The sequence below is a fragment of the Nothobranchius furzeri genome, chromosome 10 (genome assembly GCF_043380555.1).
Source record: "Nothobranchius furzeri strain GRZ-AD chromosome 10, NfurGRZ-RIMD1, whole genome shotgun sequence".
Taxonomy (NCBI): Eukaryota; Metazoa; Chordata; class Actinopteri; order Cyprinodontiformes; family Nothobranchiidae; genus Nothobranchius; species Nothobranchius furzeri.
In genome coordinates this window covers 65,967,626-66,093,678 of record NC_091750.1, presented here as the reverse complement: position 1 = coordinate 66,093,678, position 126,053 = coordinate 65,967,626, and the positions used below count along the sequence as shown (strand labels likewise).

Genomic DNA, 126,053 nt, shown 5'->3' with positions numbered 1-126,053 from the left:
AAAATTCAATTGAGGCTTACTTCCCTCCTTAGGGTCTATTTTTAAGCAAACGTGAGAAAAACAAGTCCTTTTGAAAGTTCCTACTCAGCTTTTCATGAGCTGTTTAACCCCGTGCCATCTGGAAAAGAACATTCGGAACAGCTTTACTCCATGATGAGGTTATGGAGCTCCAGTAACACTCTAATCACACATCTGGGCAGGATAAATATAGTGGAATAAACAGTGTGATATAAATGTAATCTTTAGATTTGATTAAAGTGTCTTACATGAATATTTCCATAAAAAAAATTGTAATTCTGTAGAAATTACATGCAGAGCCAGCGACCGTAATCCTTATGGATTGAATGTCATAATAAAACTGCTGGAATAACTATTAAATATGACATTTATGGAAACAAACATTACAAATGCATAAGGCTACGAAATATTTGAGATTAAATCATCCTATTAGTTCACTTTTCTAAACTAAAGTTTTTCTGAGAGGGATCGACAATTGGTAAGATTATTTTTTATTACTTTTTCTACAGAAACTGATTTCAGAACATGAAAATTATTTCTCTAACTACTTGACTTAGCACATTTTAGTCTCTGCATTTTATTAAAGCATTCACTCTACTAAAAGTGACTGTGTGTTTTTTCCCTGGCAACAGGGGGCAGTATATACCTAAATTATTGCAACTGAGCTGTATTTTTGTGTTCGAGTCATCAACATTTAAATATTGGACAATGGGTTTCCATAATCTCCAATGACAGGTTTTTGAGGCTAAATGGGAGGTGGCCACCATCGCCATTTTGACCGTTCACAGGTTCTGTCAAGCCCAGACAATTCCACAAAAGGGAAGAGAGGTGGAGCTGAGGGTGGGGCTGTAAGGCTGGGATCAACTGACGACACCCGGTCGAACTAGCTACAAGCTAACCTGAAGCTAACCCAAAGCTAACGTGGAGGTGGGAGCTAAGCTAATGGAGGTAGCAACCTAGCTACAACCGGAGTTAACTGTGCACAACACCAGAGCTTCTGAGTCAGAGGTAGGGATGGGTACCGAATTCGGTACTTTTTAAGGTACCGACCGAATTCCATAGTACCGACCGAGCACCGATTCACGTCATTTCAAACGGTGCCTCGTTTCGGTACCCGTCCATCATAACGAGAACTTGCCAAGACAGCTGCGCATGCGCAAGAGCGTTTTGTCGTCGCTTGCTGTGAACCAGTTGTAAACAGAGCAGCATGGTAGAGAGAACGCACGCTAAAGCTTGGGTCCACTTCACTAAATGTGATGGGTAACTGGATGATGAAACCAGCGACAACTATCTAAGTGAGACATCCTCATCTTAATCTGCTCCGGTAGGTAAATATAATTAGCTTGATATGTTAGCTTCCGTTTCGCTAATAGTGCATTTGCTTTCTCCTCGGAACTCCGAATTTCCGACTAGAACAACATGAGTGCGCTCTAAAGTTTGGCTTCACTTTACTAAATGTGATGGGTGAAGACGAAACCAGTGACGATCTAAGTGTGAGGCATCATTTTAATCTGCTCCAGCAGCTAAATAAACTGTTTAAGATATCGTTAGCTTGATATGTTAGCTTCCATTGCCACCATTGTTATCAGCTAATGGTGCGTTCGCTTTCTCCTCGGAAATTTTAGCTTCCCAGTAGGAAAAATCAAATTAAAAAAGATGGCAAAAGGAATGAAGATACACAGTAAATTTAGTTCACAGTAAAGATGTTTGCTTCAGTTTAATTATCAGCTTATAAAACTACAAGGACGATGTTAAAATACAAACAGTTGTATGTTATTTATCGTGATATTTATCAAATATTGTTATATATTGAGAAAAAATATATATTTAATTATAAAAGAGAATTAAAATAATAAACACTCAAAAGTATCGAAAGTTGGTACCGTTAAGTACCGGTATCGATTCGTAGGTACCGGTAATTAGTACCGGATCGATTCAAATGTCAAAGGTACCCATCCCTAGTCAGAGGTATGCCGGGCTGACCGCTGGATAAAACCGGGTGGAACACAGAGGTCTCCCAAGAGCTCCACAAGCCGGCAGCCGCACAGCAGTCAGGAGCCGTGATCAGACAGAGATATGCCAACCTGCGGGGAGGGGAGAACTGGGTGGAAAACATCGGTCTCCCGAGAGCTCCACAAGCCGGCAGCCGCACAGCAGACAAGACTGAGACTTTTTAAAAAGTTGACAATCCTGTACAAATAAATAGAAACGAAATAGAATATTAACTTTATTTCAAGAAGCCGCTCCCATTATAACTCATATAAACTATTTGTATTATGTTAGATGATATTGTGTGTTTAGCCAAGCAGGTTACACCTGCACTATAAAACAAATCTATTTATTTATTTATTTTTACTGATTTAGGCTTTATTTAATCAGACGAGTTGATTGAGAACTCATTCTCATTTACAACGACCATCTAGCCAAGAGGCAGCAGCACCATAGTCAGCTTTACACCAAAATCTAGAATTTGTCATCCTACCTGCCTCATTCCTCCTGCCTAGCTCCATTCACTGTAAACATTCTGCCATCTCTTAGCAATTGCCACAATATTTTTAGATTTTATATTAGAATATTTTTCAGTGCGTATATATTCATATTTTTGAATTTTGAGTGTTTTTCTCTTCATTTTTAACCTTTTACACCCCTGTTTCATGCTGTAATACAATGAATGAATGAATGAATGAATGAGACACCAAAATTACCCCCCGAAATATTTTTGTTTTGTCCAGTAGGTGGCAGCATACGCCACTCTGTGTGGCATCATAACAAAAGCACATTAATCAAAGAAATTCTCCTATTTGGGGGAAAGCTAAACTCCAAATACTCTAAACATGACTTTGTGGATTTAAAAGCTCAGAATTAATAAACTTATCGTGACATTAAAATGCTTTCGTTATTCATAATTTTGTTTATAATATAAATACTGACCTGAACTTGTAAAAAAGACCTAATCTGTGGTATTTAGGCGTGTTTCACAGAGAACGAATCAGCATCATTTCCTTTTTACATGTAATTTTTCTGTAACACAAAACAACTGAGCAAACATCTTCTAAATGTTTGTAATTTCTTTTTGTTGTTTGCGTTTTACATGATTTACTCAGATAGCCACAGAGGATTACGCTGAGGACTGCATGAACACAAATATGAGGGGATTTGACACAAATGTTTAGAGATGACGTCTCATCAGATGTTCACATCTCATCCCACTTGGAGGAAAAGCTCGGCTTCACCAGGATTTATGCTGGTTGACTCCTGTAAGGGTGATTAAAGTGTCCTACTTAAAATAAATAAATCTATAATAAAGCTATTGTAGCAAAGATTTATTTCCAGTCAACTCTGGTCACAAACATTTATGGCATCAACACTGATGGAAATCAAACCAATCAACAATTACAAAAGTGTAAACTGAACTTGGAACAAGTTAAAAAAAGAGACCAACAAACTAAAAATAAAAACTAGATAAAGTCCACATAAATAAAAGTCAGAGCTCACACTTTGTCTGAATTGAGAACATTAGTTTAATTCATTGAAGATTTGAAGCTTAAACACCTTAAAATTTAGTAATTGCCTTAAATTTTTTAACCTGATGGTCAAAAGTCCAAAGGAAATGGAAAAACTCACCAAATACTGTAAACAAAATTAAAAAATAATAACTTTAAATCTTAAAAGTCCCATTAGTCATCACACGTTGGTGAAAATCATCTCCCCATTTGACCCATCCCAGTAGAGAGCAGTGAGCTGCAGCTGTGGCTGCGCTCAGGAACTATTTGGTGGTTTAACCCCCAATCCAACCTCTTTACGCTGAGTGTCAAGCAGGGAGGCATTGGGTCCCATTTTTAAAGTCTTTGTCATGATCCGACCAGGATTTGGACCCCTGTCTCAGGGCGGACACTACCACTAGGCCACTGAGCTGGTCTTAAAGGGGAACTGGGCAGTTTTGGCTTGCTTTTAGTACCTCCTAGTGTCTGTTTGTAGAACCCAAAACAAAACCTTTCTCCTCTCTATGTGTTCGTCTTATGACACCACAGCTGAAACGTCTCCTCATCCATGGATGTAATAATGGTGGGGGTGGGGGGGCGCATGCCCCCCCCCCCCCACTTTTTCCAAAATCAAGTTTTGACCCCTGTACTTTTTACCATCCAAAAACAATATTGCGCTATATTAAATTGACACTGGTTGAGCTCTAAGACCAAGCGTAAAACAGCTGTTTGTGTTGAAACCTGCTTCCCATTAGAGCATACTGTAAAGATCCCCCCCCCCCCCCCGTGTCCCCCCCACTTCTCAAGTGAAAATTACGTCCATGTCCTCAGCCTTCCTCAGCCTTCAAAATATCCCAACAACAACACACAGACACAATTTCAGGTCGCTAAAGTTTCTCTACATTTACCCTCGAGTGGCGTTAGCACACGTTGGGGCTTTGTTGACACTTTTCCCGCTTTATATAACTTTTGTACTGTTTGGACATCAGACAGGGGTTGACTTTGTTCGTCTGACATTACAAGTGCTTCTACACGTTAATCCCATTCTCTGTGGACGTGTGCTTAATGATGTTTGCCCTTGCGCCGATGACTCTTTTTCAACTTGAATTTCTTGTCTTCTTTTGTTTCGTTTAGCCACTCTAGCTTCTTAAATCTTTCTTAGCTGCTTCCAAGGTTTGTCCATATTAAGCTTCGCCGTAGTTGTGCAGCAGCCATTGCTGCAGCTGTCTTGACTCTGGTGAAGAGGTCATTACTGGCTGACACGAGTCACGCTGCCAAAGACGGATTAGAGCAGAAAAATCACAACATCACACTCAAATCTCCAGTTCACTGAGAGCAATGGTGATGGGTCATTTAGAGGTTTTGGGGTCTACCAGGATTACACACACACACACACACACACACTGTATTTAATTAAGAAAATCCTACATAATAATGGAATACTTTCCATTTGAAGTGGGATTGTGTGGAGTATTACTGAGCAGTCAGCATCTTACCTGTAGTAGACAGCAGTGAGAACCACTTGAGTTTGGAGAATCAGCAGGAGGAGGAGGCAAGCTAGCTGCAATTGAGATTAGCAGCTAATTCAAAGCTCCTAATACGACAAACTTTAGCTCAAAATCTGTAAATCTGCCTGAGTTGTAGCCGTTTAAATGTTTGATAAAGTAGATTATCTGTGGTGGCAAATCTATAGCGGCAGTATCTGGTAGTCACAACGTTTTTTTTGTTATAACATGACATAAAATCTTGTCTTAACAAGAAACCTTTTTATAATAAGGACATATCAACGTTGTTTTAAGGACATTTCTTGAAGGTGTGAGAGTTTCTGGATGTTTTACATTGCTCCAGGGTTTGATTTCTTGTCTGTGCTGATCAGAACTGCTGAGCTTGACACATTTTGGAAGTGTACTGTGTAAAAAACAGACTCGAAGCGTACGTTTACTGGAATGACATGACACTACTTCTGGGACGTGTCCAAAATGCTTTGCTGCTGGTGGAAATTCACCCATCGACTATGATGGCAACTGATTTCTGTGTACTATGTTTCACAGACTTTACACAACACTAACACGCATGGTGGAAAGGCCAAGTATGAAAACAAGCTGTTTCTGGCCACGCCCAGCTGAGCAGCAGTAGCTCAGGAGGTAGAGCGGGTTGTAGGTTTGATCCCATCTTCTGCCATTGCCTGCTGGTGGTGATCAGAGGGACAGAAGCCTCCGCTCTGTCAGTGCGCCCCAGGGCAGCTGTGGCTATAATGTAGCTCATAAAGCACTTTGGACTCTGAAAGGCACTATACAAGTGCGGGTCATTTATCACCCATACATTGCTCAGGCTGCTATAAGCTGAGAAGCTCCGATATTCAGTAGGTTCTCTGAGAAGAGCCGTTGCACCTGTAACATGTATAGGTGAGGGGCGATTTTATGCTAATTTTCTCATTTGTGACATCACAAATAGGACTTTTTGAAACAACTTATTTTAGGCAGATAACTCCTAAAACCAAGCCCTGGCAGAAAACAAATGGAGTGTTTTTTTCCACATTTGAGTGTTTATAAAGGCAGTAGAGACCCATAGGGCAGCAAAAAGTGAGTTTTGCATTATAAGACGTTTTAAGGGTCCAACATACTGATTTCATACGGAGTTATCTCCTGGGAGCAGTTTCTCTTTTTTTTGGGGGGCGGCACAATGAGCACATTGAAGCGTGTGTGTTTGTGCTGCTGTCTATCTCTGTGTTGCATGCAGGAAGAAAGTGTCAGTGCAAATGATAGGGTTTGATTGCTCTGAGAGGAGGAAGTCCAGTGTTCATTTTGACTGCGCCACGACTCCCGAGTTATGCAAACTTTTTAAAAGCCTGTGCTGAATGGTGTTTCACACATTCTTGCAAAAATAAAGTAAGAAAAGGGACAAGGCAAACGGGAAGATGTGCAAATGCAGCAGAGTGGGGAGTCCTGGTGCACGGGGGGGGGGGGGGGGGGGGGGGGGGGAGGAGGAGAAAACAGAGAGGGGGGAGGAAGTCGAAGCACGTCAGACGTTAGGAGAGAAGGCAGGACTCTCAGAGAGCTGGGAACAAGCGGCAAAAGCAGCCAAAAGAGGAAGTTTGAAGATTTTCTTTTTTATATGAGACTGAGGTGACAAGACAGACCCTGCTCTCTGTGGGTCAACAAGAGAAAGAAGATGAAGAGCCAGATCACTAATGCCCTCTCTGACTTCTTCTTTGAGTATGAAACTCCTCGCCAGGTGTTGGTGAGGAACAGGAGGGTGGGAGTGGTGTGCCGCCTCATCCAGCTGGGGGTCCTGGCTTACATCATCGGGTAAGACTCAGAACTTTGCTGCTCAGGTGGATGATGGCATGCATGTTTGAACGATGAAGGAGGATGAAATGATTGTCCAACCAAACTGTGTACGCTTAAAGAAAGGTGTTTTAGGCTGGGAAAGAGGCATCCACAGGGACACGTGTCCTGTTGACAGAGCAAACAGAATGACTGGCAGCTGTAGTTGGAGATCAGGAGATAACAGGGCGGATAATAGCTGTCCTTTATGAGCTGAAGCAAAACTTCCTGCATGTTTGGTGACTTACGTATACAGCTGCACGCTTTGACATGTTGGAGTTCTCCAGAAAGTTCCAGTCATTGCTCTGGGTTTCTGTTTATGTTCTGAAGAGTTAAGGGACACGTTTGTTTTCACTGATTCTGAGCAGCAGATACCTGCAGGAATGAGTCGTGATGAACACGCCGAGGCACATGCTCACACAGATAAAGATCCACCGCTGCACAATTTTCTGCCCACACAGATGCGTCTTCCTTTACCAGTTACCCTGACATTTATACACAACAGCTGAGACAAACTTAAGATCTAAATCATGAACACAACTAAAATTAGCAGTGCCTTCAGTTTTCACCTCTGCTGAAGGAGAAAAAGTGCACTTTGATACAAATTTCCCCTGAGAATAAAACCATCCTGCTTCATTCCACCTCTGTCACCTGCCTGCTGCAGCGGTCGGGTCACATTAGAGCTGGATGTCCGAGAGAGGAGATGTAATTAGAAAGCTGTCTGCATCCTTCTACTCAAGATTTAACCGATGCTCCGATGGGTCGGAGCGGAAGCCGGCCCATTTCAATCCTCTGAGCGCTGAACCGCAGAACTGCTGGTTGTCGAGATGTTCATGTTCAGATTAACCCCAGAGATCAACCTCAGCATGTAATCTGCAAAAGAAAAAAGAAAAAAAAGAAAAAAAAACTAGAAATTAGGACTTTCATTTCCTCTAAGATTTTCATGCATGTATTAACTTTAAGGTGAAGCTCCCTCATGAATTTCGAAAAGAAACTAGAGCAGCTTTTGATACTATTTTAATTAACAGCCTTATTGTAACATTTGTGTTAAACACAATGTATTCTTAGCTTTTACTTAACTGTCTCTTTTAATCAGACCCGTTTTTGTCAGGAAATAATTTCTAATCTCTTTGGTGCAGAGCCCCCCCACCCCCCCATCATCACCATTCCTCGCCTGTCGCTGAAGAAGCAAATATCATTCCCCCATTATTTCAGCTCTCATTGCTTTCATTTCTATAATAATTAGATTTTTTTTCTTCCATTCTGGAATTCAAACCGTTTGATATTCCTTGCCCTCGTTGATGGAAATTCTCCTTTTGTGCATAATTTGTGTCCATGATCACGTTAAAAAAAAGAAACGTTTCTGTGATGCTTGAGTCCCAGAAACGTGAAAGACATGATGTTCACCATGCTTCCTGCCCCCATCCCTCCCACCATTTAAAAAAGCTGATGTTGCGTCTGTGTTATCTTTTTAGTGCAAGCCAGCCATTGCCTCCTGGCAGCACAAAGACACTGAAAACATCTCGAAAACCATAAAGCTCCTAAAAATTGTGTTTGACAAGATTGTGGGGACAAACTCTTTAAAATTGATATAAAATAAGATATTTAAAGATATGGATCACTAAAGTAGCTCCTGGATAAATGGAGCTAGTTATACTTGAATACTTTATTTTAAAAAATTATTGTTCAACATGTTTAGAATAAAATCTAAATACATTAAACTAAATGATTGGCAAAAATGCTCATTTTTGTTGTAAATGGACTATCAAAATAAAAGCATGGGTGAGGAGAATGTCTATCTCACATCTCAGAGTCCTTTTGCTGTTTAAACACTGATTATTTATCAACTCAAAGGAAGAACCCAGACAGAAATATTAATAAAGAATAAACATCACACAATCAAACCGTCAAAGGGTCTCTGTGACCTTAGAGATGACATCTCTTCAAAAGTGGCGCCCCCAGAAGATTGCGATAAGGGTGGCCGGACAGGGCCAGAGAGGATTTTATTGCACACTCCTTTTGTTTTCAATAAATAAATAAATAAATAAAATAAACATGTCAGGTTGTGGGGAATGTTTAGGACCCAAATATGCAGATTACCCAGCATGACTCGAGGCAGAAGTTGGTAAAAGTAAAGAAATCCTTTATTTTAGGAAGAACAAAAAATAAATCCAGAAAATGGCAGCGGACCAAAAGTCTTGGAGAACAGGACATCAAAAAGCTCTCTCAGAGCACCAAAACCTGAAGACCAAAAGCTCACGAAGAGCACGAAGACCTGGAGATAAAAGCTCAAACAGAACACGAACAAACGCTGACAAACACACAATGGACCGACACAACACAGAGACAAGACAGGGCTTATATAGACTGGGAAGAAGAGAGGGAGATGAATTACAGGTGTGTGGGGAGAGGGACCAGGTGAACACAATTACTAAATCGGGGAGGAGGAAGAAAAACACTGGTGGGAAAAAAACACTAAATAAAGAAAGGCTGTGGCAAAGGAAAATGACCTAAGAGAAAAACAAAAGACCATAAGGCATGAACCATAACTAATATTCTAAGGGGAAGCTGACACTGAAGAAAAACACTACAGACAGAAACTACAGGGGCGTCGCTAAGAGGGGGCCAAGAGAGCACAGGACCTGGGAGGGGGATGTCTGAGGAGGGAAACCTAGAGGGCAAATGGGGAACACCAGGAGACACATGAGGAAGATGCAGACACAACACATGAGGGTGCTAGAAGGAGACGCAGACACAGACCATGACAAAACAATATGCATCCAAAACACTTACCTCAAATTTCAGAAACACAAAATTTTCTGAAAAATGCATTTCAGCTATTTGAAATATTATTTTAAGGTTTATTCTAGTATACTCATTTCTTAAAACTCTGATTAATTATTAACTCATTAACTGTATAATTTTTTATTGGGTTTTATGTTCATGCCTTGATTAAATAACATGAATTTCTGGTTTATGTGAACATTAATAAGATTTATTAAAAAACATTGGTCCTTCCTGGGGGAGCCAGCAATTTTCCAGGGGTGGTCATGGCCACCCCTAGCCAAACCTTGGGGGCACCACTGCTCTTCATCCCGCGGTTACTGTTGTAGGTTATTTAAAACTCCCACATTTAGATTTCAACATTTTACATTAACGTTGCATATTCAGATTTTAAATGAACATTATTAGTATTTAAAGTATTTTTAATCTCCTTTTATGTGAATGTTGGCTTCTTTAGGGAGACGTGTCATTTGTTTTATTTGATGTTTTTAAGAAAAAAAAAAGTCCCAGACCAGCAGTCTGGTCCCTACATGCATCGTTCTCCATTCCTTCACCCTTCCTATTAGAGGCCATGTTGAAAGCATCTCTTGCCCTAATGTGGAAACGACTGAGGGTGAAGAAGCCTTGCTGATAAGAACCCATCTGTCTGACGCGACAGCCGAATCATGTCATAGAAACCAGAACAAGCAGATCCCAAAGCTCTTGGAGCCAAAGTGATGTTTAACATTCTTACATCAGGTCATTTTTGCATCAGATGGTTGTTTACTCAGTTTTCTGGACTGAACAATGTTTGTGTTATGTAAAAAGCTGCACCAAGAACAGGTGTCAACAGGTTGCACCAACTTGGCTTTTGTTGACCACTTTGACCTAAATGGGACCACTGAAATAGGTCTTTGGTCATCTAGTGGTGGAGTGTGTTAAAACCTTTTTTCCCCCTGTTTTCTGAAAATCTAACATTCCCTGTAAATGTTGAAAGCTGACGTAGTCCAGTTTTGTTGCTGCATTGAATTTGTGTGACACTGATGTCGAAACACAAGTGCCTCACATTTGAAATTTGTCGCATCATCACAACAGATTCTGGTAAATGACGAGCTACAGCGAGAACAGGAGGTGGTTTTATACAGATAAACAGAAGTTTGAAACAGGCGGGAAGCCGTTACACAATCACAAATTATTAAACACAATGTTATGGCAAAAATAATCCCATTAGACGTTTACGATGTTGACAAAAACAAAAACAGATCCAGAGCCCCTGACCCCTTTATTGAAAAGCTTAGTTAAAATATCTTATTTACAGGGCGGCCATGTTGTATTTTTAGAATTTAGAGTCAGGCAATTTGCACCAACTTCCCTGCTTACAATCCTGGGGTTTATTCAAAGGTGAGATGCTCTGCAAAACGTGGAATACTTGTGTTTGTCGAACTACAACCGGTCATGCTGCGTTTGACATGCCTGCAACTGTGGAAAGGATCTTTAGCTCTACTTTCTAGATTAGCTGCTGAAGGAACATAGACAGGAAAACGAGCAAGTCAAAAGAGCCACACGTCACACTGTAAATCTGCATTCATGAACTCACCCATCTTGGCTCTCGACCAGGATTGCTGTTCTTGGTTTAGCATCCAGAGTACATCTGGTAGAAGTTAACTGTTAGCATTAGCAACTCTACAACAGGACTCCTTCAGGGTTCTATTTATGGACAAAACACAACAACATTGCAGAGCGAACGGAGGCAGTGGAAGAGTTGACTTACTGTTAGCCAATTCGAGGTGAGATGTTTGAGTATCACGAAAAAGAGTCACGAGTAAAACCGTAAATCCTACTGCCCCCCACAGCTTCAGCCTAGCCAACTTTTATTTCCTGAAAAAGGAGCGCCAGAGTTTGTTTTTTCATAAGTCATTCATTCATACTAGAGACCACGGAAGATTTACTGAAATAACAATTGAGTACCCACTTTAATCCTCATGTACTTAAATAAAAACAATAATGCAGATTTGAACAGCAAAAAACGGACTCTTCATAATTCACAAACCTGAAATAAATGATCTGAAGTTTTTATTTTGTTGTCATTGTTCTTAAACGTCTCAATAGTTTATATCAGGTGGGCGGTGCCTAAAATTTTAATAGCAGCCAGCCACTAGGGGGCGTTTTGGTTTGTTTTGGCTCCTACTAACATACTTTCCTCTGTCTAATTGTTACACGTGTACCAAAAATGCGGTTTGTGGGCCATTAGCAGCCCTCAGTGTGATTCTGTACGTCCCTTGAACTCAAATCCAAAACGGTAGAATTTAGTCCCACCAGAACAATACAAGAGTAAAAAGTACACAAGTACTTTCAGCAGTAGAATATACAAACTCCACGTAGAAAGGCTGCAGCTAGGATTCAACCTTGCAACCTTCCTGCTGCAGGGCAACACTGTAGCCCCTTGTGTTTTCCAGGTTATTAAACATCTCATCAGTTCCTTCGGTGAGGAACTTTATCTTTACCTTGACAGGATGCAGTCAGCATCATTTCATCTCTGATCAGAAAAATTCACCCTCGAATCTGGTTTTCCTTTCCAACCAGCTTTCTTGCTGCTCTTCAACATCGCAGCTGCTAAACATCTGTATTCAGAGGTCATTTATCATAATCTGTTCTTCTGATGTGGAGAAAGGACAAGCCGACCCACATGTGTCCATGCTTCAAGGTTGGATGGTTGGAGCTCACACTTCATGCGCTCTGTGTCTCACACAGGTGGGTCTTTATCTACGAGAAAGGTTACCAGTCCACAGACACAGCAGTGAGCTCCGTGTTCACCAAAATGAAAGGAGTGGGCTACACCAACGTGAGCGGGAGGGAGACGGTGTGGGACGTGGCGGACTACGTCTTCCCCTCTCAGGTCAGTGGCGCTTGCAAGTCAGTGATCCTTAGCATGACGTCCCAGGAACAAAACCCGAGTCAGACAGTTAAGGTCAACACTGAAATCCAACCAGGTTTTAAAAACCTGATTTGTGTGACAATCTGGCAAGGGGAAGGTGTTTGATAGCTCAGCAAACAACATGGATGCTGTGGTTGAGGGCCGTTTTGTGCTGGAACAGTGTCGTTATCTGTGGGTAAGAAATAAGGTAGACACAATAAAGGCTGCCATGTTTGCTTTGAGTTTTGGGCGTGAGCTTTTCTTTAGATCCAACCAACATGATGAACAGGTTTCATTTTCCACAACAAGCTTTGATCAACTGCAGCATTTGTGGTGAAAAATGTCTCTGTGATTTGTATGAAAAGACACTTTAGACCAGTCCTGCTGGATGATGATGGGGATGAAGTAGGTTGTACTAGAGAATCCAGTTTTTACCAACAAAATGGAGCAATAATGACATGAGAAAGTGTCTAACATCCATTATGCTTTGTGGAAAAAAGACGAATATAGTGAGCAAAAAATGTGCTAACAGTTGCAATATAGTGAACACAGATGGTTTCTGGCCTCAAACAGGCTTTAAATGTGACATTCAACAAATATAATCCATATAAATCTGGCCCAAAAATACAGGATTTTTAAAAGGGTTTGAAAAGGACCTCAGTTATGAAGATTATGATGAGACGCTTCACTCTCATCAGATTTTAACTTGCTCTCATAATCACTCCTGACCTCATTTCCTGCTTTTTTAACTAAAAGCCAAATTCTTTGTTTCCATTTGGTATCCGAAATGCAAAATAACGGAGAAGTCGGCACAGACGTTTAAGCTGCAGTGAAAAATGAATTTCCTTCTCATAGAAATACTTCCAATTCAAACAAATTTCAATGTCAGGCAATGACAAATTGACTAAATAGAAAATGTAGTTCACAAAAAAACAGAACTATGCAGCTACTAAACCCGATCACTATCAGATAGGCTTGTTCCACTCTTACATGGGCGCCTCTTTTCATTTTGATGTTTTGATGAACCTTCATAGACATGAAGTAGGCTAAAAGAGCTCAAGAACAACTCTGGAGCCAAAGCATTGCAGGCTTCAGGTGAAGGTCAGAGGTCATGATTCAACAATGATCTGAATATTTTAAGCGACAAAAAACGTCAAATTTGTAAAAAAATAAATATAAAAAAAATACGCTGCAGTTTTCCCAGCTGAGTCTTTAGTTTGTTGATTTTATAATCTGCACTAACTATAATAGCATTTTACTGCACAAGTCTAAAATGTGAAAAATTCCTTTATTTCAATCCAAAACAACAGGGAGACGCGTCTTTTGTAGTGATGACCAACTTCATCATCACTGAAGGTCAGAAAATGGGAACGTGTCCAGAGGTATGTGAGTAAAACCTTTCTTTTCTCTTCCCGCTCCTCCTCTTCCTCCGACTTATTTGCTACCATAAATAGTAAAACAAAACGGAAACGGGGTCTCATTCCTGGACTGTTTCTGTAATTGCGTGCCTGTGTTGTTGATGTGTAGCAGAAAATAGCCCATTTGGTCTTAATTGTCTCAGTATGACATAAACATCAGCTTGTGGGGGCTCTTCTCTTGTGGTGTTCAGGTCCTTTCTGTTTTCTCGTTTTTCACAGCTCCCAGGCAAGCACACCTGCAGCTCAAACGCCGACTGTAAAGGAGGGAGTTTCAAACGTACGGGTCACGGTAAATCCTGACGGCATGAACAGTGTGTAACACCAGCTGTCCTAGCTGCATAACCGTCTGCGTCCCATTCAGATATGTCAGAGTCATTTGATCTTTTTACTAACATCTGTGTACAAGTTCTGAACATTTACTATCCTGCCTGCTGTGATCAGCTCTTTAGACGACATCAGTTTGGTTGTGAAATTCCGACCACGTTGATAAGGGACACTATCTCCAGCTCCCATCTTGGTTTCTGTCATGGATTAATTGCAGCCGTCCAATCATCATCATCATCACCATCATCAAACTTTATTCTGGTCCTTTAAGGTCCATAATGGGAAGGACAACACACTGAACAGTAAAAATAGATAAATTCATGAAGAATAAAGATTAGAGGATTAAAAACAATAAAAAAATAGCAAGAAAATAAAAACACATTTAAGAACAATAAAGCAAGTGAATAACAATAAAATTACAACCAATAGCAATACAAACTGGCAAGATCAGTCAAACATACAGGCAACAACGCCAGTGATTCCAAACTGAATCGAGTCATGCTTCGTGTCGTTGTGGACAAGATGGAGAGTGAATGGTCTGATAGTTACATCTTACGTGAGAAACCATCAAAGGTGAGATTCCATAGAAAATATGGAATCAAGTTGATGTATCTTTGAATACTACCTTTAAACAGAAGATCGGAACTTTTTATTGCAGGGATTAGGTAACACTTCGTATTAACCCAGAGTCAAAGGAGAGAGAGAGAGACAAGTTTTAAAGTTTAAGAAGATTTATTTCTAAACAATTTAAAATGAGGCTAGCTAACTCTAAACACTCTTTGTGATGAATGGATCTAGGTTGTGAATGAGGCAAAATGGAGGGTGTAATGTGGAATGTTGTTATGTGATTTTAACATTACGTGTGATCAGTCTGGTGTGTAGTTTAAAGTTATATTACTTATTAAAATACTATCATAGGATTATAATATCAAGCAATTAATATTCTCATTTCACAGATTGATTGAACATTGAGTTTACATGATTATTTGGACTAACAAAGTTATTTGATTATTTAATAGAGTTCTTGGACTTCTTTCTTCTTGAGCTGTAGGGGGAGACAAATAGCTAGTTAAAACAGTTTAGAAGCAGAGGCATCAAAGGCCTTGAGCAATATCTCACGGAGATAAGTCTTCATGAGGAGAGAGGGGAAAACAGTCCCTTCATGATGCTACAGAGACAATACCATTTCCAGAGACCATCAGCTTACACATGCAGCTGTACATTCGATTGCGAAGGGTAGCAGTACAAGTGGGAAGACCAGATCTTATTATTTACTAACACTTTGTTTGATTAGCTTTATTAAAAATAAAGTTCTTTGATTTATTAAAAGGAGAGACTCCTTTTCTTCATTCTTCTCTTGAGCTGGAAAGAAGCAGTTTACAGCAAATGCTTGAGACCTTGAGGCCATATCTCATGCAGACTAGTTCTGTGTCAGAGGAGAGGGGGGAAATGACTTTTAAGCGGAAAACAGTCATTTCATTCTGTTACAACAGGTAGGATGATATTTGCTTTTATCTGAGCTATCATTAGCATGTGATGAGCTGTGTCACTTCTGACACTGTATGTTTGCAGAATGGGCGGTGGCTTTTGAGAAGTGCTAGAGTCAGCCTCACACATCCTTACTAATGTAAACATTCAGACAAAAATCACGGATCGCTCTTGGCCAGCACAGAGGGAAAAGTTTTAAATCAACAGCTGAGGTCTTAGCAACCAAATGTTTGGTGCGTATGTTAGTGTTGTTGAAGAGAAGGTGAAGCCCCTACCTTAGGCAAGTAGACATCACAACAGTTCATGCTTTGGAGCTGACACTTATTATGACCAGACAGACATTAAAACTAATGTCACATGAGAGGAGTTCAAGCAGCAGTTACATAAACCAATAGTCCTCCATCAGTCTTCAGTAAGAGCAGAGCTTTAGATCTCTCTGATTCAGACCAGTCACCTCAAGGCGTCTCCAGAGGAGGCAAACTGCCTCCTGGTTAAGGCACATGAAGAGTGTCCCTGTGGAAAAGCAGAGAGGAGTGTGAGGTCAAAGGTCAGAGCTACCAAGTGCCTTGTGGAGAATGGGTTCTGCTCCTGATGAGGGAGAGCGATAACAGAAATTGTGTTTTGGAATTGGGCCCTGATAACAGAAACAGCAATTTCAGCATTTGATTTGGATGACTTAAATCTTGCCTGCTGCTTTGATGTTAATGTAAGATAAACAAAAGCTCACAGTATCTATTTCTCACTGCTGCTCCGAGCACATGTACTTTTGCTTATTGTGTGTTTTGACTAAATATCGGGGTTTCTGCTTGTTCCCATTTCAAGGACAAATGACTGGTGTTTGTGTGAACGCCACAAAGACCTGTGAGGTGCTAACTTGGTGTCCAGTTGAGGATGACACCTACATTCCAGAGTAAGTGGACATGTCTATTTCACCCCCAATTCAACAATCTAAGATTAAAACTAATTATTTTAAAACTCAAATTATTTTCTCTGCAGCCAAATGCGATGGTGTCATGGGAAAACCACACCATTTATATCTAGATCCATCTGTTCTAAAAAATAATCAACCTCAAATGACCTAAATTTGGCAAAGATTCGAAACAGTGTTGTAATACAAGTGGGGGCTCGTCCGGAATTTAAACATTCTATTTAACATGCCTGCAATTAACAAACATGCGCTTGAATGTCAAACTAGAGTAGATTTAGTCTTTAGTCATTAACTTTGATTTCTTTGTTGACAGGTTTGAACTGATAAACCAGATAATGCTACAAAGCTAGTGGCTAATCCAAGAGGAAACAATTTATCTGAAGCAAAGTTTCATAGCAGTTCATGTAATATTCTTTTATACCTCTTTACATGACTTCCTTACATGCTTTACATAGAATGCTATGGGGTTTATTTTCTTACAAATGCAAATAACAGTAGCAGGAGCTAGCTGCAGCACTTTGACAGAATTCCATACTGTTTGATAGATTAACATTGTAATTTAGAATAATCTGCAACGTACAAGTGTATAAAGTTGCGTTCAAATGAACTGCATTGTTTAATTATCTTCTCTCTTTTCCCCTCCAGTCCTCCTCTTTTGATATCTGCAGAAAACTACACTCTCTTCATCAAAAACTCTGTAAACTTCCCTTTATTTGGCGTCAAAAGGTGATGCATCTCATTTCTCTGTATTAGAGTTAAATATGCTGCAGTCAGGCATGAATCAGGTGATATAAAAAGTTCTAAGGTACACCCTTACAAAAATGTTTGTTGTCACAATTTTTAAAAATACCAAAAAAACAGATGATGAAAATTTAGTAAAATGACACCTTGATGATTTTATTTAGAAAATGTAACCATTTAAATTACTTGGAACCATCTCAAGTCAGGTTTGCCATTTTTATTTAACTGAAAGCCACAAAACCTCATTGTCATATTATTATTATTATTATTATTATTATTATTATTATTATTATTATTATTATTGATTACCTCTCTGTAGTTATATTATAAACTAGTTTTCGGTCTTCTCAGGAGTAACCTGGTGGAGGGGATCGATGGTCTCTACATTAGCAAATGCCTTTATGATCCAGCGGACGCTCCACTCTGTCCCATATTCAAACTGGGAGACATAGTTAAACTATCTGGCTTCTCCTTTGAAAAAATAGCCAAAGAGGTATGTTGATGCAGGTTTAATATACTTCCTGTTCACTTGTTGAGTCTAACATTTTTGCCTCCTGGCAGGGAGGAGCCATTGGTATTGTGGTCGATTGGACATGTAACCTGGATGTTCATATTAAACACTGTAAACCGGAGTACAGCTTTCATGGTCTCTATGGAAACGCCAACGAGATGGACGAAGTCAGAACATCCATGGGCTACAACTTCAGGTGTGTGAACGTGATCCGCTGAGTTCAAACTTTAAAACCACATAAAAACACTTTGTTTCTGGTATAAACAAAGAAATTTAAGATTCTTTAAGTTACTCGGGTGTTATTGAGATGATGTTTTGTGCTGATTTAGGATTTAAAGGACTTTGAACCTACATGAAGTGCTAAACAGATCCATTTCTCCTGTTGGATTTCTTGTTGGTTCTAAGTTTTATCTGTAATGTACAAGAGTACAGTCTAAATCACAAATAAAGTAGAAAAGCATTTTTCTTTCAGGCTTAAAGAGCACATTGCAGGTTTGTATAGCCTCCACAAGCAAAAGTTGAACGAATTCTAAACTAGTGAACACAACCGCTAGAAAGCATGACCGTTGTACCACATAAATACTTACTCACCACGTTGAGCTTCAGGCAGGGCTAGCTTACAACCCCTGGTTGTTACGTGAGAAGCGTTTTTAGAAGCTCTTCTGAAAAGGGTCACTTTTTTCTCAAAAAAAATGAGCCGTTATGTATTTTAAAAGAAAATACCCACAATACATGTTTCAAATTGTATTTTTTGAACAGCAATTGATATGAAAAAATAACTGATGTTTGCTCTTCAATGTTTCTGCGAAGCTAGAAGAAAAAGCTCCGCAGATTAAAACATCTTGCATATTCACTGGGTTCAGCAGAGATGCTGAGCTCTGCCCACACCAGTCATCACTTTTCATTAAAACGTTTTCCTCGTGCCTCATCAGTGAAACAGCAACGCTGATTACACGACGCTGGTGAGGATTCTTAGTAATGTTTTGTATCCTTGTGGGTCCGACAGGCAACAAGAAGGGAACACACAGATGTGTGTGTGTTTTCAACCTGCCTGATTATTTTTCTATGACCAAACACTGACTCATCTCCGTACCCAGCTCGGCACGGAGCTCTGACGTTGATCACTTTTTGAATTCACTTCACACCTAACTACAGCTAACACCCGAGCGATGCTAACTGATTGCTAATTGGCTTCAGGGGTGTTGACTTGCTATAATTTCCCAATAGTAACACAGAATTAGAAATAAAGGGAGCGGAAGCTTCGGTTACTGGTTCTGAAGATGAAAAGCACCAAAGGAGCTCATCATCTGCACGGGTTGAAATTGTTCTATTTTTCATAGTCTGCAAATAAAAAGAAACAGCAAAATGATACATTAAAATATGTTTAGTTAGACGTGGTGTGGTATGACTTTTGGCAATTTTGTCATTTGACGAAGATGAAATAAGCAGTAAAACAAGAGAAACTATCCCATTCAGGTGAGAAAACCCCGCTCCCTTTGAAGGTCCAGGTAAGTTTGACAGTAGAAGCGTCATTCAACGATTGAATGAGACCCAGAAAGTTTGACGTTACACGACTGAACTCATATTAAAACATTTTTTATAGTTTTTACACAATTTAAGGTGAAATTTTATGATTTCTTTGGGAGTTTTCTCCACAAATTGATGAACACACCAAACTAGAAGTAAAGGCTCTTTATAACTCGTCTTATCTCCCACCTAAAAAATGTAAACAAATAAAAATGTACATATATGCCAATAGATCAATAATTACATTCTAACAACTTGTAATTTTGCACAGTAACGATCTAACATTTACCTTTTCTTCCTGACTTTCTTTGAGTTTGCTCTCAGGGAGTGAGACACAGGCGTGAGCAACCTGATTAGCCACTGGCTGCAGCTTTAACATTTCTTAGGGCAGAAGCTGCAAGTTCACCATTTAAAATGTTCCAATTCACCTGATTGTTTTAATCTTGTGGTCATTTATAGGTATGCGAAGCATTACATTGAGAATGGTGTTTCAAAAAGAACTCTTCTCAAAGTGTTTGGCATCAGATTTGACATCATTGTGAAGTCACTGGTGAGTAATGGGAAAAAAAACTGTGAATCTGTATGAACGTTTCATTAGAAATGAATAAATCTGAGCAATAATTTTATTTATAGGCACGAAAATTTGATATCATCCCAACCTTGACAGCAATAGGCTCTGGAGTGGGGATTTTTGGAGTGGTACGTTGGTGCATGGATCATAATAACGCATCAAAAGTCTATGAAAAACTCAAAAACGCCTGATTTTTAAAATCTCTTTAGGCGACTGTAGTTTGTGACCTGGTGCTGCTGTATTTGCTGCCAAAACGAGAATTTTACAAGAACATGAAATTCAAATACACGGACACTGAAGTGCAGGTAAGATCTGATGTGTTACTTTTGTTTGGTTTTAAACACAAGATGGCAGCAGGGAGACATCCCACTTCAGATTAACAGTCTCACCAGCTCAGACCAGACAGGAGACAAACCCAGAACTGGTCTCTGGTGGACTAAAACAGCCAGAACGTTTTGTATTTACAGCAGGACAGTGAGTCGCTTGCTTTAGACTCTAAAGACTATTCCACCTTCGAAGTAAATGCAGGACAAATCCAAGACAAATCCAACGTGAGTGAATGAGGAAGCCTGGACATTAGAGGAGTTGGTCTTTACTTTTTAAAGTAATCCTTCACGCAGTGAGGAGAGGGTGGTTTTGAGTGGTAGCAGTCTGATTTGCTCTTGTTTTGTGGATTTTGTCCTACAGAACCCTGATTCAGAGGCAGGAAGCATGGAGACCGAGGTATCTGAGAGCAAAAGAACATTAAAGCCTGCAAAGAGAATTTTGTGATGATTGCTTTTTTTTTAAATTTTTTCATATTTTCTATTTTTGTACAGAGGTAAACTGGGACTGAACAAGCCATGCTGCTATAACGTGTACTGCACTGGATCCAAGGGCCTTGCAAAAGAACGCACATAACCGACCCCTTAAGGTGATAAAGGACACATCGTTTCACCGTTTTGATCTTCAGCCAACATCCTCCTGATTTAAAAGCCCTCATATGGTGACCCTCCTTCTGTGACATCCACAGATAACCACGTTCTCCAGTCTGTGTACTTTTTTGGGTGTTGCTCGTTTGCCTTTGTCCACACGATGGGTGTAACCTCCACGACTTTAACTGTGTCTGTAAATAAACAGGCGAAAAGATGAAGATCTGGCACCAATCATTCGTCGCATCGTTCAATATCGTTGTCTTAACAGAACAAACAGAAACTGTGTTTGCATGCACAACTAGAGTCAGCCAACCTATGTGTGCATTCGTGATGAACTCTAATAAACATGTACTGAGCCTTTGGGCTTTTGGTGTCAATATTGTGATTTTTTTTTCTAAATTATAATAGTCCTATGGTCGATCCAAAACATAGTTATGAAGTTCCATGCACAGAATTTCTCACATAATTTTGTGATTTCAGCCTTTTCACTCTTGACATTTTCAGTACCTTCCAGAATGAGTCATTTGAAGGCTCTGTTATTTTAGGAAACCAAGCTAACCCAAGCTAAACCTAAACTGACCATTGCTGGACGTTACATATCCCTTTTTGTAAAAACAGAAACGGACACAATTTGAGGTGTTCAGAATGTTTTAATTTATAATTTTGTATCATGTTAAGGAGTACAAAAACATGCAAAAAATAGCTTATTTTTATTGGTACATATATACATGGTATCAACTGATTTTCATTGGGACGAGACATGCATGTTGCAGACGGGTGAGCACTTTCTTTTATGCATGAAACCGAATCACAAACCGCAGGCATTTCACACGCATGTACACACACAACCACACACACATGCAGCACTGATCTGAGACTCCTTGATTTCATTTTATACACACAGTTCAACCCCTCTGGATGCAATTATGATATGAAATCTAGATTAAATTAGCCCTGCTCTTCGCACCGCGTGCTGACAGCTGCACCCAGCAATTTTCTCTTCCCCTCATGTTTCACTGCACAAATGAGACAAATCTGGACAGGCATAAAGGGAAGGCAAACCGTGGGTCATTTGGGCCTTTATGTGTAAAAAATGGTAAACTTTACAAATTAAGACCATGTACAAAAATTAAATGTGTAATATCCCAACAGTATGGCCACAAAACCTTCTGCAGGTGCAAAAATCTTTAGTTGGAATCAGCTAAAACCCCACTGAGATTAGAAATCTAAGAAATAAAATAAAATAAAAAATGTTTAAGAGTCCGTTTGAACAGGGAATACGTCCTTCAGAACCATCAGAAGAGTTAGACAAACTGTCTCATAAAGGGTCATTTTGTAGTTTATAGAGATGAAAGTAAAACAATGAGGACAGAGCATAAAGGGAACTGCAGAGGTGTCTTTGTTTTTTTAGCAGTTAAAAATAAAAAAGCTTTTCTCCTTTTTTCACAACATGCACAACAAAAGCACCAACGCTGCAGCTTTTGCAGCACTTTCGCACAAACAGGAATGCTTCTGTTTCTGATAGTGATTAGTGGGGCTGCATGCAGATCAACAGCATGGAATGATGCATTCAAAAGCACAGTAAATATGGTCTTTTACAGGTGAACCGACAGCTCGTCTCTTTATAACACGGCCGTCGTGGATGAAAGTGCAAATGTTTCATTACAAGCAGCGGTTTTTAGTTTGATCTTCAATTAAATTATATAAAAAGTATGAGCATCATGAGTTTTCTAGCAATGGAAGGTAATAAGAACAATATCACTTCCCTGCAAGTGATAAACATCTGCACAAACATAAAGGGCAGAGCTTTGATTAAAAAAACACATCTTTAGGCAAATGAAAACAGCAGGTCACTATTTTTTGGTATAAAGAGCCCTTATTAAAGGCTTTCCAGCAGGTAGAAACAGAAACACCTAGAATGTTCTGTATCAACGGGCTTCACAATTCACCTGTGGATGTACACCACCAATTGTGATCAGACTCCATCAGTCCATGTCTTCTGTTTCAGTCCAAGTCTATCTCACCAGCCTCATCTTCATAACGTCCTTCTCTCACGGGACGACACTGCAGGTCGGTTAATGAGGGAAGAATCAAGCGGTGGCGATGCAGAAGCACGCTCAGTCAGTAGAGACCAAATAAAGCAATTACCCGCTGTGTTAAATAATGAATGAACTTATTATAAAAACTGGGAACAGCTCCAGCAGCAGACCATCAGATCTAAGAAATCACTTCAATAGAACCGGACTGACATGAAGGAGGTTAAAAGATCTCAAAAAGCAACACGTTCAGCCCCGTTATAAAGAAACTTAAGGTGTAAAGTCCTGTTGACCTCACCTGGCTCAGGTTAAGGTGTTTGGAGAATGTAGTTCTCACTGACCGTCTATCACACAGGTCTTTAAGAAAATGTTTTAACACGAAATCCAAAAGTTATGAGGGGAACAGGCAGCATTAGAAACCTGAAAATGAGTTGGAGGAGAGGCTTACAAACACTCACCACAAATGTGAAGGAGGTGGAAAAAAACTGAGATGACCTGTTCCTTTTCCAGGGTGGAATGAACACAAAACCTTTAGCTTCACTGATAATTAAAAACATAAGCTAAAGCTAGCTCTGCATGATGCTTCCACCACCATGCTTGGCAGGGTGTTCTGTGCCTTTGACTTTGGCTTCTCCAAACATACTTCTTCTGATTTTGGCCAAAAAAGCTCAATATTTGTCTCAACCAATAATAAGTGGTTAAGCTTGTGCACGTGAACAGCTGTAGATTTCAGTCATGCCTCTCTCGGTCCTCTCGCTTCGTGGGGATTGAAAACAAGCTTCCATGTGGACAGAGACACTGGTGTTCCAGTAGTTTCCAGTTCATGGAAAACATGGAGATTCCCGCTTTGTTCTTTTTAATTTAAACGCTCATCTAAGGAGAAAGGAGCTGAAGCTGATCATAATCACCAACAGGAAGTTTGTTTGCCTCATCAAGTTAAAAGACTTGTAAAAATTTCTGTGCTGATATTTAAAAGATGCAGCTGAGTACGTGTTTAGATTAGGACATTCAAACTTCGGACTAGTTCTTGTTTAAAAAAAAATGATCAAACGTCATAAAATTATGCTCAAATCAGTCGTTAAAACACTAAATTAATAGGACTTTTATGTCCACGATGACTTCTTGCAAACCCGTGTTCATAACTGCCATCACATGAATCATAAATCACACTGAAATGTTGCTTTTCCCACAGCTGGCCTGCTTTTTTCCTCCTCAAAGAAACTCTCCATGGAGGGAATTCAACCGCTTCCATGTAAAAATTACAAATGGCACAAATATGGGCTGAGACGGGAACGCAGAATTAGCCTAAAGACACGTATGTACAGCATTGAAATTGGAAAATCCCTGTGAGTTGCTGCAGAGACGATACAGGGACTTTACATGCTGAAGTCAGAGAGTTGAGGGTTGAACAGACGCTTCGTGTTTGACAGTAACAGAAAGCCACCATGCACATAAAGAAATAAAAACATCTTCTTTTTCTCACATTAACGCACAGTACCAGTCTATTCTGCAACATTCATTTGAGCACACTATCTAGAAAGCTCATCTCACTCTCGATGGTAACTGCGAGGGCATCAATCATCCTTTGGAGGCTCAGAAGATGAAGAACGGAAGAAGCTGTGATCATATGAGACCAACAGGAAGCAAGCTTTAGCTTCAGAGTGTCTCGGCAAGAAATATCATCTTTAAAGTTGCAAGAGTGGCGTCCCATGTCTGAATGTTTTTATTGGGGGAATGCATGAGTGCATGGTGGTTAAAGGAGAAATGAGTGTGTAGCAGATGGTCTGCGACAAAACTCTGCTCTCAGTTAACCTCAGGAGACGGCCTCGTCTTCATGCAGGTCCTCCAGCTCTCCTTCTCTGGGTCCATCTCCCGTGCTGCTCTTCCTATAACAACAACAAGAGAAGAAGAATTAACAGGTAGCAAACTGGATGGCTGAGGTGAGGCCAGGTCCAGATGTTCACGCTGATATTAAGCTAATGAAGGATGTCAGAGAAGCACACTGAAGCAGCGGAGACAAGATGACAAGGGAGGGATCAATTCTAGAGTGGTGCTTAAATGAGCAGAGCGCAGCTGCAAGATAACAGAAACACCTCAGAGGCCACAGCTGGAGAAAAGCAGGTTACGATGATGAAGAGGATGATGATGGTGGTGGTTCATCAGCTGTTTTTACCTGTGTGAAGAGTGGAGTTTTAAAGAGGGCCGAAGGGGCCACGAGTCCCTGCAGCCAGGTGAGGGAAAAGATGGAGAGAAAAAACATTAGGCATGGTGGTGGTAGTGTGATGGTCTGGGGCTTAATTCTGCTAGAAAAGGACCCGTCAGAAGGCTTAGGGGGTCAAAATCTCTTCACAAACAGGACCAGGTTGGTCTGGTTTGTTCCCTTTATAAATTAAACAAAGTTTTGTTTTTACTCAGATTATCTTGTGTTATCTGAGACATCGAAACGGTACGAGAAAGAGGAAATCTGTAAAGGTCACAAGTACTTTTTCATAACCTGACATCCTGATTGCATCGTGTCAATCAGGGAAAAGTGGGATAAGTTCATACAGGACATTCTGCATCAATATTCCACTAACATCACAATTTTTTTATTCACCTTTAAAAAAAACGAATCTCTCCCAAACAAACATGTCTTCTGTAAACGATTCAGCAAAACCTGAAAGCATCCAACTTGATTTTTGAGTCTTAGAGACCAGTCCACAAAAGCCACAATCACACACTTGCTCCAAGATCTTGAGTGTTCTTGTTCGCCAGCAGGGGGCAGTGTGATTTAAAATTTCATCAGTTGTTATTTTCTAACTCTCCGAGAGGATCGGGGTGTGTAAGGCAAGCCTCAGCCTAGTTGGTGGAGGAACCACAATAAACCCACCGCAGCTGGAGATAAAAATCAGCTCCACCTCCCTGACAGAGACTGGATGACCGTGGACCTGTTGTCCCAAGGGGGCTCAAGTTACAGCAGCAGAACAGCTATCGATGCTCCAATTTGCCTTTGGCTGTTTGCTGAAACTGCATGATGGGATCAGCCGTTTCCTCGTGTGATGCTTTCAATTCACGTAACAGGAAATCCAAGGTCAGCCGGAAGCTTGTCTGTTTCATCCCGTGTCAATGCTAAAAGCAACACACACGCAGAAGGAGCCCTTACAAAAGCTGTGAGCGCTACTGCATACAATGAAAGGCTGAATTATGGTGCTATGGCAACACGAAGCAGCAGGTGCTGCGGCGAGAACGAGTGCAAGTCAACCTGATGGAACAGGAAGAGGAGACAGGTGTGAAGTGTAGATCTCAGATTCTTAAGTGATATCGGAAAGAGTTCAGCTCCTGCAGGTCTCTCCTCCAGCATTGTGTGTGTGTGTGTGAGAGAGAGAGAGAGAGAGAGAGAGAGAGAGAGAGAGCGAGAGAGAGAGAGAGAGAGAGAGAGAGAGAGAGAGAGAGAGAAAGAGAGAGAGTATTAATTATGCAGGAGATAAGGGTGTGTGTGCTTACATGAGCAGGCTGCCGGGTGCAGACATGGAGCGCTCTTCTCGCCTGCTTGGGCACTCAAAGGGGTTACTGAAAGAGCGCTTCCTGAGCATGGCTTTCACCAGGATCTGAAGCAAATACAGGAACAGGGACAGGGACAGTGACAGGGACCGGGACAGAAGACAGGCTCCAAGTGATCAGAGAGAATCATTCATGGGGGGAATTAAAAATTATTTAGAGACGAAACAAAGAGTGAAGAGTTGCGATCTAGATCCAGATCAATCTACCAAACAGCCGTTTAAAAGCTATGAGATATGGGGTGTTCAAAATGTGGCCTGTGGGCCATTTGTGGCCCTCTGAGAGGACTTCATGTGGCACCTGCAAAAACAGCCTGTTGTTATGTTTCTTTTATTAATCAAACTTTTAGCTTTTTTAACATTTCCTGGTAAATAGAACCACAAACTTTAACAGACTTATTCGGAAGCGGACTTGCAAGCATCGTTGGCTAAATACGGCAAACCCTTCCTAAGAAACAGTGACCCAGATTGTGTTTATGTTTCTATTGGAGGGCTCTAATGTATCCTAAGGAAAAAGACACCAGAAAACAATTGGCCAATTAAATTAAAGATATTTTATGCTTTACTTTTCTCAAGAAAAATATGCAAACATCTTTTAAAAGTCTGCTTCACTAACAGCCGTGTAATACTTGTTTGAGTTTTCACATGTAGCCTATGCCAAGATATGTAAATAGTCTTCTACCCCCTTTTCCTGCATTAGCCGCCTTAAGGAAATAGACGGTGAAACGCTCAAGGACAGAAAAACCACATAGACTTACATCACTCTGTAAATTTGCATAGATGGCCCCGCCCACCTTGGCTCCTTTAAAAAGCAGCTGAAGACTCACTTGTTCAAGCTGGCTTTTGTATGACCTTCTTCACCACTCGCTCTTTATTCTGCTCTCCCCACCTATTCCACCTTCCTCGGGATTCACTGATTTCCCTCTTTCCTGTTCACTCTCTCTCTTTCTTAACATTTTTTAATCACAATTGTATATTTTTTGCTCATTTAAAATATATTTTTAACCATTTTCTAAATTCTTTTTAATATTTTTACATTTTTTTGTTTTTGTGAAGCGCCTCATGATTTTTATCTTGAGAGGCGCTATAGAAATGATATTTTCTTCTTCTTCTTCTACAAATCCTGCTTTTTTAATTCCTCACTCCTGACTCCTACCTCCAGGAGCATGTATTTAAAGTTGTGTTTTTATGTTTTTTCATTTCATGTCCTGATAATTGTAAAGCACATAGAGTTGCCTCTGTGTTAGAAAAGTGCTCTATAAATAAAGCTGCCTTGCCTATTGAAATAATTCCATGCCTCTGGTTTAAAATGTTTTTCTGATCATTTTCTACAATAAAAATCTTCTAATAAAAAATGTTGGATTCATCGGATTGATGAGTAGAAAGTAACATATGCAATTTTTTTGTCACAGGTGAGGCTAAAAATCTCATTAATGATTATTTTTAAAAGTCAATTTAATGTTTGTATATTTTCAATCCTCTCAGCACTGCCCACTCCATGGAAAAAGGAGGACACAAGTCTTACCACAGCAGAAAGACTAGGAACGAATTTCACTGAGTTCTGGACATCCTCCTCCGTCACCTCCACCACAGAGCAGTGCTCCTCCTCCAGAGGGAGGGGGTCGGTGCCCCCCCGGGTCACCCACTGGTCCATCTAAAGTTTGATACAAAAAGAGAAGCACCATCAGCCCGTGTCACAGTTTACGTCTCAGTGGCAGCAAGCTTAAAGAAAACTACTTTTACACTTAAGAATTCCTGCCACTTTTCTGATTAAATCATAATAAAACCCGTTTGTCTCCCTCAGGGTGAAAATGTCTCCAGAGCTCGTTCGTGGCAAACACCCAAGTATGACTGGTCTGTTCCTTGGCTTATCCCTGACTGGTCAGCTTCAAGGAAAACAGAAGAATGTCAAAGGATGATTTCCTCAAGCTGGAGTGATCCTCATCTTATTTTGAGTTATGATGGGGGTGGGGGTAGTGCGGGGGTGGTGTTACAGCTTATTGAAAAGCTGACCTCCTCCTCTGGATGCTGTTTACAGCTAACACAATTTCATTTTAAAGTAACACAGTGATTTCCTGCTCCTCCACCCTACTGGTTGAAAGTGGAATTACAGATCTTATAAACAACCTGCTTTAGCTAGCCCTAACAATGAGCTAACACCAGCATGACTCAACTTGTACTGAAATAAACCATGAGATAAAAAGCACTGTTGGAAAAACAATTTATCCCATACAAGTCCAGTAGCAACAAAGCCAGGTCACCATTAGTCTGAGTTTATAGCCTCTTTCAGCTCCCTCCAACTAGCATAGGCCATCACTCTGGTTTTAGCTTTTTGCTTAACCTCAAAAGACATTGCTCTCTTACTTTTCCTTCCAGGCTCTACCACATTGCCAAAGAAAAGGTAAACTTCTTTTTTTTTCTTCTTTATGTGCTTTTTATTGACGATCGGCAAACTGAAAATGCTAACTGTTAGCATTACAGCTAACAGCCGTAAAGCAGGTAAAGAGCTACCCTAGAACACCTACCCGCTCCACAAAACTATTAAGTGCAGTATCTGACCAGTAGAGGGCTGCAGAGTGATGGCAAATATGAAACTATAAGTTTCTAAGTCAACAGTCACTGAGATCAATGTTAACCCTCAGGAGGCAGGCATTGCAGATTTGCAATGGTAAAACCTACCTATCTGGTTACTCCACATACATATTTCATGAGCATTTTTTAACTCACAAGTACCTCTGAAGGACTTAGTTGTTTGGCCTTTTATCAAAACTTATTTTGAGCCTGAGAGGGTTAAAGCTCTAGCTTAAAGTTTAAAAAACTATTTAGTGTTACTTTAACGAAAGGGGTTTAAATTCTTGGAGCAGATTTTTTCATCTGCTCCAGAATACATTTGTCTGTTGTTTGATACACATGTGTGTGTGTGTGTGTGTGTGTGTGTGTGTGTGTGTGTGTGTGAGAGAGAGAGAGTTTGTTTGAACACAAACACATATGATGCCTCATTATCTTTCTTTGTGTCCCATAATCCAATCCAATTTTATTTGTAAAGCGCATTTAAAAACTGACCAAAGCACTGCTGTTTGGTCAGCTGACCAAAGCACTGCACAGAGTTAAACTTAAAAAGCCATTCAAATTCACATACATATACATGAAACACAATTAAAAACTGCCATAAAATAGAAACACCTAAAATCAAAACAAAAATTAAAACAGCCAATAAAAAAGGAAAGTCAATGAAAACAGAAGCTACAAAAAAATAAAATAAAAAGAACAAAGGCACAGCATAAAAGAATGATCATTGGCCAAAAGCTAAATTAAAGAAATGTGTCTTTAGGCTGTATTTAAACTGTGCCAGTGAGGAAGCCTGGCGTACCACCAGAGGGAGTGCGTTCCAGAGTCTGGGAGCAGCAAAGGTGAATGCACGCTCCCCACGAGCTTTAGGGACTTTGAGCAGTAGATGGTCAGCAGACCTTAGTGATCGGGAGGGAATTTAGGGGGTGAGCAGCTCTGACAAATATAAGGGGGCTAGACCATTCAGGGCTTTGCAGGCAAAAGTTAAAACTTTGTATTGTACTCGAAAGTGCACAGGAATCCAGTGTAGATCAGCCAGAATGGGAGTGATGTGACAGCGTCTATTTGTATTTGAAAGAAATCTTGCTGCGGCATTCTGGACTTTCTGCAGATGATAGAGGACGGATACATTTGCACCGATAAGAACTGAGTTGCCGGCAGAAGGCCCCCGGGTCGACCCAGGACACGTTGGAGAGGTTACATCTCCAATCTGGTCCGGGAACGCCTTGGGGTCCTGCCGGAGGAGCTGGTGGACAAGGCCGGGGAGAGGACGGCCTGGAGCTCCCTAGTTGGGATGCTGCCCCCGCGACCCGGACCCGGATAAGCGGAGGAAGACGAGACGAGACGAGAAGAACTGAGTTGGAAAAGTCGAGTCTGGAAGTGATAAAAGCATGAATAACAGATTCTAAGTGCGGCCTCTTAAGAATGGGCTTTAGTCGGTTGTAAGGCAACGAAGCTGGAAGAAGCAGGATCGAACAGTGGCATTAACATGTGCACTCATTGACAAATCGGCATCCAGTTTAACCCCAAGGCTGGTCACACAGGAATTAAGGTTGAGGGGGGAGAGATCAAAGACAATCTGAGAGCTGAGTAATGGAACTAGACTGATTTAAAGCCATATAAATTTGACAGTCATCAGCGTAAATGTGATAATGTAAGCCACGTTTAGCAATGATGTTTCCCAGTGGAAGAATATATATGGAAAAGAGGAGTGGACCTAGAATAGAGCCCTGGGGAACTCCCCAGGGGAGCGGGACAAAAGGAGAAGAGCAGTCGCCTCTGTGAATGCTGAGACTTCTATCATACAGATAGGAGTGAAACCAATTTAGCGCAGTCCCCGTGACTCCATCAAAAGATTCCAGCCTGGTTAGCAGAATGTTACGGTCAATTGTATTGAATGCCGCTGATAGTTCTGGCAGTAGTAACAGAACAAAGGAACCAGCATCAGCTTCTGTCAGAATGCCATTTAACACACAAATATGTGCAGACTGAGTGCTATGATTTGGCCTAACAGCAGACTGAAAATGAACAAGTAGTGAATGTTCCAGTAAATGATGTGAGAGTTGAGCATGTACCACTTTTTCAATAACCTTAGATAAAAAAGGAAGTTTGGAGATTGGACAGAAACTTGCATAATCATTTTGATCCAGGCCAGGTTTTTCTCAATAGCGGTTGGACGACCGCCTTCTTAAAGGATTCTGGAAACATTCTAGTGGACAAACTATAATTTAAAATATTCAGAATGAAAGGACCCACTACTGGTAGTACCCCAGGTAGCAACTCTGGGGGTAGAACATCCAGTGGGGAACCTGGGGTTTTCATAGACCTGATTAATTTATCAAGATCTTGAAGGGAGTCATGATCAAAATCAGAGAACCAAGGAGAACAGAGTGACTCTTTCTGGGTAACAGGTCCCAACAGATTATGTCTAATAGTACAGATTTTTTCCAGGAAAAAAATCTGAAAATCAGTGCATAGTGCTGTAGTTGGCGTGGAGGGGGCGGTGGATTCCTTCAGTGAAAGAACAGACTTAATGGTACTGAAAAGCTTGTTGATCACCACGATGCCTCTCAATGATGTTGGCAAAATAATTATTTTGAGCTGATCTGACAGCTTTTTGGTAAGCTGCCAGGGAGTCTTTCAGCATTTGGAAGGAAATTTATAGCTTGTCCTTTTTCCATCTACGTTGAAGTGTCCTACACTGGCGTCTGAGAGCACAAACGTATCTCTGGTGAGAAAATGACTCAGGTACACATGACTGGTTTGACTGGCACATGACGGGGTGTGGTGTCACCTCTCTGCGGTAGGTCCTTAACCCCCCCCCCCCCCCCTCCCCATTCCTCCCATAAGGGACAAACAGGTTTCATCTTGGACCTGAACAGAAAGCCTAATGAACCCAACTGTGAGTGACAGTCAGGTTGCAGCCTGCTGAACCCATCACTGGGCAGTAAGGCACGGTCGAGTGTGAGTTTGCGGCACTGCTCCACATGTTGACATACCTTGATCTCAGGGATGGTAATCCTGGTGTCTGGGTTCTTATCCAACATCCGTAAGATCAGAGTCTGCAGCTCCTCGCTGACTTTAGGCCTGCAGAGATCACAAAACATCACAAACATGGACATGCAGCTGCTGGATGAAGGAAAAGAATCATAACCACAATTATCAAACAGGATTAGTCATTGACTGACATGGATAAAGTCTGGGTCTGAACCAGCAACCCACCAGGGGTGGCAGAGCTAACTCCTTGAATTTATTGCTTCATCACCTGTGTGTTTTGCCCTCTTTCTGTCATGTTTGTGCAATTGTTTTATAACACATCATTTTGTAGAGCAGGATATGCAGGGGAAAAAAGAAAATGTGAAATAAGCATTTGTGTTTAGGAATCCTCATAAAGACAGTGGTGTGACATTAGCTGGTGCTGCTAATTGTTCCTGATTGCTTCAGTGCAGATTTCGTTAGGTGGTGTGTGGGAGGATGGGAGCATCTATGGTGTCAGAGCTTTCTGCAGAACCAGAACTCCTGTAGGAACAAAATAACACAGTACTGACCCCCATCTGCTGCAACCACTTCATAGTTTATTGTTTATGCATGATCAGTCTGTTTGTACCATGCACACACACCCTCACCTTCTAGCTTTGTTTGTTATCTGAATTTGTAGCGTTAATCACCTTTATTTAACCTCTCATTTGAAAGAAAGACCCACGAGGCACAGCAGCTCGGTTTAGTCCAGGCTGCTGCTCGTTTACATCAGACTGGTGACATTTGGAGTCTGCTTTTACTAACCGCCCTTTATATTCCTGCTGCTGCAATTTGTAGGATGGAAAAATCTTTAGAGGCTAACATGCAAATGAGATGAAAAGTGGAGATGTTACAGAAGCCATGAACAGGAAGAGGATGAAAAGGCGCTGCTGTCTTTTCAGTGAAAATAATACTGAAGGCGAACTCACGTTTCTGGGAAATCCACATGCCGGGTCTTTATCTTATTGTGCAGAGCCAGGATGTACTCATCAATAAACGGGCACTGCAGGGGAAACAAGGGAAAAGCATTCAAAACCACATATGATTACTAATGGATACAACCTGTATCCCTAAAGACACATAAGACAAGTCGCAGAGGCAGCAATCAGCCTCTCGTGTTCATTCCAGTGAATAATTGCTTTAGAGGGCTGCCGTATAATCAAAGCCAAAAAAATAAAAGGTGACAGAGATTGTTCCCGCTGGGTGCAGTGAACAAGCAGCAGACTCAGTGGAGGAAAACCAGCCTGGCTTGGTACGGTTATCGTTTGTGGAACAGGTGCTGATAAACGAGTGAGAGACAGAGAAGATGCAGACTTGCCTTCCCAAAGACGAAGCAATAGAGGGTGATTCCCATGGCCCACACATCCAGCGCCTTTAGGAGAAAACCAACAGAGATGGTAAATTCAAATGAGACAGGAACAGTAGTGTGTGTGTTTAAGATCTGGTATTTTATAGGATCTACTGTATACGCCGGAGCAGAATACTAAAACAACAACTTCTACAAATAAGCTTCAAAACATAAACTTTAATCTACATTAAAATAAAATCTAAATATTTATTAATGAATCTGAATGGATAAGCTTAATTTTGAATATTAAGAAATGTATTTGTTTATATTAGTTTAAATCTATACATTTAGAAACAAATCACAATATGTAAAGTTTAGTTCATTAATCAAATGTTTATTATTTATATTTAAAGTTAAAGTTAAAAATATGCCTTTAGAAAGTAAAATCTAAAACTTTACAAACAAATCCAGATGTAAAACTTTAAATCAAATTATTTTGTATAATATTTCCAATATAAATGTAAATTCAAATATGTAATAAAGTTAAATAAATTAAGCTTGTCTTAAACATTGGCAATTAAACTACGCAAAATGAAATCTAAGTATTAAGAAATTGATTTACATGTAAAATCTCAATATTGACAAACAAATCCACATGTAAAAACTTAAATCTAAATATTTAGGATAATATCTCAATATTTTAAGCTAAATTCAATTTGTTTGTAATCCCTCTAAAAGTTAAATCTAAATATTTAAATCAACAATAATAAATCTAAATATTTGGCTATGAGTTAAATAAACAAAGTTAAATCTAAATAATATTTTAATAAATTTAAATAACAAATCTAAATATATAATGTTTAATCTGAATATTCAGAAATTAATTAAATATTTTTCCAATTGTAGCCACTTGTCTATTTAATGTGTGACTTTAGAATCAATACCCCATAACTGTTGGAGCAACAGCCCCAGCATGTTAATGACTAATGTGTTAGCTATCTGAAAGATAAGCCATGCAGACTGATTCACGGATCAGGAGGTTATTTTTGGTTGTCAGATAGTAGAGATGCTGTTACTACCCACCAATCGCTTTGTGTTTCAACCATTTCTCTTACTGAGCAGTTAAAAGGTGATTAATTTAGCCTTTCATTTCCATGCAATTTATCTCAGTGCCACAATGCACTTCTGAAGTGACAGCCAAAAGGTTTTAAGAGACGTTGGAAATGACAAAAACTCACTTTTAATTTGTACTCTCTTTGAAAGATAGCTTGACCGTACTCAAAAATTTAAAAAGGACACACTAATCAGAGAGAAAAGAAAAATAGGTCTGCATATATTTCTTTAGAGCAGTCGGAACCACTTAAAGGGCTCCTTTACCCTTGTGGCTTTTTGGCTGCAATCAAATGTTCTATTCTTGCTCCTGTTTAATGGACATGTTAGGTCTAGCCTCTTCAGATACCCACTAGAGGGGGGACAGACCAGTCTTATATCGATGAAGTTATTCCACTTATTTGATCAAAGTTAAAGAACATAAGGGAAATGTCGATCATGAGCTAAAAGGTGAACTATAAGTTGCAAATGAGTGAAAATATTCTGTATTCTATTCCTCTAAGATCCATCTGATCCAGACAGTCCTGCTTCGGGGAAACGAACACGTGAGCGCGTCTGCGTGATATATCGGGCTGATGTTTACCATTTTTTATAGTTAATGGCCACATGCCTTCCTGGAGTTCTACAACCCCCCAAGGTGCTTCACAACACAATCATTCACTCATTCACATGCTGGTGGGGATGAGCTACAATGTGGCGCACTGGCAGAGGTGAGGCTGCTGAACACCAGGCAAGGCAGGTTTAGTGTCTTGCCCAAGGACACAACAGCAGCTTTCTCTGGTCAGAGCCGGGATCAAACCTGCAACCTTCCAATTACTGGACAACCTGTTCTACCTCTTGAGCTACTACTGTCCTTTTGTACATCGGTATCGGCTGATATACCTCCTTAGTAAAGCCGATTTAAAAGTCAGGCACATCCCCGGGCAGCCTTGTACTGTTGAGGAATTCAATTAAAAATAATATTTTTATTGCTGGATAACATCTACATATTAAATGCTCTAAAAATTATTTTCAACTAATTATTTTTGATACATCAATATGTAATTTTTTGTCAGTTTATTAATTCATGTAACTTTATTTAGATGACTAACTTTAACACTGAGCAGTGCACAAACAGGGGCGGCGTTAGGCCCGGCTACTTGGGCTGAAGCCCCGGATCTAAATCGCGGAAGTAACATGCAGTACCAAAGTCCAACAGAGAGGGAGCAGCTGGCAGTAGTTTGTATACAGCCTGCCTGAGCCTCCACCACTGAAGAAGAAGCCCTTCAGCAGCCGGCTTCTTCTACACTCTCTGCCTGAAACGCATGAGTGAAGATGGACATAAGGACATTTTTAGACCAAAAGTACCACGACAGAACCCCAGCTTTGATGAGACTGGTGTTGACTCAGGTTTGTGAGTCTTATTTGAAAATATTTGTTGTGCTGCTGGTTTGCCTAAAGTTAGCTTATTATCAGGTAAAGTTGTTGGAGAAAGAAAGGGAATATTTACTATCATCTCACACTAAACACCAACAGGAACAATACTCTGCCCTGAATATGCTTAATATGTAGCTTCAGATTAAAAATTATGTGGTACAAGACAAATATGATGTTGACTAGTGCGTGTCACGTGTGTGTGTTAAGCCCTTCTTCAGTCCTAAATCCACCCCTGTGCACAAATATGAGATTTAACAGCTGGTTCAAAAACTGATTCAGCTTCAGAAACTTTGTGCATCAACTGATGATATTGGAGACATTTTAACATGCAAATAAAGTGGAAGACGTCTAGAAAATCGCCCCCCCAAACAATAAAATAATAATCGGCATTACATATTGACCATCGGCTGATCATGTCTCGTACACATCAGCAATAGCAAAACCAATATCATTCGACGTCTAGTTTGAAGCCACTCACTTTTCCGCTGAAACTCTTGCGTTTCTCTGACAGGGTTTCTGGAGCCATAAAGGCCGGCGTTCCCGCGGTGCTGGACAGCAAAGCGTCATTCCCTTCAAACTGGTTGCTGACTCCAAAGTCGGCTATCTTCACGTGGCCGTCGTCTCCCAGTAGCAAGTTAGAGGGTTTGATGTCCCGGTGGACGATCTTCTGGTAGTGCACTGAAGAAGCAAAGTGGGATTTTTGTTGTGATTCGATCGGTCTCATTAAAAACCTGAGCTGGTTAGAAGGAAGAAAGCCTGACTGTTCATCAGCTGGGAGAAGCTGGAATGAACTACTTTCATGGGAATCTGATGGAGGAAATAGAAAGTCTTATTGCGTCATTTCCCCCAACATCTTACAGAAACTAGGGCAAATCTTATAACGCTCCTCAGTGAAGACTTTGATTAAAAGTTATGTTTTATTTACTCATGTTCTTTTTATGAGTAATAACAGAGTAGATACCCAATCTGTCGGAGTAAAATGAACGGTTTTATATTAAAAAACTTTTTAACACCATATTGTAGCTGAGTAACAGTAACATAGAAAGAGTAACTAGCAGTGGCAAATAACAGACACTGACGACTCATGAGCTCACTTTAAGAAAGCAAACATTCCAGTTAAATGAACAATTTCAATAACTTCCAGGGGCGTGTCCAGGGAGTGGCCTGGGGTAGCACATGCCACCCTTGGAATCTGATTGGCCACCCCAGGCGACACCACACTAATTTACCTTTAAATAGGCTTTTCATTGTCCAAAAAAGGCTTGGAGGTAAAACAAAAATAGCATAACCATTGGTGCCACCCATGCACAAAGTTGTGCCTCACCTGGGCCACCCCATTTTAAAAGATCTGGACACGCCACTGATCACTTCAACCAGGTGGAATCGATCTGCTGCAGGTGACAGAGCAGTGTGAGGAAAACGATTCCTCCAAAGCGACTCGATGCTGATTAGGACAAACGGCTGCAGAAGGAAGGCTGGAGAGCACTTTGTTCTCACAGGTGGATTATCTTCCTAAAAGCATTTCTAGCTAGAAAGAAAAAAAAGCCAGAAATGCGTCGGTTAGCATGCATGAAGTACTTACAGTATTCTATGCCCAGGAGGATGTCCCTGAAGTATAAACGTGCTTGTTCCTCTGTAAAAGGACTCTCTGTGGGCACCTCCATCACTGGACTACAGATTACAAACACAAAGAGCAGAGAAAACATTTTAAATGAGGTTTAAGTGTAATCAAACACAGAAATGGTTTCAATAATACAAAAATCACTTCAAACTAAATTATGAAGCACGTCTGACTAACAGCATTTCTCAGCTGAGTGTGTTAAAGGCTACACGTTTGTTAGCATTTATTGCAGTGGAGTCTGACAACAGCAGACAAGCACCTGGAGGCACATTTCAACAGCAGCTGGATGGAAGCAAAGCCAGTATGAAACCCAGTATCCCAGTATGAGAACATCAGCAGGATTTGTTGTGTTGCTGCTTTTTTAACTGGTTCCAGACCCAATCACCTTTCTGCTCAAAATAAGAGAAAAACGCTTTCTCACTGGAAAATGTCCACATTTTCAAGTTTTGTTTAGATTTTTAAAAAAATTGGGGCTCATTGGGTTCATTTAATATTTTGTTGATTTGAAAACACCCTCTGGGCAGAATTTAGATTTCAAAAAGCATCAGGTATCAGAATAAAAGGCGTCTTTCTTGAAATTATACAAACATAAATTCACAGATACCTGATGCCTTTTCCTGATACTCGATGCCTTCCATACACAAATTTGTTCGTGTGTATGGCATTTTTTCATCTTAAGTCTGTCATCTGAGACAGTGTGATCCTTGTTCCTGATGCCTTTTTTGTCTAAAACTTTATTTTCCAAACGCCTTTTTGTTTAGCAGACTTTTCCCATGATATATCATGTTTAATTTAATCTAAAGCCTGTCATTTGAGGCAGATTGATCAGAGGTTTGTCAACAGTATTAATGATACATGATGCCTTTTTTTTCTGAAGTTTAACACCTGAATATATTTCTTGAAACTGGGAGCATCCTTTAAATGAACAACAGATTCCTAATCTCTCAGCTTTTAGCATCCATCCATCCATTTTCATCCACTTATCTGGAGTCGGGTCGCGGGGGCAGTAGCCTAAGTCGAGAGGCCCTGACTTCCCTCTCCCCAGCCACTTGGGCCAGCTCTTCCGGGAAAATCCCAAGGCGTTCCCTGACCAGGTGAGAGACATAGTCCCTCCACTGTGTCCTGGGTCTACCTTTAGGTCTCCTCCCAGTTGGACGTGCCCGGAAAACCTCACCAGGGAGGCGTCCAGGAGGCATCCTGACCAGATGCCCGAGCCACCTCAACTGGCTCCTCTCGATGTGGAGGAGCAGCGGGTCTACTCCGAGCCCCTCCCGGATGACCGAGCTTCTCACCCTATCTCTAAGGGAGAGCCCAGCCACTCTTTGGAGAAAACTCATTTTGGCCGCATGTATCCGCGATCTCGTTCTTTCGGTCACTACCCAAAGCTCGTGACCATAGGTGAGAGTAGGAACGTAGATCGACCGGTAAATCGAGAGCTTCGCGTTCTGACTCAGCTCTCTCTTCACCACGACAGACCGGTACAACGCCCGCATCACTGCAGATGCAGCACCAATCCACCTATCGATCTCACGCTCCAGTTTTCCCTCACTCATGAACAAGACCCCGAGATACTCCTTCACTTGGGGCAGGACCTCATCCCTGACCTGGAGAAGGCATTCTACCCTTTTCCGAATCAAGACCATGGTCTCAGATTTAGAGGAGCTGATTCTCATCCCAGCTGCTTCACACTCAGCTGCGAACCACTCCAACAAAAGATCACGTTCTGATGAAGCCAACAGGACCACATGATCTGCAAAAAGCAGAGACCTGATCCTCATGCCACCACAACAGATGCCCTCCACACCTTGGCTGAGCCTAGAAATCCTGTCCATAAAGGTTATGAACAGAATCTTTGACAAAGAGCAGCCTTGGCGGAGTCCAACTCTTACTGGGAACGAGCCCGACTTACTGCCGGCAATGCGGACCAAGCTCTGACACCGGTCATACAGGGACCTAACAGCCCGTATCAGAGGGCCTGGTACCCCATACTCCCAGAGTACCCCCCACAGGGCAAATTCCCACGCACCCTCCAGGATCCCCCTAAGGGTATAGAGCTGGTCCAGTGTTCCACGGCCAGGACAAAAACCACATTGCTCCTCCTGAATCTGAGGTTCAACAATCCGACGGACCCTCCTCTCCAGAACCCCTGAATAGACCTTACCAGGAAGACTCAGGAGTGTGATCCCCCTGTAGTTGGAACACACCCTGCGGTCCCCCTTTTTAAATAAGGGGACCACCACCCCAGTCTGCCAGTCCAGTGGGACTGCCCCCGATGTCCACGCGATATTGCAGAGCCGTGCCAGCCAACACAGCCCCACAACATCCAGAGCCTTAAGGAACTCCGTGCGGATCTCATCCACCCCTGGAGCCTTGCCACAGAGGAGCTTTTTAACCACCTCATTGACCACAGCACCAGAGATTTGAGAGGCCACCTCAAAGTCCCCATACTCTGCTTTTAGCTTTTAGCAATCATCTCAAAATAGTCAATCACCAAATAATATAAAGTTTAGGCATATTACTATATAAGCACTTCACCATGTGTTTAAAATGAACGATGGCCTTTAGCATCGGGACATGAAGCTCTCACATGGTGTGTGTGTTATTAGCCATGAAAACTAAGAACATGATGTCCTTCTCTGAAGCCTGTGACTGGAACAAATACTGGGAACGAGTTTGCTTGGAGAAATGAGGGAGAACGTTGAAGATACTGAGGTCAGACTGAAAGATGAGAGAAGAGGAACAGGGGAAATGAGTGTTTAAAATAAAGGGACATGTTGTCTACTCACCCCTTAGGCATCAGCTCAAACACTGTCAGGGTAAAGGAAAAGAAAAACAGAAAGGGACACGTGAAAATCTAATGTTACTTTAGTGCCACTAAAGTTACAGAAAAGCTTTGTGTTAGCTCAAAAACACCAAAAATCCAAACTGAAGATCCGTGTGTGGAGCCCTGAGGAGAGAGGAGGGAATCGAGGGAACATCTAAATAACTAACATCAACATTTGTTGGCTGGGGTAGAAACGGGAAACAAACGGAGTAAAATTAAACACAAACATGCATACCCATGTAAAGGTTGTCCTCTGATGGATCATCCAGCACCTGAAACAAGAAAATCATCAGAAATCAAGAAACAAATAACTCCAAATAGTGTAGTTGGGAATACATTAATGTCTCTTTATTTTATAAATGCACATTACTGCAAAAATAACCAAATTAACACTTTTTTACAACATATTTTAATTTGTTTAAAATGCATGAGTGACCTGTTTGCATAATTTTCTCAAGCACAATCCAGGATTTAAATGAGTCTTTATGTGTCATGGTTGACATAAAATACATAAAAACTGGAATAAAATGTATCAACAGCTCAAAATGTGAACTAAGTTAGAAAAACATGAGCAGCTCAGGTCATGACTTGACAACAATGCCCTGCATCGGGAATTTGTGCATCATTTGCACCAAATGACCACTCCCTCTCAGCTCCAGACTCCCAAATCTAAGAGATCTAACATGTGGTGCAAACACTGATGAAAATCAGTTAAGTGGCATATTTGTGCTCTTTTGTTGCAAAATCAAAACAGAAACTTCTGTCACAAATAGATGAAACACATTGAGCTCCAGCTGTTTCGACAATAAAACAAGTGATCAGTTTGAGTCCAGCTGAGAAGTTCTGGAAACCAGACTTTGTATTTCTTTTATTAATGTTGGGACAAAATAATAATTGAGAAGTTTAAGACTGATTGTATCTGCGGGGAATGCAGTTTTAATTAGAAACACATCCGTCATTTGCACAGTTGTCAATGTTGCTGTGAACTAATGAGGCAGTAGCCATCCCCATGAATCATGTGATCCCCGGGGTTTAAACAAAGCATCAGATCTATTAAAGAGGATGTTTTTTTATAATTGATTTACTCAATAAATCATTTTAGCCCTACAGCTGAACAACTAGCATCTCTGAAGTGGAATGCAGCAGTTACTGATACAGATGAAAGGTTCTGGGCAGAATGAGCTTTAGATCATATTAAAGACGCCGCACCTCTCCTGGACATACCCGAGTGGACCTGCAGGGGCTTTCCTGCAGCTGCAGACTCACCATCTGATCAGCCACCAGATTTTTACTAGAAAATAAACACAGTATGTGTTCTTAGCCCCACTCCAGGCCCTCACTCCTGTCTGACCAGCTTTCTGTGTGATCAGCCATGTTTTCCACTCATGCTGGTGATCTCCTCTTCCTCCTAGAGCTATCCCACTCTCCTCGGGGGGCTCCTTCAGCTCTGCCTCTGGGGTTCCTCCCTGTCTGGCTCTCATCAGCTTCCCCACAGCTTTCAGTCTCAGTCTGGCACATTTAGCCAGCTGTAAATAAACTATCACCCAACCAGCACCTCGGTTTCGGTTTTGTGCCGACTCTCGGGTGCATCTGTCTCGTTTGTGACGGAAGGCTTATGCAAAGGAGGCGTGGGAGAACGCTGCCAAAGAGGATGCCAGCTGCTGAAAGTCTCCGACCTCGCTGAAGTCGGCAGACTGTCGCCAACTGGAAGGAATCTTACATGAAACCATCTTGGTTTGAGAAGTTGAGCTAAAGAGGCTTTTCCTCCTTTGTCTGTATGGAATAACTCTAACTGGCACACTAGCAGCCTTGGACCTTCTCGTTCATTAGTTAGGACAAAATAATAACATGAAATCAGTTTCCCTTAGCGTTCTAGTGTCCCGCCTGGGGGACAAAACACATTGCATTCATGAGACCTGGAAATTTAAGGGGTTAAAAAACATACTGTATTTATTTGTTTTAAACTTCTCATTATTTGTTTATTTTTCACATGCAATAATATATAAATAGTGATGTAAGCATGTTAAACTGTGGAGGAATAACCTGATGAAATCACCACTGTTAGAAGAGGTTTACTTGTTTTCATTTGGAAATAATAATAATAATAATAATAATAATGATAATAATAAAAATGTTTTTTCCATTAATCTGATACATACAGATCAAAGACTAAATTGGGTATGAGAGTAAAAGAAATGAAGGATTTTCAAAGTTAAAGTCAAGTAAAAAATATCAACACATGTAGAATAAAGAAGAAAACTAGAATCTCATTGATGAAATAAACATCAATGCAGTAAAATTATAATCACGGGAAATGTTGACAATTTAAAGCTGCTACACCAAATTATGTTCATGGATCATTAAAAATCTACCTGATATCTAGATTGGTCCATAATGTTGGAGCGCAGATTGCAAAAGCTAGTTCGTGTCCTAGACTGAACCTCAGCAGCTGTAAACAAACATCTGGTTTCTATGTGTCTGGGGCAGTGATGAGAAAGTGTCCCAACTGCAGTTCGACTGAAATGCTGTGGTGGGAGCTGAAGGGAGCTAAATGAACATCCACCAGTCTCACCAGTCTGAGTCCCGGTTGGAAACAAGAGTGAGACAAAAAATAATAATGAAACTGCTCGTGTCAAACAGAAGATGATTATTTAAAAAGAGAGATCATATCTCTCCTGTCTTAGCTTCCCTACATTGGCTACCTGTTAAATTCAGAATAGATTTTAAGATCCTTCTTCTCACATATAAAGCTCTTAATAATCAAGCTCCATCATACATCAGTGATCTGATTGTTCCATATGTTCCTAACCGAGCACTTCGCTCTCAGACTGCAGGTCTACTGGTGGTTCCAAGAATATCTAAACTTAGGATGGGAGGCAGATCTTTTAGTTATCAGGCTCCTCTCCTGTGGAACCAGCTCCCAGCTTTAGTCCGTGAGGCAGACACTTTGTCTACTTTTAAGAATAGGCTTAAAACATTTTTATTTGATAGGGCCTATGGTTAAAATCTGATGTTAGCCTAAATCTGGACAAGTGGACGAGTAGAGGGAGGTGGAGTGTACAGTCGGTAAAGACGGCTCTCCCTTGCCCTGCCTCCAACATGCCTCCATCTAAATAGGATAGATTATCCAGAGTTAACTCTGTAGTTATGCTGCTATAGGCTTAGACTGCTGGAGGACACACTGACCACTTTTCATACTCTACTGCTTTATTCTACAGCCTGCTTTTTAACTGTACTATTTTGTGCAATTTCAGCTGTTAACTTTATTTTCTCTGTAAGTGTTTTTCTCCCCAGAAGAAGCTACAATGACGTTCTGCTGAGCTGTGGTGGCCTCATGGAGGGGGCCATCGACTAGCACACTGCTGCTAACCACTAAAACATTCTCTCTCTCCTGATAATAACTTTTTGTTTTCATTGACTTTTGATGTGCTAATACTAGTTTATCCGTTTAATTATAGATCCACTAGGATAAATACAATAAAGTTTATCTTTCACCAATTACAATATTTACTAAGACATCACAATATAACTATAGACACATTACTTGTCTTTGTGTGTGTGTGTGAGAGTGTGTGTGTGTGTGTGTGTGTGTGTGTGTGTGTGTGTGTGTGTGTGTGTGTGTCTGTGTGTGCGTCTCTCTCTCTGTGTGTGTGTGTGTGTGTGTGTGTGTGTGTGTGTGTGTGTGTGTGTCTGTCTGTCTGTCTGCTCTGTCTTCTCGATCCCCAGTGAGTCGTGGAGGATGGCTGCTTATACTGAGCCAGGATTCTCTGGAGGTTTCTTCCTGTTAAAAGGGAGTTTTCCTCTCCACTGTCGCTGCATGCTTGCTTAGTATGAGGATTGCTGTATAGTCACTGACACTAGTCAGTGACTTGATGCAATTTGCTGGGTTCCTTATATAGGAAAATTATTTCTGATTGGCTTAATGAACTGTGTATTGGAATGTTTATTATGTGAAGTGCCTTGAGACGACTCTTGTCGTGATTTGGCGCTATATAAATAAACTTGAATTGAATTGAATTTAATTAAACTTATCGATGGTGAAAGTGGTTCTAAGCAGTTCTGAGTCATAAAGAAGACTTAGTTGATTTAATTAGATTAAACCTTCTTCTCTTTATGAAGGTGTGGTTAGAAGTTTGGATATTTCAATGATTTATCTGAACCATTCTTTGTCTAGGAAGAGATATTATTAACATGTAATTCATTTAGAATCAGTTATAAACATACATTCACTTACAGTAAGTCTTGATTTGATAAGGTCAAGGCTTTTCAACTTCCTGTTTGTAACTGACAGCAGCTTGATTGACAGCACTGATTAGACCAACCAGAACCCAATTTAGTGCCGATAATCCAGACCGGCTCTGATAAATGTAGTTGATGATTCTACAAGGGGATGCATCAAAGCACTAGGCACGATCCAGCAGGAGCGTTCATCTAAAACCACATCCTGGTGGACGTCAACACACACGATGACAGTAAAAGCCAACCGAGGACGTGACGCACTGGAATCCCTGTCCGGAGGAACAGGCAGGCATTGCAGTCTTTACTCAGGCCCGTTTTAACACATCGCAGTCGATGTTTTCTGATGCAGTCTCTGTAGAGTTCACTTAAAATGCTTTTATTAGCGTTACACACTCTGCAAGCATCCTTGCTGCTATGAACCTGCATGCCACTGGTGGGGTAGTCGTACTATCTGAAGCTGCTGATTGGTGCAGAGACTGAGATGTAATGAAATAATATCTGGACCTTTAGACTAGTGACACAGATGAAGCTTTGGGCTCTGATGGAAGTCTCATAAGAAGTGAACGGGTCAGACAGAACTGGGGCAGCTACTTTTTCTCTTCCTGACCATCTGTGACAAATGACCAAATCGCTTTCATCAGTTTTAATCTGTTCCACTTGGTGTGGGATTGGTTTCTCAAAACCAGAGGAAAAAAACAAAAATCTATTCGTAATCAGATGGAGCGGGGTTTGTTCCCCTGGGAATCGGTTGGGCACCCTTAATGAATGTGATCCTGACCCTGGCACAGGCCTTTTAAATGGATGAGAGAGATGGAGGAGGCGAGCAGAGATCTCCGTTGCCCATTATTAATGATTAATTATTGGGGCGACGGTGGCACAGGAGTTAAGTGCTCGCCCCGTAATCGGAAGGTTGCAGGTTCGAGCCCCGCTCAGTCTGTCGCTGTCGTTGTGTCCTTGGGCAAGACACTTAACCCACGTTGCCTGCTGGTGGTGGTCGGAGGGACCGCCTGTGCTCGGCAGCCTCGCCTCTGTCAGTGCGCCCCAGGGCAGCTGTGGCTACATCGTAGCTCATCCCCACCAGTGTGTGAATGTGTGTGTGAATGGGTGAATGACTGATTGTGTTGTAAAGCGCCTTGGGAGGTTCCAGGACTCTAGAAGGCGCTATATCAAATACAGGCCATTTACCATTTACCATTATGAGTGTGCAATTAAAAGGGTTGGCAGAAAAGAAAAGGGACGAGTGTGTGTGTGTGTGTGTGTGTGTGTGTGTGTGTGTGTCTTCTCGGCTGGAGCGAACACACAGGAGCCGAAGTACTTAACCTTTTCTTGAAAACTCAGTTTTTCTGGCACAGGCTGCAGCCGAACAAGCCAGACTGCTTTCCTAGTGCCTGGCTGGCCAAGCTCAACTCCCAGCCAAGATGTCAGTGGCCCGCCATCTGGCCTGGACTGAAATCATCGATGCTATGACAAGAGAGCAGTGTGCTTCTTGAGTCATGTCTCCAAAATCGGCTATCTCCTTTCCTAAACAAACACCTCTGCAAAAAAACGACAGTCTATCAATCTTAGATGCATCCCAAAAGACGTTTGTTTGTTTTTTTTTCTACAAGAAAAGTCTGAAAGGAAAACTGAAATGACCTGGTACAAAATGCTTTGACAAAGCAGGACTTTCCTACTTGGTTAAACCCTGATTTAATTGGATTTTATATCAGTTACACCAGCCACACCCAGTTCTGATTGCTGCCAGGTCTGTAGATTTAAAGCTCTCATTCACTCTGTTGGTCTCTAGGATGAATGAAAACTTTGTGAGTCATTTTCTGTGGAAAAACAGCTCTGGAGCTCTGGTTTCAGGGGGCAGAAGGTTGTTGGAGGAGTGTGGGGTGGAAAATGGCAGGATTTAGAGTCTTACTCATTAATATTCATAATATACAAACATCTTGTCCCTGATTGGATGACAGCAACGTGACTCTTCCACTGCCTCCGTTGGCTTTTCTTTTGTGGTAAAAAAATGTAACGTTGATGGGTTATCTCCACAAATAACACAAGCCCAAACGTGTTTCGCCATGTTGCGGAGTTGCCAGCGCTAATGGTTAGCTTCTGCTAGCCAAGGTGCACCGATCTCTCTTGGATGAAACAGGATGGATTTGTGGCCTTTACTGTTGGGAATAACTGAAATGTGTTAGTAGTGGGTTATGCAGGATGTTTGGAATTCCAGGAGAGTTAAAAAAAACGGGAAAAATAAATGAAATAAACTAAATCCCCTGTTCTAAATAACAACAGCACCCCTAGTGGTGATGTATGGTTATTATCTGCTCAAAGACAAAAGTACTTTATCATTAATTTAAAAAAAGTTTGGTTCGTCTAAATGTTACTTAATTTCATTTCCGTTTTTTTGCGTCTGTGCAAAACAAACTCATACCTCCACTAGCTTGACGATGTTGACATGATCTAGTTTTTTAAGGATGGCGATCTCTTGGTAAACCCTTTCCAAGGGTCCTAGGATCTTAGGCTGCTCCCCCTGGGTTGCCTTTGGTCCTCTTGGAGGAGGGCGACCTGCAAAACACGACAAAAAATGATTCAAAATGTGTGAATGAACACAGGGTCGAGAAATCTAAACTGGAAACATTCTGATGTGTGTGTTCAGGTTTATGTGGAATTAATCAAATTTGTGTTTTAAATGTCATGACAAGAATTTTTTTATCAATCCTACTTTGTCCTGCCTCAGTAAAGATGTGCACCTTTGCATCTACGTCTAAAGGCTATACTCATCTGGTTTTTAAAAGGTGTGCACAGGATGGCAGAATGAGGGCAAAACACATCAGTGACGTATGACTAGGGCAGGGTAAAAAAAACTTATTTAATCGATTTTGGAACAATTTCATATTCATTTTGGAAAATCGACTCATTAGGCCTAAGATTCATTTTTTTCCCCTTGAACCAGAGTGGCCTGCCGGCTCATTTTGCTGCAAAGACTACAAATCCCACAGTGCTTTGCGGCATCAACGGGTCAGTCGAAGCGCCCTTCCTCTCTGTCCACGGACATTTGCGTCCGTGCTAATAGTACTGGCATCTGCAGCGCTACCCTCCTCAGTCTGAGACAAACTGAAAATGCGCATTTTACATAACGCCAACTTTACTCAGCGCTTTGTCAACTTTGAAGCCTCAGTAACCTGTTCACGGGCCGTGGCGAACATAGAAAACGCACCAAATGCCCGACGGATTGAACTCCAGTGGAGCACCACGCTCAAGTCAGAGTTTGTGGCTTCTGCTGTCCTCCCCGACACACGGACCCAGCTCAAGCTGCTCAAATGCGCACCATGTTCAGCAGCACAAACCTGTGAGAGCAACTGTTGTCTGATAAAGATAAACAAAAACAACACAGGAGTGCCACTGATGAACTCCTCCCTCAGCTCAGATACAGAGAGATGCAGTGGCAGGTGAGCGTGAGAGTGGAGCAAACTCAGCTTGAATTATTGTTTTTATGCACTTTTTCTGCTCCAAAGCATGAACGTTAATAGCTGAGATATAGCATTTTCTTTTAGGAGAATTACTTTTTTTTGTTTTGTTTTTTTTGTTGCTGGCCTGTTAACAAATTATTTAACAGACTTTAAAACAGGAACTGGAAAGGCTACAGATAGAAGAATAGAACACAAATAGAATAAAAATCCCTTGTTTTCCGTCAGTGGGGAACGTTTGCTGTCACAGCAGCAATTACAGTCATTAAAGGAACAAAGGAGGAGAGTAAATGTTAATAAAAAGTAAACAACAAAAACACATAAAGTAGAAATACTTGAAATTCAACAGATAAAAAATTCTGAATATATACTCATTTTAAGGAATAAAACAATTTTAACCAATACCACTGATGTGGGTTTTATTTCAAATTGACTACTCGTGTGTAATTTGTTTGTTCCAGATTTAGTGTTTGTGCAAAAATAAGGTTTTTTTCCAAATGAAAAGGTTCAACAATACATATCTGTAAAGAATTTGCCATAACTTTTCAATAATACCGAGTTTGGCCTGCAACTTTGTCCCAGTTATACATTTCGGCCCAGTGTGAATTTGAGTTTGACACCCCCTGACGTTAAGAAGCTCAACTAAATGATAGAAACGTTTTCCACCGCAGCATTTTAATTATTTAAGACCAGACTGAATGGAATTGAATCGAATCGTGATTAATTGATTCAGAGCCTTATGAATCAAAATCGTATCGATTAAGGAAATTGGCCACAATACCCAGTATACGTATGACATATATAAAAAAATGCCTTTTCATTCGTTTTAGTCGTATCTTCACATGCTCTGGTGCATACATTTAAATAGTTCAGAATATTTCCATATGGCTTTATTTTTACTCACACAGACTCTTTACATGAGATCCTGTAGTAGGACATCTCTACTTTTATAGCAGACGTGTCTGTCCATGTTTAATTCATGTAGCAGATAGGTGGGTGAACTCTGGATAATGTTGGACGCTTCCAAAAATCCAAACACACACTACAGGATTATTAAAAAAATCCCTTAATGATATCCCAACTTTCAGAAAAGTTTCAGAAAATAAGTGACACATCCAGATTATTTAAAGTTTGCTCTAATCTTGACAGATTAAGCTGCAGGTTTCTAGGAAATCCTGTTTTTTTTTTTGGAGGAGTGGGGTTACCTACTTAACAAAATACAAGAAGGTAAATCAAGACTTACGTGGGAACCCACACTGCTTCATTAGCCTCTTCTTGGATAAAACCTTCATGGCCTAGAAAGGTAAAAACTGAAATCAGATCAAACAGCAAAGAAGAAGCACAACCAGGCTGCAAAATGAAAGTGAGATAAACCTCCAAGAATTGATGCCCTTTAAATTATATTCAAATTGAGTTTTAGTTCAATGTAAATGCAGGAAAAAAACGCAAAAGCCCAGAAATTCCTTAGAGGTTTAAGTTACTGCAGTAACAAAGTACCACAATCAGTATTTACCCAGGTCGGGGGGGGGGGGGGGGGGGGGGGGGAGTCCAGAGCCACTGAATCTTTCATAGAAAAAAACATCTCCAGACTTCTCAAGGACAACTCTGAGCATGTGTGTGTGTGTGTGTGTGTGTGTGTGCGTGCATCAATAGCAAATATTTCAGAGGAATAATGGTGCCTCATTCCAAAGAACTGACTCCAAAAATAGGGGGAAATTCACCACAGGCTGGACATTTCTCCTCTCCTCGCCTGTCTTTGTGATTTCACCATTGATTAATTCACAGAAAGGTGGAACATGTTCGATTTCCTCAACACAAAAAGTGTTGCTGATGTGCAGCTCGGTGACTGTGCAGAAACCAGGGTTGACGAGAAAGCAGAACCTCCTCTTTGCATGGTTTCCATGGCACGCTGCTGCTGCCGCCTGCGTTTATCATGACTCCATTCATTAAAATAAATAGCTTCTGGAGCTGAATGTGCCAGGAGAGGTGCGTGATGGTGAATCATCACAAAAAACTTTAAATTAAATCCACTATTTTTGATTCTTACGCAACCCAAGACAATAACAGGAAGATCACATTTCGTTTCAGGACTGACTCATTCAGCTCCCTCATTAAGGTCTCCATCCTTCTCCTCTTGAGTGTTTCCTCTGTTCAGCATCTTTAGTTATAAAAGTAATGAATCAAAACATTTAAAATTAAGTTATTAATGATGTAGCCTTTACCAAAGGGATGGGTTAAGCAAACATGGAGGTGGTTTGTTAGGTAGATGCCATTCATTCTCATGAAACAGCTACACTGAGAATTCTCATAGGACGCTCTCCTCCTGCACCCTCCATCACCTACGATTGCACAGTGTTATTGTAAGACACAACAGAAAAGATCCACATAAAACCTCCAACAGTCAAATAATTTAAAAAAAAAAACATCAAAAGATGTTAAAATACTCATTTAGAGACCCAAAGTCTACCTTTCTTTGAGCTGTTAGACCTTTAAATGATATTTCTCCAGTGAAGTATAAAATTACAGTTTGTTGCTACCTTTATCCACTAATCATAAAAGTAAAGAAATTTATGTTTCGGTGATTATTTCTTTGTAATAACAATGCCTTCTGATATCTTACACTAGCTTATTTTCCCTTATATGGAGCCTTTTGTTTGGTTTAGTTTGTCTAAAAAATTAAATCTTATGCTGATTGCTGCTCCAATAAGATAACAGCTTTTTGTGGAGGTAGTATGATGGTGTGGGACGAGATCATTGGAGGCAGCCTTGGTGCCAGACTGACCAGACTGGTGAGGAATGTGCTAAGCTGTTGCGGCTGTACATGGATCTTCTACATGCTACTGAGGCCCCGTTTGGTAGATGAGTACATTTTTTGCTTAATCTAATCCAACAAATGACACCAAACAAGGGTTACTATCATACTCAACTGCTTGCCAGATATACGACTGGTTTTAGTATGGGCCGGTTAGAACAGACATACTCAACTCTGCTGCTCTGGCATCTCGTTAGATAAATATCTCCTCATTTAAACAATGACACATGGAGTCCTTCTGCTTCCCAGAGCAATTATATGTTCTAATCAATCACTTGCCCATTTAAAAAAGAGTTGATTAGAGATGAAAGTGTTACTTTGATCGCCTGAGGTGTGGAAACAATATAACTAGGCACCAGCCAATCAAAATGAGAGCAGAGGAATTATTCAAACAGGAAGTTTCAATTGTTAGAAATAGTTTCCCTGTTATGAATCACTGCTGTTTCATCAACAGACATTTATTTAGTACCTTTTGTACTTCCTGCCTATGTTCTGTGTGTGACATTTGTGCACACTCGACGTGGGCTCAAGCTGCAGACGTTCAGTGCACTATAATCCAAATCAGCAAAGCCTCATCTTAATGGCAGGAAGTAAAATTCCCTCCTCCGCACTGCCATTAATCATCTCCCACACACTTGATTCCTGTCACTCTCGTTCATATGCATGTGTTGTTTCAGCCAGCATGCAGTGACCCACAATCTGTCCCTGAACTATTCCTGACAATCTGCATCTGATTTGAGAAGGCTTGTGCGCGCACTGAGTCAAGGGCTAAATATGGAAAAAGACACACTAATCGGTGATGGGGATGGCTGGAGGAAAGCCACAATCTAGACTGTTATTAAAAATGTTTCATTGCAAAATGATTATTTAACTGTTAATAAATAGTTGTCTATTTCTCCATTATAGCCACATGATACCCCACAGAGATAGATACGGTACGCCTCCGGCATTAGAGGAAGTGGGCTTGTTAGCCATCTTTCTGTTAGCTAGCTGTAGTTCTGAACGACTCATTAAAGGAAGGAAAACAACACAAGTGACTCATTATTCACTTCACACATACATTTCACTGTAATAGAGATCTTTAGAGTCCACTATTTGCTTCTAATTCACTGTTAGCATTGTTAGCTCAACATTAGTCTCTAGCCTTCTTTACCCATTAGAGTGAAACAAAACGATGCTGTGGCCTCTTAGAGGTACAATAAATAACTTCTGGGTTGCTCCTGTTAACTGGCTTTGGTGTTTTTAAACAGCTCTGGAGCTTTTTGCCAGCTGGTGTTGAATTACAATTGCCAGCCACAAAATACATCCAGCGTTTATTTTTTAATTTATTTTTATTTTAATTTTTTTTAAAGGAGAAAAATCGACATCCCCCCCAGCCGGCTGAGACTGAAATCTGTTTCAGTCTTAACTTTATTGTCCCTCCATGATTGAGACATAAGACTGTTTCATTTTTTATTTCACAGTAGAATTCTTACAAATTGCACCTTCAAATTAAGGGTTGATTAAAATAAAGCACATTTTTATTGATGCTTCGTATTTATGCCACTGTTTCGCTCAATCAAAGTTTATGCAAGCACCCTGTTTTTTTTTTACATTTCATTGAGCTGGACCGTGTCCTTATATAACCACCCTGTTGTTTACAATTCAGCTCACATTTTTCATATTGAATAGTGTTCATCTCTAAGCTCCTATTGGCGCCGGATCAAAAGTATATTTCAAACCCATCCAGAGTTGGCAGCTTAAGTGAGCACAACTCATCCAAAGACTTTCATTGTTAAAGCTAAAGCATCAAACAGCTCACATCTGGAGGCTGCTGCGCTTTCACAGGACCGAATCACCCTGATGGAAACTCCTTAAAGTGACCCTGGTTGGATCATCTCCAGGTGCGGCAGTTAGAGCTGACCTCAGAGCAGCAGAGACACTCACGAAACACAGCAGCACTGCTTTTAGAACAGATAAAAGGATGTACTTTGAAAGGCACAAAAATCTTATTTTTAAGTTTCACTCCCAGGCAACTGGATGTGGTCCAGGTGGGGGGGTGGGGGGTGGGGGGGGGGGTCCAAAGTCAGGCAATAGAAGGAGAAGGCTTTAGAAGAAAAACAAAATCAATACCATTGGTCTTCTGTCTAAGGGAGAGGCTCAATGAAAGCTCTAAAGTCACCTTTACCTGTGAGACTTTTTAATACAGTTTGACCTACGTAATGTTTGTCGTCATCTTCGTTGTAGGCGAGCTTGACCACGCCGTAGGAGCCCTGCAAAAAACAAGAACAAGGAATGTTCAATCTAAAATAAAGTACGTGTTCTGGTTTAGATCTTCATTAACATAAGTTCCTGGGCAGAACTGGTGCTAATATTATGAAATCATTCCTCCTGAGAACAGACTGTAGCGCCAGAATGTTTACAGCACAGTTGTTATTCAAGAACATTTTTATTCTTTGGCAGCAGAGACTGGATCGTCCCACACGCTTCCCCGGGATGTGCTCATAGACATGTTTTCTCCTCAGATAACCGCACACAAGTCACAAAACAGCAGTGGGATTTAATCACGTTTCATCAATCAGATTACAGCATCCCCCGTAACCACTAAACCACTTTTTTGTTTTGTTTTTACTGTGAAAAGGTTACAGCGTCTGCTTAAATCTCTCTGGGGATCACCAGAATATATCTGACAGAAAAACAATAATTTTCTTGCTTCAAACAAAGAATTCAAGAACTTTTTCTGTCAGATTTTTACTCAAAAACACATTTTGTTTAAATAAATGTGCCTGAACAGGAAAATGTAAATTACACACTTGTTACAGTTGTTTGGAAGTAAAAAATACAAGAAGTTTCCCTTTTATTGAGTTGCCGCTCAATTGCAGTTTTCCTCACTATTTAAATATTGAGAAGAAATAAGGAACTCAAACTAACCACTTTTAATCAGGACTGGATTTTAGAAATGATATGAATACGTTTAGAAATAGCTACTTTGATCAAAAAAAGGTATCTACTGTAGAGGTGGGGATCACTCGTTGCAGTGGTCTCTAGTAGGAATGAATGCCTTGTAAGTCGTACTCTGGGAAACAAAGCTCTGGTGCACCAGTTTCAGGAACTAGAATCAAATCAAATCAAATTTATTTATGAAGCACTTTTCATACAAATGCAGCTCAAAGTGCTTTACAATATTAAAAACAAACAGGCAGCAGTCGGTTTCCCACCCCTCCCACTCAGATTCACATAAGAGATCCCCTTTGTATCTCCTTCCTCCCACCCTCAATCCCATTCCAAGCAGATGCAAACTCACGCAAGCACGCACACACACACACACACACACACACACACACACACACACACACACATAAAAGAGAAAGTGCTGCTTGCTGGCGGAGTGCAGATGTAGTAGGCACAAAGAAGACGGAAACGCCATCAAAGGAGCCAACTGCACCGGGAGCAGCAGGATCGGCAGCAGTAGCCTGCGCAAGAGGAGGCACGAGAAGCACTCCAGCCGCAACAGCCAACCGCTGCCCCCGGGGCAGCCAGCCCCCACAGAGGAAACACTGGTTTACTGATGAGACTAAGATAACAAGTTAAGAAACAAATTAAATATAAACAGCTGATAAATTAATATCTACATAAAACACAAAGATAACAAAGTAGAAACATATAATTAAATTTATAAAAATATTGTAAAACAGATTATTAATACTGGTTAAAGCTAATAATTATTACAAGTTAAAATTAATATATAAGAAAATGTGTCATTTAATTAAAAGAGTAAGTAATCAAACACTGATAAAATATATAAAAGATGGTAAAACAGGCTAAAATAGATCAAAATCAATTAAAAGCTATACTAAAAAGGTGAGTCTTGAGCCTGGCCTTAAAAACAAGAACACTCTCTACGGCCCTGAGGTCCTCTGGCAGACTGTTTCAGAGGTGAGGGCCATAAAACCGGAAGGATGCCTCGCCTTGGGAGTGTGTCCTGACTTTTGGAATGACGAGGAGATGGCTGCCAGAGGAGCGCAGGGACCGCGAAGGCTCGTATTTATAAAGCAGTTCTGAGAGATACGAAGGCCCAAGACTATTAAGACGTTTTAAAACCATTAAAAGAACATTCAAATCGATCCTGAAACGTACAGGAAGCCAATGCAGCTTGTTTAAGACAGGTGTAATGTGCTCCTGCCTCCTGGTCTTTGCCAGGACACGAGCTGCTGAATTTTGTAGGAGTTGTAAGCCTGAGGTACTCTTTTGGGAAGACCAGAGAGCAGGGCATTACAGTAATCAATTCTACTGGTGATAAAAGCGTGCATCAGCGTCTCTGTATCGGCCAGAGAGAGAAAGGGGCGGACTCTGGCGATGGTTTTCAGGTGATAAAAACCAATTTTTGTAATGTTAATGTGGGGAATAAAAGTTAGCTCAGAGTCAAAAATCACACCCAGATTCTTCACTTGAGAAGACAATTTAAGAGTTAGTGACTGTAGCTTTGGTAAAAGTTTCTCTCTCTGGGTCTCAGGACCGATGACTAAAACTTCGGTTTTGTCCCGGTTAAGCTGCAGAAAGTTTTCTGCCGTCGCTCAATGACGCCACCAAGTGGAAGCATATACAGATTAAAAAGCACTGGGCCTAAAATTGAACCCTGGGGCACACCAAATGTAATCTCACAGGTCTTAGAACAGAAGGCATCTAGACTTACCATAAAAGTCCTGTCTGTGAGACACGAAGTAACCCATTTATGGACAGCACCAGAGAGGCCGATGTGTTTTAACCGGGTTAAAAGAATGTTGTGGTCCACTGTGTCAAAGGCAGCGCTTAAATCCAGTAGAACCAGAACAGTCACTTTCTGTGCATCATAATTTATTCTTACGTCATTTAAAACTCTTAAAAGGGCAGTCTCAGCGCTGTGGTTTACTCTAAAACCAGACTGAAGTTTCTCAAGGACATTATGTGCATTGATAAAACCATTAAGCTGGATTAAAACAAGCTTTTCTAGAGTTTTACTTAAGAGTGGTGAGTTAGATACAGGTGCTGGCCAGTAAATTAGAATATCATCAAAAGGTTGAAAATATTTCAGTAATTCCATTCAAAACGTGAAACTTGTACATTATATTCATGCAATGCACACAGACCAATGTATTTCCGATGTTTATTACGTTTAATTTTGATATTTATAGGTGACAACCAATGAAAACATCAAATCTGGTATCTCAGAAAATTAGAATATTCTAAAGGCCAATGAAAAAATGTTTGTTTCTCTAATGTTGGCCAACTGAAAAGAATGAACATGAAAAGAATGTGCATGTATAGCACTCAATACTTAGTCGGGGCTCCTTTTGCCTCAATAACTGCAGTAATGCGGCGTGGCATGGACTCGATCAGTCTGTGGCACTGCTCAGGTGTTATGAGAGCCCAGGTTGCTCTGATAGTCGTCTTCAGCTCCTCTGCATTGTTGGGTCTAGCGTATTGCATCCTCCGCTTCACAATACCCCATAGATTTTCTATGGGGTTAAGGTCAGGCGAGTTTGCTGGCCAATCAAGGACAGGGATACCATGGTCCTTGAACCAGGTGCTGGTGGTTTTGGCACTGTGTGCAGGTGCCAAGTCCTGTTGAAAGGTGAAGTCTGCATCCCCATAAAGTTGGTCAGCAGCAGGAAGCATGAAGTGCTCTAAAACTTCCTGGTAGACGGCTGCATTGACCCTGGACCTCAGGAAACAGAGTGGGCCAACACCGGCAGATGACATGGCACCCCACACCATCACTGACGGTGGAAACTTTACACTGGACCTCATGCAACGTGGATTCTGTGCTTCTCCGCTCTTCCTCCAGACTCTGGGTCCTTGATTTCCAAAGGAAATGCAGAACTTGCTTTCATCAGAAAACATAACTTTGGACCACTCAGCATCAGTCCAGTCCTTTTTGTCCTTGGCCCAGGCGAGACGCTTCTTGCGCTGTTTCATGTTCAAGAGTGGCTTGACACACGGAATGCGACACCTGAATCCCATGTCTTTCATGAGTCTCCTCGTGGTGGTTCTTGAAGCGCTGACTCCAGCTGCAGTCCACTCTTTGTGGATCTCCCCCACATTTTTGAATGGGTTTGTCGTCACAATTCTCTGCAGGGTGCGGTTATCCCTAGAGCTTGTACACTTTTTTCTACCACATTTTTTCCGCCCCTTCGCCTGTCTGTTAATGTGCTTGGACACAGAGCTCTGCGAACAGCCAGCTTCTTTAGCAATCACCTTTTGTGTCTTGCCCTCCTTGTGCAAGGTGTCAATGATTGTCTTTTGGACAGCTGTTAAGTCAGAAGTCTTCCCCATGATTGTGGTGCCTTCAAAACAAGACTGAGGGACCTTTTAAAGGCCTTTGCAGGTGTTTTGAGTAAATCAGCTGATTAGAGTGGCAGCAGGTGTCTTCTATATTCAGCCTTTTCAGAATATTCTAATTTTTTGAGATACCAAATTTGGAGTTTTCATTAGTTGTCACTTATGAATATCAAATTTAAATGTAATGAACATTGGAAATACATTGGTCTGTGTGCATTGCATGAATATAATGTACAAGTTTCACGTTTTGAATGGAATTACTGAAATATTTTCAACCTTTTGATGATATTCTAATTTACTGGCCAGCACCTGTATAAGTTAGGGTTGTGTCAGTCATCACTGCGTCGCCTACAGGTTGTGCAGAACAGCACAGCCAGGTTCCTGACTGGGACCAGGAAACGGGACCACATCAGTCCGGTTCTGGCCTCCCTGCACTGGCTTCCAGTTTGCTATCGCTCACAATTCAAAATCCTCGTCTTTGTTTATCATTTCTTCCAGGGTGGTGGTCCCCCCTATCTAGCCTCACTCTTGAACAGACACTCCCCATCACGCGCTCTGCGCTCCTCTGACCAAGGTCTGCTCGCTGTTCCTCGTTCTAGGTGTCGTACTCGCGGGGACCGGGCTTTCTCAGTTCTAGCACCGTCGCTCTGGAACCAGTTGCCACCCTCAGTTAGGCTGTCCCCTTCTCTGCCAGTCTTTAAGAATCACCTAAAAACACACCTCCTCCGCTTGGCGTTTCCTGAACATGTTTGATTTTGGCTCTCTTTTAAGTTGAATTTAATTCACTAAATCCATTGTTTTACACATTTGTCCTGTACCAGAATGTTTAACCTTTTTTTGTAATTTGTATTTTGTAATTTGAATTGCTTTTATTTTTGATTTATTCAATATATTTACCTTCTACTGTAACATGTTCAGCGCCTTGGGCTTCCTGACAGGGTTGCGGAAGGCGCTTTATAAATAAAGCTTTGATTGATTGATTGATTGATTGATTGATTGATTGATTGATTGATTGATTGATTGAGATATCGGTCTGACGTTGTTAAAATCGCTAAAATCTAAGTTTCTCTTCTTCAACAGGTGCCTCACCACTGCCCCTTTAAAGGCAGCAGGAAAGACCCCTGTTTGAGGAGAACAGTTCATCATGGTTAAAATCTCATCTCTAAAATATTCATAAAATGGCTTAAAAAACGAAGTAGGAACTGGATCTAAAAGACATGTGGTGGGCCTCACTGAAGAGAAAACCTTATCTAGAGTTTCAGCCTCAACCAGGACAAAACTGTCCAGTGTTTTCTCTGGTATGGCTACACACTCAGATTTCGATAAAACCATGCCACTGTGAGGATAAAATGTTGCATCTGATCGTGTGTACCTTCCCTCTGAAGTGGTCTGCAAACTCCTCACAGAGAGAATTTGATGGTGTTTCCTGAGATGCATCAATGTTTTTGTTAAAAACTTTATTGATAGTGGAAAACTGGATTTTAGGATTATTTTTATTTTCTGAGATGATTTTGGAAAAGTATGCACACCTTGAGTTCCTTACTGTGTTGTTGTATGACTTTAGTTTCTCTGTATATCTGATAGTTTATAGTGATTTGGTTTTTCCTCCATTTTCTCTCTGCCACCCTGCAGTTCCTCTTTTGTGTTCTGAGGGCATCGTTTCTCCATGGGAATGTAAGTCTAGGCTGTATCTTTTTAATTTTTTTGGAGCCAGACGGTAAAGGGTGGACTGAAGCCGGCTGTTAAAATCGTTCACTGTAAAATCACAGGGAGCAGGTAAAGCAATAGGAGGTATCTTTTCTAAGATATCAATAAAACCTGCAGCCACTTCAGGGGTTAGATGACGTTTCCTGACAGTTCTCACAGAGGTATCCCGCTGGGTGAAACCGGTGATATAAAAAAAAAACATGCAATAGTGGTCAGAGACAGCCAAGTCAACAACAGAGAGCACACGGGTAGACAGGCCATACGTAATGACCAAGTCTAGGTGTGCCCTCTGTTGTGAGTTGGCTGTGTGATGTGTTGGCTAAAATCCATATAACTAAGAATATTTTTTAAAAATCAGTCGATAAAGGGTCTAAAAGATTATCCACATGTAAGTTAAAATCACTGGCTAAAATTATTTGGCCGTAAGAGTTGTGTAAGTTTGATAAAAACTCTGAAAATTCTTCCATAAAAGATGTGCTATTTTTGGGAGGTCTATAAGCTGTGACACAGAGAATTTGAGGAGTCCCAGAAACAGCTGCATTGTATTCAAAAGTGCTAAAATTATCAAATAAAACAGGTTTGGCGGTAAGTGTTGCTGAGATTATAAAGGCTGTACCGCCTCCCTTTTTGCTACTCCTTGTAGAATAATTCTAATTAAATTTTGGTGGGGAAACCTCTGTGAGAACAACAGGGGCATCTGGACTCAGCCAGGTCTCTGTTAAAAATAAACCATCCAGGTTGTGATCTAAAATCAAATCAATAATAATAAAAGTTTTATTCAGCAGAGAGCGGACATTTAAAAGTGCCATATTAATGGTAACTGGAAAGGGAATGACAGTATGATTGTGTGAACGTGGAACTATTGGTAAGTGTTTAAGATTACTGTAGTTGTGTTTGTTTGGTTTATGGTGATTAGGCTGCTCTCTGCTGATAATGACAGGAATTAGTGAGCTGGTGTGAGGTCCAAGTCCAATATTTGAGTTACTGTTAAAATCATAGCTGGGGTCATAGGAGCAGGGACCAGCTGGACATCAGGGTGTGGTTGAGTGGGAGGACGGTGTGGAGAGGGTGGGGGCAGCAGGGCATTGCGTGGTGGATAGTGGGGGTCGTGGACATGCTAAACTCATTGCCAGGGTGCGGGTACCCTGTCTATTTAGATGGAGCCCGTCTGCCCCAAACAGGTGCCTCCTGCCCCAGAAGATGTTAAAATTATCTATAAAAACAATTTTGTGCATCACGGTGGCAGAGGAGAGCCAAGTGTTCAAAGATAAAAGTCTACTAAAACGACCGATTCCTCTGCCATAGGTGGGAGTGGGGCCAGAGGTATAAACAGACACGTGAGTTTTTAAAAGGTTAAAAAGGTGGGTAAAATCACACTTCAGATGCTCAGATTGCTGCTTGTGGATGTCATTGGTGCCAGCATGGATAAAAATCTTACTCACATGTGGATGGAGAGCAATGAGACCAGGGATTTTTGCTGCAACATCCATCACTGTTGCTCCAGGGAAGGACAGAGAGAGCGCTCCTCTCATCCACACATTCCTGATGATTGATCCCCGATGATGAGCGTGGTGGGCGTGTCAGCGTGCTGATCGCTGTTGCCGGAAGTTCGGGCACGCTGAGGTCCAGGCAGAGGAGCATCTTCAAGGCTGCTGCGATGTGTTGTCAGCACAGCAGACGCGTTCCTTGGGTCCAGGCTGAAATAATAAATAACTCCTCGGCGGGTTCGGGCTGTGATCCGGGGTTTGGCTGGAAGGCTGGAGGAGCTTGGCTGCTGCTTCACTGAGGGCTGAGAGGGTTCGAGCGGTGATCCCACGGAGTGGCGGGGTCCGGGAGCTGTCAGAAGGGGGAAGTCTGGATCCAGGGCTCTAAACCTGATGTTCAGTGGCAGGCTGCAGGGAGGAGAGCGGTGGCAAGCGCCCCATGCTCCCCTACCACGGCTGGGCGCGACTGTTGGCCAGGCACCCGACACCACTGGAGTAGAGCTGGTTGGGGCTTTAGGCTTCGCCCCCTGCTGAAACCAGCGATCGTCCTCTGCAGCAGGGGAGGCATGGGCATTCGGAACCCAAGTCCAGTCAGCGACCCTATGGTGGATCCTCATGAAGTGAGCCACATCAGAGTTAAGCTTCAGACGGCAGGACTGGGTGTCTTATTTCCTGATATTTGGACACCTCACCTCAAATACTCTATCATGAACTTTTTTTGCTGAGCAACACAGATGTTTTATCTCCACAAATCAAACAAGCCTGAGGGATTTCTGCCATGCGGTGAAGTTGCTAATGCTAACAGTTAGCTCCTACTAAACAAGACATTATCTGCTCTTTCCTGGACGCTAAACCAACAACATACTTCCCCATCGTGAGTCAAGATGGGTGAGTCCATGAATGTTAAGTGACAGTGTGACATCAATCTGTCAGACTTTTCAAATCCTAGAGTTTCACCGTCTATTTTCTATCAGAAGCTAATGCAGGATATAGGTGTAGGAGACTATTTTATTGTTCAGCCTGCATGAAAAACTCAGTGACCAGTTATAACGAGAAATACGATTTAATAAAAGTTTTTTCAGTGTTCCAGACCTTTAAACGCACAAAGCTAGCCTTTATAGCACCAGTTTCTGATTATATGGAGTTCACATTTTAAGGAGGCTGCAGTAACCGGTTTACGTCAGCAGGTGGTAGATTTGATTTGTGTATTAGTATGAGTATGAATGATAAACTCAGTGTTGTTTGTATCAAACTACAATCAATTTATTTTACCATAAAAATAAATAATAAAAGGTACGGACATCCGATATTATCGACGTAATGTTATCATCAACTGATATTAGCATAAAAATGTTATATCGCCCACAAAGTAAATGACAACTTTTGTCATCAATGGCAGTTAATGAGCTAAAGAAGTAGTCAAATTTAACACGTTAAAAGTTTAAGCTAGCATTTTTCTTTATTTTTTTAAGGGGGGAGGTGTCACATGTAATGGTTTGCATTTTTATTGGAAACAATGAGGTAAACTAAATTTGTATTGGTAGAAAAGCTGGTATCGAACATCCCTAATATATATACAGATATATATACTAAACTCATGGCTGCATCCAGCTGCTACACTTCATTTTAGTTTATTTGCCATTTTTAAAAAAAGATGACACTTATCACAACAGCAGGAAACAATAACAGATAACAGGTAAATCAGCTGATTGGGGCATGTTAGCCAGTTAGCATTTAGCTCTCTCCTGTACAGACAAGCTTCTGTTGTTTCTGCTGCTTCCAACCATAAAGGAATTATGTAAAATGTGCCTTGATGGAAGTGTGCCTTGATCATTATCACAAAGAGCTGATCAGAGTCAAGAGGAAAACACTGATTACCAACAGTAAACAAAAATTTCGTGTCCAGATTTTCACATTTTTGTGCAGTGGTTTTCTATATTGAGGCTTTGCTGCAAAACAAATAAAACCTAATTTTTACATCTGCCTATGATCTTGGGACAGGGAGACTTCACACAGGACAATGGGTAGAAAATCATTCTACAAGCAATAACTATAGCGTTAGCATAACTGACTCTAGCAATCCTACAAATGCACGATGAACGTATCCGAGCATCACATGGACAACATGATCCCTGTTCCAGTGACTCATCACATCACGTCCTGCATGTGGGTCGAAAGGTTCGTTCAGATGATAAAAACATCATTCAGTTACACATCCACACTGTGAGGGGTGTGTAATGAATATGGCTAAGGTGTACACAAAACAAAAAAAAATAACTCACCTTTCCAATCTCACTCTTCACCTTATACTGGTTCAACTGGATGCAATCCTGGGAGGAAGAGGAGAAAAGATGGGGTGTGAGTGTGTGTGTGCATGCATGTGTGTGTCCACGTGACCTCATCTATTTTCTAAGATGTAGGTAATGATCTGGTCTGTAGTTTCTGTTTACTGTCTCCACATCCATTAGAGTGCTACAGCCTAAATGGCTGATTCGCAGCTCCATGGCAACCGACCGCCGCAGCTCAGAGTCAGCCAGGGGCGCGGCGGTGGAGAGCAGACCACAGCGGGACGGAGAGGCTGGCGAGAGGCAAGGTGAGAGTTTGGTAGTGGGGAGCTTTTCTGAGAGCCGAAGCACACGGATGGCGATTTAATGAGCTGAGGGATTTATCGGTGTGAAGGAGGAGATGGAGCTGCAGAGGAAGAGAGGCTGAAAGCTGCTGGGTGGGGTGGGGGGGATGATGGCTCATGAACCAGACCAGTGCCTGAGGCCTGAAACTGGAATGTGTTTACAGCATGAGAGGAGGCGAAGAAGCACGGACAGGACTCATGTAACATACAGAGAGATAGCCAGCTGGTTATGCAGCTCGCCCTTGTTCTGACTGGATGTGCTGCAGGAGAGATCATAAGGATGGAGGACAAAACGGACAGAAGATGGTCGGCTTGGGAAGGAAAGTGCACATCCTGGAGAAGCACCGCTATGAGTGAGAAGAGATAAAGAGAGCAAAGATCTGGAGCAAAAAGGATAAAGGGGAATGTGGAAAATTTAAAAAAGCAATGAGCTGACTGAGAGGACTTCCTCTGCATTCACAGTTTGACAGTCTCCACTCAGCAGACCCAGCTCAGCAGATAGCAGCCTGTCAGGGCTAATGGATAAAGACGGTCGTGCAGAAAGTCTTAAATACAGCTGCCACACAAACACTTCTCACATCACCTCAAACGTCCAATCAGACTGCAGTAAACCTTACAAAGGAGTTTTCATTTCATATTCTCATGCAAGGCAAATGCTGCACACCAACAATGCAGCCCCGGTCTTCCCTCTGCCTCTTATCTTCCTTTTCTCCTAACACCCCTCCATGTCTCCATGCATGGCTGAACACCCGATCAATTCATGCATATCAAATACATCACTGCCGGTGTGCCTGTTGTAATCGATGTCCATGCTGTAGGATGAATAACGAGCTGACGAGCTTCAGGAAATGTGTTTTAAAAAAGGAATCTGAGTTTAATGCTGGACCCAAGTTTCACGTTTCATCAGATGTTTCAATGTGCTGCACGGTGGAGCAATTGCCTCGGAGCGAGAAGGTTGCAGGTCCAAATACTGGCTGCAGCCTTTCTGAATTTGTGATGTTCTCATGCATGCACAAGTTTCCTCCAGGTGCTCCGATTTCTTCCCACAGACCAAAACATGCCGGGTTGATAGGCAACTAGGTGTGAGTGACTGTTCATGTCTGTGTGTCCCTGTGATGGACTAATGACCAGTGCAATGTGTCCTCCATCTCTCACTCAGTGACTGCTGGAGTTAGCGGATGCAAAGAGTGAATATTAAGTCCCAGTATCAAGTCTTGACTGAAAGTAGCCCATTCCTGTTAGATGGTCTTCCCAAAATCGTATCTGGTTGAAGGGAGGAGTTCCTCAAGGAGGATGTTTCGGTACCATTCTTACTCATTTCTGCGTTCTGAGAAGAGGTCAACAAATATGCGTTTTTCTATTTCTGATGCCGATGTGTAGAGGTCACGGTCAGCTGATGGCCGATATACACTGCTGATATTTGGGGCAAGTTTCACAGCAGATTTCTAGACATTTTTCACGATATTTGCTTGCTGTAAAAATAACACTAATAACACCTGTGGATGCACACACTTCTGAACCAAATCTAGTTTAGAACGCTGAATTGAACCAACCTTTTTAATCTGAATTTTGTGCACTGCTTAGTATTAAAACAAACGTTTAGCCAAAGTTAATCAAACAAATCAATAAGCTGGTCCGTCGGGACTGGGATCACCAACGTATAATGGTGCTTGTCCATGTAAGGCCCCAAAAACCAGAACTAAACCAGAACCAGAACTAGAACTATTAAAGATACAAAACCACTAAATAGAAAGAATAGTCAGTTGATAACATTTTAGAGCATTTAAACAGATGTTTTTTCAGGAACGTATACATTTAAATAAAATTCTGTCGCAGCGCCAGGCTGCCCGCGGAGTGCCTGCTTCAAATCAGCTCTACTAAAAGTTATGTCAGCCAGTGTTGTTGTATACAAAATTGTAAATATTGACCCACATATCGGTCAGTCCCAGGATCTGAGGCTTAACTCTGAGTCCACTCCCTTGAGGCACTCCCACACATGAATGGTCTACTGTTGGTAGGACACCAATAGAAGCGCCACTGTGGACCTTAAGCAGAACATCTGCTTGATTCGTTGCTGCCCTTCGATACCAAGATGTCCTCTCCAAGTCTTTCCCGCAGCGGGATCAGCTTAAGATGGTTTGGGTCTACAACTGGTTTTAACATACAGACTAAAAATTCTGAATTAGCTTTGGTGTGAAGGATTACTGACCCCATAGATTATTCATGTAAGCGAGTCTACAGCTTTCTTTTGTTATGATTCAGTCCTTTTATCAATCTGTTGTTGGTCATATTCCCAAGCACATTTAGCACATAACAGTACTATCTGTTTTCCAAGCCTTGACATAATCCCCTATTTTCTCTGGATTATCTAGGTCCAAATGTTAATCCACCAAAAGACAAACGTGTTAAAAACAGATCCCAGTTCCCAGAACGACAAAAAATGATGCCATGTTTGTAAAACTGGGAAAAACTGGTAATATCAAGTCAGTTATTCCGTGGTTGGTTTTTGAAAGGATTTACCCGATTGACTGAGGATGAGATTATTGCCACGCTGAGATGTTATGTATGACATACTGTATGAGAAGCTTTCAAGGACATCTCGGTGCAGTTACAGATAGAAAATAATATATTTCTGTTTCTCTCAGGTTGATAAAAAATAAATTAAAAAAAACATCATAAGTGATGTTGGTGCAGCCAGAGAGGTGTCATTCTGAGAATCCGAGGAGAGAAGGGAAGTGTAACCAGCATAAATCCTTTTCAGGGGCTCAGTGAGAGAAGTATAGGAACAGACACAATGACAGCTCTGTTAAATTCACAGTGATTCCACATGCTGACACATCTAATATATTTTTAATGCTTGCTTTGAAATGAAAAGTATAAGATGGAGGAAATCCAGGTGAAAATCCACTGGCAGGTGACCCATCTCTAGCAGGCTTCAGCTAAACAGGTGGGGTGCACCCTGGACAGGCTGCCAGGGCAACCCAGAGACACACAGGACAAACACACATGCACACACACATGCACACCTAAGGACAATTTAGAGAGACCAATTATTTTTAGCCTGTGGGAAGAAGCTGGAGTACCTGGAGAAAACACAGGGAGAACATGCAAGCTCCCTTCAGAAAGTCCCAAGGCTGGGATTTGAACCTAGGACATTCTTGCTGCAAGGCAGCAGTGCTAACCACTGCTCCACTGGCCCTAATACAGAATATAATAAAGTGAATTCCTACCTGAGTGTCTGATATGGAGACGCGTTTAGACTCCACCGTGGGTCTGCGAACCCCACGAGGTGACACGTGTGTGTAGCCTCCCTCTGAGCCAGACGACAGATACGTCCCCCTCTCTTGAAGAGACAGCTTCCTGCCGGTGAGGTGAGGCCGCGCGCTCCTCTTGGCCTGTTTCCCCTCCTGCTGAACATTGCCGTTCTTCATGCCATTGGCAGGTGAGGGGTCTGAGTCTTCTGTTGTCATGGCAGCCATGATGTCCGTGAGGCTGCTCATCTGTGTGGACGAGTTGGGGTCCAGCCTCCCCAAGCCAGGGTCACTACTCATAGCCATGGCAGCCGGACGGGTGGGGGCGAGGAGTGGAAGTGGTGGAGGAGCAGGTGGCGGCGAGTGTAACAGAGAGCACACACCAGCATCAACGTGACCCACCGGCTGTCCTAAATATCAGGATCTCGCCAAAACTGGAGACAGAAAAGGGATAAATAAAACCGAAACATTAATCAAAGGCTAGAGTTGAATTAAACAGTCTGATTCAAACTGGGGAGGCCATCACTGAGGGTATGTGGACGGCCCGGAGGGTCTTGGTTCGCAAAGGAAACATATGCTCATTAATTAAAATAAATGTCAGAAATAATAAAACCCAGTTATGTCATTGCAAAACTAATTATGCTGCAGGCCTTCAGTCACGGCTCGCTGCATCCCTGCAAACTGTACAAGGACAAGCTGACCCGGGAGGACGACTAAAGGCTTACACACGACATAATGTGGATTTGGATGTCTAAACACTTAAGGTGTGTGTGTGTGTGTGTGTGCGTGCGTGCGTGCGTGCATGGTGGAGAGGTTAAGGACGCTTTTCCGTTCGTGTTTATTGAAATCAGAGGCAGACGGCCAAGGACAAAAACTAAAGGTCTGCAGCGAAGAGACCAACCTGACTACTCCCATAAAACATCTGTTAAATCAGCACAATCTAAAGCTGCAATTGGCCATGCAACAGCAGAAACAGATGTTTTATTCATCTTACAGGAGAAGTCTGGGTCTGTCTTCACATCTGGTGAAAACAGAGAGGCCTACTACAAGGTCACCTCAGAGATCCAGTAAGTGGGTCATGTGACGGTGCAGTGTGTCAGGAAAGTTTAGCTTCTTATGCAAAAAAAAAAAAAAGATTTCCACTCTGTACAGGTGTCTCAGTCCTTCATCCACCTGGAGCAGAGGTCTAAAATATTTACAACAAACTAGAAACATCCTGCGGAGTCTTTAAACTTAGATTTAGAGGGTTTTATTGCTTCTATCTAACTCCTACTTGTGCTACACCTGCTTTCTGAGGAGGAGCTGAAGCCTTCAGATGCATGAAAACAGCAAAAGAAGCCATCAGCTGTTACAGTGAAATGTGGAGCAGAGCAGAGCGGAGGGTAAAGGGACATAAACCGGCAGCAGAGGAAATGTAAAAACCCGCTTAAATCACCACAAAGCGGTCGCCATCGTCATCCTCGACTGAAATTCCAAAAATAGTGACGAGTTCATGAAATCATACAAGTATAATGACTCCAGTGTGTGTGTGAAGGGGTGGTCATATGTCAGAGCCACAATCGCCCTTGGCGTGCACGCACACACACACACACACACACACACACACACACACACACACACACACACACACACACACACACACACACACACTCAAATGATAGATACTGCAAGCACAGGAAGAAATCTGGTAACTGCCACCAGTGAGAGAAAGTGTATTGTCTGCAACCTGACTAATTTGACTGTCATAATTTGCCATTTCTCATCAGCACTGGTGATTAGGAGTCTCTTGAAACGGGTTCTCTTCTCTGCAGCGTCATTCTGAGAGCTGCATGTGTGAGCAATACCCCAGCAGAGGAGAAGCAGCGGATATTTGTTCTTAGAAACATTCATTTAAATAATTATGGGGGCATTTTTATGAGGATTATGTCAGAGGAATGACTCTTCGTGTGTCACAAAGCTGTGATCTTGTAGCTTCCTCAAACTGCTCACATCAGATATGATTTCCTTCATTTGAAAATTTTATCTGCATCCAAACAAGAAGCACAAATTCTTCAAAAATGCATAACAATCAACATCCTGGTCAGCAGGTGGCGATGAAGTCCACTTTGACATGAAAATGCAAAGGAAGAACATTCTGGAGGAGGGCTACGCAGTTAGAGCCTGGGGTTCATTCTAAAAGTCAATCTGCTCCAAAGGTTTTATTTAAATCCATCAGGTGAAAAATGTTCACACATGCAAACAACGTGACAGGGCATGCAAAATCATCAGGGCCTGCCTTTAAACTTTTTTTGTTCCTTAAATATTGGTCAGCATCATAGCTGGCTTCCTATTGGCTTGGGGATTTGGCAGGATAATCTCTCTTCAAATCTAGATCTCAGGAAAATTCGGTGACAGGAGGTTTTAAAGGTCTTGTTCACTGAGAAACTGTATAATACTTGTGCATTAACCCTAACCCAACCCAAAAAGCTGATCCCGTGAGGTCACAATATCACTGGAGAATTGCAACACCATGCGTGATTTCAGGAGTCCACACACAATAACAAGCAAGGAGAACGAACGCGTCGTGTCAGCATGGCGTTTATTCTGTGGGAATTAATAAAAGATACTCCTAAAAAAAACTGGTATTTGTCACAGCTGTGCAGTTGTGCGTTATTATTTTCTCTTTTTTTAAAGAGCAGAGCTGGTGCACATTTATCCATCTCACAGTCTTCCACTACTGCAGATCCAGTCTGATGAGACTCTTCAGCTTCTGCTGGAGGCGTTCCAAGGCATTCCCAAGTCAGTAAGGACATGTAGTCCCTCCTCTTTGGACAACTCCAAAGAGAGGTGTCCTTCTCAAATGGCCAAACCACCTCAGTTGACTGTTTTGGACTCAATGCTGACTCAACCCAGCCACGTCCAATGTCCTTTATGCCACACCAGTTGGACAGGCTGGCCACACTTGTACTCTGCCCGACCCAGATCAGTAACTGGCTGTCCAGCAACTTTCTTGTCCTCAATGTTAACAAGACAGAGACCCTGATCGCTGCACCCCCGGAACTTCAGCCAAAAATCGAGCAAGAAATTGCCTCTTTTTGCCCATCAGCCAAGGCCAACATTAGAAACCTAGGAGTTATTTTTGATCCAGCTTTAAGTTTAGACTCACACGTGAAAACCATCTCCCGCTCTTGTTTCTTTCAACTGAGAAACATTTCAAAAGTCCGTAAACTGGTTTCTACTGCAGATCTGGAAAAAATCATCCATGCCTTTGTGTCATCACGCTTAGACTACTGTAACGCTCTTTTTACTGGTCTCAGCAAAACCTCCCTCTCACGCCTTCAAGCCATCCAAAATGCAGCAGCCAGACTCCTAACCAAATCCAGCAGACAAGCTCACATCACCCCAGTTTTACAGTCCCTCCACTGGCTCCCGGTAGAATATAGAATACAGTTTAAAGTTTTAGTCCTGACCTATAGAGCTCTTAACAACCAGACTCCAAGCTACCTATCTGAGCTTTTATCCCCACACACCACCTCTCGGAACCTTAGATCCACATCTGAAAACCTCCTGGCTGTTCCTCGAACCAGACTGAAAACCAAAGGGGACAGGGCCTTTCAGACTATTGCACCCAGACTTTGGAACAGTCTACCTTCTAATCTCCATCTCTCTAACACTGTAGAGGTCTTTAAAAATCGTCTAAAAACTCACCTTTTCATCCAGGCGTTCCCTCCCTAAATGTTTCAGAAAGATGGCTTTGTTCGGGTTCACACCTTCACTTTGTTTATACTCATGATTTTATTTTCTACGTTTATCACTGCTATTGTTTTTCTGATGTTTTTATTGGTTAGAGGTATTTGCCCTGATCTTTATACAGCGCTTTGTGATTTATATCTGAGAAAGGCGCTATATAAATACACTTTTACTTACGTCACATTGAACTGCAAGCCAGCGGTACTCTGAATAGAACAGCATCATCTGCAAAAAGCCGAAATGAAAACTGGAGGTTCCCCAATCAGACACCCTCTCCTGCATGTGGATGTCAACCGGACCTTAGATCAGGATCTTCTTTTAGGTCTTTCCACCTACTCAGTGCAGCTCAACCTGGGTCCAAGTATTTTTCACTAGTAGCCACTAGTATTACACTAGTATTTACATTTGGATTAAATGTTAATGTCAAGGCGGTAAAGATCGCAAGTCTTAACAAAAATGCAAACACTCGACTTGAGCTTTCACCAAGTTGGAAAACATAAATAAATAAATTTATAAGCAGGAAAACATGTTGAATTAAAGATCAAAGACAGGTCATGACAGGTCATTCAAGAATTTCACTGATAAACGTCATCATCAGTGTTGATGGTGTTCAAAATGGCTAAAATAGCCTTAAAGAAATAACTCCATTGATCGTTTCTTGTTATCCGATACTGATGGAGAAGGTTTTTCATTCCCGAGGCTCTGTTCTCCCTCTGGTTACAGGTGAATCTGGGTTTTCTCCTGCTGCCACATTTCATCTTCCTCAAACCAAGGATAGATCATGCAGAACACAGAGGAAACACACGGCTGGAATGAGAAGAGAGGAAAGCCCAGCAGGAACCGGTTGATGTAAGATGATGGGGGAACAGCATAGATTTGCATATCTGTAGAACGTATACACACACACACACACACACACACACACACACACACACACACACACACACACACACACACACACACACACACACACACACAAACACACACACCTGCCCACAAGGATTAAGGAAGACATTTTACTCTCTAAACACAAACACTCACACTGGAATTAGCCATTCCTCCTGTCTGAATCACCTGTTGGGGGTAATTACGCCACATCACTGATGACTGGTGAGCCTCACTTACACGGAGCCGTGTTTAGGCTGGGACTGATCCACCTTCATAGAATTTGGGGCTAATCAGTGGAAACATGTCAAAGTGCAACCAAAACAACTTCAGAGGTTTCCTCACCAGAAGAAGCAGAGAGATTAGAGGATTTTTGTATCTCATCTCCATCATTAACGGATTTTCGTCCAATTGGTCCCCTAGGATGACGATCCTGCATGTTTGAGATGATCCATTTGAGGTGTTGGAGCAGGGAAACAACTAAAATATGGAGGATGGGACTAAAACACACACACACACAATCATTTTCTCTACTCTGTGTTGTGTATTCCTTTGCCTTGATGAGTTTCAGGTTTTATCATTCTATGAATGAAGGACTTCTAGTGTTAAAGACACCAAAGCAGCTCTTGTTCTTTAATTTAGATTTCATTTCATCCACTGATGAATTCTTTAATGCTCATCTTAAACCTGCTTTGATGTTTTGGGGCAGCAGCAGCTCAGGAGGTAGAGCAGAATGCCTCATGATCGGAGGGTCATGGGCTCGATTCCAGCTCCCGCCAGGGGTATTCTGCTGTTGTGTCCTTGGGCAAGACACTTCACCCAACTTGCCTGTGTTGGTGGTGGTCAGAGGGGCCGACAGCACCAAATAGCAGCCCCAAAGTGGCTTACCATCACTAGCAGTGTGTGAATGTGAGAGTGCATACAAGCATCTTTGAGTGTCCTAAACAAGCGCTATATAAGTTTGATGTATTATTATCAGTGGTGGGCAGTCAGGGCCAGCAAAGCCTTCTCTGCTGGCCTAAACGTACTCAAAAGCGTAAATGTATTTTTTTTCCTTTGGTAATTATTTTTAAATAAAACATTTTTTACTGGTCTATTTTCTTTATATCCTATTATAACCACTTGGCTGTGCTGCTTCCAGTGTTAAAATACCAAGGCTGGGTGTTATCCAATCAGATTTAAGCTAGCTAGTGTTTTCAGGCAGATTAAGTCTGCCCTAGGCCTTCAGAATCAATCGAGAAGCCCGCTGTCCGCTGTAAGTGAACGGAGACGAGCCAGTTGCGATAGCCAATCAGCTCACGAGTCAGCTTGGCCCGGGCCAGCTAGCTGGCCTCACGCAAAAGTTGACATGAACGCATCCTGTGATTGGATAAGCAGTAGTTAGAACTTTTCTAGCGGCATGAAGCAAAATATCAAAACTAAACACGGAGATTTGTATCTATAGGCAGCTATCTGTGTATTTTTGAACACATGATGGCTGAAAGAGGAGAAGAGACAGACTTGGTTGCAGATTTACTTGCCACACCATTTTCAAGACGGACCTTTCAAGAAAAAATGGATCTTGTGAGAACAGGTCGTCTGACTCTAATGCTAGCTGGCTTGTCCCAGCAGGGGAAAGGATTTGTTCGTCATTTTCAGGCAAGCAACTATGAACGGTACCCATGGCTAACAGCTTCAGAGAACCGCTGCAGGTTATTCTGCTGGGAATGCCCGTTGCTGGCATCAGATGGATTTGGTAGCATTAAAGCGCGTTAAAACGTACGCCAGAAACATGACCGGACAGACACGGCTTTCAGCATTAGCCTCCATGTCCGTAGAAAAGGATACACTCATGGACCTGAAGCGCACAGATGAACTGTACAGAGCCATTGAGGTTTTCCTGAGGAAAGAAAGAAGGATGGATTTTATTTTCTAATGAGCGGGAGAGGAGGAGATCCATGCTGGACATTTATGTTGGTGAGTAGAAACATTTTATTAGTATTTTTTTAATGTTTTGTCATTTTATTTTGTTAATAATCAATAAATGGTAACGAAATAAAATGGCAAAATGAAATTATTCTGTGTTCTGTTTCTATGCAATTTATATTGTGTATAACGTGGTGTGTGCAGCTGCGCCAACATGTTCAATTGTTTCGCGGTACAATTTTCTCCAAAACAAATACAAATAATGTGTTTGCTTTACTTATTTATTTTATTGTCTCATCTCTTAAACCCGTCTTTCATTTCTGAGATTTGACGGTATCCGTGGTCAGCTTCCTACTCTCAACTGGGAATGTGAGTTTGATTTTAAAGACTCTGGAAATTATGTGTCTTGACCAGCCACTGGTGTGTGTGTGTGTGTGTGTGTGTGTGTGTGTGTGTGTGTGTGTGTGTGTGTGTGAGGTTTCTCCAGCTGTGATGTCCTATTGATTGTATTTTAAGGTGTATTAAATTAGATTGGACTGAATAGGAAATCACTGAAGGCCCAGGGGTGGAACGCACCGCCCGCCACTGATTATTATTATTATCATTATTATTATTATGTTTTACAACCACCCCGGGTTTCTTTTATTGCATTTCCTCCCAGCACCTGGTTCTCAAATCATCTCAAACTTCATAATAATCTGAATTATTTACAGATTACTTCCTATAATCATCGTTTTAAATCCCATTTATCAGTTTTCTTGAGTTCAGGCCAGGCTTTCTTGTTACTTCTGCTCTCTTGTTTAAAGAGACAGTGTGCAGTTATCCATCAAAATTTTTTGAAAATGAATAAATTATGCCCAGTTGAAAAATATTGGCGGCTTTTTAACATATAACAATACAAGTCGAGTATAAAATACATAGGAGCGGCTCTAAGGCCGGGAATATACTTTCTGTTTAACCTTGCATTGGCTGTGTCTTTGTTCACGTACTTAATGCTGCACAACACTGCACGTAGTACTGGAGCGTTCCACTAGGGGCGCACTAGGGGGAGTTTGTGGGTAAAACCAAAACAAACATGGTGTCAATAAAAGAGCTCTTGAACAGGTTAATTTAGGGATAACGATAGAAAAAGAGACAGCAGCGGTATTGTTGATGGTATGAAAGACCTCACCACGGTGAGTGTGTCTCGCTCGTTTTGTTAACTCCACCTGCTCGTTACTCGTATATGGCAACGTTCGGACACATTGAGTTAAATTCAGGGAACGTGTACAAACAACGCTTCAAATAACGCAAGTAATGTGTGGCTGCCATTTTAAACACGGTTTGCGCTATTAACAGCAAGTACATATATTACGGCCCAATGTCTCTGGGCGACGCAGACGCCATTGTAATGTAAAATAGTAGAGTAATGTGGGCTAAATAAATTGCTTTAAAAGCTAGTTATTCCTATTCTCATTACTTGTGACCAATAGCTGTAATACTATATTAATTATAGAATATCACCTTGCTTGGTCTTAGGATGATTAATTAGAAGGTTCTAGGATTCTTTTAATTATTAAGGGATCTGATTAAAGTGCTGAGTGCAGACTCCAGACTCCTGTCAAGGGAAAATACAGCAAAACGTGGCAAAGCCAGGGTAAGTTGACCTCCCTGTGCATTTGACACGTGGAATCTGAAAGTCAGGCCATTTCGTGACGTTACACCATGTTTTCTTCTATGGGAGCCTGTGAGGACAAAATGCATTTACTGATTTGTAACAAATGGTTACAAAGCTTTTGCCATTCTTAAACATCGTTTTACGCATTTACCTCTTCGCTCGTTGCCATTGATGAAAAGGAGTGCTTGCCATTTTGCTCGAGACAGCACTCCCAGGGATTTTTGACCCTAATGGACATCCGTTGTAACGTCTTACTCATACACAAAAATACCGCTTGCTTGCAAAGATTTAGGTATGTACTGACCCCTGTCACCAGGGAAAACTATTTTTTCAACATAAAAAATAGAAATCATTCAAATCTCCAACATGAACAAAGCAACAAAAAAAACTGACATTATTTAAGATTAGGAAACACTTCCCACTGCATTTACGTGTCACAATCTAATCCCTGGAACACTTTAACTCATTAAACCGGATTAGCGGCTGACTGTAGGCGATGCTGTTATCTGCATCTGAAAACCCATCCACCTTCTGAAGGGACAGGCAGAACTGTGGACACAGACACACGGACACATGAGGAGTGATAGACCTGACTGGGATCGTCCCAAACACACGGGCTACCTTCTCTCAGCCCGGCTGGCTCAGACGGTGATAAACCCGGGATTACGCCGGATGTAGGGGTAAAAACTGGCAAGTTGGGTGAGCCAATTATATTTCCTCCGCTCACACTGACAGCAGACCTGTCGTGTCTGGCTTCACTGATCTTCCACGAATCCAAGAAATGTCACTCGACAAAGATCTTTGTGACAAGAAGAGACCTAGTTCCATAAAAAAACATCTGCAGAGACATCTTGCTTAGTTTTTAGATCTGACCTGATTGTGACACCATCCTCTCTTCTTGTTAAAAAAAAGCAGCATTGAACGAGATTGCTGCATTATCTAACAAAGCTGAGAAACAATGTGACCCTTTGACCTTCCGATCTTTCCATCCAGAACCTTCAGCATCATTGATGCTGAGAACTTGCGATAATTTGAACCTGCAGAGGATTAATCTGCTGCTGTGGAACATGAGAAGCCATTTATCTTGTCCCTTGGGAGTAATACTCTCAATCCTTCAGAGAGGAAGAACATCTGATTGATCTTTATCCCTTCACATCACTGGTGCAGACCAGTATGCTGTGAGGTCAGCCCCACGGCACCCTGCAGTGGTCTAATGGATAAAAAGCCCAGAAAACAGCGAACACATTAAAATGCATCCAACAGTAGCAGGTGCTTTACTTATTTAGCCATGTTTTTAAAAATAATTAAATAAAAGACTGTTCCAGACGTAGAAGGTGTTGTGTAAGTTGGAAATTCTGAGATAATTATCAGCAATGCTTAATGCTCCTCTCTCTTGCACACACACGCACACACACATATGTTTTACCCTCGGAATGTGTGTGTTTATGATATTAATATGACTGTGAGAGCACATATGTGTGAAGCGAAGCAGGCGATGATTACAGTTGGTTCTGTAGGTGTCTAGATGGCAGCATGGTAACATTCACAGCTTCTGACTGTAAACAATGTTCCAATACAGCAGCATAATTACCTATATTTACAGTCAGTTATATTAATATAACTGCCAGGACATGCATATTAAATGAGCTGTGTGCTGATTGGCCTACTCTGTAGACAAACAAGGAACAAAGTGAGTGTTTGGCTGGTTGTGGATCTGGGGTTTGCAGACAAAAGAAAAGAAGGACAAAGGCCAAAAGATGTGGATTTATCAAGCACTCATTCAGTCTGGATATTCCCCGTATATCCTGGAATGTGATTGGTGCTCCAACATTCTTTGTTGTTTTCCTCTCGTCCAACAAGGACATTGGCAGTAGCTCAGGATATAGTTAGCAGTAGCTCAGGATATAGTTGGCAGTAGCTCAGGATATAGTTGGCAGTAGCTCAGGCTAGAGTTGGCAGTAGCTCAGGATAGAGTTGGCAGTAGCTCAGGATAGAGTTGGCAGTAGCTCAGGATATAGTTGGCAGTAGCTCAGGATAGAGTTGGCAGTAGCTCAGGATAGAGTTAGCAGTAGCTCAGGATATAGTTGGCAGTAGCTCAGGCTAGAGTTGGCAGTAGCTCAGGATAGAGTTAGCAGTAGCTCAGGATATAGTTTGCAGTAGCTCAGGCTAGAGTTGGCAGTAGCTCAGGATATAGTTGGCAGTAGCTCAGGATAGAGTTGGCAGTAGCTCAGGATAGAGTTAGCAGTAGCTCAGGATATAGTTGGCAGTAGCTCAGGATAGAGTTGGCAGTAGCTCAGGATAGAGTTGGCAGTAGCTCAGGATATAGTTGGCAGTAGCTCAGGCTAGAGTTGGCAGTAGCTCAGGATATAGTTGGCAGTAGCTCAGGATAGAGTTGGCAGTAGCTCAGGATATAGTTGGCAGTAGCTCAGGCTAGAGTTGGCAGTAGCTCAGGATATAGTTGGCAGTAGCTCAGGATATAGTTGGCAGTAGCTCAGGATAGAGTTAGCAGTAGCTCAGGATATAGTTGGCAGTAGCTCAGGATAGAGTTGGCAGTAGCTCAGGATAGAGTTGGCAGTAGCTCAGGATATAGTTGGCAGCAGCTCAGGATAGAGTTGGCAGTAGCTCAGGATAGAGTTAGCAGTAGCTCAGGATATAGTTGGCAGTAGCTCAGGCTAGAGTTGGCAGTAGCTCAGGCTAGAGTTGGCAGTAGCTCAGGCTAGAGTTGGCAGTAGCTCAGGATATAGTTGGCAGTAGCTCAGGATAGAGTTAGCAGTAGCTCAGGATAGAGTAGGTAGTACCTCGGGATAGAGTTAGCAGTAGCTAAGGCTAGCATTGTTCTGTTATTTGCATTAATGCAACCAACATTTTTATATCACCGACATTGAAGTGGGTTGGGACATAAAGATGCATGGTGGTATGTCTAAGCTTACGATATGTAGAGCTATTCAACCCCGGGCCTTGAGGGCCATTATCCAGCATGTTTAGGTTTAACTCTGTTTAACTCAGTAAGGTTTTTCTAGGATAAAATGTATATTTTAGCAGTAGATGGTGTTTTGGACTGAATTCTATGTTCTATAACCAGAAGAAGCGCTGTTTTTTTTTACAGTGTTCTGTCAGACAACAAAGCAAGTAAATTGTTTTGTCGTCGTGGGGGTTATTCTACAGCAGACATGTCCAAAATCCGTCCCCCGGGCCAAATGCGGCCTGTGGTCAAATTTTTACCGGCCCGCGGCCTCTATCATAAAATCAATAATATGCGGCCCACCACACTGTTGACCACAGTATAAAATACACGTGTACAAAAGTGCTATTTTTCTTTTCACCAGAAGATGGCAGTAGCCCTGTGGCCGCACCCTGGCTGCCGTGACCCTTGGCCTTGCGTGATTGTTTCAGCCGCGTCCATTTCTAACATGGCGACTGTAAACAAAAACGGAAAGTACTGCGAGGGCCGCCGCTTCCAGGACAGGTGGAAATTGGATTATTTTTTCACTGAAATACGAAACAACTGTGTCTGCCTAATTTCCCAAGAGACTGTGGCTGTTTTCAAGGAACTCAACATCAAGAGGCACTACCAGACGAAACATGCTAGCTACGACAAGCTAACTGGGAACGAACGCGGTGAAAAAGTGAAGCAACTGGAAGCTGTTTTGCTGTTTTAACGGCACAGCAGCGCTTTTCACAAGAGCCCGTGACTCAAATGAAAATGCCACAAATGCAATTTACCAGGTGGCAACGCTGACTGCAAAGCACTGCAAACCTTTCACTGAGGGTGAATTTATTAAGACTGTGTGATGAAAACTGTTGAGAAAATCTGTCCCGCCAAGAAGCAAGAGTTTGCCGATATTTGCCTGGCTCGTAACACTGTGGTATGGAGAATTGAAGACTTTTCATCAGATATTAAGAGACAGTTAGAGGCAAAAGGAACTGAGTTTGACTTTTTCTCGTTAGCCTGCGATGAAAGCACGGATGCATCCGACACCGCTCAGTTACTGAACTTTTTGAGAGGAGTGGACAATGACATGAACGTGAGTGAAGAGCTTCTGGACCTCCAGAGTCTGAAGGGCCAAACAAGAGGAACAGATTTATTTGTTTCTCTTTGTTCCGCCGTAGATGACATGAAACTACAGTGGAATAAAGTCACCGGGATTATTACGGACGGCGCACCTGCCATGGCTGGCGAGCGGAGTGGATTATCAACCCTTGTGTGTAACAGTCAGTGAAGGAGGAGGCAGCGCTATTAAACTCCACTGTATTATTCATCAAGAAGTTCTCTGTGCCAAATATATGAAGTATGCTAATGTTATGAAATCCGTGATAAAGGCTATTAATTATATTCGCTCCAAAGCGCTGTGCCACCGTCAGTTTCAACAGTTTCTTCTCGACATCCAGGCTGAATACGGAGATGTTTTGTATCACAACGACGTAAGATGGCTCAGTCGGGGGTCTGCACTGCAGCGCTTCTTCTCTCTCAGGGAGGAAATTGGACAATTCTTGAAAAAAAAGGGACAACCCATGCCATAATTAAATGATCCTGTGTGGCTGGCTGATTTGGGATTTTTAGTTGACATAACGTGACATCTGAATGCACTGAACACAAGCCTTCAAGGGCAGAATGCAGTGGTAAGCCAACTGTATTCGCACATCAAAGCCTTTCGGACCAAGCTGCTACTTTTCCAAAGGCACCTGTCACAGGCGCAGCCCAATACCGCACATTTCTTTGCAGCTATTGAAAAGGACCTTTCTCCATGGATCCTGATGACGCTCCAGACCACCTGCAGCTGGAGCTCATTGAGCTGCAGTGTGACGCTGAGCATCGCAGTCGGCACCAACAGCTCCCTCTTGTCAACTTCTACCGCCAGCTGGATGAAGGTAGGTTCCAAGCAGTTCGGACATTTGCTAAGAAAATGCTGAGCTTGTTTGGCTCCACATACATGTGTGAGAAGACATTCTCCGTTATGAACATTAACAAGAGCCGCATGAGGACGAGACTGAGGGACTCTCACCTGCGTGATGTCTTACGCATCAAAACCACTGCTCTTGAGCCAGACCTGGACTACATACTGCAGTCAAGATCCCAGTATCACCCTTCACATTAGTGCAGGCAAGATATTTGTTAAGTCCTCTGAGTTGAATAAATTCTTAAATCTCGGTTAATAATTTGTTTTGTGATGGTCAAAATCACAGTTTAAATATGCTGTGATCACTGTTTTGAGTTTTGTTTACAGTGAGCATATAATAGTGAATAATATGTAATGTTTCACATGAACTTAGATATCCTTGATAGTTTTCTTCATTTTTTGTGGTTTGTGATTTCGGTAAAAACTTAAAGAGCAAGTAACGTCTAAATTAACTTTTTTTTGCTGATGAACTGTATAAATGAGTGTCTAATAGTGTTTTAAATGTGTGTATTCATTATTTTAGCATTTTGGTGCATTTTCTTTAAAAATTTATTATTCAGCCTAAAAACCACAGTAATGCGCCACCTTCAGCTTAAAACACAGAATTTGACACATTTTGAATAAATTTTAGCCAATGGCTAAAGAGTAAGATACTACGTAAACCAGTAGAGTACTACGTAGCAGCTCTTGTGGCAAAGTTATAAAGCAACGAGAGTCTCGGCCACGCCTTGTGGCGAGTTGGGAGTTGGATTTGCATGCGAGTGTAGGAGGTCAGCGGTAGTTCAGCATTAGCATATATCATTAGCATATTCTAGTCTTTAGCATAGCTTTTAGTGTTATACATACTTATTTAGTGTTAGCTTGGCTGTTAGATATTGTAGTTTAGTTAGTGTTTAGCTGTTAGTTTTATTAGGAAAGTAATTCAGGTTTAGTGTTCCATATAGTGTTAGTATGGTTAAAAGGTGTAGTGTAGTTGGTTGTGGTAGCTCTGTGGGGTTGCACTCCTTTCCACTGGACTTAGAAATTAGGCGCCAGTGGTTGCGCGCAATCGGTGTACTGGAAAACAGTCAGCTCCCGCCTGGTGCTGTAGTCTGCAACCAGCATTTTACCCGCGATTCCTTCGCCAACATGATGGAGTTTGAACTGGGTTATTCTGCACGTCTCCGTTTGAAGAGGGAGGCCGTGCCCACCGTGGCTCTTCCACGAATTAGATGCAGCCCACCGACTCTGCTCCCCCACCATGGCGGGCTCCAGTCTGAGGTGAGTAAGCTAAATAAAAGTTTTAACATCTTCTAAAGACAATTCCCTTCCTAAATGCAAAGTTTGAGAGACGTGGTTCACTCCATTTAGCTAATATCAGCCTGCACTGCCTTCGGGCTAATTTGCCAAGTTCACAAAATGTGGAACGGGATGTAAGGTTAGAATCAGCGGCGAATCGGAACATTTCTCAAAGCCCTGGCCGACAAAAAGGTCCACTTGACTATTACTGTCAGGCTCGGAGAAAATTCGGGTTGTTTTTGTGTCAGTCGGTAATTCTGCAGTGGCTCTAACGCAGCACTAGTTGACAGACAGCATTACAGCGTGAAATCCAGCACAGCGTGACCCGGTTCTGTAAGGAATTCTGTTCAGAAGGTCGCATTTCAGGTTCTTCACATCATATGTGACTGACTTTTACGTTATAATAACGATCACACACTAGGAATGTTATAAAGCGCCTATATATATATTTCGGACAGTTTCTTTTGTATATTATATGACTTTATAAACTCCAACAACAATGTGCTTCTATTTTTTTTTCAGGCTAAATCTACCCAAGACGTTGGCTGTCAGACTGATTTAGTAATCTGCAAAAATGCACTTGTCCAGGCTCATGTAAAGCCTTATCGACGTAGCAAAGGTGAATTATTTTTAATAATCTTCTATGTAAACATTTTATTATCACCTTCTAGTTTTTATTTTTTTTGCAGATTATTGTTACACGTGATTTTATGCTATTTTAAACATTTATAAATGTGCTGCTTCTTTGTATTTTACATAGCCACACAGTTTAGAGCTCCCAGCCGCAATGTGTCTTGTGACACAGGGACCGTGACGGAAATTCATCTTCCACAAAGTCCCAGAGCTGCGTCCACACCCCTGAAAAGACCACGATATGAGGTGTCTGTTGTTGATCCCAGCTTCCACCTCAATGACAGTGCAAGCTCAGTGAACTGTTCAAGGTAAAAAAAAATTATAACATTTTAGAATTTTTTAGTTATGACCATATATATAAATGTATGTGTTCTATACAGCTCTTTCACTGAGGTCCATCCACAAAAGGACAAGAAGTACATTGTTCATGAGAAACAGTTGCTGGGGCTGTTCAGAAGGTGTCCCGTTTGTACCGGTCGTTGTGTTGTGAACACGACAACAGTCGGCACACTGCTCCGTGTGACACAACGGTGTTCATGCTGTGAGCACTACAATGAGTGGTCCAGTCAGCCTATGGTGAACAGCATCCCAGCAGGAAACCTCCAGCTCTGTGCTGCTGTCCTTTTCACAGGCTCATCATTTAGCCAGATTTCTAAGGAATAGGCCAAAAATGTTTAGGTTAGTTTTGATAAGGTCTGTGTGTCTCTCATTTCATGACGTAACTTTTCATATTTTAGTTCCTGGGTGCCTTCAATGTGCAGGGACTGTCCAAGCAGTCATTCTATCGGCATCAGGCAAAGCTGTTAATTCCAACAGTGAGCTGGCAGTGGCAGCTAGAGCAAGCTGATATCATCCAGGAGGCTACTGAATCTGGACCTGTGACTCTTGGTGGTGACATGCGAGCTGATTCACCTGGTGAATATGTTTAAATTTATTTATTTTATTCCTTTGCTATCAAATGTAAATTAAGTAATAACTTGCATTTCTTGAAGGACACTCAGCCATATATGGCAGCTACACCATGATGGATCTCAAAAGAAACAAAGTTATTGATATCCAACTTGTACAGGTACAACGTTACCTGATGATTCCAATGCATTTCATGGTTAATTATTCACAGTTCAATGGAGAATTATGTTTATTTTCAGAGCAATGAAGTTGGAAATAGTGTGCGAATGGAGAAGGAGGGATTTGTGAGAAGTCTGAGCACACTTTTGGAGAGGGGGGTCGATGTGCAGCAAGTTGTGACAGACCGCCACACATGGGTGCAGGAGTATTTGCGGGAGGAAGAAAAGGAAATCAGTCACTACTTTGACCCCCGGCACATGGGAAAAGGTCATCTTTGGGGATGTATATAGTGAATATTACAGGATTTTTTTTCTATTTTAAATGTGGGTCTATTTGGCTCTCCAGGAATTGGTAAGAAAATCGAAGAGCTGGGGAAGAGAAAGACGACCCAGGATGTGAGACTGTGGAAGCAAAGTGTGGTGAACCACCTCTACTGGTCAGCATCCAGTTCCTCCTCAGGACAGGAGGCAGTAGCAAAGTGGACTTCAGTTGCCAACCACATCAAAAATGTGCACAGCCATGACAACGCCCTGTTCCCTAGCTGTCTGCATGCACCTCTGGATGGAGAACAGGCAAGACAGTGGCTCAAGCCAAGTAAGTGTAGCATGTACTCATTACAGCTGAGCCTTTACTGTTTGGTTTCTTTACATTTAGAACATGTCACCCCACAACAGAATATTTGTCTTCACCTCCTTCAACATGGAGAAATATTTTTGGAGCATGAGAGTTACAGACGTCACATGTAGCTGCTAAGGTCACACACCACCATTTGGCCAACAGCAATTAATTACTAAGAATAAAATGCTGTGCAGAAATTTAAACAAAAGAGTGCGCCACACAACTCATGGTTTTAGGCAGAACAGCCATAATTGACATAATATGTACTAAAATGCCGTAAGTAATGACCACACCTGTCTACAGCACTATTAGTCACTCTTTCATACATTTGTCATCTAAAAATGTCAGCTATGGGTAACTTTTTCTCAATGAAATAATAGCAACATTCTAAAGTTGATCAAATTGTAATTTTTGTAATTAACATTTTCTACGTAGGCACAGCATCATGTGAGAAGCTCACTGCCATTCTGTTAGCTCCACGGTTTGTGAAGGACATAGAGAAGATAAGCCCTCAGTACCACACATCCACCTTGGAGGCTTTCCACAGTCTCATCATCAGATTTACTCCAAAAAGTCAGGTCTTCTCCTTCAAAGGAATGCTGTCTAGGTAATGAATACAACAAATGGTCAAATTAATGCCTCTAATTGTTTAAATTTTAGCATGAAATGTAGAATTTTGCCTCAAATCTACATGGTTTGTTTATTTGATTATTTCAGATTACAAATTGCTGCAATGCACTATAATGAAAATGCAGCACGCTCACATGCAGCAACAGCAACTGGTGAGCTGAGATATGCTGGAGTGTACCCAAAGTACAAACATGGAGACTACACAGTGAGAGCCCTGAAGACCAATCCAACCTCATGTATGTCATATATTGTATGATAAAACCAAAATGATGGTCATGGAGAGCTATTGTAATACTGAAAACCCTTTTCCAGTATATGTGCACAAGCTTATGGACCTGCTGTTCGACTCTGTGGTGGTGGATCCTCTCCCATATCAGGAGTACTCGGACAAAATTCCGGTTCCAGAACCGCTCTGCCCAGTTCCAAAGACCAGATAAACGGGATGCTGTGAGCAGGCATAGGTCCAGGTTTTAAAGTGCACGTAAGGTGAGCTACACAACAAGAGATTGTAATTATTAGTTAGTATTCTACTCTGTGTGTTTTTTCCTTCTCTCCTCTTCAGCCAGGCTGCACACCACTGTACGACAGAGGAGTTACCTGTCGTCATTATGGATCTTTATGCTCATCCACTCGTGACTCATGCTGTCCACCTCCCAGATGTCTATTGATCTCTACAACCTTTCTGCTCTGTGGCTCCCATACAACTTGAAAATCTTGGCCGTATGTAACATAGCAAAACTCACCAGTCTTGCTTTTGTAAGTCATACTAGTCATACTAATATTACTTTTTCCTTAGAGCCTCCTGATCTTGTAACAGAAAAACCTGTGCTCCCGGGATCCATCTCCACGTTTGTCATCACAGTGAAAGCTACCTCCAGTCTAAGGAACCTATGAAACATCACTGTTGGCCCAACCTCTCCTCACATGGCTCCAGAATCTCTACTTGTGGTTTAGTTTTGTCAAAAATCATGAAAGTTATGATCAGATTGTAATCTAACATTGTCTTAGTAGTAGCTATAATAAATGTTATCTTTAAAGCGCAACTGTGTCTTTTTAAATACAATTATATTGATATTTTGATGTGTATAAATACATATATCACATTTATTAAATTATCATTCATTTTTACCTAATTGAACCTGCTCTAGAATAGACTTCATTAATCACACAAGGTGTAAACTCACTTGTTACAGCAGCATTAACCCCGAATTAGAACCTTACTGTTGTAAGAGCTCATTTGAAAAGTGTGTGGCTATATGTGTGTATATATAAATAATGTCAAAGTGTAAAGAAGTGCATTTACCGTTTTGTGATTTATGCAGCTTTTTATGGACAGGAATCAATACAGGAAATATATATTATAACATTTATTTAATCCAAAAAATATATATTAGTTCAGAGGAGGGAGGAATCCTTTGTATGCACCGTCTTCTGGGAACTCCTGCCTTATTCTGGAGACAGCGCATGACGGGATCACAACACGAACGTGTTGTCCCAGGTAACCCCAACACCACCTGACCACATTCCGGTACGCCAGATGTCTGTAACAGCTGAGAAAGAGGTGGTATGAGTTATAAAGTATTCATAAAAAAAGTAATTTGACAGTTGTCTTACCTGTTGAGCGTAGTCTCCTGCATCTCCCCATAGAGTTGCAGAAAGGTGCCATAAACTGCCTGCAACATGTAGGGATTCAGAGCAACAGCCTCAAAACCAGGATGCTCTGTTGTGCAGGAGGTTACACCCACCTGCTGACACCTGAGCATTACCTATGACAGAACAACTGATATCAGGGCTATAAGAGTTCAATATTAGTATGATGTTAGTGATTGTGTAACAAATGTGTACATTACAGAATGCTTTTCTCATGGTGGGGTACTTTTATTTTTATACCTTGGGCGTTTCTCTGCAGCACACATTTTCTCTAGCAGACAATGATGTGCAGTGGCCGCAGGTGCACCTGTTGAGGCAGTCATACAATATTACTTTTAGCTAAGCTAAATATAGCTAGCTGTGGCTAAAAGCTACTTACCACTCAGAGACTGGACCCATTAGATGCCTTGATACTCCTGCTGGCTCGACTCTAGGGACCTCTGACAACTCACGAGCTAGTGGCTCAAAAAGATACGGTTCAGGACCGCTTGCTTCCCCCAATAAGCCCTCCTCCCTATCCTCTGGGGAAGAAGGTGGGGAAAAGTCCTCCACCTCGAATGACTGCTCTGAACTAGTGTCGCTCTCCGTCGCCATCTGTATTCAAATTTCAGTATGTCAATCACGGCCGTAGCTCCGCCTTCTCGGTCTTACAGGAAACGCCTCTTTGGGCCGCATTTTTCAAATATGAAATGTGGGTGGAGTAAGACTCTGAGGAGGCTGTTACCACTACTTTAATGGAAAAAAAAGTAAAAGTAAAAGTATGCCATTTGCAATTTAAAAAAATCCAAAAAAAGTTCATTTGTATTTAATGTTAATGGTTCAAAGAATGTCAGGCTGAATAGTCCCCCCCCCCCCCCCACCCCCACCCCCCTCACACACACACACACACACACACACACACACACACACATTTTCACCTTACCAAATCTGGCCCTCTTTGCAAAAAGTTTGGACACCCCTGTTCTACAGCATTTCTCAGTGTTGGGAGTTTAGAAACAGCAATTTTTAAGCAACTCTTCCAATTTCAGTGAAATGGAGACACAAGCACTCTGTGAAAGTCCGGTAAAATTACCTTAAGTTCTGACAATGGCAACAAGCCTATTGTACCTAATGTTTACCAAGTAAAAGTAGGAATAATGAAAAAAACATTAAACATAAATCGGTCACTTTCTTTCCTTCAGGTGATGTCAATTTTCTCAGCCAGGTCAAGCCTTGGATTCTTCTTGAAATCCATGAAGGTCAGTTTATTATAGAAAAACACGAATGTTATCCGTCTATTGATGATGACAGCAGCAAGGCTGGAGAGTCTCTCCTTCACCACCCTGGATGCTACAAAAAGAAACTTTGATGCAGGCACCCGGAGAGGAGGAGGTTGGGTGATCTCCAGAATCTGAAAGGATTTAAAGAAGGTTCTGCTGATGAAGATCAATTTTTTTATTTATTTTAGAGTCAGCTGGCTCAGGGTCAGCTTCTGCTTTTTACTCCTACAGAATTTTATATAACAAAATAAGAGCAGCAGCTCATACACACAGAGGGAATTTTATTCTGGGCTCTTTTAGGATCCTTTGGAAAAAAATAAAAGATAGCGAGTCATGCTGAGAAGCTAGAGGGAGGTCTAGCCACGAGGTCCGATTCCTTACCCAGCAACAATATCACTACCAGGTAAAAGATGATCCAGGGGACATGAAATCAGCTGACGAGCTCCTTCACTCCTTGGTGGCGACCCATATAGACAATAAAACCAGCAGGACCAAACCAGAACGCCAAAAACAGCTATATTTGATTAATAAATAATAATCCCAACAAATGTGCCCTGTGCTAAAATCTTGTTAATTAAACATAATAATATTATCACTTCCTTTATCGCAGGTGTGCCTCATCAAAATAAGAGCATCAAAGTGAACATGCACAGACAACATGACTGCAGAGCGCTCTAGACTTTATATTATGATCTGAGTGCACTTCACTAAAGTTTTTAATCCTTAAGGGGTTATTCTTAAGAGAAGAAATGCAAAAACATAAATTAAGATCATTAATTGGTTTGGCCTTGAAAAAACTTAGTTTAAACTGTTTGCAAAAAATTTTGGATTATGTAAATCCTAAAAAATACAGAAATCACATTATAACCCTCCCACTGTCCAATCGGGTGACCCCTCCAGAAAAGGTGACCATTGAGCAGGGTTGATTGTTTATCCCTTGAGGTCCACATAGCAGGGGTGAGAAGTGTGCATCACCTCACCCCTGCTATGTGGACCTCAAGGGATAAACCATCAACCCTGCTCAACGGTCACCTTTCCTGGAGGGGTCACCCGACAGGACAGTGGGAGGGTTAAGGAGACTACTAACATCAAAATCACACTAGAACCATTATAATATGCAATTACATTTTATTTAAAAATGTGTTGACAGTGGAATTAAGAATTCGTACCTACACTTACACTATTTTTCACATAAAATATAGAAAGACAAATAATGTTTTAAGCACCTCAATCAAAACCAGGGAGTTTTCACTGAGCTCTGCCATCTTTACTTCTGCTGATTTTTTTTTATCATCATAAAACATGTCCAAGTTTAGCCTTTGGAATGAGTGGAGGCCTGCCAAAATAAGTGCATGCTTGCAAAGAGAAATGTGATCAATTGATTTTAATTGTTTTCTGTCAATTACATCGTTTTTGTGATGGCTTGGAGCCAAAACAGAAATTGTATTAATTGCACGGCTCTGCTAAACTATGCACCACATGCACTTGATTTAACAACAGTTGCAAATTAGACAACGGCACTTGCAAAACAGTAGTTTGCATCTTCTAAATTAACATTTTGTGTTTCTGTTCGTCCTCTGCAAAGAGGAGACCTTCTGTTGTATAGAAAAACACATTGAAGTGCCTCAGTGTATGAAACGGACTTTACAAATAAAGCTGTCTTACCTTGACTAGTGTGTTTTTTAACAGAGAAGCTACTGAACACTGTTCTGTGCACACAGCCCCATAAAACATTCATCCATGCATCACTGGAATGAGATGTAAACAAAGAAAATGTCACCTGGTAATGAATATCGTTACTCCGGTATGCATCACAAAGCTGTTGCCTCAAGGCCTGGTATGTGAGTGTGTGCATGTGGGCATCTGCACTATTCGCAACCCAGTGTGTAAGCTTAAATCTGCACATTATGTCTCCTGGTAAAAAAGAAAGAGTACTGAGGTTTATAAAAAAAACAGTAGGCGAGTCTCTGGCTGCCTATTTCACCCCAAGGGAGGACACGCTGCAGCAAGTGACAGCAGAGAAGCGGCCATAGTCAGAGTCTGAAGACGAGGTTTGGACAGCACACTGACAAGCCTCAAGAAAACGGACAAAAACTCAACTGACCCCCAACTACTGCAGTTATCTCATCTGCCATTTGGAAGCAACAGCAAATGTACAGAAGCACCTGGAGCAGCCAGGAAATGAGCTCCTTTCCCGTCTTCTAGGGACTGATGAGGATTTCTTTTTCTCATGCTACTTTAAACCTTTGAGGGCAAAGGTGGGCACAGTATATGATCAAATATTACCGTTAGCACTATTGAGATGTATTTTGTCTCGAAAGAGTTACCATCAGCCTGAATTTATACCCGTAAATAAAATGCTTCATTTCAATGGGCGAGTTAGCTGCTATGGTAGTCCAGTGGTTAAGCCGCCATGTGCTGACGTGGGTTTGAATCCCAGTGGTGTCGGTGGTAATTTATTTAGCCAACTGAAGCAAATTTCATGTTTTTATATTTTAGTTTTATTTTGTGCAAAAATGTTGTGTCTCTAAACATCTTCGGTCATTTCCAAGCAGCCTTTTCTCACTCACACTGGTTAAATAAACAAATAAAGTAACAAAAAATACAGATTAGTCTTTCCTTTTTAAGCAGTTTACTGATAAAGGGTTGAAAACATATCGTCAATTGTAGCTGAAAACAAAAGAAGAAAAAAGTTACTGCTATACAGTATTGATTTCAAAGTACTTCTACTAGTTTATAAATCACTTAATGGCATGGAGCCAGAATACATGTTGGATCTCCTTCCTGTACATATGCCCAGCAGAGCTCGGAGATCGTTAAGAAACAGCTTAGCTGGATCAGAACCAAACAGGATGACGCTGCTTTCTGCTACGTTGCTGCACAAAGATGGGCTCACCTTCCTCATAACCTCAGATGTGCACAGACTCTAGTAACTTTTAAATCAAAACCTTCATGTATCCATCGGCCTTTAAATGACTATTTCTTATACAGCACCTTCCTCACTCTAACAGCTAACCCTTTAAATTTGTCGTTTTCTTTATGCTGTTTTTATCTAAATTTAATGTGTGTGTATTTAATTGTGCTGTCATGTTGATTTAAATTTTCCTGCTGTTATCGCTGATTGGAAAGCACATTCAATTGCCTTTGTGTATGAAATGTGCTATATAAATAAAGCTGCCTTGCTCAGACTGGGATGCAAACCTGCGCAAAACTGCATCCCAGTCTAGCGCTCTAACCACGTTAATACCAAGTCTGTTACAGACGAGATCAGCTTCACGCTTGACAGGATTTTCAAAATAAAAATAAAAATTTGCAACTGAAAAAGGATAATGCATGAATGCTGCCAAAAACAGGTTTGGGGTATTTTTTTCATGAGGAAATAACATCACACGCATGGCAAAAAGCTCCAAAAAGTGGACTTTCCATTATATGGCCCCTTTATAATAACGATAAAGTACCTAGCTAAAATTAATTTATAAAATTATAAATAAACAAATGACTGGCCACCACAAAGGCTGGACTGTGATCTGATGGTATATTGTTTGTGGAAAACCTCATAAACATCCAACAGAAACATCCACAAAGGAGGAAATGAAGGCAAAAACCAAGAAGAGCTGACAGAAAAATTAAAAGTACAGTTCTTCTGGGTCATCTGGGAGCTGTCTGAATGGAAAATGAGGCCCAACACAGAACATAGTTAAGTTCTTAGGATAGCTGACATAAAATCCATCTCTTGATTTCTGCTTTTTATCATCCCAGTCTGGTACGGTATGATGGAGATGAATAAAATGATGTTCTCCTGGTGGGTATCTTATGCATGCTGATGTCTGCCATACAGAAGCTAATGAGAACGGGGGGAGAGAAGTGCACGTGGGGGGTGGAGGGCAGTCAAGCACTTGGATGGGGTTAACTGCGAGATCCAAGTAAGAAAGTAAGTAAACTTTATTTGTATAGAGCTCCGGGAGTTGAAGTCACTTCTACCGGCATGCAACAGTTCAAATCGAAGTGGCGCCATCTTGGCAGGCAGAAACCCACAGCTAGGCGGTTTGTTATTGTCAGAAAACTCAAACGGGAAATATGGTAGATTCCTGTAGGTTATTCCAGAGCGTAGGAGCTACAGCTTCAAATGAACGGTCACCTCTAGTAAAATAGTAAGTGTGAGGAACTTTAAGCAGATTAAGATCCCCATTCCTCCGAGCCTGCATAGGGGTGTAGGGTTGGATCCGTTCTCTAATATAGGAGGGAGCTTGTCCATGCAGGACTCTGAAAACCAAAAACAAAATCTTAAACTTAAACCTAAAAGACACAGGAAGTCAATGAAGTTCCTTTAGGATGGGGGATATGTGAAACCTCCTATTCGTGCGCTTAAGGATTCTTGCAGCAGAGTTCTGCACTAGTTGCAGACAATGGAGCTCCTTCGTGTTCAGACTGGAAAATAAACTATTACAATAGTCTAAATGGGATGACACAAAGGCATGAATGAGGAGCTCCATATCATTTCTTGACACCACACGTCTAATCTTCGAGATGTTCCTTAGTTGAAAAAAGCAGTTTCTCGTTAGCTGCTTACAGTGCTGCACAAAAGACATTTCACTGTCAAAGATGACTCCTAAATTTCTAAGGCTTAACTTCACAGATCGGCCCAAATCACCCAGATACTGCTTAATCTCCGGGACAGAACCAACAGGGGCAACAACCAGAGTTTCTGTTTTGTTAGCATTTAGCTGCAGGGAATTTTCAATAAGCCATTTCTTTATCTCCACTAAACAATGGAGCAAAGAGTAACTTATTCAGCTCAGACTGCTAAAAGAGCAGTTTAGCTGAGTGTCATCAGCAAATAGGTGGAATGAAACGTCACTAAACCTTTGAAAGATCTTACCCAAAGTGGTCAAATACAACAAGAAAAGAACAGGATCCAGGATGGAGCCTCGGGGCACTCCACTCAACAATTCTGCAGATTCTGACCTTATTTGGTTTGCTGTAACACTAAAGCTACGTTCTGATAAATAAGAGGAGAACCACTGAAGGACTGTCCCTGATAGTCCAATTTGGTCCCTCAGTCTCATCAGCAAAACCTGATGATCAACTGTATCGAAGGCTGAAGAAAGGTCCAAGAGCACCAGAACAGTGCGTTTTCCAGAATCAGCAGCCATCATAATGTCACTGGACACTTTCAATAAAGCTGTTTCCGTTAGGGGTGCTCCGATTGATCGGCCACAGATAATCATCGGCACGATTTTCCTGCAAAAGTGTGTGACCTGTGATCGTCGATCACTGCCTTTCATTCCCGATCTGGCACTGGCGCCTACTCTTCCCGGCTGGTAGAGGCGCTGTAGTTCACCCTCCCGCTTGTCCCCGCTTAGTGTACATGCGCGTGGCGGCAAACCCGCAAAGACAAACGTGTCTGCCGTGTGGAACTTCTTTACCGTGTGCGAGAGTGATATTAAGTTTGCATCTTGCAGCACTTGCAACGAAAACATACCCCGCGGAGGAAGCACTTCAAAAAAATTCAACACAGCGAATTTGATCCGACATTCAAAGACTAAACACTTGGCGGAGCATGGTGAGTTTTTGAGGCTCACCGCAGACAATGAAAAGAAGCCAGCTAATGCTAATGCAGCCACAGTCAGACGGCAGCTAACGCAGCCGACGCTTGGAAACACTCGCCCATATGAGCGTGACAGTCAAAAGGCTAAGCAAATTACCTGTAAAATCATCGAGTTTATTGGACTAGACAACCAGCCTTTTTCAGTTGTGGAAGACGCCGGATTCCGCCGACTACTAACCCACTTGGAACCCCGCTACATGCTACCGGGACGTAAATATCTCGCCGACGTAGCCCTTCCAGAGCTCCACCAGACAGTGTATTCTTTCATCGAGGGACTCCTTAAAGAAAGCGTCTCATCATCTGTGAGTTTCACAAGTGACATTTGGAGCTCAGATGTCAGTCCTGTGTCAATGCTGAGCTTAACAGCTGCTGCTGCTGATGTCATACCCTCTGTGCTGGTTTTAAAGCGCCTACTTGCCAAAGATGCTGCAGCAGATCATGGTGTGAATACAACTAAGGCCACATTGCTGGAAGCAGTCTCCAAAAGATTTGCTGACATCGAAAAGGAGCCTCTACAGTTTGGCCACCATCATAGACCCAAGGTGAGAAAATTATCAAATAAATAATGCTGAAATGTAAGCATTTACTTATCCATAGTTAATTATTTTGTTTTCAAGTTGCCAGAAACTACAAGTTTAATAAGAAATGAATGTGATGTCCCCCCACCCCTATTCTAGGTACAAAGACAATTTCTACTCTGAAGATCGAGACACACAGACAGCTTCTTCGTCTGATCACAAAGGCCTCTCAGAGGGACCCAAACCAAGAAGCTGAAGCCAGCAACACAGGACCACCAGCAGAGAAAGTGCCACGACCAGGATCCTCCATGTTTGGTAAAATCCTGGCAGAAGAAACCCCACGGCAGGCTCACACTGACACTCCAGCAGGACCAGCACCATCAGAGATGATCGTCTATCTCATCACCTTTGTGCATCACCTTTGGCATTCTTGGAAAACTAATAAGGAGAGATTTCCAGACCTTGCTAAAGTAGCTCGAGCCTACCTGTCTGCACCCTGCACAAGTGCAGAGAGTGAGCGATTATTCAGTGCTGCATCCAACATTGTAGATGAACACAGGAATAGACTCATGACTGAAAAAGCAGAGATGCTCCTCTTTATTAAAAAGAATCTTGATGCTTCTCAACAAGTCAAACAAGTCATACATATTTAGCATACACAAATGCTGTTTAACACGTTTCCCTGTTTAAAGCAGTTGCACTTTAAGTTGTGCTAGTTTTCTGTTTCAGGGTCTTTAGGACCATTTGTATGTTGTTCGAGTGACAAATGGGCTATTTTATTTACGTTGAGAAACAGTCATATTTATTTTATACATTATAAGAAAGTGACAAATGTGCTATTTTATTTACCGGTACCTTGAGAAACAGAGTCATATTTATTTTATACTTTATAAGTGACAAATGGGCTATTTTATTTACCTTGAGAAACAGTCACGTTTATTTTATACATTATGGTAAGCACTTTCATTTTTGGTATAACAATAAACAGAGTTTGATCATTCATGGCCTCAGGTATTTTTTATTTTGTAAGTTACAGTTAATAGGAATACATACTCCATTTGAACCTGAATGTATCCTTAGTTACTTAATTTGATTTGGGCGGTGATGTGAGATATATTGACTTTTTTTGCACTATTTGTAGCCTAAAGAGAGCCTTAATGTTTTCAATTACTTACAAATTGTTACTGATATTACATAATTTGAAGTGAAGTAAAACCATGTTTTTTTCTGAATTAATATGTAACACATGCATTAGAACTCACCATAGCTAAATGAACAATTTACAGCCAATCTATGTAGTTGGTATCTGTAATCGGCTGATCGGCCACGATCGGCCTCTTGGCTGATCGGTATCTGTGATCGGCAGATTAAAACCTGATCGGAGCATCCCTAAAACAAATAACTATAAGTATTGAGGGAAAAGCATGTTTGTTCTATGGAGATTAATTTGTCTAATAAAGGATTAGGTAGAGAAATAGAACGGTAAGAGCTAACGTCTTACAAATCTCCATTTTTATGAATCACTTTCTCGACATGGGTGAAAGTAGTTGGTAAATCGTCATTGTTCTGAGAATATTCAAATGTTTTTAGCAACTAAGGGATTAATGTTTATGAAATGACTAAACTGCTTCTTACACTTTCCACTTTTTTCATAAGATAAATTAACAGTAGCTACCGATTTTCAGTAAACCTGGACAGACTGAATCAGCTGTTCAAATGCGCTTTGGTAGGAAAATTCGGCGAGGAAGCACGGATAGTCAGAACACTGGTGGCACAAACACGGAAGTAGGTAATGGCGATGAAAACTCCAGACGACAGCTCCAACACTGTGAAGTAAACAGGCCACTTGTTTGAGTCCAAGCAGGCTACAGTGTGGACACACCGTCGCACTCCTCAAGGAGAGGAATCCGGTGCAGGAATCGAACGCCGTCCCGGCGGCTGAAAACAGCGGAATTCCTTCGTGCTGTAGCACGCCCACGTTTAACGTTGTTACGACTGGTGATGGTATTGGTGAAGAACGTCGTAACATAAAAGGCGCGGGGTCAGGATTTTAAAAGCAAACGATTTTATAACAAATAAAGGACCAAACTCATGTAAGGTTACTAGGTCAGTTAAATACAAGAACTAAAGGTGACCTCCTAAAAGAGGGAAAAAACGAGGACTTGAGGGAACACACAAGCTGGAGCTCCACTAATATAATAAACCAATAAGTCAGAGTAGACTCACAAATTCAGCTATTCCCCTTTTTTGGGCTAAAATAGAAAGTAAACCGATTAAGTCCAAACCAACTAAGGGCGAGCACAGGGCTGTTAAGGTAATGGAAACAAAACAGTAATAATTACTAAATCAAAGCGCTTTTGAGCAAACACACCAAAAGCAATACTTATGCTCCACTGAGCACACACAGCCAACAGGTTAACTTAACCTCTACAAATGCTCCACTGAGCAAGCATAGGAAGTAGGTTCAAACTAACCAATTTCCTACCTCTATTCAGCACAATCTCCAAAAGTTCCACAGAACTCAGAGCAAAGCCAAACTCAATGAAATTACACTAGGTTCAAACTAGGTGTGTCTGGATTTCATCCACTCTCAAGGTATTCCCCACTCTTTCTGCTCCCTGGTTCTTCTGGCCGCACCCTTTTAAAAGCTCAGAAGCTGATTAGGGATTGAGCGCAGCTGGAAGGCGGGAGGGAGGAGCAGGCGCGGAGGAGGGGCTGCTCCTCTCTGCAGGGAAGTGGAGCAGGAGCATGTAGAAACTGGTGATCATAACACGTGGACACCAGACCGTGAGCCTCTCTTTCTGGATCTCCTACGGGGCTTGCCTGGTACTCGATGCAGCTATAAAAATTCAGGTGAGTCCACGTTTATTATAAACGGGGGCGGTAAAGCCTGTTTACACCCGTCCAGATCATTACAGTTCTCCATCAGCGATCTGATACGATACAACGAGTCCTGATCATAGGTCCATATAGCCATGACACATTCCTCAGTCATTCGGGCTGAAATGATCACATATGCAGAAAAAAAGATCATTAAAAGTCTAAACATCAGGAGAAGAGCCGAGGCACTGCCGATTACAGGCGCCATCTTGACTCAATTCCCAAGAACTCCCAGAATCCTTTTCTGGCTGTGCTTTGAATAATGAAGCCTAATATGAAGACGTGGCTGCATACCTCATACAAAACGTATTAATGAGACTGACGAGGGCTGGTGAATTCACTGACGTGTTCACTCGCTGCCCAGGGAAACAAAAAAGAGCTCAAACTGAGTCAGACACTGAAAGTTAACACTTCCTTTGTCACGGTTGGCATTTGCAATTTCATTTAATTATGTAAAAGCGCCAAAGTAAAAAGGTAGCTGGACTCATCAGCGTACTTCTCTGTGAACGCTGAGCATCACTCAGTAACTATAAGGCCTGTATAACTCCTCAGTTTAAGTTGTACTGGCATTGTCCTGGAACACAACATCAATGCAGTACTCGGTAAGTGTTTACATAGTATGTCTGTGTCCAAGTGTGCTGAATAGTGTTGGAACCCAAGTTTTTCATTTTTATGTGTGGTTTTTAGTCGAAGGATACAATACTAGCTTACTGCCTATATGTATATACATGTACCTTTGTTATTATTTTTATTCAAATTATTGTTTGTGATAAATCAATCAATCAATCAATCAAAGATACTTTATTAATCCCAGAGGGAAATTAGAGTTTCAGTGCACACAGTTCCGAGATCAGACATACATGGGTAAGACGCATGACAAGAATTGGTGACTGTGGTCATTCGCAACCCTGAGTCGCGCTACCTTAATAGAGATCAGAGGGTTACATGAGGATTGGTTCAGGTGGAGGGAAAAAAAGGCACTTCAGAGTTACGCTCCACCGGGAGGGCTTTGCTCTGCAAAAAAACACCTCAGACAGATACATGCAACAAACTTCAGACAACACAAGTGTCCACTAGGAGGGGTGGTGGTTTGGGACTATCCCCACTTCTCTTGGATATCGAATCGAATTCGATATCTTTACTAAGTTTGTATTTGGAAAACCTTTTCTTGCGGAGTGGTAAGTGTACCGATTGCATCACAACTGTTATGATTTATTTGTTTTATTTTAATCAACAAATCATCTCTTTCATGTCAGCATAAACACAAACAGCAGGTCACTGCAGGGAATCGAACCTCATCTCATTACTGAAAGTAGCATTACCAGTGCTAGTAACACTTTACAATAAGGCTCCCTATTATTAACATTACTCCCTGTTATTAACTCTGGGTCTAAGGTATTACTGCTCTTGCTAGACCTTTCATCAGCTTTTGATACTGTAGACCGCCATATTCTGCTGGACCGTCTTGAGTTTTGGGTTGGGTAAAGGGGGTTGCACTTGAATGGTTTCGCTCCTGTTTATCCAACAGATCTGTTACTGTTCAGATTGGATATTGTTCCTCCTCCTCTCTCCCTCTGCCTTGGAGTGTGCCTCAGGGCTCTGTTCTGGGGCCTCTCCTTTTCTCTATCTCCTACCACTGGGCAAAATCCTAAATAGGCACAGTCTTAATTATCACATCTATGCTGACGATTGCCAAATATACGTGGCACTAAAAAAATGAAAATGTGGACTCTCGTCTTGCGGCATGTCTGGCAGACGTAAAGGGCTGGCTAGTGGCCAATTTCCTCAGGCTGAATGATTTAAAGACTGAGTCCATTGTCTTTGATACCCGCAATCCTTCTGGCTCTCATTCCACTTTTGATGGTTTAAACCCTAAGCAGTGTGTAATAAGCCTCGGGGTAAAAATGGATGCCAACCTTTCAATGACTCCTCAGATCAACCTGCTGACTCCCGATGTACCTACTTGTATGCTAGGGTCAGCTGACCGCCTACTGCTTTGCACTCCCCGGATGGCCTACAAATCACGAGGTGAACGTGTGTTTGTCCATGCTGCCCCCATGCTTTGGAACTCATTGCCCATTACAGTTAGGCTGGCATCCCAGTGTTTCCCTTACATAGGCGTAGCCGTGGCGGGCCGCCACGGCTTAACTCCCACCGCCACACCTACAAGATCCCAAGTTTTATTGGTTTTTTATTTATTTATTGCGCCGTTTCCCGAAGAAGCAGCGGGAACTACTGTGTTGTTGCTTGTGAGCACAGCCGGCAGAGAGCAAGGAGGAGGAGGCAGGGCAGGGTGGTTACAGCTAGGGATGAGCGTACGGATAAAGCATTTTTGACGAATATGAGCATGAAACGAGTAAAACTCGTAAATATCTGTAATCGTGCTGAAGGAAAATCCTCATTGTGTCACGTTACGGTGTTGGTAGGACCCAAAATGTAGAACCCAAGATGACACGAGGCATATGGTGATATAAGAAAATATCCTTTATTTGGTTGAGCCGAGAACAAACAAAAATAAATCCAAAGGCAGGGAGCCAATAAGTCCAAAAATATCCAATTTCCAAGCTAGAGACAAAATACTGAAGACTAGAAAAGACTGGGATTCAAAAAGCTAGAGACTAGCGAAGGCTTGACAAAAATACCACAATGGACCGAAACAAGACAGAGACAAGACAGGGCTTAAATACACAGGGAGGAGTAATTAGGGAAAATGGCAGCAGGTGTGTGGGGTGAGGGCTGGAGGGAAGACAGGTGACAATAATTTATCTAAATGGGGGAAACAGAACCAAAGGAGGTCAGATAAACCTAAAACACAAAAACTAAACCTAAAGACTGAGGGAAGGACTCACACATACACACACGGACACACATAAACTCACACCTACATACACTGAACTGGGGAATGGACATGCATACACACACACACACACACACACACACACACACACACACACACACACACACACACACACACACACACACACAAACACCGAACAGGGGCAGGACACGCACACACACACACACACACACACACACACACACACTTACCCTGAGTTGGGGAGGACATGCACACACACACACACACACACACACACACACACTCACACACTTACCCTGAGTTGGGGAGGACGCGTGTGCACACACACACACAAACACACACACATACACACTTACCCTGAGTTGGGGAGGACGCGCGCGCACACACAAACACACACACATACACAGAGGTGAGGACAAAGAGGCTGGAGCTGACCTGGGAGGAATGATCTTAAAAGGGTAACAACATAAGACACTAACTGAGACGCAGACAAAAGACACATGAGGGCGCTATGAGACACAGAAGGGACTCTAGAGAGGGATGGAGAAACATCAGGAGACACATGAAGGAAGACACAGACGCAGACCATGACACATTGGTTAACTGACTGTCTTCACGCTCTGTGATTGGCCAGTCACATAGAGCGCCCGCCCCTCCCTACACACAAAACTCTGCAGCCGGGAGCTCAGTCAGCTCGGCCCAGGCATCCACACACACAGACAGTAACGGATCTCTCTGTGCTTCCTTCACTGTTGCTCACGTTTCTTCAGTACTCCCTACATTTTCTTCAGCTCGCCTCTTTTTCAGTTCAATATCTAAAGTTACTTTTTATGTAAATTTCAGATTTAAAATAATGTATTGATGTAAACCACACCCACTAATTTCCAAATAATTAAGCGATGCATTCATCTATGTATCTCCTTTGATCTGCATTAGTGATATTCTCAGCACCAGAACAATGAAGTAAAGAAACAGATTCCCGAGTTTGCTAGTAATTTTATTTATTAGGTGCATCTGACCTGTTCTATTTATCTCTGAAATGAGATCAAATTAGAGCTTCTTGTCTCCTCTCTGCACTAGAAAAATGTACTTTATTATGATGTTCACTGTAATGCATCTTGATGTTCTTAACAAATAAATTAAATCAAAGATATTGGTCAATAATGCCAAATATGTAAATTTGTGTTTCAGTCATTTTTATACTGGCTTAAAAATACTTCATTAATTCTACTAAGCAGGGATGTAGAATGTTTTTAATAGGGCCAGCCCAGTAATGATCTTGGACCAAAATAAAGGGGGCAGAAAGTCAAATAAAGGGGGACAAAAGATGTTTTTCCAGACGCCAAGAAAAATTAAATGCCAAATCCCCCCTGCAAAATGTGTCACTGAGCGTTTAAAACAGAAATTATTCTTGTGCAAATATTGGTGTATTCACCTTTAATACTAGTTATTAAAATGCAGCAGTTGCTGGATTAGTGCAGTTCAAAGTGGAGTGCATCAAATAAAACAATATTAGCATAAAGGTGAGACGTGTCATAATTTCACCCCCCAGCACCACCACCACCACAGCTGGAAAACACTGCATCCTCTGTCTGTTTTAAAATCACGCTTAAATACCTACTTTTATGACTTGGCTTTTAGACAGTGATTCATTGTTATTGTATTATGATTTTATGGTTTTTATTGTGTTTTATCTTATTGTATTTACTTTTGTTTTAATTGATCCTGCCTGTTCAGCACTTTGGTCAGCTCTCACGCTGTGTCTTAAATTGTGCTATAGAAAAAAAGTTGGTTTGGCATGGTAATAAAGTCTTTGTTTATTAATGCTTAATAATGCACTTAGTAACCCCTGGATAACATGTCATTGAGGGGCAGATGGCCTAAGAATATTCTATTCTATTCTATTCTATTCTATTCTATTCTATTCTATTCTATTCTATTACATAAAACAGGATCTGATCTAATCTAATCTATTTCTGATATTTCGACATCTCCCCTCTGACTGGATAACAGCAACACAACTCTACCACTGAGTTTTATCTCCACAAGTAACACAAGCCTGGAGGAGCTTTTGCTGTGTGGTGGAGTTGCTAATGCTAATGGTTAACTTCTACTATCTGAGACATTCTCTGCTAATCTAATCTAATCTAATCTAATCTAATCTAATCTAATCATCTATAATATATACTTCTATATTACTTAAAAAGCCATCTAAATGGCTTTGCACTCCCCGGATGGCCTACAAATCACGAGGTGAACGTGTGTTTGCCCATGCTGCCCCCATGCTCTGGAACTCATTGCCCATTACAGTTAGGCTGGCATCCCAGTGTTTCCCTTACATAGGCATAGCCGTGGCGGGCCGCCACGGCTGAACTCCCACCACCACGCCTACAAGATCCCAAGTTTTATTGATTTATGTATTTATTTATGTATTTTTGCGACATTTCCGTTTACAGTTAGGCTGGCATCCTCTGTCTGTTTTAAAATCTCATTTAAAAACCTACTTTTATGACTTGGCTTTTAGACAGTGATTCAATGTTATCGTATTATGATTTTATAGTTTTTATTGTTGTGTTTTATCGTCTTATTGTTTTTACTTTTGTTTTAATTGATCCTGCCTGTTCAGCACTTTGGTCAGCTATCACACTGTGTCTTAAATTGTGCTATAGAAATAAAGTTGGTATGGCATGGTTATGGTATGGTAATAAAGTCTTTGTTTATTAATGCTTAATAATGCACTTAGTACCCCCTGGATAACATGTCATTGAGGGGCAGATGGCCTAAGAATATTCTATTCTATTCTATTACATAAAACAGGATCTGATCTAATCTAATCTATTTCTGATATTTCGACATCTCCCCTCTGACTGGATAACAGCAACACAACTCTACCACTGAGTTTTATCTCCACAAGTAACACAAGCCTGGAGGAGCTTTTGCTGTGTGGTGGAGTTGCTAATGCTAATGGTTAACTTCTACTATCTGAGACATTCTCTGCTAATCTAATCTAATCTAATCTAATCTAATCTAATCTAATCTAATCTAATCTAATCATCTATAATATATACTTCTATATTACTTAAAAAGCCATCTAAATGGCTTTGCACTCCCCGGATGGCCTACAAATCACGAGGTGAACGTGTGTTTGCCCATGCTGCCCCCATGCTCTGGAACTCATTGCCCATTACAGTTAGGCTGGCATCCCAGTGTTTCCCTTACATAGGCATAGCCGTGGCGGGCCGCCACGGCTGAACTCCTACCACCACGCCTACAAGATCCCAAGTTTTATTGATTTATGTATTTATTTATGTATTTTTGCGACATTTCCGTTTACAGTTAGGCTGGCATCCTCTGTCTGTTTTAAAATCTCATTTAAAAACCTACTTTTATGACTTGGCTTTTAGACAGTGATTCAATGTTATCGTATTATGATTTTATAGTTTTTATTGTTGTGTTTTATCTTCTTATTGTTTTTACTTTTGTTTTAATTGATCCTGCCTGTTCAGCACTTTGGTCAGCTATCACGCTGTGTCTTAAATTGTGCTATAGAAATAAAGTTGGTATGGCATGGTTATGGTATGGTAATAAAGTCTTTGTTTATTAATGCTTAATAATGCACTTAGTACCCCCTGGATAACATGTCATTGAGGGGCAGATGGCCTAAGAATATTCTATTCTATTCTATTACATAAAACAGGATCTGATCTGATCTAATCTAATCTATTTCTGATATTTCGACATCTCCCCTCTGACTGGATAACAGCAACACAACTCTACCACTTACTTTTATCTCAAAGTAACACAAGCCTGGAGGATCTTTTGCTGTGTGGTGGAGTTGCTAATGCTAATGGTTAGCTTCTACTATCTGAGACATTCTCTGCAAATCTAATCTAACATGATATATAATTTTTCTGTATTACTTAAGCCATCTAAATGGCAGGTTTTGGTTTCGTATAATACAGGCTTGGGATTTCTATAAAGAGAGGAACGTGTAGATTTATAAGAATGGGGAGGCTTGGGTGTCTCAAACAGGGGAGGAGACGTGGGCCTTCTAGAATGGGGAGGTGTGGTTTCCCCAGACAGCGGAGGAGGCGTGGGTTGTCTAGAATTGGAAGGCGTGGATCTCTCCGACAGAGGAGGTAACATGGATGTCCTAGAAAGAGGAGATGTAGGTTTTGTAGAAATTGGAGGAAGGATACATTTCCCAGAAAGAGGGGGAAGCACTTTGGTGGCATTTGACCCTTGCTCAATAGGTCTCGCTTTGACTGGACGCAGAGTAGTCTTTCCCAGTTGGAGCTTGAGAGGTGGTGGTGAGCGTGTTTTTTTACTCACGACATCATTAGAACAACTGCCAACTTCCTGCATTGGTTCGTTACTTAGTTCGTACTTGGAAAACCTTTTCGTGCGTTCGCTGTCAGAGCCTGATTGTGGTTCTTCACTAGAGCCTGACTGCGGTTCTTTACTGAGTTTGTATTTGGAAATCCTTTTCTTGCATTCTCCGTTAGAGCCTGACTGCGGTTCTTCAATAAATTTTTTTGAAACACGTTTTACAGGTTCAGGTGACCATGGTTCCTCACTAGTTTCATCATCAATTAAACTATCTGAAAATTCATATTCTGATTCTGTAATCAATGACTCATCTTTACTATCAGCGTCTTCACTTGTTTCTTCAGAAATATTTTCTGTAAGTTCATAATCAAAGTCTGACTTCAGCTCTTCACTTAGTTCTTGAGAACAACCTTTTTCACGTTCATTCGCAGAGCCTGACTGTGGTTCTGTACTAAGTTTGCACTTGGAAAACCTTTTCTTGCGTTTGCTGCCAGAGCCTGACTGTGGTTCTTCACTAGAGCCTGACTGCGGTTCATCACTAAGTTTGCACTTGGAAATCCTTTTCTTGCGTTCTCCATCAGAGCCTGACTGTGGTTCTTCACTAGAGCCTGATTGTGGTTCTATACTAAGTTTGCACTTGGAAACCCTTTTCTTGCGTTTGCTGCCAGAGCCTGACTGTGGTTCTTCACTAGAGCCTGACTGTGGTTCTTCACTAGAGCCTGACTGTGGTTCTATACTAAGTTTGCACTTGGAAATCCTTTTCTTGCGTTCTCCATCAGAGCCTGACTGTGGTTCTTCACTAGAGCCTGACTGCGGTTCGTCACTAAGTTTGCACTTGGAAATCCTTTTCTTGCATTCTCCGTTAGAGCCTGACTGTGGTTCTTCAATAAATTTTTTTGAAACACGTTTTACAGGTTCAGGTGACCATGGTTCCTCACTAGTTTCATCATCAATTAAACTATCTGAATATTCATATTCTGATTCTGTAATCAATGACTCATCTTTACTATCAGCGTCTTCACTTGTTTCTTCAGAAATTTTTTCTGTAAGTTCATAATCAAAGTCTGACTTCAGCTCTTCACTTAGTTCTTGAGAACAACCTTTTTCACGTTCATTCGCAGAGCCTGACTGTGGTTCTATACTAAGTTTGCACTTGGAAAACCTTTTCTTGCGTTCTCCGTCAGAGCCTGACTGTGGTTCTGTACTAAGTTTGCACTTGGAAAACCTTTTCTTGCGTTCTCCGTCAGAGCCTGACTGTGGTTCTGTACTAAGTTTGCACTTGGAAAACCTTTTCTTGCATTCTCCATTAGAGCCTGACTGCGGTTCTTCAATAAATTTTTTTGAAACACGTTTTACAGGTTCAGGTGACCATGGTTCCTCACTAGTTTCATCATCAATTAAACTATCTGAATATTCTGATTCTGATTCTGTAATCGATGACTCATCTTTACTATCAGCGTCTTCACTTGTTTCTTCAGAAATATTTTCTGTAAGTTCATAATCAAAGTCTGACTTCAGCTCTTCACTTAGTTCTTGAGAACAACCTTTTGCACGTTCATTCTCCGAGCCTGATTGTGGTTCTTCACTAATTTCTTCAGAAAACTTATTTTCACGTTCAAATGTAGAAGTCATTCCCTTTTTAAATAAGCTCAGTTTGTCATCTGAGCCTGACGAGCATGGAGCATCTTTTCTGACCACATCAGTGAATCCAAGATCTGGTACCAACAATTCATAGTCTTTCCGTTTGCTAGCTTGATCTTTGGGAGAAATTTTCCCAGGTGTGATGGGCATTGATGATTTGCTCATTTTTCTCACTCTGGGAGATGTACAATCTGAATATGTCTTTGATAATGAATCTTTGGAGCCTGACTTCTTATTATCAGCACTTAGTTGCTTGATTTGTTCTATAAGCTCCTCACGTTCCTTCTGTAGCTTGACTTTTTCTTCCTGGATGCGTCGCCGCGCTTCCTGGCTAATCAGGAGCTCTATGGTCAGTTCTTCCAACTTTTCTGTTATGTCATTGTCTGGCCTGAAATCTAGAAATGTCATGCTTTCAAGTTCTTTTAATTTTTTCTTCAACTGACATATTTCATCAATGTATTTCTTGGTTTCTTTCTTTGAGTCAGATGCCAGCTGTGCCAGTTCTTTTTCGTGTTTCTGTTTGACCTCCTCGTGTCCCACCATAGTTTGACCAAGTTTGTTCTGCCACTCTTGGATGGTGGATTCTTTTTTCTCTAAGGAGTCCGTTAGCTGTTTGATCTTCAGCTGCTGTCTCTTTGTTTCCTGCAGGTAAGATCCTTGCATGCCTTCATTTGTCTCTTTCAATTTTTGGCTTCTGTCTTTCAAAGAGTTTACTAAAGCCTGCAGTTCTTGAATTTTCTGCTTCAGCTCCTCAGAAAATGTCTCGGCACTAATTTTCTCACGTTCAACCTTTTCAATGTTTCCTCTAAGGCTTGCGATTTTTTCATCGTACTGCGAACACTTGTCCTGAAGATCTGATACCTCTTTATGAAGAGTGGCTTCAGAGTTCTGCAACTCTTTCAATCTTTCTTTGTCTTTCAATTCCTGCCGTTTGATTTTCTCCTCATCATTTACTTTTGTTGTGTTTTTAATTCCACACCCCATTTGTAAAGACCTCTCTTTCATGTGACTCAAATCCATCAAAGGTTTGTGGCGTTTGGGCGCGTACTCAGTCCTTTGTTTAAACACGGTCATGTCCTCACTTTCTTCAACGAGGTCCTTAATTCTTATCTCAAGGTGCTCGACTACGCTGAACCAGGTCTCTGTCTTGTCATTGCTAGGTCTAATTTGATTTTTCCACCTACAAAACTCTTTGAAGGCTGACTGCAGACGAAAAATGTCCGTTTTAAATTTCCCCAGTTTGTTCATAACCTGATTGACCAATTCATCTTTTTCCTCAGCAGAAACGTTAGCTTGTTTTAGCTCCTTCTCCGTTTCCCGTGCTTTGTTTGTCATGGTTTCCAGTTCTGTCTTCAGGGTTTCCACCTGTTCAAAGAGAGTGGAAAGTTCCCTGTCTTTTTGCGCAGCTGTGCTATGCTCTTTACTGACCTGTAAATTTAGCTCAATTTCTTTTGTATACGTCTTCAATAGCTCATTTAGTCTGCTAATTTTATTTTCACTGTCGATAACTGCATTCTGTAAAGCGCTGATACAACTGCCACTAAACTGGACTGTATCTGATTGCAGTGCAGGTCGTGTTTCCTGATAGGGCCAGGTGTTTTTCTGATCAAATTGACCCTTAGCTGACTGTGGCTGTCGTTTTAAGTCACAGATGAGTTGGCCTTTATTTTTGTCTAGCTTGGCATCAGTAGAAGCTACTATCCTGTCAGCCACGGATTCATATTCGTTTGTCAAGCTATGAACTTCAAAAACCATTTTGGTTGTTTCAGTCGCCACTTGATCCACACATTTGTCATAACCGTCTAAAGCGCTCATCAATCTAAAACATCGATTTCTCATTACTTCAATATCCTGCTTGGCCTGGTCAAGACTCATTCTCAACTCATGATTTTGTGCTTTGAGTTGATCAGTTTCCTTTTTCCATTTTCCCTCATTCTCCACACATTTCTGATGCAGGTTTCTAGACATCTCAGTCTGTCCCACTGGATCAATTTCTATACCACGATAATATGGCACCTGTGTTTCACAATATCTGTCTTCTCTTTCAAGTTGCTTAGGGAAATAAGTTTTTCCCAGAAACATGGGTTCATTACGCTGTCTAAAATCCTCTCGTTTCTTCAAGTTCGATGTTGAGGTCATTTCCATTCTTGAGAACATTTTGTTTAAGCCCTTAGTCCCGATAAGTTAAACTAACAGCTTTTCCGGGTAGTATTGCTTCTTAAATCACACAACAGGGATAAGAAACTGATTTCTGAGTGATAGTCTAAAGCAACAGAATACAACTGACCTGGCTTCTCAACGGTTCAGACGTCTGTGGTTGTGTCACTGATAATGATGATGTCATCTCCCTTTGATATGTCATCATAGCAACTGATCAGGAAGAGGACCTCTAGGCTCCGCCCACTTGCTGATCTTGCTCCCTTTATTCTGGAACTCAATTTCAAATGCACTGTAGTCATGGTAACCAAGTAATCAGCATTCAAATATCAATTCTGTAAGAAAAGTAATTGATCTACTTTTAATATTTAACACTATTTGTTCCTGTTGTGTGTTTTCCTGGATATATTGTCTTATTATTGCAATTTTTAAAACTTTTATATTTCTTTTATGTATAAAGTGGGGGAAAAAAGTTAGTCTCTCTCTCTCTCTCTCTCTCTCTCTCTCTCTCTCTCTCTCTCTCTCTCTCTCTCTCTCTCTCTCTCTCTCTCTCTCTCTCTCTCTCTCTCTCTCTCTCTCTCTCTCTCTCTCTCTCTCTCTCTCTCTCTCTCTCTCTCTCTCTCTCTCTCTCTCTCTCTCTCTCTCTCTCTCTCTCTCTCTCTCTCCCTGTCTCTCTATCTCTCTCTCTCACACACACACACCTTAATCAACATTGTTTTGTTTAACTGTGTGTGGGGGGGGGAAATGCCAACAACGCTAGGAAAAAATCAGTTTACTCAAATTAAAATAAAATAAAAGCTGTGTCTGGTTCTAGTATTTCATATTTCCTAGTATGAGTTCAGATGTATTAATTCATGCACTTAAATTTTAATGTTCTGATTTTACTTAAAAACTTGTTCTGTAACAGTTCCTTTACTATTGTGATCAAAAATATTTAATCTCAGTTCTGAGGCTGCTCTGTAAATAGTTTTCAAATAAACAATAGTTTATAAATAAACAACTTCTGATATGTCCATTTCAATTTCAGATTTAAAATAATGTATTGATGTAAACCACACCCACTAATTTCCTAATAATTAAGTGATGCATTCATCTATGTATCTCCTTTGATCTGCATTAGTGATATTCGCAGCACCAGAACAATGAAGTAAAGAAACAGATTCCCGAGTTTGTTAGTAATTTTATTTATTAGATGCATCTGACCTGTTCTATTTTTCTCTGAAATGAGATCAAATCAGTGCTTCTATGGGTTGTCTCCTCTCTGCACTAGAAAAATGTACTTTATTATGATGTTCACTGTAATGCATCTTGATGTTCTTAACAAATAAATTAAATCAAAGATATTGGTCAATAATGCCAAATATGTAAATTTGTGTTTCAGTCATTTTTATACTGGCTTAAAAATACTTCATTAATTCTACTAAGCAGGGGTGTAGAATGTTTTTAATAGGGCCAGCCCAGTAATGATCTTGGACCAAAATAAAGGGGGCAGGAAGACAAATAAAGGGGGACAAAAGATGTTTTTCCAGACGCCAAGAAAAATTAAATGCCAAATCCCCCCTGCAAAATGTGTCACTGAGCATTTAAAACAGAAATTATTATTGTGCAAATATTGGTGTATTCACCTTTAATACTAGTTATTAAAATGCAGCAGTTGCTGGATTAGTGCAGTTCAAAGTGGAGTGCATCACATAAAACAATATTAACATAAAGGTGAGACGTGTCATAATTTCACACACACACACACACACACACACACACACACACACACACACACACACACACACACACACACACACACCCCACCCCCAGCACCACCACCACCACAGCTGGAAAAATTCCTAGGCGCACGGCGCTAACAACTTAGCGACGTGACATGTCTCGGAGAAAGCGTAAAAACAAGTTGGACGCTTCTTCTGAAGCGAGAAAATAACACCTCTTCTTAAGCTGAGCACGACGTCGCCTCGACTCGTTCATGGCCGAGCCGGACTGAGCTCGATAACATTGACCCAGCACAGCCTCTGGGTCGTTGGAGCTGCCCCGTGACTGAATTACGCGTATCAATAGAAAAAAAATCTCTGCCTCTGCCAGCTGCAGTAAATGTAGTCTCCAAATAATAAATAAGAGGTGCATTCATCTGTGTATCTCCTTTGATCCGCATTATTGATATTCTCAGCACCAGAACAGTGAAGCAACAGATTCCTGAGTTTGTTAGTAATTTTATTTATTAGGTGCATCTAACCTGTTCTATTTTTCTCTGAAATGAGATCAAATTAGTGCTTCTATGGGTTGTCTCCTCTCTGCACTAGCAAATTTTACTTTATTTAGAGACGTGTCATAATTTCTCCCCAAGCCCCCCCCCCCCCCCCCCCCACCCCCCCACCCCAATTTGACACAACTTCAGCAGTTTTATTCTTGAAAATTTCAGTACCTTCAGGAATGAGTCGTTTCTGGGATCTGTCAGTTTAAGAAAACAAGCCGAAGCTGGCCATGCCCACCAAGCCCCCACAATGCGGGTGAAAAATTGAGGCCAACTCAGAAGTACAAAAAATTGCAGTTCCACCCTCATCCGCTGGGGGCTGGTGTCAGAAGCGAGAAAATCCTCATTGACTCCCATGTTAAAAATACCAATTTCACAGCAGAAATAAACATGTTTACAGCCTGGTACCAAAACATGTTTTTTGTTTAAATTATCTAGTTTACACTCATGACAACTCTGAGGGGGGTGAATTTTTTTCTCACTCTTCTGTTTAAGTGTATTAAAAGCCTAAAATTCTGTATAATTAATGAGCATCAGACCCATGTGACCACAGAGCTAGCTCCGTGGAAAGGCCTCAGTAGAGCCTCGGTCTGGCCTGGAAACTGTTCCAGGATTTTGAGTCTCCGTGTTTGTGTATTCTTTTTTGGATATTATTTGTGCAATTGTTGGACAAAATGACTTGCTGTGGCATTAATTGCACTAACAGAGCGTCCAAGGAGTCTCCACTTCATTTTTTTCCGTAAGTAAAATTATATTTATGTATTTTAGGTCACTGCCAAGCTGAGCTTAGATTTTAACATGTACTGTTTAACCATGAAATTTAAATGTAATAGGGTAAAACCCAGTGCATTTAACATAATGCTGCACTTTAGAAAATGGGTTGAAATATAACATGTTGGTGGAGCTGGGTTCCGACTATCGGCTTGTGGAGCTCTCGGGAGACCGATGTTTTCCACCCGTTTCTCCCCTCCCGCAGCTCGGCGCATCTCTGTCTGATCGCGGCTCCTGACTGCTGCGCGGGCTGCCGGCTTGTGAAGCTCTGGGATGGAAACCTTCCCACCCGGTTCTCCCCAGCGGCAGCTCTGCGCATCTCAGATCGCAGCGGCGCTTGTCTGCTGAGCGGCTGCCGGCTTGTGGAGCTCTTGGGAGACCTCTGTGTTCCACCCGGCTTTACCCAGCGGTCAGACCGGTGTATCTCTGACTCAGAAGCTCTGGTGTTATGCACAGTTAACTCCGGTTGTAGCTAGGTTGCTTCCTCTGTTAGCTTAGATCCCACCTCCGTGTTAGCTTTGGGTTAGCTTCAGGTTAGCTTGTAGCTAGTTAGACCGGGTGTCGTCAGTTGATCCCAGCCTTACAGCCCCACCCTCAGCTCCACCTCTCTTCCCTTTTGTGGAATTGTCTGGGCTTGACGGAACCTGTGACACGGTCAAAATGGCGATGGTGCCCACCTCCCATTTCTCCTCAGAAACGTGTTATTGGAGTCTTTGGAAACCCATTGTCCAATATTTATAAGTCGATGATGCCCACCCATATCAGGCTTCTATAAGCTGAGAAACTCCGATACCCAGAAGGGGTTTGGAGTAGAGCCGCTTTTTGTGATGTCACAAACGGGACCCTTTGATGGATGTTTTTTTGCATTTGGAGTGTTTATAGAGAGAGTAGAGACCCACATGCAGCACAAAAGGATGCAAAAATGTGAGTTTATATATTTTTTATTATAATAAGTCCCCTTTAATAATTGATAATATTGTATGTCTTTTAGCAGCACAATATCGTATCGTCATCTCTGTGTATCGATATGTCACACACACACACACACACACACACACACACACACACACACCTCTAGTGGACATCAATGTATTTTAACAACTGAGGGACAATGGAAATTGACACAGATTCACTCCTCCCTCTGTGCTCTGCCTGGATCCTTTCAGCCCCTGACAAAGAACAGAGAGCTTCCCTGTTATTCTCCTGACTGGTGTCGGCCCACCGTGTAACACTAGAACAATTCCATAAGAGTGAAACTCTGCAAACACACCATGAGAGCTTCCAGGAACTGGAGGCTGATTCCACAGAGGAGGCGGAAGATTCAACAATTACAGAGACACTACAGCACGTACAGATGCTTTTGTTTTTGTCAGAGTTGTGACATTAGAACCGGGGAGACTTCAAACAAAACACTTTCTGCTGTTGATGCAACAAGAGGAGGGTTCCTAATGCTGCAGTTGTACATCACAGTTGTACACATAGGCGTCATTTTAACCGGGGACGCTGGGGACATGTCCCCGGCAAAATTTGTGATTGGCAGCTGTGTCCCCCCCACTTTCAAAAACGCCTGCTGATGAGGATTTTTGTTTTACCAGCTCAGATCTTATCCAGGGGTCGGCAACCTATTCCCATCAAAGAGCCATTATTACCCGTTTCCCACGGTAATTTTGGACGGACCTTAATAAGCAGCGACTTAGTGAAGCAGGCAGGTCGCGCTAGAAAATTTAGTTTAAAAAGATGTCATAAATGTTTTCCCCCTTCATTTTTATTTATAAAATATGAAGTAAAAACTCACAATTTAATTTTTATTCATTTGTCATTAATATGTAGTCTACACCCGTGCGTTAAGTGGACCATCTTCCAGTAAACGCACAGCATCCAGCCCACCTCTCCAAATGCGTAAAATGTGCATCAGCCGCTAGTTAGGTGCACCGCGCGCACCATCAGCTGATCAGCCCAGACAAGAGCAGAGCAACTAGAGAAAGAATAGAGGATAATTCTGTCTGGATGTGGATGGAGATTACATTTTACAGCAGCCTGATCATCATTTAAATACGTAAACCATCACCTGTCTTCTAGTCCATGCTATCAGCATTATTTTAATTGGTGTGTGTGTGTGTGTGTGTGTGTGTGTGTGTGTGTGTGTTTTCCACTTCAAACACTGGTCTAACCAACCAGACCAGCGTGTCCAGTAACACATTAATGTTACAATTAAACAGTTTCTCTTCATGTAGGCTAGGAACGTTTCACCTGCCGTGGCCCGACCGCTTCTGCTCCACATAAACTTTGTGCGTGATCAAATGTCTCTACGCATCATGCGTCTCCATATTAGAGACCGGAACAAGCGCTGTTCAGCCAGTTTCATAATTTCATAAAAAGAACATTTTTCCAAGTGACACATCCCTCAGAGAGACCGGGTTTCCAGACCGCTTCAGTGGGAGGAAATCATCGCATGCACCGTATTTCTGCGCTGCGAACCCCTCAGATCTTCAGCCCACTGTCCACCGTGGGCGCTCCGAGCCACGCTGAACACAGTGTCCAGTATAAAGCTCTGATGTTGTGATGGGAATATTTTACCTCCGCGATGTGCGTTAACGATTAAAATGTCAGCTCATCCATGCGCATCAGTGTGCGTGGGGGTAATTCTTTCAAACCAAGCAACGTCCTTGAGTTCATCTGTCAAAATAAACAGTCAAATGGAAATATCTGTAACCTGCCGTTTAACTGTTTTGCCTTCTTGTGAAGATTGTTGCAAAGAGAAACAATTAAATTTGATTAACCCTAGAGCCACCCAGAGCGCATGTACCGAAGCAAGTTCCTAGTTTGTGAATTGTTCGTTCACTGACAATGGCAATAAACCTTTTCTGATTCTGATTCTGATTCTGATCTGATGTGGGAAGGTTCCTCCCAGTGTTTTCCAAACCCTGTCTCTCAGAGAGACTTGTCACTTAGAAAATGTTCCCTGATGATGAAACTTTGGCTGAATAGCGCTTGTTCCTGTCTCCAATGTGGCGACACATCCAGGAGCCGTCTGAGGAGAATCCCAGAATCTCACATCCTCTTCAGCTCATAAAGCGCCTATGATTACACACAAGCGTGACGCGTCAACCCGGTCTCACAGTAAGACCGGGTTGGACCTGTTCAGGTTTACGCAGACAATCTTTACATTTAGAATTGGCATACAGATGTAAAATTAATGCAGTAAAATATAAAGCATTTTATTTAAATATCCATTCATTATTTTACAAGCACAGAGAGCCGCATCAGATGGATGCAGCCGCATGCGGCTACAGAGCCGCCGACCCCTGTGCTAGCCTACTTTATTGTCCCCAGCAATTTTTAAACCCCACTCAAGTGTATGATTATTGTCCCCAGCAATTCTGAAAACAAACTGACGCCCTTGGTTGTACATCTTTATGAGAGAGGAACTACGCTGAGAAGGGATCTCTCATTTTTAAAGTGAATCTTTAATTAAAAAAAATCTTTATCTCTCACTGCCACTTTATTAGGTAAACCTTAACCTTCAACTACTTGAAGTCTTCATATCATAGATCCAACAAGGTGGTGTAAAGATCCCTTGGAGGTTCTGGTCCATGCTGACATGACAGTATCACACAGCTACATCCATGATGATAAAGCTCCTGGACTGAACTGAGATCTGGTGACCGTGGAGGCCGTTGGAGTCTAGTGAGCTCATGGTCTTGTTCTAGAAACCAGTTGCTTTGTGACATGGTGCATGATCCAGCTGGAAGTAGCCTTCAGAAGATAGGACCATGTGGTCACAAAGGGATGGACATGGTCAGCAACAAGATTCTGGTAGGATGTGGAGTTTAAACCAGGCTCAGGCAGGACTAAGGGGTCCAAGAACACATCTCTCCTCAGTTTGAAGTCATCTTCGCGATGTCTACGTGGGATGCTGTCTTGCGATTGGATGAGTAGCTATTTGTAACTGGACATGTGGACCTCAGACAGTGGTGAGTGTGTTTTTCAGCATAAAAGCTTCCTCTGAATATAACAGCATAAAAGTCAACAAGTCTCACAATTCCAGAATGTCTGAGTTGACCCCTTATTTCCAATTCATGCTCAACACCTGTGAAGTGTCACTCACACACACACACACACACACACACACACACACACACACACACACACACACACACACACACACACACACACAGTTCCCCTCTGTACTACATGAAGCAATTACACATCAAACTGGGTCTTCTGATTATATCAAAGAAGCGGCTATTTATGCTAATTGCATGCAGCTCTACAGAGATGAAGTGATTGCAGTCAATCTTCATAATGGCCAAACAGAGAATAAAAGCGGTTCCAACAGCCGAGGCTGCAGGGTGTGCAGCACCAACCAGCTACAAAGAAAGTCAGGCCAGAAACAGAAACTTCTATCCCTTTTTACTGAGTCAGGTTCAGAGCGGGGGAGTAGTCAGGCTCGCACAAAAAACCTGCAAGAACTTGATACAGGAACCCACATCAGTCTTTAGATTCTTTCTTCAAGAAGTTAGACTTTAAAAGGAGTTCTGTCTTATTTCACATATTTGATAATTAACTGTAACAAAAGGCCGAAAAGACAAGAAATTAAATTGAATATTTGCAAAGTTTACTGTTCCAAGTTTTTATTGGTGCTTTCTTAAGTTTAGAATCCTTTTCATGACAGATTCTGAAACGTGTTTGTGTAAAAGTTAATAATGTTTCATTTCTTCTACCGTTGTGGGAAGCTTTGTGAATGGTGTCCGTTTGACCAGTTAGACTGATAAGCTAACGGCTAGTCTGCTGAGGCCTTTTTTTTTTTTTTCGTCTTCGTCTTCGTCTTCCTCCGCTTATCCGGGTCCGGGTCGCGGGGGCAGCATCCCAATTAGGGAGCTCCAGGCCGTCCTCTCCCCGGCCTTTTTTTTTTTTTTGCTTGTGGGAATTTTTCAATGATTTACGGTCATCAAAAATCAAAACAATCTCCTTAATTTTCTAAAATAATAGAAAAATGATAGGATTTATAACTCAAATCAAACTTCTAAATGGTCAAAATATCCCCTCTAAGTAACGAACAGTGAAACGATTAAGGGACAACTTGAGACTTTTGCAAAAATCACTACGCAAAACTGAAAATAAAATAATCTAAATGAAAAAAGTGATTTCTGCCTGCCTCAGCGTTTAGTCATTTCCAGACCTGGGAGCTGTTGACAAGTCCTTTTTAATTTTAAACAAGTTTATTTAGCTTCACAATAGGGCTGTGCAATATGGCCTAAAATCAATATCACGTTATATTGAGGATTTCACCTCGATAACGATAAACGGACGATAACTACAGGAATGCGCAGAAACACAATTGTCCACTAGATGGGGCTGTCACGTGTATTCATTTCTACTGGACTCAAGGTGGTACAGCTTCTTAAAGGGACATGAACGTTGCCAGCCTACACACATCTTCTCATTTTTTTATTATCAAATTCATTGACATGGGAAAAATTATCTGGATAAGAGTCAGAAATTTCAATAATGATAAATGTTCAATTTATTGCCCAGCCCTACTTCACAATCGTTACCAAAGGGCAGAGTTAAGAGGCGCCCGCACACACGTCAGAAATGGAAAAAAACAAACAAACAAAAAACAGATTTTGTCATCGCACTTTCCGCATGTTTTAGTTCCCCTTTCCCCATAACTCGTGTAACCACTATTTTGCAGTGAGACACTGCAAACGTGCAAAAGGCCAGCAGGACATAAATGAAAGTGGGGTACACAAAGTGTTCAGAGTGGAGAACCGTTTAATCTCCACAAACCATTTCATGCTGCATCTTTCAGTCCCATCTCTGGCTTTTACTGCCCATGAAAATGGAAGCAAGACATTAAAGAGGGAAGTTGAGTCGCTCAACACCCACAAATGCATCAGCACTGTTGCAACAGATGCTCCAACCACTTCAGCTGAACTCATTTTAAATCTGTCCTGAAAGATGGGGGTTGTCAGCCTGCCAGCCTGGTTTTTCTGTGCTCTGAGATCCCAAAAAATCTATAGACATCAAGACAATTGTTGATTAAATGAAATTATTCGGAATGCATCTTTAACGTGACTTTATTAGTTGCTGGAGATGAACAGGAAGCATCAACGCCACGGAAACAAGAGGCAGTGCGAGCGCTCGTCCACGGCATTGCTCTCAACAGGCCGTCCCATAAGTTCATTAGGCTTGCCATCAATAATTTGTTTTTTAAAATGTCATTAATGCAAATTAAAACAACTAATAATTAGGCTTCCAACGACGTTTTATAGCACAACTTTCATGAAGCAGTTAAACTGGAGGCAAAGCTGTATGGGGAGCTGATTGTCAAAGTAAAACTAAATTCAAAAAGTTGCCACAAAAGAAAAACCAGATATAAATGTTGTCCCTTTTAACACCACATCTACTTAAGATGTTTTACAAATAAATATTTACAATCAAATTTAAAATATTCAAATTTAAATGCAAATGTGGAGGTTTAAAACTATTTCTCTAGCGAACAAGTCTGGACTGCTGTAAAAAGGAAACATTCCTACCAAAATAAAACTAATTTTAAGAGACCACCTGTAAAAGACTCTTTGGTGATGCAATCGTGCAACACTAATTATATGAGATTTCATCTGTCGTTAAGCACTGAAAATAAAAAGGGAACATGTGATGTAATATAAGTGATCGCTTTACACAAAATGTATTTTGGTACAGTGCTTCAGTTTGTGGGTGTAAATTTGCACATTACCTAAATGTTTTATTTCCAACCCCCACATATAGATTTCAACACTTTGATATAAATATTTAGATTTTATTAGAACTATTTACAACTTTATTAACAGATAAAACTAGAAAATGTTGAATATGGTGCAAGAATTTAGTTTGCTAAAATAAATATTTAGCTGGGATCCAAATAATTATTTTAGAAAATAAATATTTTATTTGGAGCTAAATATTTAGTTTGCAAACTAAATATTTAGGTCTGACCAAAATATTTAGTTTGTAAAATAGATATTTTACTCTAAATTTAATATTTAGCTTGCTAACTAAATATTTTTATTTACTTATAAATGTATGCATAACATTGTTAGAATATGAAAACAAAAAACAGGACTCCCGTTTTTAGTCTTTTATGATAGGCTATACCCTCCCCCCCCACCCACCCACCCCCCAAACAAATATAAATCATATAAAAAAACTGCTGTTAAATTATGACTGTTTGACTTTACAAATGGCACAGCATAAGTTATTCTGTTTATAAAGTCTATTTGTTGCTAAAATATACAACACATTTTTAGATGTTCTTGTAAATGTGATGTTTATTGTTTAGATTGATTGTACATTGTAGCCACAATGTAGGCTACATTTAGTTTTGAATCTGTACATTTGACGCTAAATGTGCAGAAATACAGCAGTGTTTCTTATTACTTTCCAATCTGCGCCCCATAGCACAGCATCCTACCACACCAGGTGCGTGAAACAAATCGGTAACACACCGTGCGTGCGTGCACAAGGCTTCGCGGTGCAGAGCGGCTCCAAACTGCAGCAGCTCATCCGGAGCTCAACCGAACATCATCAGAACCCGGTCCAGATACACCTGCACGCTGGTGCAGCAGAAACGAAATGATCCTTAAAAAGTTTCACTCACCCAAATGGCGCTAGAGCCCGGATCCTGGAGGGGTATCGGAGGGATGTCCCGTTAGGATGCTGTCCGAACCGACCGTTTCAGCACCGTGTGGTAGGTGTGTGTGGCTGGTTCAGAATCAGCTGCTGACTTGAGATGGGTCCCATGTTTCACGCCTTCTCTTCCGGAACACGCGGACCGAAAAGCCCACGCTCCCCCACCGTTTTCCTGCGTATGTTTCTGGGAGCGGAGGCGCACACAGCTCCGGTACCGCGACGCGCACGGAGCGAGCAGGCGCAGCGCGGCTGGACCGGAACACCAGCACTTAACAACCTACGCTACCCGGCCCGGGCCGACCCGGTACAGATGGGAATGGCCCTGACTGCTTTCTGTCGCACGTCGGCAGCGAACAGATCCCAACAACTTTTATTATTCGAGCAGGAACCGATGGGTCCTAACATCCGCCCAGTTCTGCCAGCAGCAGCGCGGTCACCGACCCAACAGCACCACCGACAACAGGGGCCAATAATAAAGGCTCGGTTCGGTTCGAATGAAGGCGGTCCCGGACTCTCATTGCAGGCTTTAAACAGCAGGTGCCACATGAACAATGTTTGTTATCGATTACAGACTCGAGTCTTTATTCAGGGCGAACAGCGCCTCTGCTGACCGTCGGTGTGTCAACCTAGACATTCCAGAGAAAGTCCGAGTGACTGTGGAATAAAGACTTCTTAGTTTTAGGGAATAAAGCTCAGTTACATCTAAGGAATGAAGTCCAGTTTATTATAGGGAGTACGGTCTGTTACCACCCAGACAATAAAGTCTGACCCAATCACAGGGAATAAAGAATGATTAGTTGTATGGATTAAAATCTGATTGCATCTACAGAACAATGTCAGACTTCATCTGAAATAAAGTGATATTGATTTGCCCATCCTTTCATTCAGATAGATAGATAGATAGATAGATAGATAGATAGATAGATAGATAGATAGATAGATAGATAGATAGATAGATAGATAGATAGATAGATAGATAGATAGATGATGGATGGACGGATAAACTTTATTGTCCACCTCGGACTGAGGCAGAAATTCGCCTTTGACATGGCTCACCTTACAATACAATCCATATCACATTCACACAAATACATAAAAAGACAATTAAAAGGTATTAGAATGTCATCATCGTAAAAAAATAATAATAAAACTTTAAGAATTTAAAATTGTAATTGCGGTGGGAAGAAATGATTTCTTATAGACACCTTTCTTGGCCAATGGAACCCTGAACCTCCTTCCTGATGGTAGTAACTGAAAATGTGGGTTCAATGGATGGGTTGAGTCTGCACTGATCAGGGTAGCCTTCCTGTGCGCTGCTCGCTCGTGAAGAACAGAAAGTGGGATCTGAGGTGAACCTATAATTTTTCTGCCTAATTTCACAATGCGAGAGAGTTGTGTTTTGTTTTAACTGTAAGAAAGTTATACCAAGCTGTAATATTTAAAGTTAGAATGGATTCAGCCAGTGATTTATATACAATTGTTGTCCTTGTTCACACTGAGTGCTCTTAGCTTCCTCAGCAGGTGGAGTCTTTGCAGTGCTTTCTTGTAGACACCGTTGCTGTGATTTGCAAAGGACAGGTGGTCATCAGTTTCTGTTCCCAGATACCTGAATGACTGAACCTGCTCCACAGGCTGACCCTGTATGCTGAGGGGTTCGAACAGGGATGTGTCTGCCTCACTGACTGCCCCACAGCACATTTCTTTAGTTTTTGAGATATTCAGCCCCAGGTGAAAGTCTTCAAATGTCTGGACCAGATTGCTGACCGCCTGCTGATATTTGGACAGGTCCTCTGATGTCTTCACTGATGCCACCAGTGCCATGTCGTCAATGCTAATGACACTTTTCGTGGATGTAAATCCTCTTAAAAACACTTGTTGTGGCCTGTCTTTCAAAAAGTTGTGGATCGATAAAAGCAGCGTTGTGTGGAGATGGAGATCTGAAAGCTGATGCCACTCATTTAGATGGGTGGTTAATAGAGAATTACCTTGATCAGGGCCAGATTAACACTTTGTTGTATACCTGGGCAACAATATTCAAGGGCCCCATCATCACGACCCAAGGATCACCATAATATGGCCATATAGAGCTCCGGACCCCACGTGACTCTCAGTTAGTAGACGCCATATTGGCAGGTAAAAGAAGCTAAACAAACACGGATCGTAACCATGAACGTGAACGGGATCGGCTTGGATTTTACTTCGTCGGAGTTTACTTCACACTTTAAAACCGAAGAAATCGTTTTATATAGTCAGAAATTGAATAGACTAAACATCTCCGACCCTTACTGTGCCCCTGGGATACTTTTTAAAAACGCCAGAAGCTGTCGGAGCGGACTTCTTACCGGACCTGGCCGGGGAACCCCTTGGGATTCCCCCGGAGGAGCTGGCTCAGGCGGCTGGGGAGAGGGAAGTCTGGGCCTCTCAACGCTACTACCCCCGCAACCCGACTCCGGATACGCGGATGAAAATGGATGGACAAATAACAGATTTACACGTAAGTAGTTTAAATAGAGTGCTGTGCTGTTTGAATGTATAAACTGAACGCCAAGAGAAATCACTAGTTTGATTTTTTTCCGTGAATAAAATAAATATGTCCGGCAGGAGCGTCTCAGGATCTGTCTGAGATCTGTCTCGGTGAGACAGATAATAGCAATCCAAAGTGCTTTTTATGTGTGATCTGACAATTGATCAACCATTGCTTAAAAATTAAATACAGCTTAGCCGGTTAATTGCTGTGATCATAAAACACGTAAACGGCAGCACGCAGAAACACGAGGCAACGTTTAACGTGATGTTTACTTGTTGCTATGAGTAATAAGACAGAAAAAGCCACGCCAAAATAAGTTTAGGAAGCCCTCTAAGAATCATAATAAAAGCATTTAAAATAAATACCATACACAGTTGAGGAAACGTTGGTTTAAGTACCTGATATGAAGCGGTCGCTGCATAAGCGAAAACCTTTACTCTCGGGATCCCACAGCTTCATTTTAGCCCGGTCACTAGCGCGTTTTATTATAATGATCCAACGTTTGCGGCGCTCCGGATCTTGGGGAATCCTGTAGATGGCTCATTCCTTATGTCGTCCGCGTCTGTTCTGCATCCTGGGGCACAACAGGAATCTACCATATTTCCTGTCTGATTGAGTTTTCTGACAATAACAAATAGTCCAGCTGCCGGCTTCTACCTGCCAATATGGCGCCGTTTCGATTTGAACTGTTGCTTGCCGGGAGAAGTGACGTCAACTCCCGGAGCTCTATACAGAATATTTTACTGTAATATGCAGTAAATATACTCAATACTTGAAATTCTAACAGTCATCGGGTGTATTTTGATTTACAAGTATTTAAATACTCATAGAACTACAAATGCATTACTATGTTCCCTATTCTTATTAGTCTAAGAATAATATGGTGCTATGAAAACAAAACACATCAGCATCTGTATAATCTGGTAAAATTGACCCAATACACTGAGTCTAAATGAATAAATGAGCAACCACTTTCAAACCATCATTTATTTAACAACACTTATTCCCAATAGAAATGTATTGAATTGATAGAGCTATCACAGAAGACCACAGACAACATCAAGGAACATTATGGTCCTCAGCTCATTTTAACTTGTTTTAAAATAGAACAACAACATCTCTCTTCATTGGTCAGTCTGCATGAGACTGACTCAACTGCTCTCAGCTGACGTTCAAAGTCATAGGCAGCGAAGCATCTGTGCAGCGCAAAAGCCCGGGTGGACAGTTTGTTTAATATAAAGCGGGAGATTATACAGTGTTTTGCTCGTGTCCTTGCTGCCCCAGACCTGCCAACCTTGTCAAAAATTTTTGAGTACCACTTGTGCAGCGTTTTTCCACGGACTTTTGCAGCTGCTTTGCTTTTCACACTGGAATCTCCCCATATACTGGATGGAAAATTTTATACACACGCACACACACATACACACATACACGCACACACACTTACACACGCACACACACACACACACACACACACACACACATACACACGTTCATAGTTATTATTTTGACTAAGGTTATAGACATTTTTACAGTTTGACCTGACTCAAAAGTATCATGTATTTTAATGTTTAACAGTAAAACTCTAAAGTTTCCTTATATAATATTTGAGCTACTTGCATTAAATTATTTCAATACAAATTAATTAAAAAAAACAATTATATTAATGGTAATTATTTATTTAGTAAAATGCAATAGGTGTTTCTGTTCTCAAGAGTTTAATATTAAATTGGCTTAAAGCACATCTGCACCCATCACCAGGGCTAATTTACTAATTACCTGCAGCTCCCTGGTGGCTTATGCCCACATCATCTTTGCAGATTGTGCAAAATGCATGGTGAAGTTGTTTAGAGGGTCACAAGCGTGGCTACTGTTCTTGATATTTGGACAAAAACTTCTGAGACACATGAACCCTCTTCTTCTTGGCAGGTCTGCTAACCAATCCCTCCCTGTCTGCTTCTCCCTCATGTGCCATAGCATGAGTTGCAAAACAAGCTGCGAAAAAAATATTGGCTGTATGTTTAAACTGTATAAATAATCACATTCCTCCTTATATACAGGCCAAATCTATCTGCAATGGATAAAGGCACACACACACACACATACACACACACACACACACACACACACACACACACACACACACAGAGTTTACCTTAATTCTTCTTCCGGCTCTTGGAGGGTGCAGATGCTTTTTTCCTCCTCTCCTCCGTGTCTTATCCTCAAGGCCTTTGTCTGTCTCTGTGTGCTGGGTGCACGGCTGCTTCTGCATTTTTCTGGAAACTGAAATTCACTAAAATGGATCTCGTCAGCTGGTCTCTCAACGCGATTGATACAATTTTTTCAACGATAAGAATGGGAGAAGGGGCTCCCGGATGTCCTGCCAGGACAGACCCAGTTGGACACATCATGGACTCCTGGAAACAGTGGAACTTGATTTGTTTATCTCAGCTGTCTGCGGAGGACTCTGAAGACGTGTGGATATTTGTGGTGTTGGTGACAGGTTTCCTGCTCATTGGCCTTGGAGGCTACCTGGCTTACTGGAAAATTAACGAGCTGTCGAGGAATATTGGCCTGCTCCCGGAGCTCAGAGACGGTTTGCACCACGCTGTGAATTCACAGACTCAAATAATTGTCAAGATGAATCGTAAGCTTGGGACTTTGGCGGAGATTCATTCTTTGGCACAAAAGATGGATGCCATCAAGGAGAGAGTGGACGAATCAGCACAGATTGGGATAGATTAATGTCCATTATTGGGATTTTGAGAGGTTGAGGACCAACAAACTTTAAGACGGAGAGGAAATTATCTCTGTCTGGCCCCAAACAATTTCTAATTGGAATCTGGCGTCCTTGAGCCTGCAAGGCTCCAATGAAAACTCCCCCCAGAAGATATGTGGAATGTGCCGTCGCTATGGCAACTCAACTCTGCCTCCTTTCCCAGCCTGGGTGGGACAATGGGAAGGCCGCCGAAGTGTCCAGGGTCACTGCAACCCTCCAACCTCAATGCTCCTCCCCCTATCCACACTGAGGTGACATGCGCTGCTTATCGTGGCTGCAGGAACTGAAGTGGGGATAGTGCCAACCCACCACCCCTCCTAGTGGACACCTGTGTTGTCTGAAGTCTGTTGCATATCTGTCTGGGGTGTTTTTTGCAAGCAAAGCTGCCCTCCTTGATGGAGGGTAGCTCTGAAGTGCCTTTTTTTCCCTCCACCTGAACCAATCCTCATGTAACCCTCTTATCTCTATTAAGGTAGCGCGACTCAGGGTTGCGAATGACCACAGTCACCAATTCTTGTCATGTGTCTTGCCCATGTATGTTTGATCTCTGAATTGTGTGTACTGAAACTCTAATTTCCCCCTGGGATTAATAAAGTATCTTTGATTGATTGATTACCAGAACAGTAGCGAGTGGCGAACCGGAGGAAGAGAGACGCAGCGGGCAGGGAGGAGGGGGGCGGGGCTGTTACGCTATTGGTTAGGCGGGATAGTTTTTTTCTACGATGATTGGCTTAAACTTCTTCACCACGCCGCTGAGTCGTGTTTTCATACATGAGTACCACACGTGCATATTTGCCACAGAACAATTTGCCACGCAAAATGCACACAGGTTGGCAGGTCTGCTGCCCTGGGCCCTTTAGAGTTCGTGGACCCCTGGGCAATTGCCCAGTTACCCGTTTGGTTAATCCGGCCATGACCTTGATGACATTCTTGTTTTTTTTTACATTTAAATTATACTGCCAGTTAAAATAAACTGCTTCTTCAAATGTGCAAAATGTAGGCAGTTGAACTTCGAACTGCACAACGGAGCCTAATGGGTAGTACAGAGTTGGCTCACATTTTAAACATAAAACACAAGGTAACTGGGTATTTAAATGAGCAAGCTATTAGTTTTTCACTTCCAGCACGACAAGCTGACTTTGACTCGTTGAGTAGATGGAGCAACATGCTGCCCAATGATGGCAGGCCCTCGTTTGAGTTATTTTTTTCTTGTTTAAACTTTATTTTCATTCATTGACATTAAAATAAAAACACAAAACTAAATTGCTAAAAGCCAAAATGAAAAAGGGGAGAGAAAGAAGAAAAACTTGTTATCTGCCCCTTTGAACTAAAATAACATTAATACAAATGAAACAATAATATGATTCTTAAAAAATTTGAACAATATAGTTTCTGGACTGGTTGGCCAACACAACCCCCAACCCATGAATTGAAAAAAAGAGAGAAAACAAGTTACACAGAAAGGAGCACAAAATTACATACCTATATACATACATATACACACACATGCACACACACCTAACCCCCCCCCCCTTTTTTTTCTTTTTTTTCTTTCACCCCCAACCCCCTCCCCTCTCGCATTTATGTAACAGTTAATATAAGTTAATCATTTCTTTTTTTTAATCTATTTTTTGAAAGTCAATATTGTTTTTGCATTCTTGATTTCAGTATTTAATTTATTCCACATTTTAACTCCATATATGGACACACAATGTTCCTTTATCAACCAGAAACCGACTTTTACAGGGGTAGTCCAAGGGTCCAAGTCCCTGTGGTCTGAAGCAACACCCATCCTGGTGTACACTGAGCATTCTTTGGTCATCAACAGAGTCGTCATGAAAAATGGTGTTCATGATTTAAAAATCTGTGGCCGTTTGACCAATGTTTCCACTATCTAAACTTCCAGGCATGTGCATGTCTCTACTTCACCGGGCCGGCTGAACGGAGTGGATTACCTGAACAGAGGAGAGGTACTTGGAAAGGCCCAATAGAGTAGCTGAGCAGAACATCACATTGATTAGTTGTAGGAAATTACATCAGCAGACGTCCTAAACAACAGACATTTGCTAAATTAGAAGAGTTTCTGGTTAAGCAAAATGGAAGCAGAAGCAAATTAGTGCTGCTTTAAAATGATTAAACTCTCAACACTGGAATTCCCCCATAATGATGTAATTCACACGGCTTTGCTGTCTCACAGAGCATCGTAAAAAAAAGCGCTACTTCTGGTCATTGAACACAGCTACGCTCCTGGTCCTCTAGTTGGAGTAAAATATGGCAAACTTTGACAGAATAAAACTTGTAATATCTGTGGACACTTTTTGGTTCTGATCAGTTACATCACTCACTGCTGATGAAGCAGTCGCGATACGCTGACATGTTAGCAAAGTCCTGAAAGGGCTGAATTTGCATAAAGACAATAGCCGAGAGGACTGAGCCATCGTATCTCCCAGTCAATTCCCCTCTTCCAGAAATTACCCTGAAGTTCCAACAATGGAAACACGCCTGCTGACCATATCCAGCCTCCAACAGTCGTCAAAGTGTAAGAAAATCTACAATCATTCTGCAATTGACCAATGAAAACAAGTAAGGTGAAAAGCTAGTGACGAGGGTACAATGCAAGAGTAGCATTGGCAACATTAGTAGCGATGGAGGCTATGCACTAGAACACGTGGATCACTCATTTTTGGATTTTCTTTTGGAATATTGATTTTTTTTCCCCTTTTCATTGCTGCCGCTTTGGGTGTCCATTGGCTTATAGTGGCATATGCTTTTCGGCGAGTATGCTCGTGACGTTAGCGTGTCCCGCTAGAGCGAGACGTCACGCTGTTTGACTCATTGAAATCTTGGGCCGTGTTATGTACCAACTCTCTAGAGTTTGCACGGCTTGGCATGAAGCAATTCTTTGTGATGACCACACAGATCCTTAGTCAGACCCTGTGTTTGTTCTTCCTGGAGCATGATGATGCTTGGCCTCATGTGATGAGTGTATGCAGGTGGTTCCTGGAAGATAAAGGGTCTGATACCACTGATTGGTCCTCACATTCTCCAGACTTAAATCCAGTAGCACAACACATTAGGTCCTTAAGATGCTGCCAGATGTTCCACGAGTTAAGTGCCCTGGTCTAGATCTGGCAGGAGAAGCACCAAAACACCCATTAGCTAATTTTTTCTGACATGTGGTCTCCATACAAACTACTGATCACCAACAAACAATGAAACTTTAGCATTTAGTTAAGATTGAATTTGTCTCCTTTCCCATCGCTAGGTAAAATCCAACAGAATTTGTGTTTTTATGAGGACAGGAACCACATACAGTATCTGCCCAGAAACACTGTTTGTGCTTCTCTATTAGCATTTTCCCTCATGTGCAAAACTACCAGACCTGTAACCCACAGCCAGATCTACCACCTGATGATACGTGATGCAGCATTTTCACACGAGTGCCTTTAGGTCACAACAGCCCAGTGCTGTTGTCTTGTCGATCCCATCAGGAATCAACCTTCATGCTTGGCAGTTGATTTGTTCACCAGGTTTATTACTATTTGCGCTCTTTGTAAATCATTAAACAAGTGCATTATTGTGCTGGCTCGATGCTAAAGATAACTCCAGCTGAGGAAACAGAAGATCAAAACTTAACATGCTCACAGAAACCAGTTGAACCAGTAATG

General features: G+C 41.6%; 4 protein-coding genes across 10 annotated transcripts; 2 read left to right on the top strand and 2 right to left on the bottom strand.

Moving 5' to 3' along the window:
* Positions 1–6,500: 6,500 nt before the first annotated feature.
* p2rx1 (purinergic receptor P2X, ligand-gated ion channel, 1) lies at positions 6,501–21,302 on the top strand. Of its 4 annotated transcripts, XR_001573148.3 has the most exons (15): positions 6,501–6,808; positions 12,341–12,485; positions 13,814–13,885; positions 14,141–14,210; positions 16,556–16,643; positions 17,307–17,387; positions 17,754–17,895; positions 17,964–18,109; positions 19,900–19,990; positions 20,074–20,139; positions 20,221–20,316; positions 20,479–20,562; positions 20,699–20,734; positions 20,830–20,924; positions 21,024–21,302. XR_001573148.3 is itself a non-coding variant. In XM_015961770.3 (14 exons), the coding sequence occupies exons 1-14, from the start codon at positions 6,672–6,674 to the stop codon at positions 20,833–20,835; spliced, it is 1,248 nt and encodes a 415-aa protein (XP_015817256.3). In that variant the 5' UTR covers positions 6,501–6,671; the 3' UTR covers positions 20,836–21,302. The 4 variants fall into 4 exon arrangements, 3 of the variants coding, with proteins under 3 accessions (XP_015817256.3, XP_015817255.3, XP_015817257.3); XM_015961770.3 differs by having other exon boundaries at positions 14,141–14,198; positions 20,830–21,302; XM_015961769.3 differs by having other exon boundaries at positions 20,830–21,302.
* A 253-nt stretch (positions 21,303–21,555) lies between these two features.
* On the bottom strand, positions 21,556–117,626 carry camkk1a (calcium/calmodulin-dependent protein kinase kinase 1, alpha a). 4 transcript variants are annotated; one of them, XM_070555918.1, is made up of 19 exons: positions 117,048–117,626; positions 71,173–72,706; positions 71,017–71,099; positions 66,193–66,647; positions 62,616–62,663; positions 53,044–53,097; positions 49,277–49,328; positions 46,998–47,131; positions 40,578–40,614; positions 40,305–40,326; positions 37,480–37,568; positions 36,376–36,575; positions 33,402–33,455; positions 33,013–33,086; positions 32,065–32,152; positions 28,023–28,151; positions 26,445–26,548; positions 25,135–25,182; positions 21,556–24,847 (listed from the first exon to the last, which is right to left on the bottom strand). In XM_070555918.1, the coding sequence occupies exons 4-19, from the start codon at positions 66,517–66,519 to the stop codon at positions 24,775–24,777; spliced, it is 1,533 nt and encodes a 510-aa protein (XP_070412019.1). In that variant the 5' UTR covers positions 66,520–66,647; positions 71,017–71,099; positions 71,173–72,706; positions 117,048–117,626; the 3' UTR covers positions 21,556–24,774. The 4 variants fall into 4 exon arrangements, with proteins under 4 accessions (XP_070412019.1, XP_070412020.1, XP_015817251.1 ...); XM_070555919.1 differs by lacking the exon at positions 71,017–71,099; XM_015961765.3 differs by lacking the exons at positions 71,017–71,099; positions 71,173–72,706.
* Positions 80,053–81,981, top strand: LOC139072263 (uncharacterized). Its single transcript, XM_070555920.1, has 4 exons — positions 80,053–80,547; positions 81,088–81,184; positions 81,326–81,506; positions 81,579–81,981. Exons 1-4 carry the CDS (start codon positions 80,239–80,241, stop codon positions 81,859–81,861), a joined length of 870 nt encoding a protein of 289 aa, XP_070412021.1. The 5' UTR covers positions 80,053–80,238; the 3' UTR covers positions 81,862–81,981.
* On the bottom strand, positions 84,869–86,015 carry LOC129152460 (P2X purinoceptor 7-like). Its single transcript, XM_054730906.2, has 4 exons — positions 85,544–86,015; positions 85,405–85,471; positions 85,129–85,280; positions 84,869–85,064 (listed from the first exon to the last, which is right to left on the bottom strand). The coding sequence occupies exons 1-4, from the start codon at positions 85,756–85,758 to the stop codon at positions 84,905–84,907; spliced, it is 594 nt and encodes a 197-aa protein (XP_054586881.2). The 5' UTR covers positions 85,759–86,015; the 3' UTR covers positions 84,869–84,904.
* Positions 117,627–126,053: the final 8,427 nt, after the last annotated feature.

Excerpts from the sequence above, each read along its gene's own strand:
- p2rx1 (XM_015961769.3), top strand. The coding sequence starts at position 6,672 with ATGAAGAGCCAGATCACTAATGCCCTCTCTGACTTCTTCTTTGAGTAT. Across the intron at positions 6,809-12,340 it reads GTCCTGGCTTACATCATCGG|GTGGGTCTTTATCTACGAGA; the intron begins GTAAGACTCAGA and ends TGTCTCACACAG. Across the intron at positions 20,317-20,478 it reads ACACGGACACTGAAGTGCAG|CAGGACAGTGAGTCGCTTGC; the intron begins GTAAGATCTGAT and ends TTGTATTTACAG.
- camkk1a (XM_070555918.1), bottom strand. The coding sequence starts at position 66,519 with ATGGCTATGAGTAGTGACCCTGGCTTGGGGAGGCTGGACCCCAACTCG. Across the intron at positions 40,615-46,997 it reads ACATCGTCAAGCTAGTGGAG|GTGCTGGATGATCCATCAGA; the intron begins GTATGAGTTTGT and ends TTCTTGTTTCAG. Across the intron at positions 28,152-32,064 it reads TTACCATCCCTGAGATCAAG|ATGGACCAGTGGGTGACCCG; the intron begins GTATGTCAACAT and ends ATCAAACTTTAG.
- LOC139072263 (XM_070555920.1), top strand. The coding sequence starts at position 80,239 with ATGGTTAAAAGGTGTAGTGTAGTTGGTTGTGGTAGCTCTGTGGGGTTG. Across the intron at positions 80,548-81,087 it reads ATGGCGGGCTCCAGTCTGAG|GCTAAATCTACCCAAGACGT; the intron begins GTGAGTAAGCTA and ends TTTTTTTTTCAG. Across the intron at positions 81,185-81,325 it reads GCCTTATCGACGTAGCAAAG|CCACACAGTTTAGAGCTCCC; the intron begins GTGAATTATTTT and ends TATTTTACATAG.
- LOC129152460 (XM_054730906.2), bottom strand. The coding sequence starts at position 85,758 with ATGGCGACGGAGAGCGACACTAGTTCAGAGCAGTCATTCGAGGTGGAG. Across the intron at positions 85,281-85,404 it reads GCTGCAGAGAAACGCCCAAG|GTAATGCTCAGGTGTCAGCA; the intron begins GTATAAAAATAA and ends GTTCTGTCATAG. Across the intron at positions 85,065-85,128 it reads CAGGAGACTACGCTCAACAG|CTGTTACAGACATCTGGCGT; the intron begins GTAAGACAACTG and ends CCTCTTTCTCAG.